Genomic DNA, 137,483 nt, shown 5'->3' on the forward strand with positions numbered 1-137,483 from the left:
AGTGGAGGACACAAAGCATTCTGTGACATTCACAGTCATTAACTGCAAACAATTTTTCTTCCAAACATTCCTTATACTTAAAATGATGCTAGTTTTTCCATTTAATTTTCAGGCTCTGAAAATGGGGGACTATGGATAAAAATGCTACAATTCCTAAGCACTTACTACAATAAGAAACTACTTTCAGCTGCTCCCTTATTCACATGGGATTTGGCAGATTTTTACACTGGATGCTCTTCGTGACGCAATCTCCAAGGGATTCGTGTCTCCTCCAGGATCAAAGCAGGGGATCTTTTGTTTGTTAGATAAATGTGTAAACCACTACACCATACTATTGTTAAACCCTTTAATTTAAAGCTAAATCTGCACTTCAACCACATAATGACTGTTTGATTCAAACAGCTCTGAAATAATTAAGAAAAACAGGAGAAATGCAGAGATGCGAAATGAAGAGGAAATACAGTCACAACCTAACCTTCTCTCCCTGAGACAGGTAAGTGTTTTTGCAGAACATTATGATGTTGCAGTAAAGCTGAATATTGACCTTTTGGATCGGAAATGTCATCAATTCATCATCTATTTCTATTACAGCTGCACACAATTTGTGAAATTATAAATTCCAGAGTTAGTGCCAAAAGCATGTTTTGTGAGGTCCCAGTGACCTTTGACCACCAGAATCTACTCAGTTCATCCTAGAGTCCAAGTTGGTATCTTTCCCAGATATAACGAAATTCCCCCAAGGTGTTCCTGAGATATTCCCTTCACAAGGATAGGACAAGGGGGATATATGTATAGACAGGAAGCCTGAAAACAATATGCCCCTGGCTATGGCCTTCAGTGGCATATCAACTGACTGCTTTTAAATCCAGTGTCTGCAGCATTGACCATAAACAAGCGTGAAGGCATTCTAATGAGACTGGATCATGTCGTAAAGTACGACTTCTCTCTGAGCTTATTTCAGGAGGATGGAGTCAATCTCCAAGAAAAACAGGATTGGACTGTGTCTGATTCCCTGACAAGTTCACTCAACCCCAAGACAAATTTAACAGCTCTCCCTCTCTCTGGTTTTATATCATTCAGAACCGAAGAAAGACAGCGCAATCAAGGCAAGAACGCAGACACTCCTGAGGCACTTTTCCAAAGCAGAGTCTAATTTCTGCATTGTTCTGCGCCCCACTTCCCCGGATATACATACAGACAATCGCCCTGACTCGCTCACCCTGCGAAGGGTCACTGCTACCGAAGGGGTAGAATTTTCAAATCCAATTGTAATGTCGGGGGCGGTTTTCTTAGGCAAGACAAATACTGCCTTTCTGATAAATACATCTTCTCGAGTGTGCATGATGACTGAAATCAGGCGTGGAGAAGAGCACCAGGTTGCGCTCTGAGGCTGAACTGAGTTCATGGCGCCGTCACCACAGAGAAATTATTTAACATCACTTTTAATTAAGTCAGCTAACACAGCAGCTCATTACAATGGAAGGTTGACTAACTCAGAGTATTTGGAGCTCAGTTCAGTTCAGTGGCGCTGATGCCTGTGCCTCCATCCGTTCAAGCTCACCCACACACGCAGCGGTGTCACTGTGGGCCTACCAACAGTACAACAGACATGACAGCAGTAATATGGGAACTGACAGCAGAATAAGAATAGCACTGGTCTTTGCAATGCATTAGTCTAAATGACCCCTTAAGAGATAGCAAGTTAAAGGCTGTATAGGCAGCTTGCTCATGCAGTACTTTTCTGAAGGTTAAACTTTCCCTTCATTGAATTAATTCATTCTTCATGCACCAGCTTGGTGAGCAGTTTAGCTAAATGTTTTTGAGGGCATATCATAGAGGTGGGACTCCTCATCCTGGCAACCCAGTAAAATAGAAAAAAGAGGCTTGTAAGAACGTGGAATGTGGTGAAAGGGTCTATTGTAAGATAAATGTTTGTTTCCGATAAATCTAACCCAAGAATGGCTGGAACCAAAAGTAAAAAAGCTACTAAAACTAACGGTGCATCTAATATAATCTGAACAAATACTAATGATCCCACACAGCATATGAATAGAAAACCAAGCAATGAGCGAGCAAGTGTGTGAGTAACAATGGTGTCGCACAGGATCACACTCCTACAGCTGTTCTCTTTTTACCTTATTTTTTTATTTGTGTTTTGTAAATTACACATAATTTGTAGAGAAGAGATAAGACCAATCTAGCCATTAAAGACTTTGACTAGAAAGCCATGGGGGGGGGGGGGGGGGGGGGGGGGGGGGGGGGGGGGGCATCATTAGGAGTTGCTATTCTCCCTTGTTGAGCGACCAGCAGGGACAAACAGTCGGAGCGCACAGTAGATGTCACGGACGGCAGCAGTGGTCTCAACATGGGTTCATATATCTAACGTACAACACAAGGACATTGGCAGTGCTAGCTTACGGCAAGAGGATTCCTGTGACCGAGGTTGGAGGCCAGAGATCGAACAGGCCTGTTTGGGAATTTGGAAACCCCCAACTGACCTAACGCTCTCCAGGAGTTCGGAAGCAACGCACAGAGACAAGCTGTTGCCGCTCGCCCACAACAAACAGAGAAAATGACTAAGTGTGTTTCTGCCGCTCAGCTATAAAGAGTGTTTTATGGGTTTCAAGAGGCTATTATGGTCTTGCTTTTTTTGTTTGTTTACTTTATTTTTTATGTGACTGCCATTTTTTAGCTATTTCTAAGATCTTAATGATCTTTAAATGATTCTCAGTTGACAATAAATGTCCTGGAGTGTGTCAAGGGAATTCCCCCCACACCACCACCAGCCTGAACCCTTGATATATGACAGGATGGATCGATCCTTTCATGTTGTTTACACCAAACTCTACGCAACCTACCATCCAAATGGTGCAGACTCATCAGACCAGGTGACATTTGCCCAATTTTTGTGAGTCTGAGCAAATTGTAGCCTTGATTTCCTGTTCTTAGATAACAGGAGTGGCACCCAGTGTGGTCTTCTGCTGTTGTAGCAGTCTGGTGATTCTCCTCTGACATCTGGCATCACCAAGACATCTTTTGCCCAGAGAACTGCCTCTCACTGGATTTTCTTTGTTAGACCTTTCTTGTTTCTAGGAAAATAATCAGAATACATTTAAAGTCATTTATATCACCTTCCTTCCCCATTGTGATGCTCGGTTTAAAATTCAGCAAGTTATCTTGACCATGTTTTTTTACATGCCTAAATGCCTTGAGCTTTGATTGGCTGATCAGATATTTGCATTAACAAGCAGCTGAACACATCTTACTAATCAGGTATAATCAGGTATAATTGTATATTTGCACAGTTATAAACTATGTGCAATTATTATATTTGGCTTTTTTTAAAATCAGTTTTAATGTGTATCCATAACATTATCATAACATAACATTTAATCAGTGCTGCCTCATACAAATACTTTTTTTTTTTATTCCTTTTTCAAATTTTACATGTTTTTACATTTATTTATTTATTTATTTTGCACACATGCGCACTTGAACAGGTGAATCTTAGATAAACCTCAAGTGGCCATTTAAGAAACAGCAGCTTTTGGCTCTTTCTCTGTGGCGCCTTTTTCAGCATCAACAGTTGCCACTTGGCATCAAACTGGACAAAAAGAGTGGCTAGCCAACTTAATTTATAAAGCACTTAAAAAGCAGCAACCACTGACCAAAGTGCTGAACACAGGAATAGAATTACACAAGAGTAAAACAAAATGAACAAAATCAAAGCATTAGTGCAATACAAGACATTTTAATATGAGTTTTTAAAAAAAAGGTGAGTGAAACAAGGATAGTCAGAGAGACTAATCCATGTTTGTAGGGATTTATCTTTATCTTTCACAACCTGTATCATGCTCAAGGCTGATATTTTCCTTCATTATAGTCAGGCTGTTGCAAATTTGTAACCACAGACAAAAAAAATCTGAACATCTTTAGGTCTTAATTTAGCTGTTTTGTTAATGTTGCGCTCTATGCATCTGCAAGTTTCGTTAATGTAACAGTCAAATTCAGGGAGGAGTTTTAATCTTGTCATTTTTACAGATTTGATTGATTATTGAATATCATCAACCTTAAAATAAAATGATGAACAATGTTAAAAATAGATTCAATTGTATGCAAGCTTAACGGCACAGCGCTCACCCAATTTCTGCCATTGCTGCAGTATCATCGTCATCCTCATCGTCACATAATTCCTGTCCAGAGTTTGTGCCCGTTTCGCAGAGTTTTATGAGACCCCGTTTTGGAAGCATTGGCATTTAGTTCATTAAATATTGAAATAAACATAATGTATTACCTCTCCACCTGAGGGCTGCATTAGCCACTTGCATTTGGATGCAGATGATTTTGGCCAACACAGCAAAATAGCTTCTTATATAGCTGGCAGAGAAAGCCCTGTTAGTGGTAAAGTACAGAATAAACAATTCCTCCAGTGTAAAGCGACATGTTTTTCACGGCAGACAAAGCTGGGAATTGATGGGGTTTAATAAGAGAAAATAAGCTGCGTGCTTTGTTGCTAGTTGTTGTCGTTGCAGGTCTCACAATTAACATGCGACACCAGCAACACGGAGCATCGCAGGGGAAGGAAACAGACCAATTAGTGATTTGTAATCTTGATACATACCGCTCTATCACTCCTGATTCTGGCTCCATTGAACTAATACCAGACTACTAAATTGGACGTCATGTATATCCCAGACTGAATGTCACAACTTTCACAGGTAACCATGGTGACAGAGGCAACTGCCTGATTGGTAACCCATCTCTTTTTTAGAGAAAAGAGATCACAATGCCACTCTCTCCATTATGTATAGTAATAACGACACTGCACGCTGGTCTTTTCATCTGCACTGGTACCATATTAGGAAGCCCTCGCCCCGGTCTACAAAGAAGACGTGGTTGTGCTGCGTAACTGTGGCCTTTGTTTCACCACCAGCCAACTCGCTGGACCCTGAGCAAACATACATTTATGTGGTTGAACTAACTCTCGACCTAATTAGCCACAAATCACTGAGTGCATTTGAAAATCATCACCAACCTCACCTATAAAGAACACCAATAAAAATGAGCAGGTCTTCGATTAAAGCATTTAAAGCCCATATGTAGAGTGGGGAACTGGAGTACATTAAGTGATTGTAGTGGATTTCTATTGACATAATGCTATGAGGAGAGAGAGAGAGGAAGCACACCCACACGATGCAACAACATTGAACTATGTCCATGCTATACTCTTAAAAAACAAACAAAAAAAAACAACCTGTAAATTTGTTTGCTTTTCCATCATCCATTTAAACATTTCATAGGCCAAAAAAATAAAATAAAATCATACCATCATTCCAAACTCTGCTTTTCACGGCAAAATAACATTTCAAAGAGATAACATTTCATAAGATGGGTCTTTGAACAATTTCAGGACACCTTCTCACCACTGTCACATTGAAAAATACAAACCAAGATAAACACTATTAGTAAAATCAATAGGTCATGAGCATGCCTCCCAGCAAGATATGCCTAAAAAGCCTTCTTCACACCTTCCTTTCAGAGCTCTCCAAAATCCTCTTGACCTCTTAAATCTGTGTACAGTTTGTGTGAGACACTCACTAAACAAATAACGGTGCTGCTTCACAGCCCGTTAGCATCAAGGCAGACATGTAAGGACACATTCCCTCAATCTCCAAATGCAGAGAATATGTCTGGCGATTTGATTAATGCTGCAGCTGGGAGCGAGATCTAATTGTAAAAAGCAGGATAAACACTTACTCAGAGAAAGGAAACGGTGCAAATCAGACCACTCCCCAGAGTACTGAGGAAGGAAATTGGTTTAAGGATGAGACACAGGCTTGCGTACCAATGCGGAGCCTGTCACCCTCCTCTTACTCTCTCAATCTAACCCTCTCCAGTTCTACTGCAGCACCTCTGATTCAGATTTTCACTAAAAACTGGGGAAGTGACACAGCACCCCCCTCCCTTATATTTGCAATGCTTGTCCAGCAAGCACAAAGTCAGATCCTTGGATCTGATTGTAACTGATGACTTGAGAAGATATAAATCACACTTGAATTGCAGCCCTGAGATGTCAGCCATTAAAATACAGTGCCGGCTAAAGTGGGTACCCAGAATATATATGAGATGATTGGTAGTCAGCAATGCTGTGTGACACCACTGGATTACCTTATGCAAAGGTGTTCAGTTGAATGTTTAATATGTGGCTGTGTTTAAATAGCTGTCAGGATGTATTTCAAGTATCACTGAGGAAATCTTAACACCCAGAGTAAGGAATATATATATATATATATATATATACATATATATATATATATATATATATATATATATATATATATATATATATATATATATATATATATATATATATATATATACACATACATACATTTAAATTAGCCATTCTACGAGTTTATAGAAATCAAGAGCTGAAGAGCTGATCGAATAAATCCGGCACCAGACACTGGATTTAGGTATTTGCAAATAATCCACTGGCCTTGACTGGAGACAGCATCGCGCCATGAGGGAAAACCTGAGTGCCACAAATCACTGGAGCCCAAAGTCAATTAAAGAGGCAGCTAAAAAGCATTTTACATCTAATTACATCGCACAAATCGTCCCAGACAGCACACACATGTTCACCACCAGTCATTTATTTGCAATACACTGATGGCAGCACTCGCTGTACGGCTTACAGTATTAAGCTTTTTTCCCCCCTCCTAAAGCGTTTGTCGTGAAAGGAGTTTTTAACATAATTACCTATGTCTGTGCCACTGCTGATTCTATTACTTTTTACTGCCTTTTTTTTCTCGTGATTCCTTGGGAGCTGATTATAGAAATGACTTTAAATGAAAAGATAGTGCTTTTTTTAATGCTGGCACTATTTCACTGAATTGCATAGCACCATACTCTACAATAACTTTAGACACAGATTCACATCACGGATATAAATACCCTGGAACTGCACTCGCATTAAAAAAAGATCTCAGATCTCAGAAGCTATGACGTGAAAAGATGTGTTTAGTGATATTTCTTCAAATTAGGATGATTATTTTAAAAGGGTAACAGCAATGGGTTTTGTAGGCTTTGTAAAGTCCTGTTTTTGAACTCTGATGTTATCGCTATGATCATGAGCATCTTTAAAGCCAAGAGCTTGTTCCTCTGCTGCCATATTTAGTGCCTCTCTGCTTTCTTTCAGTCAGTTTTGTCCACTGGTAGGATTTCCCAATATCAGCCACTTCTTCTATCTGCCGGTGGTACATGCCGTGCAGGGGCCCGTCCTTCCGTGATGGTTCCTCTTCTTGCTTCTCTTCTTTCTCTGGTTCTGCTGCCTGAGATATTCACTGAGCCATCAGTGGCCATCTTCCTGATGTATTTGCAGATCTTTGATGTCTCATCCTGGACTGTGGTATTGACACTCATTAGTCCTCGCCGTCTTTCCTTCTGCTTAGCTTACAGTCTCAGGGTGCTGGACTTGGGGTGAAACCCTCCATGCATGGTAAGGATCTTCCTTGTTTTGATGTCACAGTTTTCCATCTTCTCCTTTGGCCAGCTTATTATCCCAGCCAGGTATCTGATCATGGGAAGGGCGTAGGTGTTAACTCCCTGGATCTTGTTCTTCCCATTCAGCTGACTCCTCGGGACTTGCCTGACTCTCTACAAGTATTTGGTGGTTGCAGCTTTCCTTACGGCCTCTTTGTGACTGCCATTTGCCTGTGGGATTCTTGTAGCTTGTACTTGACACCTTAATGTCTGCAATATTTCCTTCTGGATTTAAAACCTAGTGCTTTGGATCGTTGAGTCGATCTCTCCTTCGCTCCTGGAATACAGCTGGATTGCATCCATTTAGAGGAGGTGACTGAGGTTTGCTTCATTCTATAGACTGTATGTGTAGACAGTGTTGTTAATGGTCTAGCTGAGGGGGTTTGGGCCACTGCAGAAGAGCAGCATCGCATTGGTAAATCCCACATTTGATGGTGACTTGTGCAGCTGGCTTGAGGTTGGCCTCTAGTGTTGTTCTCCACATCCTGAGTTCCTGATGAAGGCTGTTAGGGTCCTGTTGATCTTCTACAGTTTTAGGCATTCCTGGCTGTAAACATGTTTATCTCTTCATTTAAACATGTGGCTTCTAAAGGGCTTGAAAAGATGTAGAATCTGTATCATCCGAACTCTGATCTTCGTGTCTTTTGAAGAACTGAGGCACAGATCTTTTTTTTTTTTTTTTTTAAATATCTGCTGTTGAAATCTATTTCAGGCTAGACATTCTATACTCCTCAAGACACTTGCTGAAGAATTGTTGACAAATGACACATTTTCAGAATCATTACAGAGCCCATATTATAATGCATGGAAAGAATGCTTGGAAATCCCAGCAGAAAGTTGGGGTTTTTTTTCTTGAGGTGATATTTTTATGCAGTGAGTGTAACTCCTGCGGATTTCAATCATTACATGAAAATATACCAAGCAGAGGTCCTTAACGCACAGAGTGAAGGAACGCTGCTTCTCTGTGTTTGGCAGAAAGACTGAAAAATTTTTGCAAATAGGTTTGAGTGACTTGTGAAGAAAATCCATTCAGTAGAAATTCCAGTGGACCCAGAGCTATTTCCACTTGGTTTGTATCCAACACCACAGAGTTATAATAAAAATGAACCTTTTTAACAGCGAAAAAAGTAATAGCATACCGGTACCGGGCCGCGAGAGTTGAGGCTCGGGTGTGAAATGTATGGTTTTCAGGGTTTTTATCGGTTTTCAGCGTTATTTTGTTATCGTTTTTATCGTTAACTCTGTTTTCCTGGGTCTTTTCACGTATGTTAATAAATCTTCTTTTTTTCGGTACCAGTACTAGTTTTATTTTGTTGTATTTATCCGCAACACCTTAAAGGCCGGTCCATGAAAATATTGTCGGGCATAAACCGGTCTGTGGCGCAAAAAAGATTGGGGACCGCTGTGCAAGCCTGATAATAGAGGTGCACTGACACACACACCTTCATATATCAAGTTACTTTTTGCACAACTCACTGTCATTGTTACACTTTTCTATTGCACTGTTGCGTCTGCACTGTCTTGTGGCTGTTTTTTTTGTAATTTTGCACACTTGCACTTTATATAGTCCTATGTTGATTGTCTGTTATATGAAGCACCATGGTTGCCTTGCTTCACTGTACCATTGCACATAGTTGAAATGACAATAAAACCACTTGATTTGACTTGACAAGTCCTGGTTATAGTTCCCCATTGTGGACCTTGTACCTATGGCTTAATTTGCGAGCTCTGGATACAATACCGGCTGTATTTACTTAAAATTTAAGATTTAAGAATTACAAAGTAGAGTAAATAATCTATCATATCAATCCAGTGGTTTGCTCCCCAGCTCCTTCAGTCTGCATCTCAAATCCTTCGTAAGCGACTGAACCCCAAGCTGCCCCAAATACATCCACTGGAGTGTGAATGTTAGACAGGGTGCTTAGGTATGGAAAAAAAGCACTTGTATCAATACGTGTGTGATTGGGAGAATGAGGCTGGCAGTAAAAAGGGCTTTGAGTGCTTAGTTAGAGTAGGAAAGCGCTATGCAAGTACCTGTCCATTTAATAAATCACTACGAATATCAGTGCTTAAAGGCACTTCCCAAAGCCTGCAATATTTCACATTGTAGCCTAGTCTTTACAATTTTAAGCAATCCTGAGGGGCTGAGATGTAGTGATGCCTGCCATGGTGATGGTGAACCCCTTCTTGTCTTTGGCTAAAACAGCTGCAGACTGTAAAAAAATAAAAGACTCAGCAATCACAATAAAACCTCTGACCAGCCAGTAGATGAATGCTGAGGAGACTGAAAGCCCCATGCGCCATCACTAATTACACTTCCACGAGGAAAAGAAAAATGAAATCCCCCGTAGGACAATACTTATATTAAACATGACAAGTGGGTTACTGTGCTACTATAAACCTGACACAGAAGGCCAAAATACAATGCGGTAACTTACAATAGCTACAGTTTCTCCTGCTGGCCCTTGGGTGATTAATATTCTTTCAGATTCCCCTCTTTCCCAGCCTGTATGTGTGTTTTAGGTGAACTTGCGGTGCCCTTTTTTGTGTCATCTTATTAATGCGAGAGCGTCAGTATTAATGACGCTCTTAGAAGGTTGAACTCGTGAGGTCAGGATCACTGATGGAAGACCTTGAAACTAGATTAAACACATCCCGTTTATTTCCAGAGTTTTGACTTTGCTCGGTTAACTCCACAGCTTAACAGAGAGGAGATGCGTCACTACTCTAACTGTTGAGAGGCATGTTTGAATAAACAGACTGTGATCCCTCGTGGTTTTAGAGTGTACAACTGAAACCTTCACCTGTCAAATTATCCCACTACAAAGTAGCCTGGCACCAAATAAAAGAGCCTCTCGGTGTGTTTGCTGGCATTGGAGAGCATTCACAAGTTCAGAATGAATGACCGTCTCCCCAGGTGTCCCTGCTGGACTCAGTGGGCTACTGAATTCTGTGTAAGGCTATTGACATTTAGCCAGGTTAGCCGGGACTACCTTATTTGACGTGATTGTACTCTGGCATCTGGATGGTGGGGTTCACAGGCCCTTTCAGCCAGTCATATATTTAACATTTATACTCCAGATAACAGAGCCAAATCTGAGACATCCACTGACAGACTGACAGCCTAGCATCCTGTGTTTATTGCCAGTTCTCTCCCACTTGGTTCAGGGCTAATACTTCAGAAGTCCCTCTGTTCCTCTGTTTATGTACTGCATCGCTCGACAGCAATAAGTTCAACTCACCCATTCCCCAACAATCTGCTCCCCCCCCTCCTCCTTCACTCTGTCTCTCCACACCCCCACACCGCCTTTCCTCTGGTTTTAAAATAATGCGAATCTCTCGGAAAACGTACCCTATTGATTAAACTGTCATACCTGACCGCCGTGATTGATAAAAGTTCATTCACACATGTCATGCAATGACAGCAGCCTGAGTGATACAGCAAATGGGGGGGAAACTAGCAGCGGGGGGTTTTTGACATGACGAGCTGCTCAGCGTTGTCACCTTTGCATCATATCTGCATTCAAATGGCTCATGAAAAAGAAACATCCTGTACTGTTTCATTTTACAAGGCCTCGGCAAATTTAGGTCTCCTCCTTCACGTCAGAGGAGAATCCATCCTCCTATTAACTGTCAGCGCTCAGTCTCTGGAAAATGGGCGGCCATATTTACAGAAATATATTTGCCTGGGTTAACAGCAATGAAACCCTAGACAAGGATTAGATGGATGACTGGCTGAGCTTAACCTCAAACCAAAATGCTTAAGATTCAGTCTAAATTACATTAAAGCTAATCATACTTTGTTCTGACCAGGGGCGTAATTTCCAGGGCGGTTAGGGGGGTTATGACCCCCCCAATAATCAGACCCAGCTAATATAACCCCTCAATAAAATTATGAATTATCTTGCATAGATAGGCTGTTGATTTTTTTTTACTCATTTCAGTTATTACCGACAAAATAGTTGCATGTTTAATCATCTGATTTATTTATTTACTTGGACAGAGATCTTGACCCCCCCGCCCCCCAATGTTAAGCATAAAGTTACGCCCATGGTTCTGACCGATCATATTTAGTAGAATTTAGTAGAACATGTTAAGCAGCTCACCTGGAAACCAGGAAATCATAATATAAATAAATATGTAACTGCACATACTTGTGCAGTTACATATCTGCACATACTTGTACAAGTATCTGCACATACTTGTACAAGTATCTGCACATACTTGTAATACAGATCTTGCACACCTATAATATTGGCACATCCTCCACAAAAAAATAACTGTCAGTTATATAATATATAATATATGAGAGGGGCACCTCAACTTCAACTTTATTTCATATTTTAATTTTCTGTAATATTTTGCAATATATTGTATTATTTAATATTCTCATTAACTCTGACTACATTGTTTCCTCTGGAATTAATAAATTATTCTGATTCTGATTCATTTCAAACTGAATTTTCGTTATTACTACGACCTGCCTGCAGTAACTTAGTGGCCCATCAAGAAGCTCCGGCACACACTTTGGAAATCACTGATCTAAGGTTTGAAACTATGTGTGAGAATAGTTTTAAAAGGTATTAATTTTGAGTCTAGATGGAGACAGCCTCAACCTCCTAGTGCATTGAGTTTTTCATCTTTCCACCTGTTTGTTTCGCTGTTCTCTCTGACCTCCACACCTGTATCAGTGTCACGCTGGCTCTCGGTCAGCTTACCCGCTGTACGGCTGATGATCCAGTATCTTTTATTTAGATTGAGTAAGGATGAACACTGTGTATCCTCTGGTCTGGTTCTATACACAAAAACACTGAAGACTGCTGATGTCACGGTTATCCAGACGTTCCCTGCTGAAAAAGGTGGCTGTTCACATGCACATTGCTGTATTCAAAGTGTGTTAATAGAAAGTTGATGGTAGGGAAGCAAAAGGGATGATGTTAGCGTTAGGGTTAGTAGAGGATTACCGAGAAAAGTCAATTCGAGGAGTGGACTGAGGCTGGTGTGCATCAAGAGTCAGCACACACGGGCTTCTTCAGGAAGGGAGCTATGAATGTCGCATTCCTAATATCAACCCACTCATCAACATCAAAAGGATCCTAGGTAGGATGAAAGGAAGGAGACTTTGTGCTCAGTTTGCTCAGCCGGTGTTGGTGGTGTTTGGTCCACTGTGTTTTATCAAGTCAAGAGTCAAAGCAGCGTCTACCAGGAGATTTTAGAGCGTCATGCTTCCATCTGCTGACTAGCTTTGTGGAGATGCTGATTTCCTTTCCTGGACTCAAAACCTGCTCACAAGGCCAAAAATACAATTAAATGGCTTGATAACCATATTTTTATTGAACTTGATTGGCCGGCAAACTTGCTTGAACGGAACATCGTAGACAAGTTCAGTGAAACGCTCGACCCAAAACTGCAGATGAGGTGAAGGCCACTATAGGCCACAAAGCAGCACTGCATTTTATGGTAAAGCACTTATATATGTGTGTATGGAAAGATGCATACAGAAAGTCATGTTTAACCTCCTGAAGATGATAAATTTTCCTCCACTTAATGTATTTAATTACTTTGAACATTCAGGTTTTCAGTGAAGACATAAGAACACCTGTATCAGTTTAAGGTCCTGCATCCTGCTTTGTGGAGAAACACAGGTGGAAATACCACTCTAATGCCGTGCGATGCATAAGGCTACATCAGCACAGGACTGATGTGAGGTTTATTATTACCAATAACTGATGTTTACGGTTTCAAAATTTACTGCTTCTTCCTACAGCCTGGCTAATTCAGGCTGCCCTGGATCTGTTAACATTAAGGGAGCAGATTTATTCCTCATAGCTCCTCATAATAGTGCGGGTTTATTTTAATATAAAGAGGAAGATTTATACTTTAAGTACTTCTTACAATGAACTTAGGGTGCAGGCCCAAACACCAATGAGAAATGTAACGCTCTGTGAAAACCAAGGCTGCCAAGACAGTTTTCCTCCTACTCATTATTATGTGCAAGGGACGGCATACTTTATGACATGGAAGTTCCCCTGAAGATGCCAGTGAGTCAGATAGATTCAAATTTATTAATTTATTTTCAGATACTTTAGTAAAAGTAGCAACACAAAAGCGTGAAGTTCTGCACTGAAAGTCTTGCAAGTCAAAATTCTACCCAAAGCTACCCTTTGACTACCAAAAAGGATTTAAGCCTTACAAAGAAACCCAAAAATAATAAAATAATAATACCCAGCTCTCATTCAGGTGACATGGCTCATGTCGTCATGACTCACGTCGTCATGGCTCCCATTGTGGCCCATTTGGATGGACAGAAAGGTTCAACCTTGATGGTTTCAAGGCCAAAACTACAAAAACAACTGTATGAAGAAAGGCAGAAAGTAGCACGTGCACAGTGAGCAGGATAATCGCGGAACTGAACAGAAGCAGAATAAAACCGCGGGGTAAGAATAAATAAGTTTCACTCACCATTAGATAAAGTTGAAAGTGTTGAACCGTCTCTGGATAATATCCCTCCAGTCATTACTGCACTTGGCAGGTAATGCTTCTCTCAAAGGTCAGATGGACTCCCAGCGAGGCTTCTAACTGGCCTTTCAGTGTGTAAAGCATGACTTGCCGCTAACACTTGAGTGCCATTTACCATTGTGAATCTCACTAGGTGTTGCCACACATTGGTTTGATAGTCCTCCCTCCCTGACTGCCACAGAGCAGCAGAAATGAGCAGGAGAAGAGAGAAGATGGTGGCTAACAAGCTGCATCTGACCAGAGTCAGCTGGCAAAGTCAGCTGGTGTTAGCCGGTTCATCGTTTGGGTTATTGTATGAAAAGCAATCGCTGACACGAAATTCGATTAAGTCTGCGGCTGCAGTAAAAGCCAGGCAAACTATCAAGGGAGGAAATGTAGCAGTTGGTGACATCCATGATTCCCAGATTGTAGGCAAAACATTTACATCCAAGTATTAAAATCAATTCTTGTATTTATAATTGTGAAACTTAGTCCAATTATATTTGGGCGTGTGAACATGGCAGCACTACATTAAATGCTATCTTTTTTTGCTTCATAAGGGGACTGCACTTGCAGGATGTTCGGCCAGTACATTTAAAACTAGGCTCAAAGCAGTTATCTGATGGCAATTATACACCTGGTCTGGGTTGACTATATTGTTGGCCACTGTCTTTGTCCACTATGACTCTGCTGAAGCAACAACAGCATGCAGACGTTACCCGTTGCGCACGCTTGAAGCTGGAAACGAATCAGCGCTCTTCAGTTCCTGTCCTTTTTAAAGGAGACTGTGTAAAAATCCTGCATTTGCGAAACGGTTAATTCACTAATTTCTTCTTAAACCACTGCTGACTTTCACAAGTTGGGAGCATCGTGTCACTGTTCAACTTATGGAGGGGGCTGTATTTCAATTTGACGCAGATGCCCACGGTGGGGTATTCGCAGCCATTATTGTGACAGTTTGTAGATGTCTTCTTTTCACCAAGTGGGAGATATCACAGCTACCAAAAATGAACGATGGCTATCTTCAGTTGGAATAGCTTTGCTGGGACGCTTAATGGAACTGGGCTGTCATTACTCTCGTTAATTCCACCTATGCTTCTCCCCGATCTGAAGCGAATATGTCTGCTGTGACAAAAGCTCATTATATCCTTATTCCATATATGCTGTTCTTTGTTGTACCTTTCAGAAAGTTCCAGGTACAAATGTGTGAAGCACTGACCCAATTTGCTGGGTCCTCCTGCAGCTGTATGTATATCATGTTGTTGTCTGCAGTGAGATGAAATACCGTAATTGTAAATTTAACGTCACACGGTCACGAGGGATTATATGACCTATAATCTTGCCCAGGGGGTCTTTTTTTCCCAAAAGACCTTTAATCCCAACCCATGCGGAAAAATGTGTGTCAGTAGATACACAGCAGCGGCCTCACTTTAAGTCTTACTCTGGCTTTATGCTGACTTAGACACTTTTTATGTAGTTACATTTATAACTTTTTAACTGAGATGTACACTCACTGCCCACTTCATTAGTTATACATTGCTAGTTCCAGATTGGACCCCCGTTTTCTCTCAGAACTGCCTTAATATTAATGGCATAGATTGGTTGATTGTTGTTTTGAACAGGTGCGCCAAATGATTTTTTTTAATTTATTTTCCAGCTATCACCATGCATCAACCTTTTTAGTCTTTCTATTTAATGTTCCATGTTTGCCAATGTTTTTGTTTTTTTAAAAAGTAAATGTATTCACATCAAATCTTATAGAAGGAGCTGGAAAATATGTATTCTTTCCTAATGCAGCTTTCAAAAACATCAGTGATATGGAAATCTTTTACTGCATCCATTTTTGGGTTTTTTTTTCTAAGTGATTCTGGGAAACTATGTATTTTATTAAGTTAAATGAGGTACAGTAAAAAAAAAACAAAACTGACAGACTCACAATCTTGCATATCACCATACTTATACTGACTTTCAGATTTAAAAATTTAAAAAAAGGTGGTTTTGTGTTCTCAGTGTCCTTACAATGACCCAGATATACTCTGATGTGTGATTACTGCAGCAATATAAATTCTTGGCTGCTTCACATATTGCAGTCCAACTTCACTGCCTATTGTTTAATAAGCACCAGCACCAGGCTAAAGAAAGTGTTTGATGTTAAAAGCTGCACTTTTAATAAACAACAGCAGCAGGAACCAATGTATGTTGCAAAATAATGAAGTCTATATGGGAGGCGTACAACATAATTATGCAGAGCAGCACATTAGGCGGCATGCTAAAACTTGTTTTGAGAGCAAACATTACTCTTCGGGGCTTTTTCCCCTCACATACTATAATGTGTTACTACAAAACAAATTAAAAGTGGTACAACAGGGGGGAAAGCATGTAAGAAAAGCATGGTTCAAGTGAGGGGAGAAATAAAAATAAAATAAAGGAACATGTGTTAATCAGAGTGTAGCATCATGTCAGTTAAACTTTGTAATTGATCTGGTCAGTTAAATATCAGAGGGGGTAATCAGATTCAGCTGCTTTGGTGTTAATGAAATTAACAACAGGTACACTAGAGGAGCAATAATGACACAACCCCCAAAAAAGGAATGGTTTCACAGGTGGAGGCCCCTCACATTTTTCCCCACTAGTTTTGGTTAGGGTCAGTATCATTATTAGTGGCATGATGCGAAACCTGGACCTTCGCCCCTACAGAGGTTGCACAGGTCGTCCAGGATAGGACATCTATATGTACCAGAAGGTTCACTGTGTCTCCCAGCAAAGCCTCAAACATGGAAGAGACTCCAGCAGACAGATTGTAAATCAAGGAGAGCTGGACAGGAACATAGAAGGTCCATAACTCATCAGCAGGACTGATATCTGGTCTTTTGTGCAAGGAGGAACAAGATGAGTACTTTGAGCTACAAAATGACCTCCAACAAAACAGTGGTGTGAAAGTCTCTAACCAAACAATCAGAGGGACAGTAATGGTCTGATGAGGCTAATCCATTTGAAGCATGTACAGGCTAGGCAACAACACCCTGACTTCCATTAGTTATCGAGGATGAAATTGTCAAACCCTGTGCTGGCGCAGTGGTTCCTGGGTTCCTCCTAGTGCACAACAAAACCAAGCCTCACATGTTGAATCAGTGGGCACCTCCTGGAGGATAAAGGACCCTGTCCTCACCTGACTCAAATTCAGTAGAACACTTCTGGGATATGTTTCGGTCCACCAATGCTATCAAGTGGCAACTTAAGAGTATCCAGGGGCTCTGGCCCAGATGTGGGAGACCAGGACACAGTTTGATAAAGAGCGTGCATATAAGCATGTGTGGATCCTGCAAATTACTCTACCAATTTGTAATTCTGCAATAGTAATTTCAGCAAAATGGACTGGCTTCATATTCTTCCACTTTGATTTTTGGGGTGTCTTTGAGTTCAGCTGTCTGCAGGTTGGTAATTTTAATTTCCATCAAATGATGTAACATCCTTTTGTTCCCAGAGCTTACAGATATTCAGCATTATCCATTTCCCACTGAGATCTGATTTGTTTTCAAAGTGTTTATTTAATTGTTTTGAGCAGTGCACATTACTTTAGTCGGCAGTGGTACAAAGACAAATTACGAAATAACAGATTGGATTCACTTTAAAGTTTATTAAGATATAAAGCAGACACATTAAATTTACCAAGTGTCCACTAATACGTCAGCTCTGAATAACAAAACAATCCACAGCAATGTAGTTTGATATCAACTCAAGACTCAAATACAGCAAAAGGTTAACAGTAGGGAGGGGGGAAAAAAAAACCCTAAATAACAAAAACACTCAAAATGCTCTGTTCCCTAAAAAACATGCATGCCCATCCTGCTATGGTTTACAGATGTCAAATGAGCAAAACAAATTCAGTTCCAAGATCAAAACAGCAAGATTTAAAAGCCTTGCTGCAAACCAATGCACCACCATACTTGTCTGCAAACCACACTGCTAACAACTTCTGCTTTTATTTAAACTCTGTAAAGTCTAACAAGCGGTTTGTGTGTTTTCTTAAAGACTGTGCATTATATATAAAATCTTAATTAGTTTAAAGGACAAGCAACACAATAAGAGTTAAGAGGCAGATAATCATTTCCATACCTTGCCAACTTCTAAGATGTGAAGAGAAAAACATATTGATCCCTCAGTTTGGACATGTTGAGAATGCAGTGGTGTTTGGTCTCATTGACAGCTAATGAAAGCTTGTGGGCTTTGGACAGTACCAACAACTGTGTATTCATTCTTTAGCCCACTGGCTTCTCTTAAACACAGAGGAGTTATTGCTAATTAACAAAGTTTGACTCAACTACTGGAGACCTGTGCCTTAAAGTGTAGGTTCACACAAGTAGATCAGTTATGTAGCAAAAGAGAAGGGTAAGAATAAACCGTCACCTTTGGTTTCTGAAGACAATACAATAACAGTAACAACAATAAAACTCATTCAAATACAATTTGAGATGGTTAAATTAAAAGGAAATATCCTTTGACAATCAAGGGGTACAAATGGATCAAATTGTACGGTGCTGACAATAAAGTTTAAAGTTGGTCTGATTTTTTTTTTATAGTGTCATAACAAAATACATAATGGCATAAAAAAAAAAAATGCAGGCACACATGGAAATATCTCGACTTGGCTGAACCAAAACATGTTTAAATCCTACCAGTTAGACTCCCACATCCAAATTAACTGCAGTTATGACTAAAGGTAAAAATAAGGCAGTTGAATTTTTGCATAGCTGATATCTGCAGTACAGAACACATTTTGCCATAATCAAGCCTTACACCCTGGAGACCCCACAGTTTAATTCTGAAACTGGTTAGGATACAAAATAACCACAAGCCCATATCCATTAAATTCACCTACTGAATAACTTTGTCCAGTTGATTTCCCTTTCTGAAGAATAGACACTTGATACTAGACAAGAGTACATTTGAGCTGGTGGAATAAAAATGAGGCAGTGGAGGAATATATTGGGTCAAACAGACAAGCGGTCTATGGAAAGATAGAAGAAATATGCTAAAAGCTTCTCTCTTTGATAGAGTGACATGCTCAATCTATAGAAAAACTCATTGGTCAAAATCCTTTGTTATTTTTAAACAATAAATGTGTGGGGTTGGAGGTCAGGGGTCTAGATGCTATCCATAGCTTTGAATTCACTCAAAGCCTGCACAGGGTTCACGTGCTTCCTTTGAGAAGATCTCTTGACTCTGTTGGTCTGGCCATCATCCTGCTTCTCTCTTTTCACCAGAGGCTTCTTCTCAGGAGCTTTCATTTTCCAGGAAACAGCAGGCATATTGAGTGCCTCCATGCCCTTGTTCTTCTGGTACTTGGTAGACGCGACGTACGACGCCTTGACAGTGGACACCACGGCATTCATCAGGTTCTTTGCTGCTTGAATGAGTGACATGGCGCTGTCCAACTGATACGGTGGAGGAGATGTTGGAGGGGGGAGGGGGGGCAGGGAAAGAAAAAAAAAAGAAAAAAAAGAACAGGGTCAGCTTTGTAAAATTATAAAAGCAAAGGCTGATTAAATCGTTTCTAAGCTCATGTCAAGTTAAAATTGAACTAAATCCATCTCTACAGTTTTGTGGGGAAGAGTTCAGACTAAAGCATTAACAACCAGTCCCTTGTCTGAAATACAAACACGTGTGACAAAATTTTGAATATGTAAAAAGGTCACACCAATTTAATCCCCACACTTAACAGCCCCAGAGACGCCGCTCACACTTGACTCAAAGTAGTAGAAGGATATTCTCATTTCTGCCCAACAGAAAGGAGAAAGTAATTCATTATTCCCTGCACAGATATTTAAGTGAATTTAACTGGCAAGTAAGTGGTTAATTAGTGCTTAAAGGACTTGTAATTTCTTTTTATTACAAAGTGCTATCTAAGGTAGTAAAAAGGTTAGGAAACATCAGGGCAACATTAGTCCTTTCCAGCACAGAAAGCCACTAAATGTTGTTGTGTGTTTATTCAATTATAATTTAAAATTTAAGCTGCAACTTATAGTTCAGAGAATAAATCATTAAGTAATCACAACCAGCAGCCGGCGTCATTAAGCCTCTGTATTTTTAATTTATTTGGGCAACAACAGATAATAAAGCTTTTAAAAGTAGCTGTGGGATTCTATTGATTTAAGAACTGTTGTAGAAATTAAAGGCATTCCTCTGAGATTTCACTATACACAAGTACAGTTCTGTTTACATTGATTATCCCATGAAGCTGACAACAAAGCAGCTCAAGTTTCCTGAAACCTGCACAGTTTGCACCACTACTCAGTCTCTTCATTCTTCTCAATTACTGCCACTTTGGCCACGTTTGAAGCTGTATCACTGTCACCAAGTTTTACCAGCCTGCAATCCTCAAAACAAAAATCCGATCTCAAACTCAAACTCAGTTCAACACTCGTTTCAGCCTGATCCGATGTGAGGTTGAAAGATAATGAAAACTGGAATATACAACTTGAAGTGCTTGAGGATAAAATGAAAAGGCTGAACTTACCCCAGAGACAACCAGCTCTCCTCCCAGGTTCTGAACTTCGGCCTTGACTTTACTGCAGATGTTAAGCTGGTGGCAATACAAGGCAATACGCTGCAGGTAGGCGTGCAGGTCCTGCTTACAGCTCGAGTCAGGACACTATGAGAGAGAGACACACACACACACACACACACACACACACACACACACACACATACAGGTTACATGCAATGAATGAATCAATACAATTATGTTCAGCTTTATCAGGATAAGATAGTAGCATGTCTGTGAAGGTTATCAGTCATCCAGGTCATCGTATTCTAAGGAGCTTGGAAAGAAAAGCGTCTGGACTTCTTTGAGTTGCTTGAAGACGTTTCACCTCTCATTCGAGTCCAGACGTTTTTCTTTCCAAGCTCCTTAGAATACGATAGTAGCAGTGTGACAGGTAAGGTAGACACGCACAAAATGAAAGTGCTCTGAGCAAAAATGTAAAACACACGCCCACAACCTGGTAGATAACTCATTTTCACAAGGTTAAATATGATCAAGTCACACAGAATGCAAATTCTAGTAGGAGGCAAACACTGCTGTCAATCAATTAGTGTTGATATGAATGTTGTGTGAAGTCTTTTTATTTTTATTTTTTACTGAAAGTGTAAACCCAAGCACAGTTCATTGATTGTTTTCAAAATCTGCCTTCAGTAATTTGAGTTCTTAGAAGAGTTTGAAAACACCTTCATGCCAACAACTTAAGCAATGACCTTAGGCATGAAAGTGCAAATAAACTTCTCAGGGCTGGAAAAGCACTCAAACAGGCTTCGGTAAATACAGTCTAATCAGTGAGTGGGCATGTAATGGTGCAAAGAAACCTTTAAAAGGCACAGTTAAGCAATTTGGAGACCATAGGTTCATGCAAGTTTTAAAAAAAAAAAAGTCTTACTTTTGTTCCCAAGGCCTATCAAAAGCCAACCAGAAGCACACAAAAAAAAGAATACACTGAAGCATTAAAGTTATAAAAGCTATTTCAAAGTGAAGAGCCTCAAAAAATGTATTCTGTTTAGCAACCTTTTTGAATTATAGCATCGTAATTACACTTGGGCTCTACCTGGTTTGCTAAACAAGCCCCCTGCTACCAGAGTAATTAGGCCACAGTACTCTTAGCTGCTCATCAAGTGAAGGATCTAAGCAGTCTGATGGGGCTCCGATGCTTTACATCAGATCATTACAGTGACTTGAGTCACAGCTAGCATGTCAGCGACAATCAGACTGGCTATTCTATACAATCAAAGGCTGGCAATTGTCAACATCATCTACCAAACACAAAATATCTATGAAAATATTTGGGATGACCATGTCTGTGAAAAATGTCAGAGGGAGGAGTCCTTTGGCAGCTCTTAATTTTGAGCGCACAGAAAAGGTGAAATGGAGATAATTAGGGCCAATCTTTTAATTGATAAAAGCTCTCCTGGACAGAGCTTGTGAGGTCAGTGCTAAAGAACACGTGTAAACGAGTGCTTGCATGTCTTGGGATAAACAAGAAACACTGTATATAAGCATGCAAATGACACAGTGGGGCATAGGGGTATCTCCCACTTGGCTATAATGGCTTTTACTCCTCCTCAAGTGCGTCAACCTAACCAAAGGCAACAAAACCCCCGTTTTCATTTCTGTATCAAAGGAGGGAGGAAGAGGAAACATAAGTAGGATCCTGATTTTTGGACACTTCAAACAGACTAGGACTCATGATGCGTCTAATCCTGATGAGCGCATCAGTATCCCTAGTGGGAGAACAGAGTGCACCGCTGAGTATAGTGCACTCACTCCCAGCCATACAGCCATGCATGCATGCATGAATTTAAACACCATCCCACCCAGTACAACTGTACTCATTCATACGTGATGGGTCACCACAGCAGAATAGAACATACAACCAACGCATCCTTTAACTACTCAAAAAGACCTCATCTACATATAGGACACAAACATCCTAAAGCATCTACAATTACAATTTATTGACAGTTCTTTAGATATTCCATGTACATTTTAATAAAAACATTCCTATTTTCTGTATTATCAACATCTACTGCTGACTAATAGGACAGGCTAAGCAGAGAGGACAAATTAAGTGTTGACATTCTATTAAAAACGGTATGGAAAAAGAGATGATAATCATTGTACAGCAGAGGACTAATACAAGGCTGTGAGACCACAGAAAATGGTAGAAAGAGGAAGGTTTAAAAAAAAGAAGAAGCCAAGGGAAAAAAAGAAAAATAAGTAGGAGAAAAGACAGGGATGAAGAGTGAGCCAGAGGGGGAACAGAGTGGAGGAGTAAATAAGAAGTAGAAATCCAACTGGGGAAAAGGAAGGTAGACGAAAGGATTCAACTGTAGTTGGGAGGGGCATTTAAGTCAGAGAGAAAGAGAGAGAGAGATGCAAACGCAAAGACCTGGGATGAGGCTGAATGCAGCAGCCATGCTAATGAAGGCTTGGGGAAGTATTCAGATGGCTGGAAGCAGGGCACTGTGAAAGCATCACTTGTGCTCATACTCAGCTCAGCTGCTGGCTTCACTTAGCACTCAGGAAACTCTGCAACGCTGCTCTGACTGTGACATGTGAATACATAAGTTGCAAAAAGAAGAGACAAGAGCACCTTGAATTGTTTGGGTGCTGCAAATGGAAATAGAAGTGCGATAAATGCAGGTGGTAAAACTAAGGGAGCTCAATAACTACCCGCACTGTTACGTGAACGCTTCCCTAAAACCAGGTGGATCAAAGGGCAACATATCTCTGCTTTTAGACTTTATGCTATAAATAATTAATACTTCAGGTGTAGTTTTACAACCTAATTGTTATTGCATCTGCAGGCTGTGCAAGCACTTTCCCTCGGTAGTCAAGTTAATAATCTAGCCTGTTATTGAAACGGTTCACTCAACAAAATCTGCTCTTGCTGAGTTTTTAACTATTAGAACACACCACTGCCTATTTTTGTCTCGTCTGTGTGCTGCTCTAAAATTGCATACAAGCCTTTTTATGTAACCTTTATGGCAAGGATCTTGTAAAACTTTATAATTATAAAAAAAAGGTAAGGATTTTTATGTACCACTCACTGGATGTAGTGGATTAATGTTATTCTTAGGAGATTTAGTGATTTAGGTTAGTAAGACAATCTAATGTTGGGTACATGATCATATTGGAATTTGTATTTTAATTTATTAGTGAATAACCTGAAATTAAAAACAGTTGTTTAATAGGACAGTCAACTTTGCCTTGCAAGCTACTGTGGAGAGATGGCAAATCAAGAATAGGTGCACTAGAGACAATTCTGGTTATCTTTTCAGGACAAACTAGAAGGACAAATCAAAGCAGCCAGCAGTACAGGCAGAAATGTCAAAGATTCTAGTGTAGTTTTGCCTCCCCTTCACTTCTTGAAGTACCTTTTAAAGAAAAAGAAAGGTGAAACAATGGATGACATGGGGACAAAGGGTACCAGATCAGTATTCTAGTTTGCTAATTGAATCTCTTCAGTAACAATGCCTTACAAGACTTTTAGTGTACTACACATTTATGTGGGTCTGAAAAGAGTGGGTAGCTCTTTCTTTGCTTTGCATCAAAGCTATAGCTCTAGAGAAGCTCACATCACAATCCAAACAAAAGGAAAAATGTATTTTTTTCCAATCCACTGCACACAAAAAACAGGAAATGTGGCAATAAGAATGACAGTGCAGGATGCTGAACAAAGCTCTCTCTGTTACTCAACACAAAGCACACAATCTATGATTTAAATAATGATTGGATGGTGAGGTCCCATCATTGGTGAGTGCTATTCAGTTCTATTATACAGAGCAGAGGCAGAGCCGCCACCGCCCAGCGCTGACCTTTCCGGACGCATCACCCAGAGGAAATGCCAATTTCCAATATTTACTCACGGTGCGGCATTCTAATATGTCTGCCAGCAACCTGTTGGGGCGAGCCATGCAACAATGGGACCCAAGAAGCGTTTTCTGTTATGTTTGCTTTTCAGTCATGAGAAAATTTAGTCTCCACTGTCCTGAGACAATTGAGTGTTTTCTCTTACTGTATTTATTGGAGGGACCTGTTGCTCTAGTCTCTAAATTTGGACTGCTTCCTGAAGTCTTCCTTCCAGTTATCTTGTTTACTCAAAAAGACCCATTTATACATTCATTTAGATAAGATGACTTAGTTGTAAGTGCAATTAGAAAGTTAAACTAGAAAAAACCTGTACTGATAAAGCATCTTTCAACCCTATAAAAAAATAAAAATAAGCATAAAATAAAATAATAACAAACAAAAAAAAGATACAATAAAACACCAATAAGTAATTTGCTCTCCAACAGTTGAAAGGCAGGCTTAAACACTGTTGCCTGTCGGTATGCTTGTCTATGCAGAATTACTGCTCAGATATACTGGAGACAAAGGTTCAGTCTGTCCAGGCCAAATTCAGTTAGCTTTTTAAGTCAAAATAACACGCTTTGCTGCAAACATGTTTATGCACTACCAGTGTTTACTTTAATTAATTTCATATACAATTAGCAAACTTTTGCATACAAGTGTAAAAATGGTAAATGGCCTGTATTTGTATTGCGCTTTACTAGTCCCTAAGGACCCCAAAGCGCTTTACACACCCATTCACACAATCACACACACACATTCACACACTGGTGATGGCAAGCTACATTGTAGCCACAGCCACCCTGGGGCGCACTGACAGAGGCGAGCAACTACTCTGGGTGGAGGAGGAAGAAAAAAAAGACCAAGTCTCTGTCTGGTAGAAGCTTCTGGATAATTAACTATGCCTAACATAACAAAGGACCTTCAGGACAACCAGCCGCTGGGCACCTTTATCTGCGATTACACCTCAAAACTGCCACAGGGGTTGCAAGAAGAGATGAAAGAGATAGAATGTGCTTATAGCCATGGGAAAACAACAACAACAAAAAAAGGGGAAAAAAGATTCATGGCAAACTCTTCTGGAGATACAGGAAACAAAGCGCTGAAAAGACCATTCTGTTTTCTTTAGGCGAGAACTAAAGTACGAGATATGGCTAAGCACTGACGGGAAGTGATCGATTTCCAGCTATAGTCTGTGTAGACACCTCAAGATAACGCAACAACATAAACAATGCTTAGTATATGATATGGGGTTTAAAACTTACCAAAACAGCAGCAAAAAGTACAATAGTGAAAAATGGGATGGCTTCAAAAGCATATGAACTGAAAAACCTCAGTAGTAAGAAATTCAAAGCAGCTTTACTTGTGGATAAAAACTAGATGGATTAAAACTTCCCAGGACTCTAAAGTGTAACCATTTAGGTCTCGCAACCATACAACCATAAACGTGCCATGTAAGACAAAGATGAGATATGCATTTTCCCATTGGTATGCCTGACTTGTTGTGACACAATACACTACAGGTTTCACCAACCTTATAAACAACACATTTGCATAACATTGCACCAATGACAAACAATGGGCTGTGAGGTCAGTTTCATGATCATTAATATCCAAATTGTCATGACCATTGATCAACAAACACTGATCAAAGTCCATTTGAAGAAGTCACTTGGATGAGTGATGAAACGTTTCTCCCACTGAAAACGCTACATCCAGATGAACAGAATCAACTTTTTGGGATTTACTTACCTGGATGATTGAGCACTAGGGATGGGTATTGATAATTTTCATGATTCCAATTCCATTTTCGATTCTGTTTAACGATTCGATTCTTTATAGAGAACGGAGAACACTATGGTCGAATAGCTTAGAACTTTGTTTTATATCTTCTCTTTGAACAAGATAGAAATTTAGTTGTAACATGGCCTTACAAACCCAACAGTGAGATCTTAAGCGATCCAGCCTATGGCTCTTCAATGGGGTGTCACAGGGTCCCCAGGAAAAAAAAAAATTGTAAATGTAAAATAATAAAATAAATATTCTTCTGTAGCAATAACAAAGTATAACATAAATTATTCAGTAGCAATTAAACAAGAATATCCAGTAATGTCCCTGCCTACAATTAAACACATTCACTTACTGAAAATCAGGGGCATCTGCTGTGGCAAATGGGTGCAAGGCTTTTACCACACTGCTCGGTGACATTCGTCTATCCTGGCCTGAAAGGAGACGCTACCGGTAAACTTCAGCGAGAACTGCCAGCATCTGAGCCAGCCAGACTGTCTCTCTCATCATGGTCACCTACGGTAAATGCAGCGCACAGTAATGGCAGGTTTTGTAATAAGGCAGATCGCGCTAACATAATATGCACTGTTCGTTGATTATTTACCTGCCGCATTAACGGGAGAGGACGTACAAACGTTACCGCTGCTGCTGGGTTGAGATTCACGAGTCTGGAGCGGAATTAAAATCACGACATTCATTTAAGGTTGTCGCGTGTTTTGTGAGCAAATGCTTTTGCATGTTCGTAGTGTTTCCTCACTTAAATGAAATATCTACTTTGCAAGTTGTCCTGTTGTCATCTGTTCTCGTAAAGTATAACCAAACTTTTGAATGTTTGAGCCGCCATGTTTCCTGCCAGGTAAATGACGCTCCGCAAAGTGGTGACGTCATTCAGGGTGACTGGAATCGATTAGGGAATCGTTTGCAAAAATGGCAAACAATTCCAAGGAATTGAAACAGTGGGAACCGGTTCTCAACAAGAACCGGTTTTCGATACCCATCCCTATTGAGCACGCATCAAGATAAATGAACACAATAAAAAACAAATTAAAACAGTGGACACCATCAGTATACTGGTAGTGTACTATCCTGCAGCCCTGCATCTTCTTTGTAAGACCTCTGATCAAGTGGATATTCCTTTGCTTTCTGTTCACAGAAATCTTTCCAGTAAAGGTTAATTGTAAAGCCCATTCTTTTTTACTTTACCAAGCTAGTGTTGATTCTATTACTATTGAGGGTCAAGAATAAATCTGCCATGGGCAACCAACAGTTCATTTTAAACTATGTGATGATAGCTACATTTCGTAACTGCAGCTGCTAAAAAGAAGCTCCGTATTTGGCTTGGGCTGATTCAATCATACTGGCACTTGGGAATGTTAATGTGACATTGAAGCAGACAGGAGAACATCAAGCTGGGAGCACACCAGGAAAAAAAAAAAAAAAAAAAAAAAAAAACTGTCGAGGTAACCACAGGGACCAATTAAAAGGTCCTCATCAATTTTTAATGTTCACACTTCACCTGTCAGTCAGGCATTTTACTGTCGGACTTGTAAGCAAAATTGATGACTTAGCACGGCTAGAGAGACTCATGTTAAAACACTTACATTTAACTTTGACGCTCTAAAGCAAATAGTTTCTGGCTCTGAATTCACTATAGGTGTGAATTCAAGTGTGAATGGTTGACCATTTTTTCCTGTGTCGGCCATGCAACCTGTCCTCGGTGTACCCCACCTCTTGCCCTATGGTAGCTGGGGAGCAACCCTGGGAACTCTGAAATGGACAAGTGCAACATATGGATGGATGAAAATAATAAAATGCAACTGAATAGGAGCTGACGGTGCTTGGTTAGAAAAGAAAAAATCCAAAAAAGAAATCTTCATTTGGTGGTTGAGTTGAGAATTTGTGGGCTCTCTGGGCGACTTTCCTTCTTCTCTGCAGTAGGTAATTTATAACCCTGCCTGAGTACAGTGTCTAGGACCGGAGCCTGGATCAAACTGTGACCAGCGACAGAGCCAGTGGATCACCATAAATCTTTACTGATTGAATGCAAATTGGAAAAGTACATTATGTATGTCAGTAAACATCAGGAGAATAAAGCTTGCGCAACAAATGCATACAGCATGTGCATGCCTATTCTCCAAATATGTAAGCCTTATTTTATGTGCTCGTGTTTGCATGTGTACATGCAAGTGTTGGTAAGAAGGCAAGCAGCTGCAATTTATAGGCTACATAGTGGCTAACACATTTGCATTATAAATCTCAATTACATAGCATTATTTGCTTACTGGCCCCTCAGATGTAATTCTCATAAGGTGCCCTGCAGAGAAGGGTCATAAATTCTTAATAAACTGCAGTGCAGACCTTTGTACAGCAATGACCTAAATCCTGCAGCTCATCTCTGCACTACACTCATTTCTTTAAATTTTAATAAGGCTCCATTACACATATTTAACAGTTTCTCAAAAACCCCAAACTAGACTGTGTCCACCTGCACATTTCTTTTGAACACAGCACTCGTGTACCAAGCATATCATGACACAGTTGTACAAAGAAGAAATGTGGGGTGAGATGCTGTGCTATCAGTCTGGGACCATCTGCCAATGTGTTTTATATGAGGAGCAAACCCTCACAGGCCCTGCAGGCCAGAGGCACAGAGCGCAAGTGATTAATATGCCTAGGTTAATGAGCAGTCCCAGCTTTGCCTTTGCTTCTCAGACTCTGTCAGTCTATGTGCATCCTGGTAGTGATTCACTTAACCATTGCTGATGGAGTATGCAGACCATCCTATAGCACATTGCCTTTGCTGCAAGTGGGCCTGTGGCATCTCCTGCTTTGTTAAAGATATGGCCCTAAAAATAAACAGCCTGCTTAAATAAATTTTTAAAAACGGCCACCTGGCAATTATGCTGCTAATTAAAAGGCGAAGCACTCTTAATAGATTCATCTCTCAGGAGAGACATACCTCTCTCAACGCAAATCCAATGCCCCCTTTTTCGCTCTTCCCCATCTCCATCATTCCCCTCGTCTCTACCCCATGTCCATCCCTGGGAGCCTTGGCTGATGTGTTATGGGAGAGTGTCGCCTGATCTGCTAGTGTTTTGGTCTCTGCTGAGAGAGAAAGGCTAAGAGGGACAGCTGGATGGGTTCAGAGGCTGAAGGGGTCCTCACTCTTGGCAAAGACTTCTGTTTCAACAGCCAAAGCTCTTCATTTATTCATACTTTGAGTGCCTCCAACCCCCAAATCCTCTCATAGTGCGTACACATAACCAAAACACACATACACAGAAAAGATAAAGAAACAAGTACCTACAACGAGTTTAGTACATAAACACAAAATAGGTACCTGAATCTAACACATCCACACACAAACTGCCAAATGGAGAAGCATGTCAGTCAACAGACATGCTTGCATGCAGGCATGCACTCACAGATATGCACATTCACACCTGCACAGTTACCCATCTGTTTTCTTTGGGGGATAGCGCTGTTTTCATTAAAGTGAATAAGCATCTTCAAAAGCAGCACTGAGGCATATAAAAGTCACTTTCCAGAGCTTATTCCCTATTCAGATGATTCAAATGCAATTAGGTCAGTACAGGTAGCACTGTTACTTTTTGATAGACGTGGGGTTGTAATATGAAGGATCTGAGGCCATCTTAAATAAAATATCAGATGTGCAGGGTATTAGGAGGCCAGCAGCTCATTATGTCAGACTATGGGGGGGGATCTGCTTAAAGCTGAATGCAGATGTTTCTGCTACAAGAAGGAATAACCACAACCTCTCCCTGTGCAGAAAATATGGAAAGGATACTTGAAAAACCTCTTCCCATTTGAATCAGAGGGGAAATAAAGGCTACAGGAATTGGCAGTTCCCCAGTTAAAGTACATGTATAATAAGTAATTAGAAACGGATAAATCCCAAATCAGCTTGTAATTTAAACTCTAAAATAAACAAACAGGCTTCCAGCTTTTGCAGCATTTCACCTATATTATCAGCTGTAAAAGAACTGTTAAAGTTTTGATAAAACTCGTTGGCTTCGACATCTAAAATGAGTGAGTGCCTTTCTGAGTGACTGTTCTTGAATACAAGTTGACAAAACCCACAGCTATTATAGTCAAACCACAAAAAGCAAGTGATGTATTTAAGGGAGAAAGCCTCAAACTGACAACTGTGTCTTGTTGAAAACATCATAACTAAACTCTTCCATGATTTAATGCCAAAATGTATACATGTTGGAGGAAAAAAAGTAAGCCCCAGCGTTAGAGACGGCACATGAATAAGTTGGGGGATAAATCATGCAACATGTCTCCCTGTGGAGCGCTACAGTGCAAGTATTTAAGTGAAATATGAGGCCATGGATAATTGAATGTGTGTTTCCTGATGTCAAGGACCATAGTCACTGAGGCAGGGAATAGATGTGAACAAGTGATGGAAGTGGGAGGGAGAGATGGAAGAATGAGGGTTTAACACTGAAAGAAATGGTAAATGCTGGTAAGGATTGCATCACAGTCACACAACACTTTGCAGTTAATGTCTGAAAGGACCCCACAGCGCAAGCCTGTTTCTTTGATTTGCTTCTAAATAGACAAAAGAACAAATAAAAGAAAGAAGCATGGGGGGGAAAGTAATTCGTGTAGTGGATGTTTTCTGTTTTTGTCTGTTAAAGTTTTGTCAAAGGAAAAAAAAGAAAAACTTTGCAAATTCAGGTAATGAAAACCTTGACAGAACACCACCATGTAACTTGAAACACAAATTGTTATGTACTACTGTTATTTATTTATTTTTTAAACAAAAAAAAAAAAAAACAACTTTAGAAGACCTGATCAGAGGGTGCCAAAGGAACTCTTAGGGGAGGGGTTTGCACTGCCAAATGTAGTAATGCGCGGAAAGATGTGGTGATATGAATGAGTAGGACTTTAGAGAAAATAAACAAGAGTATTCCAATGACAGCAGGCTGACCTTTACCATTTTCAATTAAAATTGTGTGTTTGTTTGTCTTTAAATGATGAACATCTAATCTAATTTGTAGCATTAGATAAACTAATCAAAATGTTAATACTTTTCCATGTAGTCTGAAACGTGCCACTGATCTGAGATTGGTCCCATTTTACATTGTGTATGTGTTAAAATGTTCTGAAACAGAACAAAATCTTTTACGTTACTACCTTACGAAGCTAAACATACTCAGATGTTAAGAATAAAGCTGTAGTCTACAGATTTATATTAACTTACATGGTCAGCGATGGTGCGGCCCAGCTTGTCCATTCTTGATCCTGCCTCAGCAATTTTCTTGGCAGCACTAATGACATCAGACGTATTCTTCAGCGGCCCTTTTCCCCTGAGGAGAAGACGTGGAAAGATCAGTGACTGTTTTTGATCTATTGCAAGCTCATTCAATATGCAGGAGCAGCTGTTTGTTTTAGAGGCCTCTTTTTCGGTCAGAAGCAAGAATGTATCGTGAACCGGGAACACCTCAGGGAAACGGCACCAAATTCAAAGTGCACGCTGGTACACACATGTCCATACACATAAAACACACTCTGGCATCATGCTGTTCCGTCAGGGATGAGAATGTGTTATAGTCCTTTAAAGTCACAGAGGTTAGACTTTAAGTTTATTCTCAAAGAACTGGACCATAACACTGCACCATCAAACTCTTGTAGCACCTACGTGTCTTCTTATAAGATCGAGTTTTCAACTCATTTTTCCTTTGTGTTCAGTCTAATAAAACGCATGTTAGGTTGAAAAAATATGCATAAAATTTACTGATAAACTGACAACACTTTGTTTCTCCACAAACTGCTTGGAAATAAACTGTCTAGAGGCCATTATATAGCACCACGTGCTTTCCATCACAACAGAAAATATAAGAAAAATCTACTTAGCACTGTGAAAAACACTTCAAAGTTGCTTAAAAGTTTCTAAGACACAGGACAAATGTTGATAACACAGGGGCAAGAGACTTTTTGGATAAAGATTGCGCAATAGTGCAATAAGTTAAAATATTTTTAGGTTGCCGTGGTAGTTCTGTGCTTCTGGTCACTTGGCTCCATACTTGGTACGGTAAGCTGCCACTGTTAGTCTCTAGTTGCTGGAAGACTTTCTCATCTTCACTTCTAGAGAAGTGTAACAGTTTTTAATAAACAAATAATTGTGTTACCCTGTTAAATTAACAATCTCCATTTATGTTACAGATGGACGCAACTGATTACATTTGCTGCAACACTCCCACATTATTGTTGTTTTATTATTTGCCATTGCAAGCCTTAACGTAATGATAACTTGAAGACAGCTAATGTGGCTATCGGACAAAGTACTTTAGACTACTCCCTTATTTTCCAAGGGAATGTCACACTGGATGGACAAGCATACTTGATTTGGCAGACTTGACACCGGATACCATTCCTGATGCAACCCTCCCATTTATCCGACCCTGGCACCAGCACTAAAAGGACACTAGCCTGTGAGCCCCTGAGGTTCGGTTTGTTTATATTGGGTAATTCTTAAGCCAGGTTGATAACTTTTTAATATTGCTCACACACCAACTTCTCTCTCTTTTTTCCCCATCCGAGTTGGAGACAAAGAAGGCAGGAAGAGAAGGCAAGAGAATTGAAAGCAGCAAAATTGGAATTCAATTCAATTTAAGGGCTTTGGTCATTGCCACAGTATTACACATCCATTTCTGACCCGTCCTGAGCCAAACAAAGCCCATCCCAGCACAGGTCAATCCAGCCCTGACCTGACCCACTGTAAAGCTTATCAGCCATTTGCCACTTTTCTGCCCCCCCAAGGGACTCTGGGACACAGTTGGCAAGAGGCACAAATTGGATTCAAAGCTTCTCTCTTCAGGCTAAAAAATGAGCCATCCAACCCAGAACAGATGGAATTTTGTGTTCTGTTCTCTTGCTTCCTCTTCCCTCCCCTCTCATCTCCAACCCTTCCCTTCTCATGCTCTCCCTCTGCTGCTCTGATGTAAAGCAAGCCAGAGTCCTAGTGGAAAAGGCCACGCGTCAGTGCACATACTGGAAGCTCCCTGGGGACAAGTGAACCCCTGGAGATGGAGCCAACGGTGCTGTGACGATATTTAGAAAAAGATTTGTAGGTTGGTAATATAATACAGAAGTTTGCTCCCAAAAAACACATTAGAATACATAAGCACGGTAATAATTTTTATACTGCGAATACCTATGATGTCCTCCTTAAAAAAAATTGTTTAAAGCAAAAGAATTAAAGCATCATTTTCCATATCTGCCCACACAGCTGTCCGCGTGTCAATGTGAAGCATCCCACATCAAAAGACTGTGACAGGTGGCTTTCAAATATGTTGCATGTTCTCAAGCTATACACATATGCCTTATTCATGAGAGCTGCCATACAGCCATAAGCGATGCAGAGTCAACAAGGATCTCAGTCACTCTCTGCAGATTTGTCAGGAGGGAAGTCTGGATCAATTACCTCATACAGCATTAACCTTGGCAGTGCTTTGTGCCAGCTCAAGGTTGTGGGGGCAATAATTTGGACGCGGGCTGAATTAGCCAACTACTGACCTTCTATGTGCTACCACTGCATGTGAGAGTGAAGATATTTATTCTGCCCGACAAATGACCATGCGTGTTCCCTCAGTCGACCAACCCGCGCGCACACATACACGGACGCATGTGAGACGAGCGTACACAGAGTCAATTCCAAACTCACTGACAGTGCCAAATAAGAAAAGCCACAATGCTAAGTTATGGGATTAAATGAACAACTTCCACACAGTTACTGTGTGGACTGTTAAAACTATTTGCAAAGCATCATTTTCAATTTATTTCAAATGTCAGTAACATAGCAGAGAGGATATAATGTGCTAATTGGAAGAAGTATGACTTATATGTATAAATTCAATTCAAATATTCAAAGGATAAATAAAGAAATTGCATACAAGGTCAGCAGCTCATCACATTCATGAAGGTGCCTCATTTTCTATCTAATAGAGCACAGCATTTCTCTTCTTTTATTACTCACATAACAATAGTCCATGAGTTACCATTCACTGAAGTTTAACTGGGTTTATAAATTGACTTTGTGATTTCATTTTGGAAACTGTAAGAGAGGTGAAAGGCTACAAACAAAGCAACTCATCAAATGTTCACTCACATTCATACTGCCATTTCAGTATTAAAGTACTGACTGAAATTCTCAAAGATTTATTAGTCATGCTTATTTTTATTATAGCTTTGTCAATCTTTGGCTGAAAACGTATAACTAAAATGTTTTCGAATGATAAAATGCATTTGTTAGATAAATAATGAAAGCTGAAGTAGGCATGTGGCTGTCTGAGTTCACTAAAAAGCACTGACTTTAGTCCAGGATGAGCAGTATCATCTGCATGTCATGTAAAAATTTTCTCTTAATCCTCTGCATGAATAAGAAGTACTGCAAGCAAACATGGCTGGTTCCTATTTAACCCTGGTCAGATTGCTGGTTATGTCAGTATTTCAAATCCTCTACAGCTTTCCAGCAATTCACTTTTTTGGCCAAGGAGACGGGATCTTTGACCCATTCAGAAGATGAAGATAGAGAGGCAGCATTTCATCATCATTACGGAGGTGACTCAGAGTTAGACAAACGTCCTCTGAGTAATTCGCTAGAAAATTTAAAAAGGCACAGCCATACAAATATAGTCAGACGCAAATACAGGCAGCCAGTCAAAATGTCCACTTGTGCATGCCAACATCCAAATGCACTCACACTGTAAGCTAGAAGGTAATGTAGAGATGGTGATGTTGGTGAACCATAATCAGTAATCTCTTCGGACAAGCTCCCACTGTGTACTTGGCAAGGGTCACGATTCGCACTTTTCTATCATCAGCGGGTGAGAGAAAAAGCCAGTATCACATCCTTTGTGAATTTTCAAGGTCCTGAACTTACTTGTATATCCAACAATGAAACAACAACAAAGAAAGCGTCACATGCAGCAATGAGAACTTCATCACTGAATTTGTTGTTTATGGTTTGATGCGTTTTGATGTGAAGTGAAATCCAACAAATCTGTTAGCAAATGGCAAAGACCAGGATGAACTGAAAAAGAGCCAAATTTCTAATGAGGCCTTTGGAGGGTACTGGCTGCTACTTCTGTACAAAGGTGTGTGTGTGTGTGTTGCTGCAGAGTCAGAGCCAAGAGTGGCGAGATCTCTTATGTCAACAGGTTCACTAAAACAGACTTGACAAAAATTTCAGGATAAGGCCATGTTTAACTACATTTGCTACTATCTGTTTACAAGACTATCTGGGCTCAACACACTAAGGTCAATCTTTTCTGATTTTGCTGCTGATACAGAGTTTGCATCATAGAAGTTTAGCAAATTTAGGCACTATTCACCATCTATAGCATAAAAACACGTGCCCCAAATGTGCACAAAAAAAGACTGTGTACAGGTAAAAGAAACACTGGGAATCTACTACTTACTTCAAGCTCACTTTCATTTCCAAGTAGTTTGCATGTTGACAAAATGCTGATTTAGTAATTACAAGTGGCTGAACAGCTTATAACATTATTAAGTCATGACATTTACCAGGTCTTTATTTTACTTTCCTTAGACCCATAGTTCAAATGTAGTCTCTCTTTTTTGGTGTAAAATGTCTCACCTGTCCCCGCTGAGCTCTTCACCTCTTGAACCATTTACCAAGAGTGAATACAGCCACTTTAGAGCAGCTCTGTGGATGGAGAATCCCCACTTCCAGAGCTTTATTCATGTACCAGGAGAGAGGGAGATCTGACACACTGCTTATGGCTGTGCATATTAAGATTAAAGGAGGACTGAAAAATAATCAAGAACAAAATCCTACCAACAGTGCTGCTCAAGGAAAAGGGCACTGATGCATGAATGGTACTGCTAAACTAGGTGGACAGCATTGTGCAGATATGAGCAAATGTTGGGAAAACAAATGTAGGCTTACTGGCTGATTGTATTTGACACAGGCTTAAGTTAAATATGCAATCTGACTTGGAAGGCATTTTGCCTGAAGTGCACAACATCAGAATATTAATGCGAGCAAGGGGGAAGTTGACATGCGGCACATATTTTGTCCCCATGCAAGTACATGACAGTAATTACCAATCAAAGGTATTCTTTAAAGCAGTCCACTAACACTCACCTGGTGAAGTCTGTCATCTCCATCATGATCATGCACATCTGCTTGGCCAACACAATGATGTCATTGCCACTGTCGTCCCACTTGGATACCTCTGCATCCAGCTTGCTCTTCTCTTCCTGGAAGCTGGCCACCTGTTCAGCAATCTTTGCCTTCTGCTCCTGGGGCAACTGAGCCATGATTGCCTGAAGGAGGATTTATGAAAAGCATGGCTGGTTAGCAAACTAGACCTAAACATACTGTTACTGATACCATGAACATAAGTTTGGCGGCCATAATCCATGAGTAAGTCTTGTTTGAAACCACGCCTGAGAATACCAAGGCAGCAGGATGTCCTACACAACTGTGTGACCCTTTATTTAGAATTTAAACACATGCATAATTGATCACTATTTGGTGTATAAATTGCTTTTCAGCAATGTGCCTGAATAATGGTTGCATGAAGTAGCCTCTGAATAAATAAGAAAATATTGTTCTCTCATCCCCAAAATTCAAAGCTGGGTTCAAAATTATGTTCAGAGCGAGTGAGTCATATGTAACATATCTTGGAAAAATATGAACTCACCACCTCTGGCCACTGAAGACCAGTATGAGGAGAGTTATTTACAACTACTTTATTCACGTTAAGATGTATTTATCACCATATTTATCCATCCTTTTGGACTGGAGAGTAAGAGGGCAGCTTCCAAAAAAAGGCAATCAGACATCAGCCATTCAGTGAATGAGCCTGTCAGGCCAAAGTAAGCAGACACTTAAGAGCAGGAAATCCAATATCATCACACAAGTGTTCATTCTATTGCTGATAAATGGGACCCTCTCTCTAGAGGCACATAAGCTTCAAAAGAGCTGTTTATGCAGTGCACAGATGGAAAGACTGTACCTAACAAAATAGATCATCTTTGGCGATTTAAAAACAACAACAACAAAAACACTTGAAATGTACCGATGGAGCCATGAGGGACTTTTGAGATCAAGACATGTACAATCTCTCTATATTCTTAAAATATAAAGTTACAAGTTTAACCTTAAATTTAACAAATTTGGTGTGTAGTACAAATACTGTAGAACTGCAGTTCTGTCCTATCCAAGTGAATGTTGTATTGAAGTAATCTCATGACAAAAGAACACACAAAGCTGCTGTCCAGAGGCACAAAAGATTGGATTCGCAGTGTGTTACACCACACAGGGAAAGAAACAATAACTAGCTGCTCAGTCTTTTTAGGTAGCTCACAGAGTGCAGACTGCTCAGTCAACAAAAATTCACTGGTTCCGTCTGTGACATGGTATCTAAGAGCCAGATGGCATGGATGACTGAAGGAAAGCAAACTGGAGGACGTAATTCACACGAAGTCAGTACTTTAAAGTTGACTTATTATCGTCATTTCTTAAAAATTGAAAATTTCTCCAACTCATCTGCATACATGTGTTGCTGCTGAGCTTTATATTTGTCTGCTTTTATCGTATTTCCAATCTATGCTTAAAGGTGAGTGCAGAATGTCTCTGTTGCCATGAATACTGTTAAAAAGGTCATTTGCAGTGAAAAACCTATACTATTTTTAAAACAGTTAAAATGAGTGAGCAAAAGGTTATTCTGGAGTCACCAACTGTCTTCGGGTAATTAATATAGCTTATAAACAGGTTTACGTGTGCACAAGAGCTTGCATGACTCAGAATTTTTTTTTTAAAAAGCTGCTTGGTTACTATGTCGCTTTTCTTCAATAACATTTTAATGATAGATTAATGGGGCCAAATATTAAGAAAAATATTTTAAAGATGCCACTTTCCTTAAAACTCATGTAAAGTTTTGATCCTCCAGCATTGCTCTGTATCGATAGAACAGCTCATCTTTTAGCATTAGCCAAAAAGTGTCATACTCATCTATATCTATCCATTCTTTGAGAAACAGAAAGTAAAAGCATAACAGGTCCATTTTAAGTTGAATATAAGAGCTCTATATGGTTAAACCTTTTTTCCCCATAACTTGAGCTATTGAGAAGACAAGCCATCATCACCAAGTACGTGGGTGAAGTGTTTGAAAAATAAACAATGGCTGGGACAGCATTAATATTAGAACACAGTTAAAAAAGACTAAATATTTCCTGCAAATATAGAAAGACTAATGTATTGGTTCTACTTTTCTCATCTTCAAATTTCATTAGAGATATGAAATTGCTCTTCAAATAAACTATTCCAATTGATGTTATTGCACCAGTCAAGTGACATTTGTCTCAAGTATATTTTTAAACGTACCATATTAAAAAAAAAAAAATTATAGAGTTGGATGACAATATTCAACTGTGATACTGAAACAATCTTGTAAAGCTAATATTTAACCATGTAAAAATACAGTTAAGCTGCACACTGAAGCAACCCATTTTCTCATAGGAAAATACATTTTTGAGATGTGTTTCTCTCTAGGATATTTCACAATTTTTCCCAAAGTATTGTTGCAATTTGATGACCCTTCGTTTTAGAGGAAGAGGAGTAAATACAGAATCAGAACCTCTGAACAACATACCCGTGCACTTTGGCCAGCAATAAGCTGGTCATCCTCTGTCTGCACACTGGTCCTGCTGCGAACATCAAAGTCTTCAGTCTCAAAGTCAGAGTCATCCAATTCCTCTGGAGTCTGTAACAGGACAACAGAGCATGAAAAGATGTCAAAAGAAAGACAAACATCCAAAAAAAAAAAAAAAAAAGTCCAGGTAGAGGGGAAAAAAGAAAAATGGGAGATGAAGTGGAATAAGGTAAGAAAAAGCTGTTTGTACGTAAGTGGGGAACATAAAATAATATTGGCATACTACAGCATTGTGAACACTATTAAATAACAAACCTGCTTACTATCTATGAGAAATGCCTTAGTGCTGCCAGACAGGGCAGCATGAGATAAATGTCTACCCTCTCCACAGCTTGGTAGAGAAACTGTAAACTCCAAATGAATTTGTAAATCAAGTGTAATGTGCTGCCTGTGCATCTTGAGAGGGAAAATGAAGGTATGAGCTGGTACGAAACATATTGGGAGCAAAACACTTTAGAGGCCCATCTGTCGCTATCTGTAGAAAGGCGAGTGAGGCATGAATTGTGTTTTTCCAGAATTTTGCCACTTCATCTCAGATCCTTTACCTCTTGCCCTGAATGCAAAACAAGCCACAGGGAACAATTTGCCATATTATTAATATATAAAATGAACTTTATCTTTGCTGGTTATGCTTCAGGCAAGATACAATATTAAGTGATAGGCAAAAGTTAGTTGATATGTAGGAACAGGGGAGATGATGTGGACAGATAAAGGGACATTAGGATGCAGACGCCCTGGCTTGTGCTTATCCGGCTGTCTCACTACCTCCTTTCTGTAATGAAAAAATAGTTGAAAGTCTCTGAACAACCTTACTGTGCTTTAGGGAATGTAGAGATGTTCTTGTACTCAAGGGAATATGGGTATGGTTTCAGATACAAAAGCTGTAGTGACTCATCGGCATCGCTTTCAACTCAGACAATGCTGTTCAGTGGGGCAGAGATATCACCTGCTGCGGCCTGTGCAACAGATAACCTGTGAACGTGGGAGGCTCAGAACTCATAACTCATGGTGGGCACCCAGTGGGAAACTACTGTGAGAAGTGACAACAATAGCCTGCAGTCTAAAAAAAGACAACATATTGAAAACCTGCTGTCAAGGTAAAATGAAGTTAAAACCCACTTTTTCCACATTGTGGGAAAATATGTTAATCAGGTTTTAGGTGATAATTCTGTATTTCTACAGTGTCTGAAAGCTGCAATTATCCATGTCACCTGTAACGCCTTCATGACGCATACATGTACAGATGATATCTGAAATGCAATAATTACAAGTGTACAGGGCAAGAGGTGAAATTATAGCATTATGACACAGCTGGAAAACAGACATAGCCTTAACCAGAATTTTTTTCCTCCTGTCGTAAATATGAATGAGACAGTTCAACACTGAAATAACCCCAGTTTTATTCCTTTTGTGACATTCTGCTCATAGCCTCTGTGGGTCGAGACAATTTTCTCTTCTTTTAGGACAGAGGCAGAAAAATCACCTTGGGCTGTGATGCACCGCACAAATCATACGGTAACAGCTGCCCTCTGTATCTAACTGTCAGTGGCTCGCTGACTTCGAGACCGTTTCATGTCTAGGAGGCATATTCTCTGATGTCACTGGAGGTTGGGAGAGGGGTCTGTCTGCCTGTCAAATATTCAAGGGACATCTAACAGACTGTCTGTGCACTACTTATAGAGGTTAAAGATGAGTCTATCTTAAGCAGCCCCAACCACACTCTTGTCTGTTTTGATTTAAGACTAGGGCTTTGCATGTGGGGATTTTCAGAAAGACAGCAAGAGGGTGGGTTTGTACATGTGAGTGGACATGCCCTGAAGAGAAGCTGTCTCGTGGCCATCTCAGCGCAGCTGTTAGGAGGATTTCATATTTCTTTGGACTCAGAATTGAACGTGCCCACAGAAAAACCCTTGAATGACAGTTTAGCCTGCAATTGAATCAGTCTAGATCAATGCTTTTGATACGCCTTTAATCTTATTATAACAAACAGTAATTAAGACTAAGATTAAAGAGTGTGCTGTGTAGATGCTGCTGGAAATAACATAAATGCAGAGATAACACTAATCCATTTTTTTCCTTTGCCTTCTCTAGAAAGTGGTGGGTGAAGGTTCAATCTCATCAGTCTCTCCAGCTGGCACTTAAAGGCAGAATAAAGCTAACAGATACATTATGAGCAAAGCTGCTTAATAAGTCCTGTTAACAGTCACACGTGCCAAATTACACCTGCCCACAAATCTACCAGGTAGTGTTCAGCCCAAACCACAAGCCCAATGTTCACCGCTGGGTCTGAAACAAAAAGGGTAAGAGTGGAGCTAGGGCAGATGGAAATTGATGAAAATATATTTCTTCGGCTTGCAATTCAATTAAGGAAAGCCAATTAAACCCTCCATCTTAAATCATTCACTTATTAAAATGCAAAAGCAGGATAATGTTCCTCTTTTCATTTGTTATTGCTTTTTTTTTGTTTGTGGTTGAGCAGGATTATTAGTAAGAGTTAAGGACCACTGTCAAAACAAAATGTGCTCTCAAGGCTAGTATTTTCGATTAAAAAAAAAAATGTGTTGAAAATAATAGAAGACAGCAACCAGCACTTTGTATCTTAGTGTGATAAATACATTATTTGGTACTGTTAAACATGACAAGTGGTTTAAAGAAATTTGCTCCCTACTGAGAAATCAAATTTGGCAGTTTCAGGTACTTTAGCTACAGGGGGTAATATGCTGAAAGACAAAAAAAAAAAAATTCCCCCAGAATCTTATTTCCTACAGGCTGTGTGGGTTTCCCCCCCTTCACTTTTCTTTATTTTAGAGGAAATATGGATTGAATCCATTTGTGATTGAATGCCCAAACTGTTCATAGTGATCCTATGATGAAACGTTTTACCCTGATGGAAATGTTTTCTTCATCCATGGGACACAATGACTTACTGTTGTCCAAATTGTGGCTCGACTCAAGTAAAAGGCATTATGCCACAGACAACTAAACCCATTGTTACCGAAATTGCAAGTCTGGTCAATTAGGTTGGCCACTGCCTGAGACAAGTTAATCATAGGTTCCCAAGACTGCATGTGTACAGGTTCTCACAATTATAGATAAAAAGCTAATCTGGATATTACTACTTATAGGGCAACAATAGAGCAACTCCAAGAATATGACTTCTGTTCAAAAGCTGTTAAAAACCACATCAAAAATCCTCCGTCAGAACTCCCACTGTCACAATTTGAAAGAGAAAAAAAATAGATGACAATATGAAGCCTTACTTTGCATTAGAAAGAATAAAAAACAGGCAAACAAAAACAAAACTGTGCAACTTACTCTGATCATGAGGACAGCCTTACGAATGTCACGAATGCCATCATACACCAGGCGCGATGCATCAATGAATTCATTCTCATCCACAGGCTGTGAGGGGTTTGCACTCAAGGCTTCCACTGCAGACTCCACTTGCTCTGTAAACCGTGGCATGACTACAGGAAACAGAGATGAAGCTGATCAGTTCCTTTATCAATGCTGATGTGGCTTTTCCTGACGGCTGTATGTTGTAATAATTGTGTTGGCAGTGTAAACCGTACACAACTCACTAACATGTAAGCCTCATTTCTACAGTTTCTGTAGTGTCAGAATCAAATAATAAAACAGCTGTATTGATGCTGAAAACCTCTGTAGGTCTTTTTTCCTACAGTGAAAACTGATCAGATAGCGTTCCATAAGCAGAACTGACAATGTTGTTAGATACACTTCTGTAAATATTTATCCTTATATCAGAGTAATTTACCTTGGACCCATTTTTCATTTTACATCCATCACATTTCTCTCAGTGTAACTTGGGTTATAAAGCTACTTGACACATACTGTTTGTCTAGTAAGGAAATTACATTAATCGACTTATCAGTATCAATCGCCCCAGTGATAATATTGAACAATAGTTCTGATCTGCTGTTGAATTAAAATTAAATGCAAACGAAGATAGTGGTGTCAGAATTCATAATTACAAAGTGTTATATTAAACCTAATGAAATTTGCACTGGTGGTCTACTCAATGCCTTAAATGAATGCACATGGAAGAAAAAGTTTTCCAATAGATGCTTTCAAAAAACTGTCTCAGGGTCTATGTATTTTGCACTCCTGACAATTTGATAAATGCTCTGGAGTCACCAGGACATATGCATAGACACCACTTAAAGCACTGCATTAAGAGAGTTGCATTTTGCTGCAACTTCATGAGAACAGCATGGGTGTCAAGATGCAAATGTTGAGGGAGGGAGCAGCAGAATTAAAAAGCAGATTTGGTTTTGTGCTTGCAACCTCCAGGCTTTTTCAGTCACAGTGATTACTCTCCTTAAACTATCACAATTGACTCTTTCAAGTAAGTTCCCATTTTTAAAAAAAGTGTTAATAAATAACTATTGTTAGTGAATCCATAGATAATGAACTTAAAAACATTTTTACTAACTGGAGGAAAACATTGTATAAATGCACCTCAACATTCAGACAAACTGAAAATAGAAGCTAATAAAGATTTTTTTGCCCTGGTAAATATTGTTTTTCCCCCTCTCTATTGCATTGCAAAATATTTTTTGGAATTTGTCCTTTGAAGGACAAAAAACCTTCACATTAAACTGCAATATAACAGCACAGGTGGAAGGAAATGTAATATGACTCAGTCTTTGACCCTATGACAGATTGATTACATCATAATTTGGATTAAAACTGAATACTACTGAAGGGTTAACAGTGACTGTCATGTCATACTGACTAGTAATGCAAGTTGTGTGAGAGACCATATCACACAACGCACCATAATGAATTGTGGAAGAGCTCAAAATGTCTCAGGCTCATTCAACAGAAAATTGCATTTCACAAGCCAATTCTAGATTTATACAAGTTGCTTTTTAAAATGCCACCAGCACTCAAATGCTCAAAAACATCCAAAGCAAAGACAAATCAAATAAAGGGCAGACTTCTGAGAAACAACTTTGTAGGCAGATACTAGTGTGGTTTTAGCACCAGGCAATGTACCAAAGATAAAGTGGATGGAGCAGGGTCTCTCCGCCTTTTTAAAAATAAAAAGTAAAGATTTTAGAGGCCTTTTGATAAAATAAATTAAAGGAAATTCTATATACATTTGTATGACTACTAATTTGTACACAAATACTCCAAGAGTGCAGTGCACCATATTACAGACAACCTGTCTAAACATGCATACCTCTGGTTCTGTTTGTAAAAAAGTGCTGAGTTTGTATTGTACTAGCACTACCACCACCACCTATAATAAATAGCATAACCAAAATAAGCTCATTCTTGAAAGCAACTAAAGCTATTCTCAAAATAAAAATAAAATCTTAGGAAAGAACAAACAAACAAACAAACTTGTGATCTATAGATTCTCCTAGTCTGCAAGAGCTAAACTGGGGGACCCTATTATTTTAAAGCCCTTTTGTAGTTAATCTTTTTATACTCTTGTCAACCGTTTTTACACAAAAACAAGACGGACATCAAAGAAAGACTATCACGCTCATGCCATTATGGCCCCTAGTGTGTCAGTCCATGTAAGTAGATAATAAATACCGTATTTTTTGGACCATAAGGTGCACCCGATTATAAGGCGCACTGTCGACAAATGGGTCTGTTTTCATACATAAGGCGCACTGGATTATAAGGCGCATTAAACGAAACAAAACAGTCAGATAAGTCAAACTTTACTCAACTCATTCCTCTTGCTTCCTCCACTTCCTTACAATTGATTCATTAATGTTGAATTCGCTGGTAGCTGCTCTATAAACACTGGAACAACAGTATATGTTGTTCTAGTGTTTTTCTAACTTTTGCTATGTAACTTTGCACTGTCCACTTTCTGCTGTAACAAAACAAATTTCCCACGTGTGGGACTAATAAAGGTTATCTTATATTAATGACTAACCTCATATTGTGGCTGGATTATCTCAGTTGTTCTCCCCTACTGAAGTTTGGTCCGTTTACAGCAATTTTCCATGCAATTGCATTTGTCCAAAACAAAAAAAAAACAAACAAAAAAAAACAAACAAAAACCACACATTGGGAACTTTTATCAAGTGGAAAAAAGTTAGCGTTCATTCTCCAGGTTCACTGTGTTATGCTTTGGTATGCTAACACAGCTGTGTCGCTAGCAATCACTAGCACAGCATTATATACCATCTAGCCCAACTTCAGTAACCCTACAAACGTCACTATTGTGTAGTTTTCTGTCTTGATTCATGTTGGAAGTGATAGCAGAGCTGTACGTTTTCTTTTTTCCCCAGAGATCTCTCAGTCAGAACATGGTATATCGTGTTTAGGTAACTAGTGAAACTAGCGAGCTAACTTTCTGCTAACTTCTAACTCCGTTAAATTTAATATATTCTGTTTTCATGGATGCCTGGATGTTTAACTTAATTGTTACACCTGGTAAAGCAGCAGCACTGATCATTTTATTAAAGATGAAAGAATTTACACAGTGTTTGTTTGACTGACACGGACTGAGTTTTGGACCCAGATTACTATGAGCCACGAGGCTCCTGACTACGGTAGCCATAACGCTCAGACAATCCATCAAGCGGTGCGGCTTCGTAGCTTAGCAAAGTCCTACTAAAACATTTTTTGACAGATTTTTGAGCGGCGTGTACCACATAAAATCGGCTCGAAGTCAGTAAATAGCCAGAATTCATAGATAAGCCGCACCAGATTATAAGGCGCACTGCTGATTTTTGAGAACAAAGTGCACCTTATAGTGCGGAAAATACGGTATAAGTGTTAACCACAGAATGTATATAAAATATGGACACAGCAACCATGACGCCATCCATGCCCATGGACCCACTGCCTTCTCGTTTTACTTGGAGTAACCTACATTAGCAAGTGTTACCGTGTCTACCCTCTCGGTATTTTTGTCTAAATTTATTTAGTAGTAAACTTATTTGTTTCTGTGGTACCTGTATCAGTAAGGAGCTTGGTTGCCTCCAAAACCTTCTCTGTGTAGACTCCAGGTTCATAATTGTCCATCTCTGAAGTAACCACATGGACAACTCTGGCAGCACGGCCTCGAATAGCCCCAGCGGTACGGTCCAAACCATCAACATCTTTCTCTTGCAGAGCGATGACACACTTATTCACATCCTCCAAGATGTGGTTCTCTGGGGACATAAAGCAGTGTGAAATTATTAGTGTACAGCCCGGACGGACGGACCTCTCCACACACAACCACACACACACTTTTTTTTTTTTTAATCAAAAAGACTACAGTATAATATGACACATAATGTGACAGTCTAAAAAAATTAGGAAGTTCTCATTCCTGAGTTAGTCCTGAAATTAAAAGCCACTGAAAAACTCAAGTACATAATATGCGTTTGTTGGAGGGTATGGGTTTGAAAACCAATTCTTAGAATACTTATTAATGAGCCGCCTATAAAATGCAAATGTCCACTGTGTAAATTACAGTCTGTCCTTGGCTGGAGGTCAGAGAAGCCACTCTGCTTAATGCTTAATGAGGACTAAACCATTTGTGTGCTTCAACATACATGACAGGATGTCAAATAGAGATGTAGTTCTGCTCATGCTTCTGGGTTTTTCTCTATAGCGCATAATGATACCTTGGAGAGTGAACCGATGCTTGTTGTTGGACAAAGGGAGAATTAAGATGGCTTATGCATCTTACATACATACGTTATATTTTAAATCAAATAACAGTGGTTAGCACCGCACTACAATCTCAATCACCCTGTTGTGTGGATAGTGGTGACAAATATGGTCTTCTACGTTTAAACATTTTGCTAAGGCCACATTAGATATATATATCTGAGAAGTGTACAGTGTGACTGCGACTCACGAGGAAACACTACTACCACAGACCTTATAAAAAGGTTTTTCCTCCGTTATGCACTGCGTTTAGTCTATAAGCATCAGGAATAATAATATCCAGACCATTACAACTATTTGGAAAAACTTCTTTTGTTCCCTCATGGCTATGACATGCAAATAAACAAGACTTACCAGACACACAAAGGAAGTCATCAATGGAGGTTATGTCATCGACAGCATCAGTGAGGACGCGAACCTGCTTCTCCCACTGCTCCTTGAACAAATCCATATTGTCCTGGGCCACCTTACTGTTGGGCTTGGCAGCGAGGGCTAACGCTGCATTAATCACCTGTAATCACCCAATTACAACCATTAAAGCTCAATTACAACATAGCCTTGAGCCACAACATTAGCATAGGTTGATTGCACGAAGACCCCATTCCCCTAGCTCAATGTTAGGATTGAATTAGGAAGAAAATTAATTTCTAGAGGTGATTACAGGGAGTGTTTTTAGATACTGACTAGGACAAAAATAAGGGATTGTTTGTTTTGGACTAAGAAACATCTGTGGATATCATAGCTCAGGATGAATGGGACTCATTAGATGAGCTTAAAAAGAGCGATAGCAGCAGGTGTGTGGAAAAAATGGACTCAATGGTCAAAAGATTGACAAGCAAAACAAACTTGTTATTTGCGCGCGCGCACACACACACACACACACACAAAAAAGGGAGGTTAGAGACGTAAACAGATTTCAACTGTTGTTCGCTGAAAACAGTATGTGCTTGCAATTAAATTTATTGACTTTTGGATGTGCTCCAAGACCTGAGCTGGGTGACAGCTGGGGGCAAACATACCTGGGGGCAAAGACTTTCCAGTTGAGATGCAGCCATACGGACCAGCTTTACCCCTTCCTCATTGTTGGAAATGGAGCATGCCAGATTTGCCACCTACAATGAACAAAAACAAAATTGTTAACCAAAGGCCAAAATCTTACAAAAAAAAAAAAAAAAAAAAAAAAAAATCAACAAAAAACATGTGTGATTAAAAAAACAAAAGAAAAAACCTGCCACTGCTGTGTCCATTGATTCTTGATAATTATTTAAGGTGTGTGAGGTCGCTAAAACTACTCATATGCAAACTAGTATAAATGTTTGTTTTCAGTACAAAGCTTTGTATCACGCTTGGCTGAGGTGCTGGAGCTATAAATTATTCAAATAAAAAGGAAAGGAAGAAAACCACAGTCAAAACTAAATTGTTCATATTCAGGGGTGGTCTTTTTTTTTTGTTTATTTTAGTTTTGTTTGTGACCCTCAATCAATATGACATTTGTTAAGACAATTTCAGTTTGTTTTAATATACTTTCAGCCCATTTTCACAGCAAGTAACAAAACCGATAGCTGTGATAAATATTGATATTTGTGATAAGAAAATAATCACAATATGAAAATTTTAAACACTTAATTGCTAGTGTCTGTCTTTGCATTGCTTGAAATGGTCCATCTAACTCACAGGAACCAGTGTTGGCTCAAGCAGAGTGGGTGTTAACAACCCAAATCATTTATCCATTTTGTTACCATTCCTCTCGCCACAAATCTCAGATGCTGTGCGCCTGCTCTGAATAAAGGCAGCACTTTGAACGGGGCACTGCACTAATTTTGAGAGAAAACAGAAACAAACGCCATACATACTGTAGATACATAATTAAACTTGGATAAGTTCATTATGGTAGCCTGGTTTAGGGATTCTTCCGTCAGAAATGGAGCAGCTCTGCAATACAACTAATCCCTGTGGAATACAAACCCACTGCTGTGGATTAATTTATAAAGCTGCTAAAAATGATACAATATGATGACACAGAGGGAGAAACCAAAAAAGTAGGAGGAAAAACAAAAGCCCAGCTGTTGGGAAAGTTCTGTATTCAATTCCCAGAATAAAAGTAAATTTCACCAAATGGAAATCTAAGTTGTAGCTGGTTAACTCAAGGATATTGTTATTCTCAGTGACTGAATCACAAGACTGCCAGATTGCCATTACGCTCCTGGAGAGGCAAATATTAATGACACTTTCAAAAAGTGAGCAGTAGAGTGAGAACAGGAGTGCTAAACTAAGCAAATCTTGCCTGCAGCTGCCAACATCAGTAATTTTTTCTGTGTTGACTAAAATAAAGCTCTCCTACAATTATCTCTAAATAGTCTTTCATACTCAAGTTTTACATTAGACATCTACTCATAGCGACATAAATTTAGGTCAAAGGCTTTGAAGATTCCCATTTTGGTTGGCATATACTGGCAGCAATGCTGTAACAGAATGCCTGGGATGTGAGGAACTGCACCAAAATGGGATTATTCAACAGACAGAAAATGTGCTGAAACATAATCAATTACAAAGGACTAAACCAACTCATGACAGCAAAAGCGCAAGGACAAGGAGTCCAACAGCTTTGCTCTTATTTTTGTATTCCCACACATAAATCTGTTAAAGTTTGGTCACTAATTTACTACTTTACTGACATCTGGGTCACAAAGCGCAACAAAACTGTCAGCCAAGATGACACACTGGATTTTAAAACGTACATTAATAATAGGTCTGATTGGATCAAAAGCACGAGGTTAGAAAAGGAATGAAAAAAAAGCTCAGCTTAGGTATTCAATTTATCTTTTTTCCTTTAATCAACTTCTATTCAAAAACAGGTTTCTGTGATGATATTCTTCTTCCTCTGATACCATTAACAGACAGGGAAATAATACTTATTAGAAAAAACAAACAAAAACAAAAAACATCTTATTTGATGGGCTGGTGGTGGTGCATCACTGGCTGCCAAAGTATTGCATTGAGGAGGCCCTTTCAAACCTTAAAATGTCTGAGTAATTTGCTGATGAGAAGCACTTTCTTTACTGTGTAGCTAAAGCACTGAAACATTGATATAAACATATCCTACATCGCTATTCAAACATACTGGAACCAGAGAGAGAACATTTAGTAATCCATGAGGACGAATGAAGAGTGGTTACATGAAGAAAAACTGGAAAGACCTGTGTTTTTACTTGCACAATCTTTCACATAAGCTTTTAATGACGCCCCCTGTGAACCACTGGGAAAGGAGATGTTTCTGCATAGAGAGATGCCATTCCACTTGCAACACTGTACCATACCATTTAAAGTATCAGGGGAGCCCAACTTTACAGTCTATGCAAACAATTACAAAAGTGCACCTGTTTTCTTACCTTCCTGTCCCACAGAGCTATTCCTTAATACACAACCCCTTGTTAAAGAGGTACTCTGTCATCAACAATATGTACAAACCCAACTCCAAGAAAGCTGAGACAATGTGTAAAATGTAAAAGTTAAAAAAAATAAAAATAAAAGCAATGATTTACAAATCTCAAACCCATATTTCTCACAGTGAACATACCAAACATGTTTTAAGCTGACACTGGGGTTGCATTTATTTGAAATAACTATGGCCCTGTAACAGCTATCCCAGTCAAGCAGTTGCACTAAGGACAGATAATCCAACAAACTACAAGCTTATGCTAATATCATGGATAATATATTTACCATAAAATATCTTCATCACTGCAGTGGTTTAGTATCAGTGCTATTGATCCAGGTATACAACTGCAGTGTGACCGTCCATACATCAAGCTTAAAAAAAATTAAAAATTAAAGTTATCCATTAGACCTGAACATCAATAAGGTATTCAGACACCAAATCTTTTTAAAATGAAAGGGTGTACAACTGGTCATTCACATGTCAATGACATAATACCACTGACAGGTAAGATTAAATACACTGATTAACTCCATGCACTCATGGAAAAGCTGATTACCAAGAGTTGTTTTACTGACATGAGGGAACACAATATTTAGTGACTGGTTTTAGAGTTATGGATAATGGGTGCAAGTTTGTTTGTTTTTTTAAAACATTTAAAAAAAGGGTTTGCTTTAGGGCAATGCTTAATTTTTTTTCTTAAACAAAAGAAATTCTTAGGTGGGGTTTACCAGTAAATTCACTTTCCACTGCTGATTATACCATCAGTAATGCACATCTCTGCATCTTGACCTGCTATGTAGCACATCTTTATGACTTATAATGGCTTCACACTCCAAAGCTTATATTTCAGAACTGAGTGTGCACTCAAAAACAAACAACTTATCTAAATGAGGTAAATAAGTAACCCTCTGCATAATGTGACAACCATCCCTTTGCCTAGATGAGAACCTTACACAGCTTGGTGCATGCCAAATTGAATGCAGTTTTTTTGTATCCCCCTCATTCTCTAAATATGGGTCAGTCATAATGTAGCTTTCATAAAAATGTGTGTAATGTAATAGGCCATTTGCCTTACGGCAGACTACAATTTCGCAACCTGCGATGTCATACAAAACACAGCCAGAGACTGGTTGCTCTTTGCTATTCCTGCTACTGAACAGAGGACATCCTGTATTTAAAGCATTTTTGTTCAATATGTTATAAAGAAACAAACATGTTTCAACTTCTCTCTCTAGTCTTTCCAGCTCTATTGATTTGCATATATATTGTTTGGCAAAGGCTCTAATCTAGAGCGGCCCACAGCACAGTTCAATACCTACTTCCTAAGATGCATTTGAAGGTAAATGTCAACCATTTTTATTTAAAGGTGAAAGCCAAGAGTTCCACTGTGAACTGCTTACTGTTTGGCCGATTGTATTGATGTTGGCTTACAGGAATAATTTTCCTGAGAAGTGAGATAATACTTGACTGTGTGCTTTTGCCAATCATATTAACCAGGGATGGGATACATTAAAAAAAAAATTAAAAGGTTAATGTAAAAATGACAAAATGCAATGCTGGCAGCTTCTAAAGAGGCAGAAATCTTTAGCCAAAATGAAGAGTAATGTATGCCACTTCTGTCGAAGCTGTTGCAAAACATGATTTAACATGATTTATAATTCCCAGGTCCTAGTTAGCTCTCTCTAGGTTTGAAGGCATACATCAGCTTAGGTTGTGAACGCTTGTGTTGCAGCAGTTGATGTTTGTCGTTTTTTGGAAGGAACACACTAAAGAAAGTATGTGGAGGATAAACTGCTAGATTACACTGAGTATCTCCTAATGGAAATTTTAAAATGGAAATTTATGGCAACTGGCTCCCTTTTAGAAAATGCCTAATCAGCAAGAAAGTTACTTTGCCCAGTGCTTAAAACTCTACCATAATGATGCCCATCAACGCAGTGCCAAGATGCTGTTCAGTGGCTTTACTAAACAACTAGCATTCCTAATTTATGTACGACAAAAACATCTTTTGCTGATAAATATTTCAGTACAACTAGACTGATGTAGGAGCTCAGTTCCACTGCAGATATGGAGGCTATCATGACTAACTCTAGTTAAAGTCACGATAGCAACAATTACCACAACGAGCCCCAGCTTTAAATAGACAGTATTTGGAGTTTACATTCTTTAAACATCATTTGTACAGTTTTTCTTTTGTGCTGCTGATAAGCAGTTTTTACAGATGCACCTTTTATTCTTAAGTGGATATCATACAACATGTATATTCAAATGAAAATGAAAACTAAGCAAAAATTACTAAAAGAAATTTCTCCATAAAGTTCATAACACATTTAAACCAAAACTACTTTGGTTTAAATTTAATTTTTTTTTTAAATTACACTCCCCCCCCCCCCCCCCCCCTTGTGTTTCTAAGTGTTTCAAGCACAAATGGTAACCATGCATTAGCAAGGTCTAGCAATGTCATGCTCTAATGCCACATCTGACACTCAGGCCTTCAGGTGCTACTTAAGGGGCTACTCCCCAGTGTTGTTGCCCACTCCCCCTTTCCTTCTGATGCTTCAATGGTTTCCCTGGTGAATATGCATGTTGCTTGTCCTAGCTAGTCTTATATGTCCAGCTACACTCATGGCAATATGCCCATAGACAGAAGTCACTTTCAAATGTCAGCATATGATGCTCTACACAGGCATTAGAGGAACGGAAGGAAAGACCACTAATGAGCCTGGCTGAATGTTCTGTTAGTTTCTTGCCTATCGAGTCCATTACTTTGCTTTTCTCCTTGCATCTTGAATTATTTTTTTTTTACCACGTATTAAATTCTCGTCTGTTAGTGGAAGGTTATGGACTCAAAACTAGCTCTTAAAGATTACTGACGTGACTACTATGACAGCCAAAAAAAGTTTCATAATGATCTAAAAATATTTTTTGCTTCTCATAATAAAGAAAGAGTAATTTTGATGTCTTTGGCCACATAGCAATTTTTTATTATTTTTCATTTTAGGGGGAAAAGGGGAAAGGATCCAGGATCTGCAATAGAGCTCCTTAAATATTATGTTTAATAATTATTATTTCTTTATTTAATGTTTGTGTGTGAGAGTGACCAACATCAGACTGACCAAAGACCTTTAAAGAAGCCTTTTAAAGGCACAATAATACTATAGTCTTATCACAAGTTTTATCTCAGAGAACAGAAACTACAATAAAAATTAAATATGCAACACTAATGGGATAGAGTTGAAGCATTTGAGTGTTACGATCTGGGGGTGGGTCAGGTTCTGACTGCAAATGCACTGGAGGGGGGGAACGACACAAACAAAAAACCATACAATACCTCAATCAGCTTGTTGGCATGTTCACGGAACACCTGGGCATATTCCTTAACTTCTTTCTCATTGCCATTCTTAGCAGCTTCAATGAGGACCAGGAGGGGAACATTAGTCTCCAGGAAAGAGTCAGAGACATGGTCCATCACAGCTTTGCGCAGCTGTGAAATAAGATGATTTTTTTGAAAAAGGACGTGTTAGAATGCCCTTGGTGCATATCCTTTACATACAGACTGATGTCTACCACAGCTTTTTTGAACTACAGATTACATCCTGACATTATGAGAGACAAGAGTCTCCTGAGGTTTGCTGGTAAACTTCAAAAGGCTGAAGTAAAGAAAAAAATATTTGATTTGTTTTTTCCAATAAAAGTTCACTGAGCGCAAACACTACAGTTTAAAGTTGAAGACCTAGTGGAAAGAGGGAAAAAGAAGTTCACAAAAAAAAAGTACCTGTCTGCGAAGGTCTCTAGTCTTCTTTGTCATTCTATCAATGGCGGTGTTCAGAGCATCGCTTCTGTCCTTTCTTCCCGCCTGAAACATGTAAAAAAGAAGTAATTAGTGAGTAGAATAACAGTGACCAGCTCATGTGTCAAAAATCCTGAGAAGTCTTGGGATCAGATCAAATTAAAACAATATCAAACCTAAAATATTAAACAGTCTTGAGTAAATAAAAGGCAAAATGACAAAAATATTCATATCTGTAAATCATCCCTTGCATCTTTTCATTTTTAAACCAACAGGGTAGTTATACAATTTATACTTTAACGTCATCCAAACTCCTCTAGAGCTGACTTGGGTCACCCTGTAGGCGTTACTCTGAAATGAAATGTAATTTTCAACAAGCTTGAGCTATTCTGCTTTGTGGAGCTAATGTTTGGAGATACCAAGTCCAGTTCATTTCTGAAGCCTCCAGTTATTGTACATTTTGTTCTCCAATAAACACTGACATCCTCCACCGACTCACAGCAAGTAATGCAAGTAATGCACCGACAGAATACCAGCTAACAATTTAAATTAATAATGTATACACACTGAAAGTAAACAGGGCAACAGCCACCATATTGGCTTTTATAATAACCAAAAAAAAAAAAAAAAAAAAGATTCTTTGCATTATATCAGTGTCATATTTCCTCTTAAGTGCTTCTGTTGGTTGCAAACTGCTTTTAAATCCAAAATTTTACTGAAGAGGGAAAAAAAAAAGCTACCCAAATCCTTTCAAAGCCTTTGTACCACCACAGCGCTCTTCATGGATATGCTATAAAGACCTGCGTACAACATTAAAAGTAGTCTGGTAACAGCCAACGTTTCTAAATCCAATGGGCTGTGAAACTTGAAACTGTTTTAAATCATTTTACGTTTGTCACATTTGTGATTCTAATTCGAGTCAGGGTTAATAATATTAAAAGTGCTCATTTTGTTTCATTATTCCCCCTCACTAATTTTTATTACAATGCTGCCCGAGTCCTTTGGTCATTTTGTATTAGAATAAGCCATTTATCTTCAAGCTTTAAAGGCCAACATTAGCTCCCAACTGTGGAAACTATTGAGAACAAAGTAAGGACTGGATTGGCTATCATAAGGTGACGTAAGTAGAGATGACTTGTTGCTACACAAAAGCACTGACCAATTTTGGGAAAGTCATAAAGGCCCAAAATCATATCAGTCTTCTACATTTAAACCTATGCATCCGTTTCTGGTTTAAATAAGTTCTTAGTTGCATCCACACAAGCCACACAAATACTCAGGGGCTGCCTTGCAGTGAACACATTCATAACTACTGAGTAGTTGTAGTAGAGAGATGTTCGATCACATTCTGCAAAGTACAAAAGAAAAACACTGAAAACTTTTAGAAACGCTTGAGAAGATAAAGTGAGAAAGAGTGGGGGGAAAAAAAGCCAAAAAAAAAGTCAACTGCAACGTAACACCATGGATGGTGGTAACATTGACCTACCCCATCCCCCACTGCCCTATGCCCGTTGGGGGCTTGTGCACACAGTTAGGGGCCATGGAGCTCCACAGCACTAATCCCCTGTGATTTTGTGCTGGCTGGATACAGTGCTGTGGTAGGGCTTTAGCCTGCTTTGCCCCAACACTTTCAATCCTATTTCATTCATGCCTAGCCTATATTTCATTTCCACGCCAAGGGGTTCTAAAGCACTTCTTCAGGTGCTCATTATGGAAGCGGTTTCTCTGCAGAATCTTTTATGATAGCCAGGTGAGTATATCCATCTCCTTTATGACAGATTTAGGAACATCCCGTTCAACAAAAACCTACTAGTGTTTCAATGGAAACAAGAGTCTGCTCTAAGAGTCAAATAATATGCAGTCAATATTATTGCTTTTCAACAATTCAACATTATTGCTTTTCAAAGTTCATCTTAGTTGGATTAGTTATAAGTTATAAATTTATTGAACTTTAAGTACAAATTAAGTATAATTTAATGTTTTCCCCCCTTTTAAAATTTACTTTTGCAACACGCCAAATTGCCACTAAGCAGACAGCACACAGACAGATGGAACATTCCTCTAAGGTGTTAGTATTTTTACATGTTTTCTCCCATTTTGAGGATGCAGGCTAAAATAGATGTGGAAAAATACAGCAGCATGCAGGACAAGTGACCTGCAAATTCACAGCCAGATATTGATGGGGCTTACTTTTTCTGTGTTCCAACTTGAATTGTGAAAAAACAGAAAATATGGAATTCACCATCACGGCCATCTACAATCAGTGTGCATTGTTACGTGCTTTCATTAAATAACAATGTTTAAAATTCAGATCAGATAAATTTAAGGAGACTGGGGCCAAAGAACCAACTTTGAAGAGGATACCATCTGTTCTTCATACCATTTCTGCTAAGTAGTCTGCCTGATTGCAATTTAATTTGATGCATATACCCCAAAATGCATCTCAACCAAACATTAAATAATGAAGAACTATAGGGATGAGGGATTAAGGAATTTCTCATCACCACGGTTCATTTCACACCTCGACTTTTCAGCTACCTCAGTTTTTCTTCCCAAAGGGATGAACAGAGCAAAATAACAATAAACAAATAATAATAATTTTAAAAAAGGGGGGATTCAAAAAAGAAAAATAAATTACCTGAAAAAAAAAAAAAAAAGACTCTGAAATGCAAACATTTTTCCAACAGAAAATTTAAAAAAAAAAAAAAAAAAAAAAAAAAAAAAAAAAGCTTAAGGTCAAGTAGATGCATGTTAGCATTAGTAAATTTCAAATCCTTTTAATGCGTCACATGAATAACCCTGTATTTTTCCTTGACCTTTACATTTTAAAAGCTAGCCTAACTTAACTTCAAAGGAGCTGGCAATTGATCACATGCCTGTCCTCAAAAGTTAAAGAACTGCAACCAGGATATGTAAATTTGACACCCTATGTTAGCACTGATGTAGTAAAACCTGTTTTGCTGTGTTCTCTCTTTTTATTTTTTTTATTTTTTTTAAGGTTTATGTCCCGTGTATACATTTCTACATACAGTCTGCAGAACAGCAGCAAGGCGAGACTGAGATTTACAGCTGTGGTTAATTTCAACAGCATGCTGCCGCAACACGTTCAAGATATCAATATTCTGAAGGTGACGAGCCAGTGGGAGGGAAGGGAGATGCAAGAGGGAGGTGGAGGAAGACTAAGAGGCAGAGAGCAAGTGACTGAGCAGGAGAGTGAGAGGGTGTTTGTGTGTGTGTGTGTGTGGGAGAGAAAAAGAGAGAGAGAGAAACAGTAGTGATGATCGACGCCAGGCTGCCACCACTCTGTAGCAGTGAGTGGCTGCAACAAAAAAGCACAGAATAACATCCCTGACTCCCTGCTCTGCTTTTTTCTCTCTCTCCCTGCGTCTCAGCTAGCAGACGAGGGCTCCGCTCACAGCTCTGCAGAGGCTATGCTGAGACTGAGCCGGCGTCAGAAGCAGGATCTCTGGCTGCCATCAACAAGTTAGGGTTGGAGGACCACGGCAATGAAAGAAGCGCTTGATCTTCAATTAACGGTCTGAGCTGACACCATTGCGGAGGAAAGGAAACAAAAGGGTAAAAAAAAGAAAAAGAAGAAAAAGGGAGAGGGGGGGGTCTGATCACTGGAGTCGCTCTGGATGCAACTGATCAACTTAAAAAAAATAATTTTTTTCAAGGATTCGTGGGCTAGAAGAAAAAGACTCAACCTCTTCTATTAACCTGGATTTTAAAGCACTAACAAAATAAAAGGAATAAACATCTAGTCGGGACATGGAATTTCATATTTTGTTTGAATTGGGTGGGTTCAGAATTGCTTTATTTCCCAAGAGGCTGATTCCTTTTGTGCTTAATCAAAAGGGCTTTTTCCCTTTGGATTTTTCTTCCATCTGGTTGCTCCAAGAGTCTGCGGAAAAGGACAGTTGAATGCAGCCTCCGATGTGCACAAAAGAATGGGTAAGTTAGCCCCTTTATATGACAGGTCTGTACATGAATAGGGAATACAAGTAAGAATGAGGGAGGCTGAAGACTAAAAGCTCTTCTGCCTAGTCTATTTACTGCAATGGTCCTTCATGTTTCCTCCTTCAGACAGAAGAGTTGGGAAGACATACATTTTAAACATTTGTATCATCTAGAAGATCTCATAAGTGATGAAAAAAAAAAAAAAAAAAGACTTAAAAGATTTTTTTTAATTATTATTTTTTCCTGAACAGATAACAGATCTATGCTTTTTTTCCTCCCCTAGAAAAAAAAGCAGCATAGGGCACTTGATAAAAAAAATGAATGACAATATTAAGAAAGAAAATTATGCTCGAATGAATAGCACAAAATGTGGACCAAAACAGGCTTAATATAAACGGTAAGGGAGAGGAGAGGTGAAAAAAAAAAGTCTGCCTTATGTATGCAGCTGATCATTAGAAGCCTTGCTGAGAAAATGACATCTCCATTAAACCAAATCTCAAGGGTATCATGTTTACATACACTGTTAAAGTTGCCAATGTAAAATGCCTTAGCAGCTATATGTAAGGACAAGACAGAGCGTACACAAAAAAGCATAACTGCCAGCATGAATTAGTAATAAGTACTCTGCAGAGGTTAGCTTTCCCGCCCCACAGTTCATTTTCTTGTCTTTGAACCCACCCAGGTTTCCATTCAAGGTGGCCATTGGTGGGACCTGCACCAGCGGCTCTGTCTGTGATCAGCATGCTCCTAGCGTGCCTGCTGTCTCCTGCGTTGTGCACAACCTGCCCTCAAAAATGCCGCTGTGAGGACCTGCAGTTTTACTGCGACACCCAGGGGCTTAAGGCACCCCCAGATGGTGTGGACAAGGGAGCCCTGGGGCTGTCATTACGACACAATAGTATCACTGAGCTCAGCCCTGATCAATTCTATGGTTTCAGCCAGCTCACTTGGCTACATCTAGACCACAACCAGATTACCACAGTACAAGAGGATGCCTTTCAGGGGCTCTATAAACTGAAGGACCTCAATTTGAGCTCCAATCGTATCACCAAGTTGCCCAACACAACCTTCATCCACCTCATCAATCTTCAGATACTGGACCTGTCCTTCAATCAGATGACTGCTTTGGAGCCAGAACTGTTTCACGGACTGAGGAAGCTCCAGATACTACACCTCCGCTCTAATTTACTTCGCACCACACCTGTTCGGGCATTTTGGGACTGCCGTAGCCTGGAATATCTGGGCCTAAGCAGCAACCGTCTCCGAAGCCTGGCACGAAATGGATTTGCTGGGCTCATCAAGCTTAAAGAGCTCCACTTGGAGCACAATCAACTGACCAAGATAAACTTGGCCCATTTCCCTCGCCTTGTTGCCCTTCAATTTCTATACCTGCAATGGAATAAGATCAGCAACGTAACATGTGGCATGGAATGGATCTGGACCACGCTGGAAAAGCTGGACCTCACAGGAAATGAAATTCGTGTCCTGACCCCTGATGTGTTTCAAACGCTGCCAAATTTAAAAGTTTTGCTGCTGGATAACAACAAAGTGAGCAGCCTGGATCCCCAAGTCTTGGATATGTGGCAGTCTTTGGGTATGATTGGGCTGTCCAGCAACCTTTGGGAATGTACCAAAAGGATTTGCTCACTTGCCACTTGGCTAAGCACCTTTAAGGGAAGGTGGGAGCATTCCATCCTCTGCCACAGTCCTGAATATGCCCAAGGTGAGGAGATACTAGATGCCGTTTATGGATTCCAACTTTGTCAGAATTTTTCAGTACCAGTCGTTCAGACCATTAGTACAACAACAGACGCTACTACAGCTGCAGAGATCACAAGCTCCTTGTTTGGAATTATGCAGCCGACCCCCACACCGGACTATGCAGAGGATTTTGGGAGCTTTACCACAGTCACTACCACAACAATCACAACACAAACATCACGCACTGCTCAAGCTACTACTGCTCCATTGGAAGAGGCAGCTGTAACAGATGACTTTGCAACTGCAGACAACACTGTTATGACTCAAAGGGTTATCATGGGAACTATGGCCCTTCTTTTTTCATTCTTTTTCATCATTTTTGTTGTCTATATCTCACGGAAGTGCTGCCCTCCTACCCTGCGCCGGATACGCCACTGTTCGGCTATTCAGAACCGCAGACAGATGAGGACCCAGCAACGACAGCCTATGGCAGACCTAGCTACGCAGGTACCCTATAATGAGTATGAGCCCAGCCATGAAGAAGGGGCACTCGTGATCATCAACGGCTACGGGCAGTGCAAGTGTCAGCAGCTGCCTTACAAAGAGTGTGAAGTATGAACTCTTATTTATTCCTAGAGCATATGGTTTGTCATTTGACCATTTCAGATGATACAGGGTTTGATTTTTTTTTTTCCAGTTTATGTAAAAAGCATAATTTCTACAAGTGAGATTTGAGAATATCTGAGAATGCTACAATGGCAGAGGTTGGCCAGTTACGGGACGTTGTAGAGATAGTCACAAATTTATTTTTATATGAATGCAAGGTTGTTCATATCAGGCAGGGGCAATCATTTTAAAGAAGAAAATTGTAAACTGTGAGATCTGTCTCCACCACTGTCTCTATATTCTGCAGCACAGAGAAACTACTTTGCCAAGTGGCCCTCTGCTAACAGAATACATTAAGGGAAGATGTGATTTATGTATTTTCTTTTAAAAAGTAAATATTTGAAATGCTGTTTTTAACTACACCATAGGCAGTCCAAGCCAAACATTCAATCACTGGGGCAAATGAACAGAACCAATTATCAAAACATTTTGTTTTGTAGCTTTGTTTTGAGAGAACTATAATACATTAAAGGGCACTAAGACCAAACTCAAATTATGAATTATAACTGTAAAGTAAATGTCATTATTGTTATGTTATAAATAAAGAAATCATCTGTCACGGATAGAGGAATCCTGAAATTCTATTGAGTAATCACTTATGACATTACGCTTACCAAATCTGACATGGTTCCACAGTTTCCCACCAAGAATACATTTGGGTTGCCAACTCAAATAACAGAAAACAAAAAGAAGAGGGGCTGTATTTAGCAAGAATGAGATTTTGTTTTATTTCTAAAAATTTTGGATTTCCTCCAAAGAAACATTTCTGTGTGGAAATGCAACTGAAAGTGTGGACTGAGAATGGAGAATTTATGTTCAATTATATAAATTGGAAAAAATTACCTCTTTAATCAGACGTTACCACCGTAAATGCAAAGCTGTTTTGCAGCCGACTCAAGTTAATGGATGTTTGAGCTCCCACCCACGAGGGCTCAACACCACAAATAAATTCTCAATCTGTGGGACAGACTGAACAACTGTGATTAACTTCCAACACACTACACTGCTTAGAAAAAAAAAAACTCATGGATGTCAGCCTCACCCTAGACATGGAAAATGATCTACAAGGATCTGTACATGGATTCTCCATTTTCAACTGCCATACAAACTGTGACCATAATATTTCCAACAGCTTTAGGTGTTGATTACAATTAACTGATGAGCTATATTATACCAGGATCAATATACAGACAAGCTAGAGTGAGGGTAGCAAGTGACAAACTGTAACAAACAGCTCATATGCCAGACAGGAGCGCATTTTATTCTGAATACAAAACCCCAGTAGCCTGTGCTCTTTACTGCTTACACACTAATCAGTCCTGACAGGCTCAAGATTGAACCAATTAAAGCAAGGCAAAATTAACTTAATATTCTGTCACCCACACCAGTGATCTAGAAACATTTAGTCATGCTACCACTGAAAAATAATACACTATAGTAATCCTTGTGACCAAAAATCATGTGTGAATATTTTTTTAAGTTATTGTTCTTATTAGCGAAAAATGCATTTCAGGTCCTAGGTTAGCACTCGAACGTGTCAAGTTAAACTGCGGTCAATACCCTGAGAGCAAATGGAGATCCAGTGATAAGCAAACAGCAAGCCTGGGTCAGGACACATTTGTATGCAGCAGGGTGAGGATGTGCATTAGCATCAGACTAAAGCTGCTGCAGTAGCTTCGCACTTCTTTGTGTTCAATTTAGTAGTGGGGGTAGGGTGAAAGAGTGGGGCTGAGAGGAATAGATAGGACGATGAAGACCGAGTTTAACAATGGGGTTATGTCTTTTTCTTAAAATTTTCATCCTTATGGGCAAGTAAAAGTAGTACAGAATGAAATGACAGGATGACAGCACCTTAGGCATGAAATGTACACCGACCAGAGTAGCAGCAACTTCACAGCTAATCAAGTGTTGAGCAGTCCGATGTTGGAACACTGTAAAATTCAAGTACTCAGCGATTTTATGATATTCTTATCAATTCCTAGGACTAGTATTTAACTCGTGTTTACTAAAGTCTGCAATTAGTGATGACAAGATGCAGCACTTTTAAGTGAGACATCTGGTTTTGAACAATTAGGGTGCAGTTCATTGGCTGATGCCCCCTATAGGTAAGGAGGAAGTACCATTTGTGGCTTTGTCTTTATATTGAGCTTGTCAAAATTTGGCTTCACACTCAAATGAATGCTTGCGTGTCAACGTGTCTCAGCACATGCTCATAGGATGCCTAAAACAACTTAAGAAAGTGCTTTTGTAAACCAAAAATTGTTACACTTCATGTCTGAATTGAATGAAAGTATTGCATACACTGATCATATTTTTAAAAGTCAAGCACCTCCATTTTCTAATTTAATTTGTTTCCAGCTTAGCACTGCTTTAACTATTGCCCTTTTAATCTGTCTTGCATGTTCAAGAGTCAAAATTCAGTTGAATATTTCCTAATCTCATTCAGCAAACTTTATGGGGAGACTTCGTTTTTGATAAGACCAAGTATGGGGATGTATATGGAATTCCTATAAAGTTCTGTCAATCATTAGACATTTCACTGTTTAACACTACAGTTGTACCAAGTGACTGAAAATCCACAAATTTGTAGAAATATGCATCCCTTTGCACTCTGGCTCTTTGTAATCTGTTTTTGTTTCCTCTTGTCATCCTCTAGCCCTTGTTCCCACCCTGCCTAAAAAAAAAAAAAAAAAAATGGAAAATAGAAGAAAAAAAAGAAAAAAGCAGCACCAATCCCCTCTCTAACCCAACCTCTTTGTGCAAAATGAATGCTTTTCTCTTCCCATTTTCCTTTTGTATTGTAATATGTACAATTTCATATCTGTATAGTGGATAAGATGTGCCAAACTGAAGAAAAAAAAGAAAAAAAAAACATTGTCCCCTCAAAACATATATTTTTTAAATAAAATGATTATAATTTACAAGGTGTTTGCCAACTGATGGATTCTCACAACTTGGTTTGGTCTGTAATTGCACTTTAGTACAGTGTACAAATTGTGATACTGCAAAACTCTGAACATCAACAAAGTGAAATTCAACACTTGTTGACATTCAAGGAGGATATTGTTTAAATATTTATGATTTTAAAAATTAAATTTTTTTTTTGCTATGCGGATTCATGTTTATGGGTACATTCAAAAGTTAATTAACTTTTACTTTACCACAAGCTATAGGAAGCCAAGGCCATCTGTACAAATAGCTGTTTTTTGTTGTTGTTGTTTAATAGAAGAGCAAATAGTGAAAAATCTACAAACCAACACTGCAATGAATAACCAGTAATTAAGCTATTAAAGCATTTCCAGTCTTATGTAAGACTGAACTGTTGAGAATATTAACTGCACCAAATTCATGATTTTACATTGATACTGGTCCTATGTGATTAAATGCCCAAAATTAAATGACCGATATATAAGCACTGCAGTTACAGATAATGATCATCAGATAACACCAGCAACATCCAGCGCTGTGCATTTTTCTTGGATGTCAGAGCAAAAAACTAGAGATTAAACTTTGGGATTAGAAACTCTGACAATGTGATATTTACTTACATGGAGAAAATCAAAAGCACAAACTAAGACTTCACACTTGGTGTGGGCTAATAGATTGTGGGCAACATTAATGGCATGGGTGTTTCATTTTTCTTCGTTTTTACAAGTGACATTTAAAAACAGTACTACTGTCTTTGAGTCTAGTTTCAGATTCAACTTTCAGATGAAAGAAAAAAAAAGTAGTAGATATAATTCATCAATGCAAAAAAGTCTTAAGCTCCTACGTGCAAAATATAAAAGAGAAAAAAAACGATCAAAGTGAAACATTCACACAAGACACAGTAAAGCAATTTACATAAAAACAACTAAAACAACAGAAAAGACTGTTTTATTATTTCAGTGTCCATATTTTTTTTCTATAGTTGTATAACACTCCAGTAAATACAGTTATTGGCTATCTAACCTCTGGATTTTTGAGCCACTCTCTAAATCTCTGCTTGGTGCAAGTATTACTGCCACTGCAAACAATTCCAATATTGTTTTGATTTTAGACACAGACTGAGTACTTGAATCCAGACAACTTCCAGATTTTAGGATGATTAAACAGAGTACAAACTGAACTCTACCATGTTTGTTCTCACTCACTGACTGCTCTAAAACAGCTAACTGAAAACAGAATAATATCAAAATAAACATCTGACAGGTATTTGTTCAAGGAACTTTCCATAATTTACACATTTCTAATCATATTTTTAGTGCGCACTTGTGTTATATTATGTAGAAATTATAAAAGCACAGAAACTGGTTAAGCCATTTTCTTCATGTAACTATTTCATCTGAGGATTGAAACAACCATCAAAAAACCCCAAAAAACTCTAACCTATGATCTTACATTTGTCAGAAGTTTCAGATAATGAATAACTACAAGAGCCACTTCAATTTTACCTGCTCTTTTCTGATGAGGTCTACAAAAAGCAAGCTTCCGTAATTAACCTGGAGGGTGTACCCGAGTGAGGAAGGCACAAAACTGAAGAGTCTGACAGCACGGACTTCGGCAGTGTGGTTCAAGGACTCAGAACCCATGTATGTTTCAGGTACTCATTATGAGACCTCCAATGAATCTAGAAAATGCTTACTAGGAGGGACACATTGATCAGGACTCTCATCAGCATATAACACCTAATGTATCTATTGCTTAAATTTAAAGCCATTCTCCAAGGATATCACTGGTGAGTCGTAGCACAAACAATTGAGAATTACAAACCAATAGACATGCTTGAATATTTAGCCTAATAAATTAAAATCCAATTCAAACTTAGAACAGCACTTTTATTCACACTATGGCCGCCATGTTACCATATTACAAAATTCCCCAGACCCAGCAAGTCTGCCACTGCTGTCTCATAACCAGAGAGAAATGGTCTAATATCCGGCCTGCTTTAAGTAAACCGCAAAAATTCCAACTCCAGCCTAATCAAACCAGGTTTTCTACAAAACAAACACCAACACGCTTACACCACTTAAACCATCTGGTACTTAACTGAGGGATAAGCTTTGTTTTCTGAAAGGTACCTAAGCCCTTAGTTTTAAAGCTATAACTTTTTCTGTATGCAATATACATGTTCTTCGCAGTCTGTTTAGGTTTTAGATTCAACTATAGTTCCAAGATACAGGCACTCAAAGACAATGGCCTTACCTGGCTAATAACTGGATTCCACATTCTCAGTTAAATCCATTTTAAGATGTGCCACTTCGGCTCTGAGGCAGCCACCTCTCTACGTAGACGGACACCAATCCTTCTCAATCTCAACAGTAAAGGAATATTAGTGTTGTATTTGAAAGTGTTTGAAACTTAGAAAAAGGTAAGAAATGAAGGCTTCTTAGTTTGATCTTGTCACTTAACAGTGTATTCACAGCTAGAGTTGTAACTCTGTGTAAAAAAAATGCAATACTGGAAGAAAACATTTAAACTGATGTACATTCATTGAAAATGTTATGGTGCTAAATATGAGTCTACCTTAAGGACAACTACCATCAGAAGGACCATCTGCATGCTTAAGCTGTTGCTTCAGTATTTTTCAGTATATTACACTTATAAATTTTTCCTCAGCTCTCAAGTGACAAAGAAAGGGACATGGAAAAAGGTAAAAAGTTGACACAGAAATTTGTAATGTGAATTAATACAAATATATTAATATAGAGACAAATCTTGCCACAGCTGCCAGCAAATTATTTAAAACAAGCCGTCTAATGCAGTTCACAATACACCCTTTTTTTAAACAGGGTGTATCTCATTTACCTGACAGCAAAGCTAATCAAAAAGCCTGGAATTCACCAGCAAAAGATCACCCCATCAATGAAATGTAGCCTGAAGGGCTTTTACTGACAGACCAGTGTTTTATGGAGGCTGTAAATATAGAACAGCCTTTGGGACTCTAAATCTTTCCCCTGTTACATTGTGTGGAGTGCAATTTGTTTTAATTATTCATTGAGATGAGATTACAAATAGATAAATTGAAATGCTTTCACACAAGTGTTTCAAAGACACAAAAAACAAACAAAAAATAAATAAATAAAATAAAAATAAAAAACCCTGTCACTCTCCCACCCCAATATTTTGGTAAAACAGTTTATAATAATCACAACCTCTGGGTCCAATATCAAACACAATTTCTGTTTGTTTCTTTGTTTTTTGGTTGGTTTGTGTTTTAAATATGTCCAAACAAAATCCTCATGTAAAATGTCACTCAATATCCACATTAGTGTTGTGAACTTGTTATTAACACACACACACACACACCCACACACACACACACACCCACACACACACACACACACCCCCTATAAGGGTACCGGGTAAGGCGGGTACATGGCACAAGATACAAACCTAAAAAGTATTTAAAATGACAGGCACGCACAGTGCAAGAATAAAACAAAATTCATTTTAGATGCCCAAGGCAAGAAAACAGCAAGACTTAAGGAAAGAGTGAGGCACTAAGAAAAGAGGGCACAAGCAGGAAGACTGAAACTGCACAAGAAAGTGAAACAGAACTCAGCAAGGAGAAGGCAGAGTGTGGGAAGAGAGCTACACCAAAAACCACAAGCAAGGAGGACAAGTTGGGTTCCACTGCATTGGCCAGGTATGTCTTTTTTGCCTAAGGTGAAAATGATAATATATCCTATCCAGTTGAATAAATTTAAATGTCAGTAGCTGTGTATGTCAAAACAAGCAAGCGTCACTCTCCAATGTGAAATGAAACCCTGACAGATGCTGAGAACAAGGGATGCATTATTAATAAAAAGTGGCAGAAACAGTTACACTCGACACGTGCCATGCCAAACTGTCATGACAATATGGAATAATTGAGGTCATACTATGTGGCAGTGCTGGGGCGACATTACCCCCACCCACCTTTCCACTTCACTGGCTGAGTAGACAAGCTCTAGTCTTGTTAAATGATCATCATTAGCATTGCCCTTACAATTTCTACTCTGGGAACACGAAAAAAGAAAGACACTTGGACATATCCAAGTGATTCATCCGCATAATGTGCTTGATAAATTTAGACATCTGTAGCTAGTGCATCCCAACTTTTCTATTCACTTAGTTCCATAGAATATATAGCTCAAATTTATAAAAGACAATACAACATAATATAATACAACTTGCATACAACTTGTATAAAGTGCCTGCTGTATACAAGATAAACAAATATTAAATTGTGTTCAAATCAGCTCATAATTTCAACTGCTCCTCGAATAACTCTCATGGTTGAACAAACAAATGAAACAAGCAATACATCACCTGCTGCGAATGTGTATAAAAGGCACAGTTTGAAAAGCTCAAAAACAGACCTAAACAGAACATTAAAAAAATGCTTATCAAAAAACTTTAATATAAACCAAGCTGGCTTTGAAACAAAATGTAAGACACACAAAAAAACCCTGTGCTTTCTAGACAACATACCAATTGTCATTATCTATCCAGCCCTTTTCCATATAAAAATGATCAAGATAGATTTTTAAGAGGGTATTCAAAGTACTCTTTTTTTAAAAAAAAAATAAAAATTATCGCTTTAATATATTGTTGCAGCATGCCGCAGCCAGATCATTTGTATATTACTACTGGGGGTTGTACAACTTGTAATATGCCTAATTAAACAAACCTACACAAAACTTAATGAAAAAGATTAACAAAAGCATTTTTGTTTCATGGCCTAAGGGATGAGGAACACACTAGCACATAAATGCAAGCAAGTTTGATTCTTGGCCACTGCTGTTAGCACATTTTAAGCTCAAAGCAACCCAAGTCGTACAACATAAAGTATAGTACAACAACCCTACACTGAACAATTAATTATACTCCAAGTTAAATCCTTTCAACAAAACCTAAGATTCAATGCTTGAGTTTTACTATAAGATACTAGGAAATCTTTGAGTCAGAAGGAGTGCAGGAAAAATAGAGAAGGGGGGGTAAACAAGTTGTAGCTAGAGGGTATGAAGAAACATAAGGGATGGGAATGAATGAGTTAGGAGTCTTTCCAACACCATGAGCTGTGAGTGTAAACCCATATGCTGTAATGGCTACATACCGTTTAATGACTTTCACTGCTTCATCTGCATTCAAAATTATCTACAGTTAAAAATCAAGGACATCATGTAGCAAGGTTGTGCCAAGCATAGGCCTACACTGATGTCTTTCAGAGAGGCTTTTTCTTGCCTAAACCACATATATTATTATCTCTCTGTCTTGGAATAATTTGACACATCCTCAAACAAGTGTGGTTTGTTTAGATGCTTAAGATTCATAACAAACATCTACCACAGCTTTAAAGGCACCATTCTTAGAGGCTAAACTACACCATTAAAGCACACTGTGGACAATGACACATTATGCTTCTCATCTGTTGTTTTCATTTGGCCAAATGAGTGGTCATACACCCATCATGTCCACTTATCATCACCATGCTGATGAGTGGTGTTTCTCTGTAAATCTAACATCTCAAGTCATACAGGGTAACATGACTGGCATGGATGAGTCCAGTGAAGTGGAAAAGTCATTTTGAAGCAAATCAGAGATGCTTCACGAGTGTCTTGAACCTTAAAATAAACTGAACACACAGACAGACAGACAGAGAGAAAAACATTTTCCTTTTGAAGGATAAAAATCAACAGCTTTTGCAATTAAGGCATCTTTTTTTTTTTTAATATTAGATACTTCCCCAAAGGCAAGTGAACTCTAAAAAAAGGTTGTGCTCTTGGTCTTTATATGTCCACTGAATCCTTAAAATTCTACACAGATGTCACAGGCATGGCATGCAGGGCCAAGGCCAGGAATAAATATTACTTTTGGTTACAGACAGAATAGTAATTTTAGCATTTAATAAATCAGCAGGCTCAGTTCTGACATCCAGCAGTGGTGGGTGGACTGCTGGCAGGGCACGCAAAATTTCAAAATCCCTGTTTTATTTCCTATTAAACATTAAAGTATAATATTGTAACGGAAACAAAACATTAATCAAAAAATTGAAACACAAATTACAACATTGTATTAAAATGACAATCATCAACTCAAATACTTGGTTCTGATTGAACAGAAATTTCTATGAACTTGTAAGAACTGTGTAGAACATGAATCAGTCTGTGTCAGATCCTGAATTTGAAATTTCCACTGAAGTCACAGGTAAGAGGCAAGTGGAACCAAGATCGAGGCCATTTGCTTTTTGAAGTTTGCAAAGACTGCCAAATTGTGCCAGTGGTAGCTCACTCTTTGCAACATAGTACGCTGTTCTAAACTGATTTTTCAGGTTTATTTTTAGTATGTTATTTGCAATTGGTGTTTGTTCTGGGAAAGATATTGCAGACTGAGCAATAATGCATTTCTCATGGGTTCTAATGGGGGCCTTTCTTAAAATTACTGGTCCCAACAACAAAGGCGCTTGTCGACTCAGAAATTGAGGGAAAACCAACAACACACCCGGCAGAACATTATGTTATTTACACGGGTGCACATAAGTGGTCCGCATGTGCGCATTCGCTGTCAAAATAAAAGACGCGCACCAGATAAGAAATTGCAACACGCGTTTGCATCCATATAAAATGCACTGTTTTTGTCCGCTAGAGTGGGATTTTCACGGCATATTCTGCACCAAATCTTTGTGCGTTCATCATTTGTTTGAAGCCAGCTCACCTCCTGCAACCACTTTTCTGAGAATATGCGCTTCTTTTGCGGTTTGGACTCCTGACATTTCTTTGGAGGTGGAGGAACACCAAAGTAATTGCTTAAAGGAGCTTGCTTCTTCGACATGTTTAAGAGTTCTAAACAAATGTCTGTCCTCCTCCAGAAAATCCTATGTACACAAACACGCGTTGCAACTTCTTATCTTGTGCGCGTTTTTTATTTTGACAGCGAATGCGCACCTGCGGACCACTTATGTGCACCCCTGGTTATTATTTAGCTCATCATGTTGCAGCCACAGAAATTCGTTTGTCCATGAAACCATAAAGCTGCACTTTCTTTTTGCCTCATAGTCTGATTTGTCATAACTTTTCCGTTTTGTGGTAAGCTTTTCTTTGGCTGTCCCTTCTTCACCCTGACCTGTCTTATTTGGCTCAGCAGAACTAAAATATATATCCTGCTGCTTTTACACATGCACTCACATAACGCTCAGCGATTCTCTGCGCGATCAACCTCTCGCATGTTTAAGCTTGCTGCGGGAGATTTCACTTGTCATGTTTGCATAGTAAGCTAACGATTGATAAGACGATGTCAGAAGAATTGGTGCGCAAATTATCGTCACTCACCAATCAGTGCTGTCGCTCTCTATACACAGTTCGCGCGATTGCAAAGTGAAAGCAAAAAAACAAGCGCAAATTCAAACGCGATTTCAATATGTCACATATTGACAGTGGCTCACCAATGCCAATGACGTAATTACCCAGCTACATTTCCGAAAGAATGCAAAAGCATTGACATATTTTTCCTTCCTTTGACAGCCCAACGGGCAGGGCAGAGATAGATTTTGGTAGCCCGACTGGAAAAATCGCTAGCCCCGGGACATCGGGCTAGCGATTTTGCGAGCCCTGTGCTGGTAATGGCTGAAGAAAAAAAAAAAAAAAAAAAAAAAAAAAAAAAAAAAAAAAAAAAAAAATCAACTAGCAACTAAAGCAGCTACCAATGAGAGCACAGGATACAGTAGATTGACATGACAAGGTAGTAAATATATTAGGGGGTCACCAAGGCAACTGGAGCTTGGAATGTCCACTAATGACCAACCATCAGTGACCAAGAAATGACCATCAAGCAAATAGTTTCCTGTGTGGACTGGGCTTAATTGTCTCTAGCTTGGTCATTATGCTCTGCAGTATTTAGTATTGTAATTTTTCTCATCCTTTCAATATGTGTATACACTTTCCTGGTTCTTAAGTCTTTTCTTCCCGCTGAATTTCAGAAACAAAATAACTATTCACACTAGAATCCGTTATTAGCCACAGCCGAATCCGATCAGGTTGATACACCTGTCTAATCAAGTGTTCTCCTGTACCAACCCATTCTGCTTGTTCTGTATTTTTATTTTTCCCCCTCCATCACATTTATTCTGTTTTAAGTGACTGATGGGAATGAAGGCCATGTAACTAGTACTTTAGTTTAAAAAGCTGTTCACCACAAGAAGAAATATTGAGTAAGACCACGTTTCGCAATTTAGTTTATATATTGAGTACTATACTTTATGACATTAAGCAAGGTCAAGGATTAGCTATGTAATCACTTACATAACTTAATTAATTGTCACTGACAGTTATGTGTTGGTATTGATGTGCCTGCAAGTGGAACCGATTATGTAAAGACTCACATATTACACTCACATAAAGTCAAATGTTAAGAGTTTAACTCAATCCATGCTAGAATGAATTGTGTTTGCAGTCCGTTGCACAACCTTTGACCTTAGAAAATTGTTCTGCCTACAATAAAGAAGATAAGAGGAGATAACATGACAAGAAAACAAAACTGAAAAGAGACTTACATTGCCCATATACTCAGACAGAAGGTCCTGGAGAGCCTGGCGCACAGAATTGCATTCGGCCACAATGCGCTCCCTGCGGTCATCACGTGTGCATGAAGAGTCAGCCATGAGGGCAGCACCACTGATGATGCTCTCAAGGCGCTCCTCCAGGGAAGGGCGGAAGCGCTCCTCGCTGAACGCCAGGGGGTCCACAATGATTTGTTTCTGTAAAGAAAGGGTCAGAGGGAAAATTACACAGGGAGCAAAAAATGCACATAGTCACCATGGTACACTGATCTCTCCTTCACAAAGCCCAGAGTAACAAGAAAGGAAATGACTGACTCAGAGGTGAGGTGGAAAACCAGAAGGGAGGAAAGTGCCATGTTGTCTTTTTTTTTTTTTGTCTCTGTACACCCCGAACAACAACTTCCCTATTTAGCGCCTTTCAATGGCAGTGTTACAAAGTGCTTTCCACATGGCAAAGAATAAAACAGATGTGTCCAACCAGTAAAGGTAAAGTTCATGGAATATGTGTAGTGATTAAATTCCTCTATCTACACCAATTTACGCCAGTATTCCCCACAACGCCAAATTCTATCCCGACTTTATGGCTTGAATAACGGCCACAAAAGTGTTTTTACAGAACATTATGAGCTAATAATATTTTTATGTTAAGCTCTTATATCTGGCTGAAGCCTGTTGAGTGACTTTTGATTTACACCTGACACAAGTTCACTTTAGTGGTCCCTATTAAGGTGTTTACAGTTCAAAAAAGGAAACTGGTCAAATATTTTTTAATGATTTAATATATTTTTTACCTTGGGGTAAAGAAGGATGCAGTCTCCAATTGAACAAATACAAACCAGCGAGTATATACAAAGCTGCATATACTCGCTGAGCAAAATTCAAATCTCTTCATCACGACCCACTCTATAAGATGCTGAAATAAATTAATGTAAACTGAAAACAGAGCAGTTTCCAGCAGTAATACAATAAGAGGCCTGGTGTGACTGAGGCTTTTTATAGAGCTTGTCTGGAACTGTTGTTATCTGAGTGTATCCAGAAATTGTAATGAGACTGGCATTTCTAAGATTTTGGCAACGGGTGGTTATTTGTAAAATGGTCTGTAGTCCATGAAAGCATGGCTAAGTTTTGGGGTTTTTTTTCTTCACTGACAGTCCTGCATTGTCTCTCAAACTCAAAGATGGTTTATTTTTGTTGTGGTGGAAGGGCAGCAGTACCAAAGGTAACGTTAAAGCCACAAAAGGCAAAACCCTGTATTAAACTTCAGAAATTGTAAAACAAATCTTCTGGGTTAATTGATGATCCGGGACATAAAGTGAAAGTAACTTTTGCTGTCAATTTAAATACACTGCTTCAAGTTGAGCAGGTAATAATGATAAAGTCTAATATACATTCTCTCTCCAAAGCAACATGTCCGGGTTTAAAATGGTCCTACCACAAACGGTGAAGAAAATAAATTCTCAGAAAAGTTAATTAGAACTTCTTCCAAGTTTACACTTTTTAACTCTTTAAAGCCGGTCAGAGCGGACACGCTCCGTTTTGCGTAACTATTTTTAAATCCCGGTAGCTCTGCAACCACGTGAGTTAGCGCAATAATTTTTTTTGCATATGAAACCGGAGGAGTTGTACTTACATCTTATGCCATCAGCTTGTCCTCGGTCACAGTTTCCTTCCACATATAGTTTTGCAAAAACTGCATAAAAAGCACTTGCAGGAACAAAAACATAATATTCCAGAAACACGCTTTGCCGATCCGATCAGCTGTTCGTAACACTTCCTACGTCCATCAGCGTGAACTATCGCATGTCCGCCATGACCTGCCCGAAACCGGAAGTGACGTCATTTTGCGGAAATGTAGTTTTTTACCATATAGCCTCATGAGCCTATACTGGTGTTTTTAAAAGTTATGTTTGACTTTATGACTTTCTGTGTTGTTTCTGGGATGCTTAGGACTCATATTGCACTGCTGGAAATAGTTTATTTTGATGCATATGCTGCTTTTTTGCAAATTTGCATCATAATATTTATTTTCGTTTTTCCTGCAGTATATAAAAATTGGTGTATTTCAAAAATAAAACTATGAAGACACTCAAAATAAATTTCCTGTGGTGGGAAACTATTTTGTGCAACTTTTTTGTATTTACAGTTTTGAGGGATATGCCTCTTAAATTTCTCTAACTAGAAATATATGTTAAAAAACAAAAACGATTTTCAATTTTTTGGTAGTTTATTGCACTTTTTTGCAATTTATGTAATTACTATGCACTTAATGCATACATATTATTAAAATTTGGGCTATAATGGTTGTATTGATGTATATCAACTTGAAATGCTCCCAAAAATGGCTCCACAGCATGTAAACATATAATATAAGCTCTGGTGGACTTGGTTCTATGGTAGGTCTTAAAGGGTTAAAGGCCACACTTCACATAGTTAACACACTCTGCTAAAAAGCCATTAGGTTCCCACACAGAAAAATAAAATGGCTTATATTTTAAAAAAAAAAAAAAAAAAAAAAAAAAAAACTAATTTAGGGATAAAGAATTTAAGAAAATAAGGCACTGGCAAGGAAAATGGTTTAAATGGTGTAATTTAAGGCATTTAAAACAGGATGAGCCTCCACTGATACAGTTTAACCCTGGGGTGGATATACCTTTTGCAGGTTCTTCATGGGAAAACCAAGTTATAAAACATAACCTAAATGTTGTTTCTAGTGTAATAAAAACAGTAACAGTAGAGTTTGTGATTGAAAACCCCATTAATTTATTAGCTAAAGAATTGAACACAGTAGCAGATGAACCTGAACATATGGTGACGACTTAAACCTTAGTAAAGTTGAGAACTGCTGCAAGGTGCCTTGTTTTGAGTATTTTCTCTCCTTTCAAGTTCAAACCATGCAGCAACCATTTGTGCATTAGTGAAGGGAGCATAGTCATCCTGGAAGAAATCGCTTTCATCATAGTTGAAATGCTTTGTCTTGGGACAAAGATGACATTTATTTTTTTGCAGTGACTTTTTTCCACCATGTCATATATCTCATCTTAGAAACTGTATTAAATAAACGCCTATTTGATGTTTTTTAACCTGAGATATTAAAGTAAAAGAAGACAGGGCTCCTCCAGTTAATTTTGCGTAGGCACTGCTCGTTTTACTTAATTTAAGCTTGATTATGTCCAAGGTTTCAAGTTTGGGGTTTTTTTGTTTGTTTGGTTTTTTTTTTTTTTTTTTTAAATCAAACAGCGGTTGAAAAACAGTTTCCAACTGTTTTAGGCATGTGCCATGCTTGCCCAAAAATATCTCAGAAAAGGGTGTGGAAAAGAAAGTTCCTTGACAAAGAAGGAGGAAAAAAACAAACAAACAAACTGCTGTGATATGTGCCTATAGACCAATTTCCACAGGCTGTATTTTTTGCCTTCTCAGTATATATTTTCTATACAAGTCCAATGAACGTCAGCACTTACAAAGTCCTTAGCGCAAAAGGGCCGTCAGCATAGGGATTTCTTTTTCCCCTCCTCACTGTGCTCACAGCGTTCTTTGTTATAAATAGTTCAATTTTTGAAACACTGCTGCCCTCAACAATGTCACTTGCCTCTCAACCAAAGTCAAGAAGGTTTACAATATTAACACTGTAAATATTGATGAAGGACTGAACTCAAGAAGTAACCTAAAACAGGACATCAGCGATACTTCCAGCGCAAAAAAGACAAACCAAAAAAATATAGATTTTCTTTTTAATTCAATCAGATATTCTTCAGGGGTCTCCATACTTTTCCATGCAACTGTACAACTTTCTTTTCTTTCAAGTATTAGTTGGGTAGCATTTATCTCTCATCTCAGTCTAAGAGGTGCTCCAGCAACCCACACTTTTTTCCATATATCTGTAGGACAAGGGAGCCAACTTAAACGTTTCACTTCACGTGGGTAAATCTGCTGAGAAAGGCTGCTGGTGGTGACTGCGGAGGGTTAAGGTATCAATACAACGTTTGTGACAGTCTAAGAAAGCCAACTTACTCGGGGAGAAATGAACTCTGCAATACTGCTGCAGATGCCCTATTGCTGAAAAATATTCAACAATTCAGCTGTTACAATCGTGGTTTATTAGGCAGCCCGCCCTCTATCACCGCCACCTCCAGCCCCCCTCCGTTATGTCTCATCTGACCTCCTCTGCTTGCGTGTCATATCACCATGGCAACAGGCACACGAGAGAGACAAGGAGGAGGAAAAAAGAGAGAGAGGGAGAGAGATGGCGGGGGTTGACTCATTTGCTAATTTTGCCTTGCACTTGAAAGTGGGCACCACAACTAGGTATTCTGGAAAAGGCCTGCATTCTAGTTTATTTAGAGTGTGTGTAATTACCTGTAAAATAATCACTGATGCAACAGATCTAAGGGCCTGTTTTGTCACCTGATCAATATTGATTAATCACTCAGAAATGATGCCGTTAGGCAGAAAAGCTTTCATACTAATGATCTTTTTATTCTAGAGTGAAAAAAAATATTTAAAAAAAAAAAAAAAAAAAAAAAAAAAAGGGCTTGACGCAAGCCAACTATGATATCATCAAACTTTCTTTTCTTTCAGCCATCAGCCTACCCTTGCCCTAAAAATACACATTTGTTCAATGCACAAACGGCATTGTTTTATATTCCCAAGTGGGACTACTTTGGGGAGTAATGCTTAGTTGATGAAGGACATTCAAAGAAGACGGTCTTACATAACACATGTAGGTAAGTATAGTTTTAGTCAAGTGTTTTGTTTTTTTCTCCTATTCTAGCGGGTACTGAATCCAACTGAGAGCGTCTTGCCTTTTGGCTTATTGAGTCCACCACCTCCACAAAAGAAAAGCAACAAATCCTTTAGACATTGGAATTCTCAGGCACCCTAACCGTGACAAAATTTGAAAGCCTTTGATGGTTTTGTCCAGGGGTCATCTAATACATCAAGACACTAGCAGCGATATAGAAATCAGGGAATAGAATGCCGCTGAATTTCGGCAGCCTACAGTCATGGCAGGCGAAATAAGCATTAACAACCAAGTGAGTAGATCCTGAGTTATTTCTCTCAACTTTCAGGTGAGTATTTCAAACAACTACCCTTCAACAGGAGTGAAGGGTAGTGCTGACATATGAGGGTGAAGTAATTACATTAGAGGGTTACCTAGCAGCGTTAGCAACTGCCTGTGACCAATTCGCTAGTTATAGGACCCAAAACAAAATAAACAGCAAAAAGACTAAAAACTGTAACAAAACCACTTAAGGGCCTTCCAAAGCCAATTCTTCACTAAAATACTAAAAACAATAAAAATCACACATAAGATTGCACACGCGCACAAAAAACGAAATAAATAAAAACCTGATTATTAGCCTGCAGAGTGTGGTTGACATTAGCAGCGCAAACAGCAGGAGCCTTCTTTTCCTGCATGTTAGTGTGGGTTCACATTTCTCCACTAACAACCACACCAGATTACACCCTACATAGAGCCATTCATTTTCTATATCATAGTTCTGAAACATGCTGGTTCACATGTCTGTCTTTCAGGTTCCTCGTTTACATCTCCCCTGAGAGAAAGTGCACAAGGGGGGCACTGCAGCCTGGTGCATGGCATAAGATCTCAGAAACAACAATTAACTGGTGTTACACATTAAAAATAAATAAAAAAAGGTTGTTTAACCAAAGATGTCCATCTTTGTTGGTACAAATCTTTAACCGTCAAATTGACTAATAATTTCAGAGAGATACAAATAAGTATCTCCCAGCTCTAGATGAAATAAATAGGTGCTTTGGCCATTACCAAATAATTTTTAGAAAGCAAATTTTGTTTAGCAAATTCAGTTAACTCGAGTTTCACTTACTGAGGAAGAAGCACTGCTTTCTTTTACTAATGGCAACACAGACTCATTACCTTTGCATGCAGATCTTGCTTACGCGCAGTCACCCTTCCCACAGGTCACATTCTAGGCCGGGAATAACTGTGCAAGCAACTCCCAAACCTCCCATGTCAACCAGCAGAAACGCCATGGTCTGCAATAACTATGAGTAATTAAACAATGCATCATACAGCCACTGGCTAATAAAACATGAGCATGCGAATTGCATCAATCACACGAATACAGAGTGTCTCAGTATGAGCAACACATCAAGACACTGCTACTTGCGAAATGACTTAATAACCAATACAAGATGAATAATTCATTGAGCAAAAGAGAGGACACAACAGAAACCTGTACTTCTGTGGAGCTTAATTTGTCTCGTGGATTTGTTGAATGTCTTTGGACTTTATCTTAACATGAAAAATCTCTTGTAAACAATAAGTTACTTTGCAAGTGTGACAGAATAAGTGACAATGGAAGAGAAATCAGGTTAATCTTCTCTGCATTTATCACCCCAGGCAGCATTAAGCTGATTAGCTTTGTGTTTTTCAGCTGTTATCCTGATGTTGTTTCATATAAATATTATGAGTACATTATCACACGTTTCATATACCTTTCAAGTTCATTTTTCTTAAGCAATACATTTTGTAAAACCTGACCCATCACAGGTAAAAAATACTTTTCCATTTTAAATTTTATTTTATGCGACAATAATGTGAAGCTCTAAGACTCAAGTTACTTTAGTCATTTTTAAAAGCATATGGCAGTTATACTTTTACTTTCGTGGTTAAATTTGACTGATGCTGTGTCACTACCTCTGCACTGTAATGTTGCTGTTGGCAACTTGTTTCAATAAATACGCACTTCAGATTAGGCAGTGCGTCATCAGTGACAGTAGCTCATTGGAAAAGGACAGAAGATGACCTTTATTTTGTTTGCTCTACATGTTGATGCCTGCAAACTGCAATACCTCATTTATTTTTATTTATTTAATTATTTATTTATGTCCTATATCGTCAGAAATATAGCAAATTTCCATTGAATGTTGTGATACAGCTTTGAGGCTATATCTCCACCCCCTCTCCATCCCCCTCCTTATGATGAGTTCATAAAGACGGACTAATGTCCTTCAAAGAATGGAGTAGTAGTGAGTCAAGATGTGCCTTAAAGCCATGTCCCAAGTTTGTCTATGTACCTCACTAACTTTGGAGGGTTGTGGTCATTTCATGAGTCAGTTTGGTTAGTTCTATATACTAGCATTCTGACCTAAGTCTAATGTTTCATCCTAGTCAGGCCTTTGTTGTTAGACTTAGGAAATGTCATGCTTTTCTAGATTAAGCAGATACCTGGAAGTGTGACAAGTCAGGTTGTGACTTGTAAGCCACTCATTTGACTTACATCAAAATTGTTGAGGGCATCGGCAAGCTCTCCACCCCCTCCTGACTGACTGAGTGCTGAATCTCCGGTGGGAGTGGCCTGGGCAGCATTGGAGATGCCGGACACTGCAGACTGCAGCTGCTTGTAGATCAGGTCACGGTTGGCCTTGTATGCCGCCACGTCAGGATGCTGCAGGCAGGCACGGGATGCTGTGTACAGCAATGGGATGTTCCTCTGTAGCACCCCACGGGCAGCAGCCATTTGGTCCTTGTGCTGAACGTCCTTTAATTCCTAGAATTAAGAAGAATTAAATTTTTTAAAAAAAGACCAGAAAGAACAAAAATTATAAAAATGTTAAACTTTGAGGAGGAACAGCTACGGGAGGTGGTGTGGTAATATACTTTATATTCAAAATGGACTTGTCATGCCCTTACAAAGACACCAAGTGTAGCAGTTTATTGTAGATGACCCAGATTTTTTTTCCATCCCTTGCAGAAATACAGTCATAATCGGGTCAATATAATGTGCCTTTGCGATTTAATACATCACGATTCAGACCATAGCATTGTACTCTAGTTACAGATTCACAGGAGGAGGAGAGGAGATAGTGATCACTACCCCATTGTAGATTTATTATACATTTACAAAAAAAAAAAAAAAACTAGCTTACATACACTAACAACTTCAGCTCCAACTGGACTACTCCCAAGGCTTTTATCTACTACTCATTTGCAATTAAGCCCTATTACTTCCTGATTTCACTTTTGTTAAACATCTTCCATCCACACCCAAATGTTGTAGTTAAAAAAAAAAAGTAATTTTCTCTCAAAACTATTATCAGTTAGATGACTCGATGGCCAAGAAGGGGAACATACTACTGGTCACCAATTCCCAAAGCAGTGAATCCACTATTCAAATTCCAGCACGCTGGGACATTGGCAAAAGGTCACAACCCACTTCCTCTCCTCCATCTCCATCAGCAAAGTCACATAAATGTCCAAAAGCAAGTTTCAAACCATTACACCATTAAAAAAAATGTTATAGTATGATGTGCTAAGTAGCTTAAGATAATAAATGTCGGAGGGCAATTGACATTTTGGTCTGTTTGACCTTCATTTTCAATTGCAAACAAGGTTTCACTTTTATATTCTATTCACAGCCCTATGACAGCTGGAATAGACTCCAGTGACCCTGAACTGAATAAGTGGAATAAAATTGATGGATGAATGATTTGGGAGTGTACAATATTTGTGTAGATTTTAGCATCATTTTATTGATGCTAAAATCTAAAATTTTGATTTTGGAGACAAGCTAGTAACTGATTTAAAAAGAAGAAAAAGAAGCCCATTATAATCATATATATATATATATATATATATATATATATATATATATATATATATATATATATATATATATATATATATATATATATATATATATATATATATATATATATATATATATATATATATATATATATATATATATATATATATATATATATATATATAGCTATATAGCCCTGCTATAATCATTTTAAAAACACAAATCACTCCGATACTTGTATACTAATTAGAAGGCTGAATTTAATATAAATTTTGGGACATGTTTCTTTCTCACTCAAGACTTTTATTGTCACTTGTCACTGTGCTGTTTGGTGCACGTTTTTTGTTACAAGTACTGAAGTCACACTAAAATTTCCAACCGTGTTCAAGCTATAATACAGATTCTGTAACTCTGCTCCCGTCTATCACTTTTTTTCAATTACCTGCTGTCTCTTGGCAGCCATGGCATTCAGCTTGTCCACTTCTGGTTTCAAGGCCTTGTATTGGATTCCCAAATCCTGTTCTGTACCTGCGTTGCGCACTTTGGCCAGACTGTCCTCCACCTGAGTCACACAGATAGAAAGAGTTGCTGCAATACTGAAGACAGTTATTGAAACACAAGCAGTACTTGACTGAATTAGCAGTTTGCACAACATTAAGTGTTAACTTAGATTAGTAATGTCTATATTTGCTTTTAAAATCCAAGTATGAGTTAGGTCAATTAAGACATCAAGCTCTTCCCAAAAGTTTGAGAGAATGCAAGATTTCAATTTGCACTTGAATGAAGAGGTTGAGGCAATTACTGACAAATAGAAATACTAATTCAAACTGATTCTACCAACTCTGCATTCACTTCATTGTTAGTGACACTTTAATTAGAATTATCAATGTATGTTATGCATGAGAATTCAACATCTCACCAGTTTAAGTTGCACGAGAAGTTTGTAGACATCAGACATGTCTGCCAGCACCAACAAGTGCGTAACTGCTGACAGGAGGGCCCTGGCTGCACGAACCATATTGCCTCTCTTCATAGATGAACAGGGGTCTTCTGCAAATTCTCCAGAGGCCTGACGCATTGACTCGCCTTCAGGTAGAGAAACAAAGCACAAAAAATAAATAAAAATAAATAAATAAAAAAAATCAGCTCCAAATCCAAGATTTAAATGGAAACCTTACATGAAAACCTGTTCAAAACATTTTTACAAGCATTTGTCCAAAAGCAACCATTTTAAACCATTATGACCTTTTCTTTCTGAACCCCCAGGCATCTGTGACTGGGAAAGAGTTTTCCCATCTTTCACAGTAACAAAAAGAAAAATAAATGAAAGAAAACATGCTACTGAGCTGTTAACATGGATATCACATTTATTATGGGAAAAATAATGAGTATTATTTGGGACAATATTTTATTTTATTTATTTGTGCTTAAAATGTAGATACTGTAAAATACAATTCTATTGAGAATTGTAAAGTTATAAGACAAAAATATTTTTAAAAAACTTAAATGGACAACAGCAGCTCATCCAGTGAGGAGTTGGGCCCTGACTAGTGATTATAAAGTCTGTCTCGCATGGGCAACTGCCAAGTCTCTACCGGCCTGTATTCACTGCAGGATGTCTGCAGGTGCAGAAGGGTGCAAAGGGAGCCACAGACAGCAGCGGACTAGTGAGCCCCGTGAGACTTGCACAACAACCATACGGTGAATGACAGAGAGACGAAGCCAACAGCCAACTGTCATCTGCTACTGCAAGCAGACTAGGTGAGAGACCCTGTGCAATCCAGAGAAAAGACAGCTGTAGACAACTGATAATCCTTCCAAGGATTGAACTACATAAATGTCGCGAGTTCTGCTTCCTCTGAATGGATACTGTTGACCGAAGGTTCTCCTTTAGTCAGCAGATGAGCTGAACCTTTTAGGAAGGGAGAAAAGTGCACCACTGTGTTTAAAACAAGGACAGCATAGCAAAAATGAAAGTAGAAGAATAATCACTGTTTACCAATTATTTTGTTTTCATAAAATGCCGGAAGCCCATATGACAACAGAGATGAAAATCTGATTACTTGCCCAGCCCTACCTGGCACATGCCTCACGAAGGCAGTGATTTAGAGATATGAGACACACATTTGTACACAGCAAGCCATGTATCACAAAATCTGCATAAAATGCTTTTCAGTGCGATGAATCACTTTTTTGTTGTTCATTAAAAGACAAAAAAAGAAAAGTAAAATAAAATCATTAATAGTCGTAGTTGCCTACAGGGAGTGACCAATGACTGAACACATTTTGTTTTTGAAATCTTCATCTGAGATATAGGCATTTGTCAGTGTTTCTGGTTCTACATGGATAAACACAAGCACACAAGGACACACACGGACACACACACACACACAAAAAGAGGTCAAAACCACAACAAAAGGCTCGGTGTCTGCTCTGTCCAGCACCATGCTTTGTTCTACATTGGATGGGCCTGCACAGTTGACTGGGCACATAAATAGATTCTGTAGTCATGAACAAAGCAGGAAATCAGTAGTTTACTTCAGTGGAGACACATTTAACCTCAAACTCTGAGAAAGACCGTAAAACCACTATTGTTGCCCCAGAAATGCGCAGCCACAAAAAGCAAAAACAAAACAAAAAACCTGTTGTGTCTACCTTTCTAGCATGTGGTACAGCTTTATAGAAACTGGAGAGGAGATATGACAAGCAGAATGAATAATTTTCTTTGGCCAGTGTGATGTGGAATAAAGATGAATGAAAATTAATTTAGCTGTTAATGTTTGCCTTCAGTTATTAGCATCTTGCCAAACACTTCACATATCTCAACCTGATTATTTAGATAGCAGCTCTATTTTTGGGGGAACAGTGAAATATAGAAGTGCTAACACAGAAGCCATTTTCCTAGCTTGCCTGATGCATGCTGGAACTGACTGACTAGTTCTGGACAGTATCTATACTGTGGTGTACGTTATTGCATGGAAGCTTTCAAATTATTTACACAAAATGTAAATAAGGCCATTATTTCACTGTCACACATTTTACTATACAAGTGATTAATGTTTAACCAAAATAAAAAATTATAGGACAAAATCCTGCTTGAATTAAACCTAATGAATAAACCAAGAATTTTTTTTTTTTTTTTTTTTTTTTTAAAGGCATCTTCCCCCAAACTGTCAAAATTTCATGTTAAATTTCCATTTTAACAGAAACAAATGCAGTTAAAATGACTAATTTTACTCACCGTCTTCAAAAATTTCACTGTTCAAAGAAATTAACACAAACAAATAAGCAGAAATGGACGGATTTAACACTTTGGGATCCAACGTGTCCCTTCTAGCTTGTAAAGGAAGATAGAGCGTTGGAAGCAAAGCAGCTTGGCTGCTGTGTTCACACTAGATCCACGCTGCCAAAATACTGCTTTGTGGTTTGTTCAGAGAACCAGTTTTAAAGTTTATATAAACACTACAACGTCAAACAGACAAGCAAATAGACTTCCTCCCAGAAATTATACATTTTTTACTGTATGTGGCAAATGTAGAAAGCTTCAGTCATTTAAAGGCGTGTGTATCTCAACGGACAACACTGCTGTGACCATCTGTGAGCCAGAAGTGGCTGTGGCTTTAGTAGCACCACATCAGCAGCAACTGTAATATCATCAACTGGGTTCAAAACAAAACTACAGTTACAATAACTCAGTCTCCAATAGACCACCAACAGTCCAACAGATTCATTAAATAATCCCTGCAGATCTAAAATAGAGCAATACTACAAATACCTAAGAAGAGTTATAAAGAAATTATTGAAACCTCAGATTAACACAAAGATGTAAATGTTTCCTGGGACATTTACTGAGACACTACTTGCTACCAGTAATAACTTTTTAATTAAATTAAACAAAATCAACCATTTCTCTTGTAACTTTACAGTAAAGAAGGTATTTTTAAAATACACATTTGGACTTTTTCTTCCTAGTTCAGTGAAGCATTGTTTACTTAACTAAAAGTTGCACCACAAAAGGCAAAACACAACACTCGCGCAGATTCTGCCCATTTTAGTCTGACAGAGCAAAAGCAGTTTGTGCAAATGATCGACAACACAAACCTCAAACATAGTCTGCTACCCTTAGGCTGTTACTCCCCCCTGAACAAAATCAATAAGGCCATTTTCAGGGGGCAGATAGTGATCAGTGCTCCTTTAATAAACTTCCATCTGTCTAATGCTCACCTGCGGCCCACCAAGTGCATGATGAAATGATTAAAATGTATGTCACACAGTAAGGCTCCAAAACAGCAGGACAAAGACACTGAGAGGGAAGGGCAACAGAGAGGGAACAAGGACAAGAGCAGACAGAAAGGACTGAGTAAACAAAAAGTCTTTAAAAGGGAAAAGAGGGCATACTTGCTGCAACAACCACTTGAACATGCAATATATACAGAGTTTTTATTTATTATTATGTCAGTGATTTCTTTGTGTTTCCTTTTAAACAACTGGTAATCCACAGCTGGGTAGAAAATGCTTTCTGAATCCAGGGTGGTTTTACCCTACTCAATGTCTATATTATCAGTCTAGGCACGCTCCACTGAGCAGCATGGCATAGCTGACAGCCAGGCCTAGGCACCAGCTAACAACAGCCACTGAATTCCAGCCCAGTGACAGCTTACCACAACTACAGTAACATTCCTGGGCACTGAGCACAGCACAGGCTATCTAGCAACATGTCTTCTACCTCCCAACTACTCAGAGCTGAGCTTGAGCGGGGGACATCTAACTCACTGGGCATCGGGGGGAAGGGGGGCAGAGGGAAAAAAAAAAAAAAAAAAGGACAGAGCTACAAAGATGTCACTTCAGAAGGTGATAACAGCCACCCTCCAGTCATAGCTCCCTGGTCTCAATGGTCTCCTAGCGTGTCAAAAGACGGATATGATATACGGAAAAAGAGAGAGTCAATGAGACTTGCTGTGTGGTTGTTAAGATGATGGAACCTGCTATCGCAAGACAAATTGTAATTGCATTGGCTGGTGATTTTTATGGTGGATCCCTGTCTTGAGATTTGAGGAAGTCATGAAATTGAATTTGAAATGGACTGTGCGTGGGAGGCCTCCCACCAGGCAGGTGGATATAGCCATTTAAATAAATTTGACATCACTGGTGACATCTGCAAACTTTTTTCCTTCTCTGGTCTCCGTGGCAACAACTAAAAAGGGAAGCATTCTGATTAAAAAGCGGGAACAACAGTGCACAGCTCATGTGTCACTTCTGCCACATGAGTTTGTATACCACTAATCACCCCAGTAAGATGACTAATTACACAGAATAACAGACATCTCTCCACCAACACAAGCCTCCTCGGATCACTTTTGACGTTATCTGCAATATCAGGGTTTATTCTATTTATTTTAAAAAAAATAAATAAATAAAAAAATAAAAAAAAAAAAAACACACACCCCCCCGGAAACTTTTTGGCCTTAGATAAAAGAAAAATGATCAGGGCTGTGATTTTGAAGTTTTTCCAAGCTAAAATGCATTTTGTTTATCAAAACAGTCCAAACCACAGGAAGTGTATTGACCTCTGTTAAGGCTGCTAACACACTCTTTGGCTATGTGAATCAATCAGACTTGTATACAGAGTCAAATCCACAGACCTATTCTGAGCCAGGAAAAATCTTGAATACCGCCAACTTTTGGGTACAAATAAACCTTACAGACTTGTACACAGATCCAGGTGTAGGTGCAAACTTGTGCCCTGATCGGTTCTAACAGTGGGCTGTTAAAGGGTACAGAAACCTTCCTTAACCCACTGTGCTAATAATAAAACCCCAGTTCTGCAGAGATGAGCGCAATAATGTAGGGCCCAGATAATGTGTGTGATGTCACTCCAATGTTAGAAGAAATATAATAAAACTGTAAATCGGCATCAATCTTTTTGATGCTAACCATAACATAAATCCTCTAAATTTTCTATCATACAAAACCTTTTTCTTTTACACAACTGTTGATATTTGGCAATCAGTACAGAACGTGCAATTACATGTTACACCCTAATTTGTATACATTTTATGATTTCTGGCAAACAAGATTTAAATTGGAATTTAGTTCTTCGTGTGAGTACTACATAGTTTATAGTAGACTGCTCGGTAAGGATTTTTAAAAGCCAAGAATACCCCACACACTACCCAAAAATAAGTTCTGAACATTAAGAAACACAAGTAAAATCATTCTGATTTGATGTTATGCAAACCTCTATAATATAACCACATCTTTGTATCCTTCTATAACAAAAACAAAGAACAAGAAATGGGAGGTAGCACAGAAAATACAACACTGAATATGGTGAGGTTGATTCTCAAGTTCAGATAACTGGGGAGTATCCTAACACTGCGCTAAGAGAACACACAGGCTTCTTTGGGAAAAGTGGTTAAATTTGATCCCCACAGAAGGTACGGGAATGACACCATCTAGCATGAAATGAATCTGAACCATGTGCATGCTTAGACTGAAAGTCTATTAATGGCCTCATTGAAAAACCCATTTCTAAAAGAAATCTATCAGACTCAAACCATATTCTTATTTCAAGGATTTTTGCTGGAGCAGATGATGTATACATAGCTTATGGTTTATTTTTCATCCGTCCCATTTTAAGAGGCACTCTGTACAAGCATGAAGCCACACTGCTGCAATACGTATTTTCAATATACCTTGCTTGCGGACATCTTCGACAGCAGCAGTCAGCTCATCCTTGAGGAACTGACTTTCCTTTGCAATCTTTTCGCCTTTTTCAAGGAAGTTCTCGGTAGCAGTCTCCACTGATGCAGCCAAAACATGGGCCTTCTTGGAGCGTCCCTTCCTCTTGTTAGATGGGCCTTTATTGCTAGTGTTTACCAAAGTGGTGACCTATGGCAGAGATTATTAGGATATTATATACCTGCCTACAGTTAATAAATTGTGGTAAGTCTAAAAAACAAACAACATATGACATAGTAAGGCAAAATAACACAGTTCTAAAATGGTGAAATGCAAGAATGAACCACAGAAATAAATCACATTTTTTCACTTTGCTGTTTTGTGAAATAAGATGTGTAAGGTGCCTCATTTTAATAATATTAATACTTGTTGTATTACCTGTGTGACCAGAGGCTCCAGTAGCCTTTCCACTGCCAGAGTACGGATCTCCAGGCTCTTCGGGTCCCATTTAAAGTTGATGTTTGGTGCGGTGTTGCTAGTCATGATGTCTAGTTTACTGGTTTAACAAAAAAAAAAAAAAAGTAAAAGAGAAAAAACAAAAACAAATGACAAATTAATTCTTCTGAAGCAGAAAATGTAGACTACAGAAAAAATGGACATCTCTGTCCTTTGATTAACTCAATATTTGCTTCCCTGAATGACTTAAAAGTTATAAATTCTCTTCACAAATCAAGATTTCTGTCAGATTATCAGACTAGTGTCTAGAACTCGGTGCATTAAAGAAATTATTAAAGTCCTTGTTAGAGCCAGCAGTGCTCCATTGCTTTCAGAATGAATGCCAACGGCAGAGCACAGCAACACAGTGGCCCAATTTCAATTTCTCTTTTCAGGCAGTGGCTGTGACTCCATTGATTAGCTATCAAACATGGAGGGGCAGGGATAATCAGGATGGCCCGAGGGCTGAGGGGCTTCAACTGAAAAGTTGGTCAGCTGTATTATGTGAGGAATTACAACACTAGCTATTAGCCTACATTACCAACAAAAGTACAAAAATATTAAGAGAGGAACATGGCAACCATGGCTTTCTAATTTTATAGTGAATCGTTATATATTAGAGCCATTTTCAGTTCTACTGTATTATTAACCACTTTTCTTCTTTCCAATATACACAGAGTTTCTACCCATCAGTTAACACGCAGTGAAACTGATAATGTTGGGCAGTGTATTGAAAAAAAACAAACAATTTCTGTAAAGGTTGTTTGAGGAAGACGTCTGTTTGTCCAGACAACATGACGCATTTCCACTGAAAACAACGTTAAAATGCTAGTCATGAGACGAAGATTAATCTGGGCCAGCGTGGGAGAAACTGCGTTCGACTGCTCTGTATGGGCGTGGTACATGTCGCAAAGTGATGTCTACAAATCTCTGCAAATGAAATCGAAACAGTCTAGCAGGTTTGGGATTGAGGGTTTATGTACGCAATTTGGGCAAAATAAATAATATAAACGGTTTAAAACTGTCAAACTAAGCCATATGTAGGTACTAATAAGTGTATATAATGTATCCAAACAGGAAAAATTACGTAACAAAACAGAAACATGTTAACACTTGCTGAGAAGCACTAGGGTGGGTCAAACACCTGGTGTGCTAACATTAGCTCAACTTCCACCTGTTGCTAAAACTACCTAAACAAACGTCGGTTTTACCCCGTCAAAAACAGTTAAACGAGAATATACAAAGCAGAAAATACTCGTGTACACATTTAACACCCAATAACGGTCCATCTAAGTCATTTTCAATGCTTTATTAACAGCAGGCTACAGGTAACATTAAAACCAGCTTAGCTTAGCGTAATGCAGGTTACCTGCTGTAACACGGAGCTCTCCAAACACAGCGACGAGCTAAAGCTAATGCTAAGCGACAAACAACTGTTAGCCTGCTTTCTGCGACAAACTTTACCGCCGAAACAGATGGCCCAAATAACTAGTCCACTCATTTTGTTTAAGTATTCATTGTACATACAGTACGAAAGACTCGTTATATACTCACCGACAACAGTCCGCTAGACAAAGTGAAGTTTAAAAGTTCAAAATGGAGGAATGGGAATTACGGAATTCCTTGCGTCAAAAGTTTTCCTCCCGTTTCCTCGCCCCACGGACTTAGTTTAACTGCGCCGCTCAATCACGATAAACACCAAAGTTTTCCTCCCTCCGCTCGACGGCTATACAGAAAAGTATCACAAGAGCTCCAGCAAGTCAGCTGAAAAGTTTCGGTTAAGAGAATTTCGATGGAGTAACGTATTGCCCAACAATAGATGAGGTAAAAGGAGGAGGAGGGGGCGCTGGGCGGTGACCAAGTTCCTGAACTTCCAGGCAGCGGGGAAGGGAGGACACGGGCCACAGCAAGTCCGTAAAACCAGGAGGTGTTTTAGGCGTGGCGCTCGCTGTGTATGTCCATATATGGATTAATTACTGCTTCCATAAAGGCAGGAGTACGGAAGATCTATTTAAACTGTTGGGCGAAAGAACAGGCTTCTGACAGAGGATGGAAAATAAACTGCAAGTAGTTATTATGAAGAAATCTGATTTTTAAATATGACATTTGATTGAGGGGATTTTCAGACGTGACATTTTGTTGTAATAGTTTTTGTTTTGTTTTTTTCTGCCAGAATTTCTTCTACATTCAATCATAACGGCTAACTAGAAAGCCATAAAAAGATTTACTCTTCTTAAGTCTGTCACAACAGAAAAAATAATCATTAAAAAACAGTGAAATTCTCCGTGAGCAAATCAGTTCATTATCTCGTATTATTGTTAACCTTTGTCTCCTGTCTTTACTTTTCTCTCTGCACTGCACCACTCTGCAATGAGGTGGTGTCGATAACAAACTCCAAGGTTTAAGGTTATTACCACAGGCAGTGGCTCTTTTGTCTGCTGCTTATTTTCTTACTGTCTCTCTGTGTGTGCGTCGCTAGCAGAATGTAAAACAGAGCCTTTTCAAACTGAAACCATCTTTTTGTGAAGTATCACAAAGACTCACAAATAGCTATTTGCGTAGTGCTGTGCAAAAGTCATTAGAATTGTGCAAACTCTGTTTTTTCCTTATTTACTGTACTTCTATTTGTCTTAGCACATATTTCATAAAACATAAATATGCAAAACTAGAGGGGTGAATCAAAGCTTTTGCACATTTTGTACCTTCTGTTAACTTGCTGATTATCTTCCTTTCAGTTATTAAATTTTTAATGTTAACTCAATTTAGAGCAGCTCGATTTGTTTTAAACTAAAATTATGTTTATCTTTTGTTAATGCTAATGGGTTTTACATGTTAGCAACTCTGTATAACAGAATCCCCTAGGGAAAGCCAGCTGATGTGGCATCAGGTGCACAGACACAATGGGCACATTGAAGCACCACTTACTCATTTATTATTAATAAATAAACATCATATGAAAACACTGCAGGCATTCAAGACAAGTAAATTAATCAGCATATCTATATCTAGATATGCTTTGTGGATATGCAAACATGTGCAAATTCAACTCTTACAAGGTCAAGAGCAAAATACTGAGACATTTGATAAACACATTCAAGTGCTGGGTATTTTGGTTCAGCCTTGATGAAGTGTGAAAGACATAAATAGATTATCTAAAGAGGCCAGGTGCCACCCCTCTAGCCTCACTTTTCTAATTCACACATACACGCACACACGTATAGCAGTGGTAGCTTCAGTGCTTGGTTCTTGGTTGTATAGAACTAGCTGCAGAGCTGGCAATTAATAGTTTATTAATTAAGTTCAATCTGTATCCTCCTAATGTTATGTGTGTTTATGGCACAAGACACCTCTTAAAGAAATACAGTACTGTGAAAAAGTCTTGAGTTACCCCTCATTTTGTAACATTTTGCTTCCAAGGAGCCAGACTTTCTTGCAAGTCCTCCAGGCTTTTCTTTGCCATTGTTTGCTTTTTAGCCATTTTCAGTCCAGTCCTTGTACCTGACCACTTTCAGAGGAATGTGTTTTTGTGTTTGTTAAGCTACTTAACACGGACCTGTGAAAATCATGTGCTTGAGAAAGGGGGGGAAAATCCAGCAAAGACCTGACCTGAGAGGTACAACTGGCCTACTGTTCAGGAAAGCCAGAGGAATAAAAAGACTGAAGTATGCCATATTAAATAAGAGCTGGACTAAAAAAATCTCTTATCTCCGTGCTGGTGTTGTTAATGTTGGTCAGCATTGCTACTTACCAGTCATATTGTTGTGACATCATAGCTTTGGAATATTGAGAAAAAAGAAAACAAATTACTTTGTTTATATTAAACTCTTATGGAACAAATGGTAAGTGTTTCATTTTTTAAAAATTATTTTATGCAATATAACAAACATATGATCAAGTTAGCGTTTCTTTTAGCCAAATTTAGATTACTTGTGTTGGTTTGCTCAGACAGCGTGACTGGTCAGTTGCAATGTTGAGCCAACATTGTTATGATGATGTTGTACACACAAAACCAACACTGGGGTGTCAGTTCAGACCTAAAAAGGAGTTGCAGCAGGTCTTTTGGAGCGATTAATCCAAGTTTGACATTGTGGGTTTTAATTTTTATGAGAATGTATGGAGTAGCTCAGAAGAGAGGAACAACAGTGAGTGTCCACAGCCATGTGGAAAATACAGTGGAGGTTTGGGGCTGAATTTAATCCAGTGGTGTTGGATATCTTGTCTAAACTGACTGAATTATGAATGCAGAAAAGTACCATGAGATTTTGATCCATCATGCAATACCAAGTGGAAAGCATCTGATTGGCAACAGCTTCATATTCAAGCATAACAATGATCCCAAACACACTGCCACTGCAGTGAAAGCATAACTGAATAGAAAAACACACAATGGAACACTATCAGTCGTTGACTGGCACCCACAGAGCCTGGACCTCAACATTATTGAAGCAGTGTGGTTCAATGAAGCTTCAAAACTGTTAGATTCGCACAAACTATACGTGTTTGCATGTTTCAATAGATCTCTGCACAATAGATCTGTATTGTCCAAGCAAAATATGAAGAACTGATGGGTGAGATAAGACTTTTCTACAGTGCTTCACGTCATGGTTCCAAAAAGAGAGGACAGTCATCAGTAATTCAAAGCAGTGGACACACAGAACACTACAATCAACAATTCTGTCTTGTCCTGCAGCCAAGCACAACTAACACACTTCTATTTGTTGGCTTGAGTAGGTGTTAATTAAGAAGCTCCACCAGTGCAGCATGAATTACAGTCTTGGAGAGAATGAGCTTACAAATGTACTTATCAAGCTCTTAATGAAGGCCTCGGAATATAATTATCTTTTAGAAAGACACTCCTTAATGTTTTGGGTTTTTTTTTTTTTTGTGCAATAATAATTTGTGAAGTAATTGTTTTTGCCATAGAGTTTTGACCATGCTAAAACTTAAGGAGTCATGGATTCAATTTCCATATTAAATTATTTGGGATGGAGATACAGCAGTGAACTATCTTGTGTGGATTATTAATTTCAGTGTAGAACAGAGAAAACCGGCATGTACGTAGTGTAACAGAGATCTGTTTATCCAATTAATACTCCGTAGAGAAGACGGTTTAGATGTGGTGTAATTGTGTTCTTGAATGATGAATGTTTGTCTAAGTAACAGCTTGCTGGGAGGACAAGTTTGGGTGTCCTTGAACTTCATCTTTTTGTACCTGTTGTGCCCGACAAATGATAAGAGCGCAGCACGCTATAAATAATTCCTTCTCATTATGTGGAAGTGCACATGTTTGTCACATACTGAATGTATAATTGAGTACATGCAAATCTTCAGAGTGTTGCACTAGAAAAATAGAAAATATTATTTTGCGCTACATCAGGTGAATATTACAAAAATCAAAATACAAAAATGGTATTTATGCTATCGTTCTTCTTAGCTTTCATTGATTCTATAGATTAGCTCTACATTTCTATTCAGGGGACACAGCATCTTATTGAATCACAGTCCTTGGCACTGCTCCACGCCGATAAAAGAAATGCTCACGGTGACTACTAAAGGTAAGCATCTTTCACAATTGTGTTATTATCTATTGTTTTTTTCAGTCATGGATGCTACTGTATGTTATAGCTTCCTGTCAAAGTAGTTACTCATGCTTTGATGGTGACTGAACTGGAAGCTGCCTCGCTGCTGGAGGAATTTTGTTCCCTGACATAAGGAACACAGCGACTTTCAGTCTGCCTAGGACCACCTGACTCATTCTGACAGCTGTCCATGGAGCTGCATGATGTCATCTGCAGGCTTTCCCTTTCCTAAGCAAAACCCTGTACCTTGATTAGAAATGAGTGCGTGGTGATGCATGGCATCAGAGAGAAGTCAGCCGACTAGTGACGCTAATGATAATCAGTCATTCATCGAGACAGTCCTGCAAAGCGGAACAGAAATGTACATTATTCCAGTGGACAAACAATAAGTCCTTATGACATATCAGACATGCCTACAGGTAGGTGTTAGGACGGTGATGTCATAATATCAGCTTGTTTGCTTGTCTGATTGGACATATCGGAAGGTCACAGTGACCATGACTCAAACACTACTAAACTATTCTTTGCAGTCTGCTGAGCTCCACCTGCTGGTTTAGGCTTTTTGATCACACTCTTCCCTGCTGTCCCAGTGGAGCTGCTTTGACAGAACCTCTCCTTGACTTACAAAAAAAAAAGGCAAGGAACTAACGGAGTAACCCCTTTTCTGTTTCTGGGTCAAGTATAACAAGTATAGCTATGAACTGATCTGAACGTGCCTCCTTTTCACTCTTCGTTTCTTACTGTTTATTCAGTAGTCTGGCATTTGGCTAGGGTCAGTGCTACTACTGGTAACATGAGCAAGGGTTGCACAGGTAGCCCAACTCCTCCAGGATGTCACATCAATACTTGCCATTGCCAGAAGGCTGGCTGTGTCTCCCAGCACAGTCTAAAGAGCATGAAGGAGATTGCAAGGAGCTGAGAACAGGCTCGCTGAGAGCAGACTCACTCTGAACACATGTGATAGACTGAAAAAGTCTGGAGAAACTGTGGAGAACATTTTGCTGTAACATTGTTCAGTATGACCAGTTTGGTGGTGTGTCAGTGATGGTCTGGGGAGACATATCCATGGAGGGACACACAAGCCTGCTATTAGGTATCTTAGGATGAAATCCTTGGCTCCACTGTCAGACACTGATGCAGCGGGTCCTGGGTTCCTCCTGATGGACAACAGTGCCCAGCCTCATGTGACGAGAAATGCAGGCAGTCCCTGGAGGATAAAAGAACCACTGACTGGATCCCAGTGCTCACCTGAGCTATAACCAACAGAAGACCTCTAGGACATTATGTTTCAGCCCATGCAACGCCGTCAGGTTGCACCTCAGACTGTTCCAGAGCCTAGCAATACCTTGGTCCAGGGTTAGGGGTTAGGAAGGAGACCCCCCAGGACACCATCCATTATCACACTAGGAGCATATTGTCAGGCATGTATACAAGCATGTGGGGGGCACTCACAGTAAGCACTTTCAGCATTTTCAGGGTTTCATTGCATTCAGTCTTCTGGAGATTGATCATTTTCAACAAATGATTTGGCATCCTTTCATGTCTAACATATTTCCCAGTCCAAATGAGTGTAGATATCCAGCATGATATCCCCCCCCCCCCCCCCCCCCCCCATTGAGATCTGATGTGTTTTCAAAGTGTTCGTCTAATTTTTTCAAGCAGCGCATTTCAAACAAATGTTTTTTGCAGAGGTTCTACTTGCGAAGGTGGTGTTAATATTAGGTGATGTTGATGATAGGTGATGTTAATAGGAAAACAGTGATGCAGACTATACTATACAAGCATCTCTATTTTTTTCTCTCTCCCTCTTACTTGTATTCATCATGTTACCTCTATTGCCAGATGGGTTTCGCTGATTAGAAGACAATCGTGTGTTTATAATCACTTTCACATAAACAGTGATTACTGACTGGTATGCAATTACCACCAGGCCACCAACCACGAAATCACTTGTCATTCACAGTACAAAGAACTATTCCAGAAACCTTGTTTTATTCCAAAAGTCTCTTGAGACCCGCTGCCCTAATTTCTCATTTTCCAAGTGGGATTCAGGCTAAAAGGAAGGTGAAGTGTGTGATGGAAGCCACAGAATGAAACATAATGAATTTCAAAGCGATAATGAGTCACAGGTTTAAGCAGCCGCCAAAGTGTTTGAACTAAGCACATTCGCGAGCTTCAAAAATACAGTAGGATGCAAGCTTTGTTTTGCATTGAAGCACTAAACGCATACACACATACACACTCATAGCATTACCAGCAGTGAAATGACTGAAGACAGCTTATATAATGTCAGACTCTACCTTACAGAAGAGATGTTTTTTTTGTTTTTTTAATAAGGAACGCTCGGGAAATGTCTGCGCCACAGGCTGTTTATATTATAATCTGTGACTTCTGATAGAACATTTTATACACAAAGCGTGTGTATATTTACACGTGTGTTTATAGGTAGAAATGTAATTCAAATCATATGTGTCACATAACCAGGCACGATTTTAGGTGGAACTTGAAGAGAAATGGGTAAAAAGAGAATCCACAAAAGGATTTGGGCTGATGGAAAATAAGACTTCTTTGAAGTTCAGAAACTAATCATAAAAGTACCACAGTAACCTAAGGGCCTTATTAAAACAGCCAAAAGAAAAAAGAAAGAATATGTTTTTGCTTGCGACTTCTAATGCACTGAAAGAGCTGAAGCAGTCTACGTAGGAAATAAAACAATAAAACAAGCAATAAATAGATGTTTGTGAATAAAATAAAAATGGATACTTAGTCATATTATTAAAGCCTGAAATCCAATGTGGATTTGGTGTGTGTACAGTTATGAGTATGACTACTCGCTAAATATTCATTTCATAGAAAATAATAAAATGCCACTCCGAGTCAATGGCTCTACAAGCAGAATAGAGGAAACAGAATTTTACGACACTGTGAGGTGGCGTTCTCTCATATATACAGTAAGAAAGACCTCGAGAGTTGTGTGGCAAATTGGAAATTGAATCCGGCCTGTGATAGAGACAACTTCCAAGCTGGGGAAATGACCTTTCAATATTAATGATGCAGAGAGCTATGACATCATCAGGACCTGATTGGGTCCATGTGATGTGTAGACAGGCCTGTAGAGAATATCAGCTCTCCCCGGCTCCACTCATGCCATATTTATTATAATAAAAATTTATCAAACCAACTGCTCGAAGCGTCACTCAGTGCAGCAGCAGAAATGTGGCAATTCAGCCGGCACTACCTACCATTTTCCACACAGCTGATGATAAGTCAGACGATGTCTTTTTTTTTTTTTTCTGGCTGTAGCTCGGGCAGAACTGAAGCTCAAACATTTGTTTGCTCATGGCCTGTTTAAAAGGTGCCTCGCACAGTGCATTGTAAAATCAAATTACTTCCACATATAACGAAATGTAATCGCCGTCACAGATTTACAGAAGTCTTCCTAAGGCAGTGAAACAATGGAAAAGAGGGGAAGTAATGCTCTTTCTGTGTAGTCGGCCATGACTTGTTTTTGCTGTGCTGCAAAGCACGGGTCATTGAAAGCATAAAATTCTCGCACATCGCAGAAAGAGCAGTGAAGGAAAGCGAACCTGACGTTGATTCTTTCCGATGTGAGGACTTCTGGTGGAGGAGGTTGTCACCAGAATCGGCGTTTATGTGTAGTCAGTCACTCTTACCTGATATGGCACTGTGCTGTTTGAATGGATGATGGATAAAGTTTTCAGAAGCACCTGATAGTATTTGTTTGTTTGTTTGTTTGTTTTTTGAATAATGAATAGAAGATTGAAGAGCTGATCTACTGATATGCAAAAACCTTTTACGAAGAGAAAAAGCACACAAACTACAGCTGCAACGGAAATGGTTATGCATTTAGTGTTGACATTCCTGCCGTTTTGCCAAAACTAACATGGCAAACAGAAGTTTTCATTCCTCGAAGAGTACTTGCAAACCTGAAGGGAATTCAGCGGACGTGTTGAATGTCAGAACGCGTATGGATAATTACCCATAAATTATCCAAAATGACAGTTTTTTACCCGGTATGTAAAAGCAATACCTGCAGGTGAAAACATCAGTGTGAAGAGGTGATAGCACAGGTAAACACGGCAGGGATGGAAACAAACTGGTACTTGGAAGCGTGTGGTTGCTGTGTAGCTGCTTGCTGATAGCTCTAAATAGTGAGATACAATGTTGAAATACTGCAGGACCAGACAGCAATAAACACCCAGTCGTATCCAGGGTCCACCACAGTAAACAATCGCCGGGTATCTGTCAGCTGGATGTCTAATCAATCACCAGGATGTGTCCAATTTAATGCGCTGTCAAGAGAGGTTTATGGATTTCTATTTTGACGCGTCAGTGTTGCCAAGCGGGAATCCCGCACGTCCATTATCAAAATTCTGTAATATATGAGGAAATAAATTCTGGAGAAGCAGAAATCAGAGTGAAAATTTCTTAGAAGGAACGTATTAATTGACTGATTTGGAACATGAACTGTGCATCACATAAGCAAAAGAAACGTTTGTTACTTTTTATTCCTTATAGACGGGGCATACTGTAGCAGTTTGTGTCAGATGCTGGAGTCAGGAAAAGTTCAGAAATCATACTGATCCATGAAAGAAAAAAAAACAACTAGTGAAAAACAACTGCTTGATAACCTCAAAACAAGCACAAAGAAGAGTTGCAGATCTAAATTATTAACATTCACTTGATAAAGATGAAAAGTAGTATAAATAAAATATTTAAGAAATATGCAGAAGCCCTGGTGTGTCCAATTAAGAAGACTACAAACATCAACTGAGGCAGTCAGACACTTGGTGAGGCATTCCTATATTTTATGTGATCTTAAAATTGTTGAGGATCTGTTTTATTTTGTGCTTATTTGTACCGTCTTTTTTTTTAAGCAGTCAAAGAATAAAATTTTTATATTGGTTATCTATAGACACGATATTTAGAGATTTCTTCTTTTTTTTTTTTTTTTTTTTAAATCAGGGGAGCCAAGAGAGTACGCATCCATCTATCCATCCATTTCCACAACTTCTTATCAAACGTAATGTCACAGGAGGGTGGCTGGACTCTGTCCCAGCTCTCATATAGCGAGAGGTGCGGTATGTCCTGGTCCAACGTCTTGGACATGCACTGTATACATTATAATGTCTGCACTGAAAATAAAAAAGGCTGATGTGTTACACCCTCTTAGGATTAATCAACGTGCTATCTTATATTAGATTACTTTTCAGAGCTGTGTGCTTAAATCAGATACTTTCAGTTTGGGTCTGTGCTATTTCAGTAGCTAATAAGAGACGGTTTATGCAGACAGGGGGTTGAACCCCTAATTGGCTGTCTGAAAAGTGACATCATTATCACAGGGCCATCAGTAATTGCTGTCTCGCTTGTCCACACCCACAATTAACTTTATGGCCCAGCACTCACCTCAGCACCTCATTAGTTTGCTGGTGCTACAGTTTAAGTGTTCACTATCTATCTATCTATCTATCTATCTATCTATCTATCTATCTATCTATCTATCTATCTATCTATCTATCTATCTATCTATCTATCTATCTATCTATCTATCTATCTATCTATCTATCTATCTATCTATCTATCTATCTATCTATCTATCTATCTATCTATCTATCTATCTATCTATCTATCTATCTATCTATCTAGGCTCAAGAGGTAAAGCAAGTCATCCACCAATCAGAAGGTTGGTGGCTCGATCCCTGACTCCCCCAGAATGCTAAAAAGCACTTAGTCACAGATAAAAGCGCTGTGTGACTGGATGAATGTGTTCAAGTGATCTGATTGATTTTGTGATACAAAAGTGCACATTGCAGTATAATGTGATCCAATATTTCTTTAATGCAGTGACACAATAGTCCCATCCATATTTTAGTAACTCAAAACTAAGGGAAATAAACACTTTGATTATTATTCTGATAAAAGAATATACATACATTACACGAAACACACTTCCTTCAAGAGTGCATTACAAAAATGTCTTGTGGACAGGATGAGCTGTCTTCATCTAATTATTTAATAATTATTTTAAGCAGCTCAGTGTGTGATTGTGTCAGCTTGAAATTAACATATTTACTCTGGGTTATTTCTTTAATTTTTTGGGTCAGTTTGTCCACTTCTTGGCGATATTAGCAGATATTTGGCAGAACTTGGTGGATCTGGAATGCCATGGCACACAGTGTCACTCCCCCACCCCCAAAGCCTTGGGAACTAATGTGTGCGCCTTTAGCTTATGTTTAAATATCTGTTTACTTGGCTGTGAAAACAAGTTAGAAGAAAAAATCTCCTTTTTTCAAAATGTATTGTTGTCCAATGTCTCATAAAGCCACAAAGAAAAAATGAGAACAAACTGTGCTTTGCTTGCGGTGGCTTCACTTCTCTGTTGCACTGGGACCCATAGATCACATTTCTATGAAAATAGCACAAATACATTCAAAAGCATTATTGCTATGTCCTTGCCTTCTGACTGGATCGGAAACAATCAGATTGAAAAGCTTAATTCGTGTGCTAGCATCTGTGGTATTTCAAATCTATGCTACGTCTTCAACTTTAAACACCATTCCTAACACAGTTATTATTTTTCTTGATGTTTCAGTAATGGAGCTTTCATTGAAAATTCTTCTAATTACACTTTAATATGTACATGTAAGAACCTAAGAGAAAGAGAATGACTTATGTCCAGAAAAGGATCCCACCCTGTCAGTTTGAGTGACACAGCTGAAATGCAGTCTGTAGCGGCACATCAACAGCAGGATAAAGCCCATGACCGAGAAAACTAATCCGAGGGTTAAACCACTGTTGACTATTGCACTGACGCGTCTTTGAAGAAAGACAAAGACAAGACAAAGCGATAATGAAAGACGTGTCACATTGCAGTTTCATCTGGGGAAGAACTGTAGCTGCTCCATTTAACATACCAAGGTTATCTAGTGACAGCAGACAAGCCTGAAAAAAAATACAACAAGCCTGTGACAAATATAATGCAGCCTATCCAAAAAATGTGTCATCTCTTAAGTATAATGAAACCATTAGGCATGAAGCATGAAGAGATGAGAATAACAAGTGCAACAGGAAGAATGACCCAGCTGTGTTTTATAAAGAATCCGAGAGTGAGGAATGGGTTTGGAGGAGCAGAATAAAAGGGAAACAGAAAGGAGGGGAATGGACCTGGTTAAGAAGAAGCAATGATCAAAGCACAGGAATATGGAAGAAGTCCTCGTCCAGTGTCGGTGTTGCAGGATCAGGAAACCACATTGCACGTATGTCAGAGAGCTGCGCCCTGCTACAGTTGGCACCTTCAACCAATTTCTCGGTGATTTCTCGACTTATTTTCACAGATTGTGGTAAATGTTTCACACATTATTGAAGGGAATATGGCCACAAGTAGGACTTCCTTATAAAAAATTTATCCCGACAGATGTGCACTTCTGGCTTCCCCCTGCTATGTAATTCACCAGCCAACAGAATTGAGCGTAAAGCTATCTGTGCTCAAGTGCATCAAAAGCTGGCTTGCACCTGGTCGTATTGGAACAATACGCTGACTCTGACAAAAAACAAAATCACGGCTGGGAACGAGCCATTAACATCAATATAATTGAGTCCCTTTATTGTGTTGCAGTGCGTATGCAAAACATTCACTGGAGTGGAATTATGCATACATGCAATTTTAAATAGCGTTTGGAATGAAGAAAATGTCCTGCTTGTGAGGAAAATTGAGCAGCGGGCAGTTAGAAACAGATATTTTTCTCAGGGCTTGATGAAGCTCAAAAACAGAACTAAACTAAGAGGAATATTTGTTCCACCAAATCAAGACCACTACTTAACCGTGCCTCCTCGGTTTGTACCTTCTTGCGTGTCTGTTTTTCTCGGTTGATTTGGTTCAATTGTCGGGTGATGACAGTTGACTTTTTCAAATCTGTTCGTAATGGTGCGCGTCAGAAAAAGCATTTCTCGTTGCTCATTATTTTAAAAAAACATAACCTCCACCAAGGAGGTTGTGTTTTTTTAAAAGATCTTTTTTTGTAGCATTTTTGCCTTTCACTGTTTAGCAGTGAAAATAGGAAACTAGACACACAGCAAGGGGCTGCAGGTCAGACTCAAACCCAGCTCACTGCCCTTCAGCCATCTAACATGTGATCGCCTGCTCACCCACTGAGCTAAAGTGGCACCTAGAAGGTTATGGTTTTGGTTTTTGCATGCATGTCATCCTGTCTGCAAACACGATAGCTCAAAAAGCCTTGAATGTGTTTTGATTAAATTTTGTAGGTGTATAGAGTGGGGTCATGTTAACATGCACCAAGGTCTTCATAGTCAGCTTAGTTTTTATTGGTCAGCAATGGACCAAAAGCCTTATAATTTAAAAATTATGACTCCTACAAGTGTGGTGTGTTTTGTTAACATATAGAAAGTACCACATAAAGATTTTAAATATCACACCTGACCTCCGACCTCTCCTTCAAGGTCAATAGAATGATCTCAAGGTTAAAGTAATAAAAATGCTATATTGATCTATTTAAAACTATGTTTCTTACTTCCATTGTTTGTATTGATGACATACAGGCATATAGGGAATGATATTGGGGATTACATAAATAATGCTAATTTAGACCTCTGACCTCTTTTTTAAAAATCAAATAAGGTCAAACTTTTATTAAATGCATTTTATTTTTCAGAGAAGTGATGCTTGTCTACAGTTTTTTCTTCTATGTTGATCTCAGAGTGTGTTATTTTTACTGCACTGTTTACAATGAACAAAGAAAACAAAATGAATCTATGCAAAAATATTCAAGACTGTTCTCTTTAAAGTAAATATTGCTGAGAGAGTGACCAGCCTTCGTGAAGGTTTGCTTTCTCTGAGCGCTTTGTGTTATACATGTTTTAGGAAATGGAGGTAAATAGGATTGAGTACAATTATCTAAAGTCCATCAATCCATCTTCTTCTGCTCATCTACTTCAGGGTCATAGCTTGGCTGGAGCCTATCGTAGCTGTGATAGGGCGGGGTACAGTCCAGACAGATCACCAAAATATCACATGGCTAACACAGAAACGTCCCATCCAGTTGATGGATTAGAACCCACAGCCTGCTTGCTGTGTGGCGATGGCACTAACATCCACACTACCAATTATCTACAAATTAAACAAATATTGGTTGTGTATGTATTTAAGTCAACTGAATAGTTTTAGTCCTGTTTAAATCGTTTCACTGTGTCGAGAGTCAAAACATGCAGGATCAGCCTAAGCATGAGTGTTTTCACCTCTGCCAGTTTGGTGATTTGAACTTGATTTGAGCAGTGATAGGTGGATGTGACTAATTCATTGGTGAACAACTTGTGACTGACAAATCATTAGCCAGTGAGCTTGGTAATCCTCCTTTCTGACTCTTAGAATGACCATAAATTGCAAAATGGATGTAATGTTGTCTTTCAATGAGAGACTGAACCCAATTACGCCATCACACAACAAAAGAGCCTAGGGCGTTTTCCCCACATAAACCTCTATACAACCAGAAGTCATTTTGGAGGAGGAGGAGGAGTCGCCCCCCCATCCCCATAACAATTTAAAGACCTTAGCTCTACAGCTCTTCTGCACCATTTCCCTTTCCGACCTAAGTCACAAGTATGAGCGCTGTAAACTGTCTGTAAAGAACTTGAGCGAAAGGAAGTTGCAACTATTTGTGAACATGGAGAAAATAAACATTTCACAGGGTCAGCATGTCAGCAGAAGACGAACAGGGATATGTTGCGGCATGGCGATGAAAAGACAAAACACACAGAATGATGCAGAAGACGGAAAAGGACGCTCGCAGGGTTTGGTTCTTCCCTTGTTATGTTGCAAGTTGCCGCATCAGATGCGAGCATTAGGTGGTGAAGGACGTCCAGTGATTTCTAGCATTTTGCTACCACAGTGTACTCTTCCAATAAGGGTGATGATGTATTTTCACAGTGCATTTTGTTGGTACTCACACTTTACATGGCTCAGTTTGTGCAGTGCTATGTAACTATTCTTCTTTTATAGTTACTGTAATGGTAGATTACATTGCACAACCACTCCTCTGCTCTTTTTCTATACACAGAAGAATGTAAAACCACCTGGCAAACTAAAAAAGCTGGACCATCATGGTTTACACACTTTTAATTAGCTATTCATTGACACAAAAACTTCACTTTTAATCAACTTAAATGAACTAGAAAAGAAAAAGCATTTCGGTTGTTATCTGTGTTTTGCTGCTGTTTGGGGGATTTGGAAGTTAAGACATGAGAACTTAAAGTGGACATGAAACACTATTTATTAAGGCTATTTTACACCTTGGATTAGTAATCCAAGGTGTCCGGTTTGTACTGTCGACAAAGCTACACACATGCTTAAATCCAGCTTCAGAGAAAGTGTTAAATCTATGAGTACTAGTAGTGTTTCGCGTCCACTTTCAAAGACTGAGAAACTGAGAAAAACAGCATCTTGTTTTTATGCTTCTGCTGCCTGCCTGAAAATCATCATGTATGCTTGTTAAATTGATTGATGGCTTTGATGTCCTTTCAGCTTAATTTGTGTTTTGCATTCCATTAACATTCATTCATATTTGTAAAGCACACTGCCATTGTCTCAATTACCTTTAACGGCTCTGATGGCAGCACCTTTAATATATGTTTGTGCAAGTTTGCACGGAGTGCTGTGAAGGCTGATAGTCTGACTCATTGCATTTTCAATAATAAATGTCCTTCGCTCGTCAGCAGATGTCGTTCTGTATAGATAAATGAGCCATTTCTTAATCCCTTAATGACTACAGTTTCTTAAGTAATTTAATTATTTCAGCAAATTTGTCCTTTCATGCTGTATGAACTTTCAAACTTAACAAAATATTGGGATAGTTTCGAAAACTCAAAGTATGACATCAGTTTTATCTTCTCAGGGAGAGACATTATCAGTGGGTGGTGATTCAAGATCAGCCTCAGCTGCTGCAAATCTAAGTTTTATGACCAGCACGTATAGCATCATTAGTATTGTTTCCACCCTGTGAGTCTGTCAGTGTGCGTCATCGTGGCAAAACACACTTCTGGAGAAACATATTGTAGGACATGAGCATTGCAATCACGCAGGATGCAGACATGAAATGTTACAGCAATGCAGTTCAGACCAAAATGAAGATGGTAGGGTGTAATCTATAAGTATGGAGTAAAGGGCAGCCGAAGTGGGAGGGTCAAGGGGCCATTGAACATAAGAGACATAATAATCTACTTGCAGTATCACAGAGTTGAACAGTTAGAGGAACGCTGGGCAGGCGCGCACTGGAGTTTTTGAGGATGACCTTAAAGTACAATTAACCTCTCTGCCTGATGCTTTCAGAAACCAAATGCGCTAACTGACTATTTTACACTTATGACACTCGGTGGCCTCTTTGCAGCTCCTGATTTTGATGCTTGATGTTCATAAATGGTCCACTCCCCAGCTTTGAGAATAAAGTTGTCAGACAGGTTTCCACACAGCAAATCCAGCATGTCCAAATTAACACTGTCGGATTTGATTTCAACACTATTAAAGTGTCTATATGGGTCCACACCAGAGAGTGTTAATTTAACTCTTTTTGGAGAGTTGGTACATTAACTCTGATTTAGTGTTAAACACCAAATCTGTCTGGAGTTGATAATTTAACACTTACTAATGCTAACTAGGTGTTAAGAGTTTATATATTAACTCTCAAAGAGTATTTTAGTTTAACTACGTAAGAGTTATCTTCTAATTAATTCTAAAAAGCGGGAATTTTACTGTTCTAAACTTCTAGAAATTTCTTTTGGAAATAAACATTTACTAAAAAGACGCAATGGTTTTTGAAAAACATTTATTCTGAACTGTGCACCACAATTACAAAACATTTTCTGAAAGATGTAACAGTGTACATGTTCTCACTTTCATTAGAATTTTGTTTATCAAAAGGTCTGACATAGGTGAGCTGGTAAATGCAAATAACAGCATTCTCATCACTTATTTCTTCAATACAATATACATGTCCTTCATTCATCACTTTGTGGAACTTCAACGCACTTCTGCTCTCCCCCATATTCCATCTTCACAAGCATATCCTATGTGGAGATTGAATAAAAATTAGTTGACACTAATTAATGGCACAAATCAATTGCAGCACAGTAAAAAAAAATAAAGGACTCCTTTTTGAGCCATTACTTGTGTAAAGTATTTTCCCAAAAGACAAGGACACAGGCAACAGGTAATACTGAACTAAATGTAAAACCTCAACCTTTTTCATTTTTACCTAAACCGTGTGCACAAAACTCTGGAGGGATCTAAATGCTAATGTAGAACCCAGTCGGGACATCTGCTACTGCTGTTTGCTCGTTTTTTTTTATTTTATGGGAGATCGTTTTCAGGCTTCAAGTAGCACCATTATACCAACATTTCACATTCTAGACATTGTTTTAGGTGTATTTGACCAAAAGTTTGACTGAAAATTCATATGCAAGCTTTTTTTCAAGGCTGTGGTATTTGTCCGCAAACAATACCTTTCAGCTAGCTAAAACATAATATTATGCTATCACCGAGCAACATGGCTAATGCCTTTCACACAGCTTTGTCTCAACTCCAAAGAGCCACAGAAGTAAAAGCTAATAATAATAATTGAAACAATCTTTGAAAAAAATGACTTACCAAGCATGGCAAACAACTCAAATATGTAGAGCAAAATGTTCTGAAACATACGGTGGCCCTGAGAGGCCAAAAGCGCTGCAAAAAGAAAAACACTTGCAAAAACAAAAAGCGCTGCAAAAAGAAAAACACTTGCAAAAACAAAAAGCGCTGCAAAAAGAAAAACACTTGCAAAAAGAAAAACACTTGCAAAAACAAAAAGCGCTGCAAAAAGAAAAACACTTGCAAAAACAAAAAGCGCTGCAAAAAGAAAAACACTTGCAAAAAACAAAAAGCGCTGCAAAAAGAAAAACACTTGCAAAAAGAAAAGCGCTGCAAAAAGAAAAGCGCTGCAAAAGCACACACAACACAACGGAAATAGGAAAAAACACAACGGAAATGTTTCTGGGGAGACAATAACCGGACGGACCAGTTGACCAAAACATGCTAACAAGTGCACTGGGACTGGGAGACACTTCAACGAAGTGGAAGCAGAGCGGCCAAAGAGTAAACTTCCAAAAGTAAGTTCTGAATATTATGTCACTTATTTATGTGCAAATGTTTAATAACCAGGAACATTAAAACATTACTGTTGGCCACATGCCGGCAAAGTTATGTGACATTAGCGATGTTTGTACTTTCAGCGTTTACTTTGTTTTAAAGTCTTTACTTTATACGCCGTTAGATAGTCGACCTTAATCTTACAGAGAATGTGATAATTTTGTGGATAATTAAAGTCAGTCATATATCCACAAACACAACAGGCTGAAAGTCAGTGATGCTGCTCGGTTTGCAGTCCTGAATATCACGGCACAAGCAGGATTCACTGCACTGTTAATGTTAATTATGTCATATTGCTGCCTCTGTTCGGTGGTGTTGAGCCAAACGGACTTTAACGTGTGTTTGAACGAGCTGACGGTTCACTCGTTGTAGCGACTTCCACAGTCGCTAGAGCCCGGGGATGGAGCCCGCCTATTTGCCTGACGCGCTGTCAACTTTAGCAATAATGCGAGAGGTGGAATTGTTTGCTTGTTTATTAAAGTGTTTACTACGGTGGCCCTGAGAGGCCAAAAGCGCTGCAAAAAGAAAAACACTTGCAAAAACAAAAAGCGCTGCAAAAAGAAAAACACTTGCAAAAAGAAAAGCGCTGCAAAAAGAAAAACACTTGCAAAAAGAAAAACACTTGCAAAAAGAAAAACACTTGCAAAAAGAAAAGCGCTGCAAAAAGAAAAGCGCTGCAAAAGCACACACAACACAACGGAAATAGGAAAAAACACAACGGAAATGTTTCTGGGGAGACAATAACCAGACGGACCAGTTGACCAAAACATGCTAACAAGTGCACTGGGACTGGGAGACACTTCAACGAAGTGGAAGCAGAGCGGCCAAAGAGTAAACTTCCAAAAGTAAGTTCTGAATATTATGTCACTTATTTATGTGCAAATGTTTAATAACCAGGAACATTAAAACATTACTGTTGGCCACATGCCGGCAAAGTTATGTGACATTAGCGATGTTTGTACTTTCAGCGTTTACTTTGTTTTAAAGTCTTTACTTTATACGCCGTTAGTCGACCTTAATCTTACAGAGAATGTGATAATTTTGTGGATAATTAAAGTCAGTCATATATCCACAAACACAACAGGCTGAAAGTCAGTGATGCTGCTCGGTTTGCAGTCCTGAATATCACGGCACAAGCAGGATTCACTGCACTGTTAATGTTAATTATGTCATATTGCTGCCTCTGTTCGGTGGTGTTGAGCCAAACGGACTTTAACGTGTGTTTGAACGAGCTGACGGTTCACTCATTGTAGCGACTTCCACAGTCGCTAGAGCCCGGGGATGGAGCCCGCCTATTTGCCTGACGCGCTGTCAACTTTAGCAATAATGCGAGAGGTGGAATTGTTTGCTTGTTTATTAAAGTGTTTACAGAGTAATGTCATCTCAAGATTTGGACTCTTACAACGTCACAGGCTCTAATGTAACAAGACGAAACATGTTGTGCAGCGGTCAACAAAAACTACGGCTACCCAGCCCTCCTCTCTGTCAAAATCAAAACCAGTGAATGACAGACTGACAACGCCCTCTTAATGTCGCCGCTAGCACCCACGTGACTCCCATTACACATCACCATAGCAACCAAACAAATGAAAACCCAGTGATCATCAAAAAATTCAATACATTTAATTATGGTTCCTACACTCATTAAGCTGAAAGAAAGATGCTTTAATCACAGCAGTCACACATGTGTCCACTGTACCAGCTGGGAACTCTTCTTGTTCAGCACTCGTAATAACACTAAATCCTCCTGTTTGTAGCAGTGTGTACACCTGAGACTGTCACCTGTCTGTCTGTCCTGCACTCTGTCTCTGTTTCTTTCTCTCTGATTGTGGAATAAAAGTATGAACATGTATTTATAAGTTACACTTGTGTTTGAATCCTGCAGCTTATCACACATTTGATTTCCATGTGTGACGACTGCAAGTGTCCAGAGTGAGGACAGACTGAGGGACCCACTGCTGCACATCATCTGTGAGGCTTTGCACCCCCAATGATCCACCAGGAGAAACTCAGCAGTGTGTGAGGAAGAGGAGGAGGAGGAAGAGCCAGCAGCAGCTGACAGATGGAGAGAATAGACAGACTGTTCCCTGTTTGTGAAGGACTGCTAGGAAAGTTTAACATAACTAACTGTCTGTCCTGAATCAGTCTTATTAGGTAATGTTCAAATAATGTTATCATCCAGTGTTTTCAGTGTGGGAGAAAGTACTCAGGGCCTTCAAGTTACACACTATGAAAGGCAGCAACAAGTTTAATATTCAGAAACCTAAAGTATGTATCAGCAGCTGAATGGAGCTAAAAATAATTGTTTGTTTCAGTTCTATGAAGCTTTGAGTATTTTGGATCAGTAGCACTGCTGTGTTTGTTGCATCATATCGCTGTAATTGTTTATATGCTTTATATATTCTGAGGTAAGTTGATCTATAGTGTTACATCATATTCTATAAGGATGTTATGTGTTTGTAGACTTTCTGCCCAGTTTGACCCATTTAGCAGAAGTCAGCCTTTTTAAGGCTCTGATATCTATTCTGTATGACTTAAAGCAGTTATGACATGGTCTGATTTTCTCACCCAATAAAGGAATATTCAATATATCAGTCTACTCTTCATTCTATCAGAAACAGTTATCACAGCTCGTACATTTGCTTCTTCCACACATATATGTAAGCATTGAGCCAAATTTAGTAATAATGCCAACATATTAAAAGAACAATATTCGTCTCTTATATATAATACATCTATATATACACTGTCACAGATACTTGAGTGTCTTTAAGGGAAGATTTAAGGTGATAGGAAATATAAATAAATGCAACTTGAATCTTTACTGAAGCTCAGTGTTTGACACAGAGTTCACTCACATGTGCTGTACCAGTGTACCTGCACATGTGATGTGACAATAGAAGTGATTTGATTTGAGAGTTCAAACTCACTGCTGTAATAACTGATAATGATTAATATAATAACTATAATATTGGCCATCTCATATTTACACTGACTTTAGTCTCATGAACAACATTAGCTAATTGTTATTTACTAGCTAATCTTATATGACTGTTCAGTACAGATATGAAGCCCAACAATCATGTTTTACAGTCCTGTGGTCTCAGCCTCAGATACTTATTAAATCACACAAAGCTCGTGTAGAAACAAACAAACGAACAAAATATGTTCTCCTTCATTTCTGTCAACCACATGTTTCCCGCTATCATGGTTGCTAGGCAACCTGGGCAACGCGACGGAGGCTAGACCGTCCCATTTCAGACCCTGAATTGGGAAACAGTCCCTGAATTGCTGTATCCCAATTCAGGGTCTGCAGCCTTAAAGTACGCAGCCTCAACGGTCCTCAAGGGCCGCGTACTCAAAGACCGCTAAGGCCGGAAGTGTGAGGCTTGTGAAATGGGACGGTCTAGCTTCCGTCGCGCTGCCCAGGTTGCCTAGCAACCATGATAGCGGGAAACGTGTGGTTGACAGAAATGAAGGAGAACATATTTTGTTTGTTTGTTTGTTTCTACACGAGCTTTGTGTGATTTAATAAGTATCTGAGGCTGAGACCACAGGACTGTAAAACATGATTGTTGGGCTTCATATCTGTACTGAACAGTCATATAAGATTAGCTAGTAAATAACAATTAGCTAATGTTGTTCATGAGACTAAAGTCAGTGTAAATATGAGATGGCCAATATTATAGTTATTATATTAATCATTATCAGTTATTACAGCAGTGAGTTTGAACTCTCAAATCAAATCACTTCTATTGTCACATCACATGTGCAGGTACACTGGTACAGCACATGTGAGTGAACTCTGTGTCAAACACTGAGCTTCAGTAAAGATTCAAGTTGCATTTATTTATATTTCCTATCACCTTAAATCTTCCCTTAAAGACACTCAAGTATCTGTGACAGTGTATATATAGATGTATTATATATAAGAGACGAATATTGTTCTTTTAATATGTTGGCATTATTACTAAATTTGGCTCAATGCTTACATATATGTGTGGAAGAAGCAAATGTACGAGCTGTGATAACTGTTTCTGATAGAATGAAGAGTAGACTGATATATTGAATATTCCTTTATTGGGTGAGAAAATCAGACCATGTCATAACTGCTTTAAGTCATACAGAATAGATATCAGAGCCTTAAAAAGGCTGACTTCTGCTAAATGGGTCAAACTGGGCAGAAAGTCTACAAACACATAACATCCTTATAGAATATGATGTAACACTATAGATCAACTTACCTCAGAATATATAAAGCATATAAACAATTACAGCGATATGATGCAACAAACACAGCAGTGCTACTGATCCAAAATACTCAAAGCTTCATAGAACTGAAACAAACAATTATTTTTAGCTCCATTCAGCTGCTGATACATACTTTAGGTTTCTGAATATTAAACTTGTTGCTGCCTTTCATAGTGTGTAACTTGAAGGCCCTGAGTACTTTCTCCCACACTGAAAACACTGGATGATAACATTATTTGAACATTACCTAATAAGACTGATTCAGGACAGACAGTTAGTTATGTTAAACTTTCCTAGCAGTCCTTCACAAACAGGGAACAGTCTGTCTATTCTCTCCATCTGTCAGCTGCTGCTGGCTCTTCCTCCTCCTCCTCTTCCTCACACACTGCTGAGTTTCTCCTGGTGGATCATTGGGGGTGCAAAGCCTCACAGATGATGTGCAGCAGTGGGTCCCTCAGTCTGTCCTCACTCTGGACACTTGCAGTCGTCACACATGGAAATCAAATGTGTGATAAGCTGCAGGATTCAAACACAAGTGTAACTTATAAATACATGTTCATACTTTTATTCCACAATCAGAGAGAAAGAAACAGAGACAGAGTGCAGGACAGACAGACAGGTGACAGTCTCAGGTGTACACACTGCTACAAACAGGAGGATTTAGTGTTATTACGAGTGCTGAACAAGAAGAGTTCCCAGCTGGTACAGTGGACACATGTGTGACTGCTGTGATTAAAGCATCTTTCTTTCAGCTTAATGAGTGTAGGAACCATAATTAAATGTATTGAATTTTTTGATGATCACTGGGTTTTCATTTGTTTGGTTGCTATGGTGATGTGTAATGGGAGTCACGTGGGTGCTAGCGGCGACATTAAGAGGGCGTTGTCAGTCTGTCATTCACTGGTTTTGATTTTGACAGAGAGGAGGGCTGGGTAGCCGTAGTTTTTGTTGACCGCTGCACAACATGTTTCGTCTTGTTACATTAGAGCCTGTGACGTTGTAAGAGTCCAAATCTTGAGATGACATTACTCTGTAAACACTTTAATAAACAAGCAAACAATTCCACCTCTCGCATTATTGCTAAAGTTGACAGCGCGTCAGGCAAATAGGCGGGCTCCATCCCCGGGCTCTAGCGACTGTGGAAGTCGCTACAATGAGTGAACCGTCAGCTCGTTCAAACACACGTTAAAGTCCGTTTGGCTCAACACCACCGAACAGAGGCAGCAATATGACATAATTAACATTAACAGTGCAGTGAATCCTGCTTGTGCCGTGATATTCAGGACTGCAAACCGAGCAGCATCACTGACTTTCAGCCTGTTGTGTTTGTGGATATATGACTGACTTTAATTATCCACAAAATTATCACATTCTCTGTAAGATTAAGGTCGACTATCTAACGGCGTATAAAGTAAAGACTTTAAAACAAAGTAAACGCTGAAAGTACAAACATCGCTAATGTCACATAACTTTGCCGGCATGTGGCCAACAGTAATGTTTTAATGTTCCTGGTTATTAAACATTTGCACATAAATAAGTGACATAATATTCAGAACTTACTTTTGGAAGTTTACTCTTTGGCCGCTCTGCTTCCACTTCGTTGAAGTGTCTCCCAGTCCCAGTGCACTTGTTAGCATGTTTTGGTCAACTGGTCCGTCCGGTTATTGTCTCCCCAGAAACATTTCCGTTGTGTTTTTTCCTATTTCCGTTGTGTTGTGTGTGCTTTTGCAGCGCTTTTCTTTTTGCAAGTGTTTTTCTTTTTGCAGCGCTTTTTGTTTTTTGCAAGTGTTTTTCTTTTTGCAGCACTTTTTGTTTTTGCAAGTGTTTTTCTTTTTGCAGCGCTTTTGGCCTCTCAGGGCCACCGTAGAAACGGCTTCACTTCAGCTTCGATTGGAGCCTATGGTGCTGGGGGCGGAGTTTGTGAATTTACTCTATTGGTGTCATAGCCCCTGTAGGAGTTCAGAATTAAGAGGTCAAGAGTTAATGTTTCCATTGTAACACCTCCAGATTTGACATAGAAACACTCATTTTTAACACTTGATTTTAACTACTATCATTTTACACCTCAGAGTTACATTAAAAGAATGTGACTCTACTTAGAGTAAAATTAACTCTACTTTTGCAAGAAGACTACTAACACCAAAACATTTAACACTTTTGAATTTGCTGTGCAGGCTAAGTTCTTTCTGTGCAGTTTGTATCATCGTTGGAGCGGTTTGTCACAATATAATTTGATTTCCTCTCACAGCACACAGACCTGTCATGTTGAATTCATGCTGGGGAGTGATTCCAAGATGCAGATGTGACATGTTACTTTAACATCATCTCATAATTAGAGCCCGCTGTGCTCTATTCTGATACGGGAAGGCGATTGCTATCAATCAGCGCCGCCGGGATCTTACCAGATCCTACCGTCATGATGTTCATTCTCATTCTCTTTCCGTTGAGATCGACTTTACACCCAGGCTGGAAATGCTGTTTACTTTCACTGTAGTGTGGTCAGAGTACGCAGTTAGCACAAGTGTCTCAGGGCCTCATCGTTAACATTAGGTCAGGCTCTTGCTGATTGGAATTGATTTTCCCTTTTCTGGTTGTGTTTCTCTGGACTTCAATTTAATCATGTCTGTGCAAATGAAGCTAAATGCACCTTCTCCGTGTGTGGCTGCCCACAAACCATTCATGTATTAATTATAGTGCAGTGCTTTTAACCATGGATAAACAATTCTGACTTAATAATAAATGAGTAGCCATTGAGTAAACTGAGGTTTGGGGCTTTTAATAAACCTTTAAGCCTTATGTATGTACTTTCACAGTGCAAAACCCCTTCCTTTTAAAAACATTTTATTTTTTTTACATACACACCAATCTATTTTACATTCTGTCATTTCAGATTATATTTTTAGACGCTCAACACTAATTTTGAAAACAAGACTGGGCCAAATCTTTGACACAGGTTTGCTCATTGATAGGCTTACACAGTGTTCTTCCTCTGACCTTCCTGTCTGCACTGCACTAAGATGCAAATTTGTTAAAGGCAGAGTGGACAGGAATGTTGAGCAGCAGAAGACCAAGAGTTCAAATACAGATATGATAGCCAGAGGTATGAGTGGGAGAAAGCAATATCATTGTCAGCACTTGTGCTAACAGTGTTGAAACAATGTGTTAATCTGCCAGTGGATTCAGCTAAGAAGCTACATTCACAAGTGTGGGACAAAAGAGTGTGATTAAAGTATTAGGTGATTGGTATGAGAGGTGTGGATTTTCTATTGTCGACAAAAAAAAGATATGGACTTTTTTTTTTTTTAACAGTGAAAACCACACGGCTTATGTAAAGGTGATAATATATCAGTGGATTTTCAACCCGGATTCCTCCGTGAATCGCAACCTTATCGTGGTGGAGGGGTTTGTGTGTCCCAGGGATCCCAGGGGCTATGTTGTCTGGGGGCTTTTGCCCCCTGGTAGGGTCTCCCATGGCAAATTGGTCCTGGGTGAGGGACCAGACAAAGAGCGATTCAGAAGACCCTATGAAAAAAACACAGAGGGAACAGTTTACCCTGCCCGGGATAGGGTTACCGGGGCCCCGCCCTGGAGCCAGGCCCGGGGAGGGTGCCCGAGGGCGAGCATCTGGTGGCCGGGCCTTAGTCCATGGGGCCCGGCCGGGCACAGCCCGAAGAGGAGACATGGGCCCATCCTCCCGCAGGCCCACCACCCGCAGGAGGCGCCATAGGGGTCGGGTGCATTGTGTGCCGGGTGGCGGCCAGGAGCGGAGGCCCTGGCGGACTGACCCCCGGCTGCCAAGACTGGCAATAGGGACATGGAATGTCACCTCTCTGGTGGGGAAGGAGCCTGAGTTAGTGCGTGAAGTTGAGAGGTACCGGCTAGATATAGTCGGGCTCACCTCTATGCACGGCTTGGGCTCTGGAACCAGTCTCCTGGAGAGGGGCTGGACTCTGTCTCAGTCCAGTCTGGAGTTGCCCCTGGTGAGAGGCGGCGGGCTGGGGTGGGTATTCTAATATCCCCTCGGCTTGCTGCCGGTACGTTGGGGTTTTTCCCGGTGGACGAGAGGGTTTGTTCCCTGCGCCTTAGGGTCGGGGAACGGGTCCTGACTGTCATCTGCGCTTATGCGCCGAGTGGCAGTTCGGAGTACCCAGCCTTCTTAGAGTCCCTGGGGGGGGGGTGCTGGAAGGTGCTCCACCTGGAGACTCTGTTGTCCTGCTGGGAGACTTCAATGCTCACGTGGGTAACGACAGCGAGACCTGGAGGGGCGTGATTGGGAGGAACGGCCTCCCTGATCTGAACCCGAGCGGTGCTTTGTTATTGGACTTCTGTGCTAACCACAGTTTGGCCATAACGAACCTTGTTCGAACATAAGAGTGTCCATAAGTGCACGTGGCACCAGGACGCTCTAGGCCGTAGGTCGATGATCGATTTTGTAATCGTATCACCAGACCTGCGACCATATGTTCTGGACACTCGGGTAAAGAGAGGGGCTGAGCTGTCAACTGATCACCACCTGGTGGTGAGTTGGATCAGGTGGCGGGGGAGGACGCTGGACAGACCTGGTGCACCTAAACGCGTAGTGAGGGTGTGCTGGGAACGACTAGCAGAGGCCCCAGTCCGCGAGATCTTCAACGCACACCTCCGGCAGAGCTTCAACAGCATTCCGAGGGAGGCGGGGGACATTGAGTCCGAATGGACCATGTTCAGCGCCTCCATTGCCGAAGCTGCTGCATTGAGCTGCGGCCGCAAGGTGGTTGGTGCCTGTCGTGGTGGTAATCCCCAAACCAAATGGTGGACACCAGAGGTGAAGGGAGCCACCAGGCTGAAGAAGGAGTCCTATCGGGCTTGGTTAGCCTGTGGGACTCCGGAGGCAGCCGACAGGTATCGACAGGCCAAGCGGAATGCGGCTCGGGCAGTGGCTGAAGCAAAAACTCGGGTGTGGGAGGAGTTCGGAGAGGCCATGGAAAAAGACTTTCGGACTGCCTCGAAGAGGTTCTGGCAAACCGTCAGGCGTCTCAGGAGGGGAAAGCGGTGCTCTACCTGCACTGTGTATAGTGCTGGTGGAGCGCTGCTGACGTCGACTGAGAAAATTGTCAGGCGGTGGAAGGAATACTTCGAGGACCTCCTTAATCCCACTGACGTGTCTTCCAAGGAGGAAGCAGAGTCTGGGGATGAGGGGAATGACCCGCCAATTTCTGGGGGCGAGGTCACTGAGGCAGTTAAACAACTCCTTGGTGGCAGAGCCCCTGGTGTTGATGAGGTCCGCCCCGAGTTCCTGAAGGCTCTGGACGTTGTAGGGCTGTCCTGGCTGACACGCCTCTGCAATGTTGCGTGGAGATCAGGGGCAGTACCCGTGGATTGGCAGACCGGGGTGGTGGTCCCCATCTTTAAGAAGGGGGACCGGAGGGTGTGTTCCAACTACAGGGGGATCACACTCCTCAGCCTCCCCGGGAAAGTCTATGCCAGGGTGCTGGAAAGGAGAGTTCGTCCGCTAGTCGAACCTCTGATGCAGGAGGAACAATGCGGTTTTCGTCCTGGTCGCGGAACACTGGACCAGCTCTTCATCCTCTCGAGGATACTTGAGGGTGCATGGGAGTTTGCCCAACCAGTCTACATGTGTTTTTGTGGACTTGGAGAAGGCATTCGACCGTGTCCCTCGGGGTGTCCTGTGGGAGGTGTTGCGGGAGTATGGGGTGTCTGGCCCATTGCTACGGGCCATTCGATCCCTATACAACCGTTGCAAGAGCTTGGTTCGCATTGCCGGCAATAAGTCGGACTCGTTCCCGGTGGGTGATGGGCTCCGCCAGGGCTGCCCTTTGTCACCGGTTCTGTTCATAATTTTTATGGACAGGATTTCTAGGCGCAGCCAAGTGGCGGAGGGCTTTCGCTTTGGTGGCCTCAGGATCTCATCTCTGATTTTTGCGGATGATGTGGTTCCGTTGGCTTCATCAGGTGAGGGCCTCCAGCTCGCACTGGAGCGGTTCGCAGCCGAGTGTGAAGCAGCGGGAATGAGGATCAGCACCTCCAAATCTGAGGCCATGGTTCTCAGCCGGAAAAGGGTGGAGTGCCCACTCCGGGTCGGGGATGAGGTCCTGCCCCAAGTGGAGGAGTTCAAGTATCTCGGGGTCTTGTTCGCGAGTGATGGGAGAAGGGAGCCGGAGATCGACAGACGGATTGGGGCTGCAGCTGCAGTAATGCAGACGCTGCACCGGTCCGTCGTGGTGAAGAGGGAGCTGAGTGTAAAAGTGAAGCTCTCAATTTACCAGTCGATCTACGTCCCTACCCTCACCTATGGCCACGAGCTGTGGGTAGTGACCGAAAGGACGAGATCGCGGATACAAGCGGCGGAAATGAGCTTCCTCCGAAGGGTGGCTGGCATCTCCCTTAGAGATAGGGTGAGAAGTTCGGCCATCCGGGAGGGGCTCAGAGTAGAGCCGCTGCTGCTCCACATCGAAAGGAGCCAGTTGAGGTGGTTTGGGCATCTGGTAAGGATGCCCCCTGGGCGCCTCCTGGGTGAGGTGTTCCAGGCATGTCCCACCGGGAGGAGGCCCCGGGGCAGACCCAGGACACGCTGGAGAGATTATATCTCTCGGCTGGCCTGGGAACGCCTTGGTGTTTCCCCGGATGAGCTGGAGGAGGTGGCTGGGGAGAGGGAGGTCTGGGCCTCTTTGCTTAGGCTGCTGCCCCCGCGACCTGGCCCCGGATAAAGCGGATGAAGATGGATGGATGGATGGATGGATTTTCAATCAACACAACATGGTGTGTTGTGAAATCTGTCAGGAGCCCGGCATGAATGTGCTATCTGAAAGCAATGAATGTGAAAAGAAACTTCTTTTTCCCTTTACTCTCTGCTTCTGTCTGTGTTGCTGTATGTGTGGAGAGTAACAGAAGAAGTATTTCTGTCTCATACGTAGTTGGACACCAAATAATACCACGTCTGCTATTGTGACTCCTGATTCTGAGAGTAATTTAAAGTTATATTAAAACTTTTCTCAGCTAAAAATTCCCAATCATTGTCAATCAAGCTCGCTTCTACTGCAAATCACAGTGTGCGGTGCGGGTTAGCAGTTTCTTAATGAAATATCCACGGCTTCCCCTGACAAAGACGTTGTTTGGATTGGAGCAAATGTTACTCTAAAGCATATATACATACAGTACACTATATAGCCAAAAGTATTAATTCATGCATCCAAATGATTGATTCCAGGTGTTCCAATCACATTCATGGCTACAGGTGTATAAAATCCAGGGTCTAGGCATGCAGACTGTTTTTGTGAAAGAATGGGTGGCGGTCAGGAGCTCAGTGAATTCCAGCATAGTGATGGACGAGTCTGGGGGTGGTGGTTGCCAGGAGAACAGCACCTGCCTGAGTAGGTGTGTATAAAGTATAAAGGTTGGTAGATGTGGGATTATGGTGTGGGGTTGTTAATCAGAAGATGAGCTCAGCACTTTACTTCCAGTAAACTCCTAATGCTTTAGCATACCAAGACATTTTGAACAATTTTATACTCCCAACTTTGTGGGAACAATTTGGGGTTGACCCCTTCCTGTTGCAATATGACTGTGGATCAGTGCAAAAAGCAAGGTCCATAAAGACGTTGAGTGAGTTTGGTATGGAAGAACTTGGCTGGCCTGTACAGAGTCTTGACTACAACCTGACAGAACACCTTTGGGATGAAATAGAGACTGTGAGCCAGGCCTTCCCATCCAACATCAGTGTCTGATCTCAGAAATTTATTTCTTGAAGAACAAAAACACTCCTAAGCTTTGTGGAAAGCCTTCCCAGAAGAGTTGAAGTTGTTATAGAAGGAGTGGGATGACATCAAATTAAAACCATATGGATTAAAAATTCAAAATTAATTATTAATTATTCAAAAATTAAATTCATATTTGTGTGAATGAAACCTGAGTGAGAGATGAGCTTTGACAATATAGTATACATTCAGTACTGATGCTGGCTTTCCATATGTGCAAGCTGACAATTCTATAGGCACAAATGCACCTCCATATATCATTGAATGCTGATAACAAGGCAGATACTCTTCGTATATCTGCATCAATGACAATGTTCCTTTAGCTTTTTATTTTTAGTGCCCATGTTGCTGCCATTATATTTGACATGATATTATTTTTCTACCAAAATGATTTTCTGACTTTAAACATTTGAGATGGTTTTGATGTTCTATTGCGAAGATTTTCTGGTTCATGAGATTTTCACATCATTGCATCCTGATCTTATTTACATTGTAAACAGCATCCCAATGCTACACTATCAGCACAAGTAAATGTAGTTCCTTGAAGAACATTTCAACAACCTAATTTTATGCAACGCTAACCGAACCTTGGGCTATATTAATGTAATAATAAAATATTATTAGTAGATAGGACTATAAACTTCATTTCAGTCTAATTTTTAATTCTAATAAAGGAATTGCAACTCACAATAATGTCTATTGAAAGCATCAGCAGACTTTTTTTTAATTTAACGAAGTGTAAGCAGATGTTTTTATCAGTTGTCCTCGCTGATTTCCATCCTCTACACTGACAGTTCAATGCTTATCCTGTCGTTATATTATACACTACACAATCATCATCAGCTTAGCTTCAAATTCATCTCTACTACCCTTTAGTATAAGTACAGATATTTGTTCAAAAATGTAGGGAATAAAAGTAAAAAAGTTGACAAAAAATACTCAAAAAGTACAGATAACTGAAAATTCTAGTATTTGTACTTACTTAAATATTTCCTACCTCTGACTGCCAATGATAGATGGAAGTTTTGTCAGCTAATGCACAACAGGTCATGGTGCAGTACTGTTGCATAATATTTTTTTGCCTCATAAAAACACTGCATCATAAAAACTGCTAGAGCAAACATCTCACCAAAAATCCTCTTGATGGCGAATCATCCATCATGATTTGGGCAAGGTTATTGTACAAGGCCACTGAATTTGTTTATGATGGTGCACTGAGAGCGAGTTAATGTCAACTGTACTTCATGCCTCCTACTTGGAGGTTGTAAATGCATATGCAATGGGCTGTGATCATCCTGCAAGTAGTTGAGGACATGATGGCAGCTTCAGTCGTGCCATTCACACTAATGTGCTGGGTTATAGGAAGTGAACGACTGGCCATAGATACGTGAACCCATTTGAACTTAAGAAGACACAACCCAGGTGAGGAACCACTAAAGCAATCATGCAAACAAGTAAAACATTAGGAGGCTTTTCTTCCGTTTTCATTTCTTGGTGCCTCACAAACAACTCGAGCATTTTATTGTAATGTTCTGGCCTAACAAAGCTGAGATTGGAGATTTATTTTCTTTCCCATTATCTGCCTCTTGATAACAACAAGGTAAATTATTTGGTGATTATGGCGGATGGGGATGCACTGAGTCAATCAGTTTCCAAATGGAAACTGGATGGAACAAACACAAATTTAATATGGGGAATCTGTCTCCAGGGACTCAGGCGATAGATAGACGCGTGGCCAGACTCTCAGCGCGCTAAACAACTTCTGGATGATTTTAATTCACACAGCCCGCCCAGTGGATGGCACCAGCCAATTCAGCGGATAGTAAAAACAGCAGAGGTTAAAGCTGTACTGAGGACCAATATAGCTGGGGAGAATTTTCATTAAAAAGGCAACAGAAAACGAACGACTTTGCATGGAGCCTGACTATAGTCGTGGCTGAATTTCCCTCACAAAACCTTCATCAAAACGCTCTGCTGATTTTGATGAATTTCAATCCACATAACTTGAACCCCCTGATACACCAACAGCCTCCTGTGCACAAACACACACGGGTGTATGCACAATCATGTGTGCAAAAAAGAGAAAAAGAAACACTTAAATTTGACGCTTTCAGAATGAATCCAAGAATCTATACTTGCAGTTTCATCACCACTTCGTGTGCGGCATTTCACCCTCACCTGCAGGAACCTTGTTCTCCAGGACACAATACCGTCTGTCTCATATTATAGCTTTTTAATAACAGATAGGGATCTGTGATCTCTGCACGGTTACGTGATAAGTTTTCACTATTAGCATGTTCTTGGGTGAAACCTCCTCTTTCACCCATTCTTCTAAACCCTTCTGAGGCACTGGCATGCCATAACTCATCCAGGCACCCATGCTTTGCAGCCAAGCCCCGAAGCTTTCTCGGAGGAGATTAAAGAAGAAAATTCTGAACGCATGGGGAAACATTTGCCATGCTGAACACTTGTCTTCGCTGTCACAAAAAAAATAAAACCCCACACGCACACAGACAGATGTGAAGGTAGAGGAAAGTGATCATAGTTACACAAATGCAAACAATGCAAAGCTCTACAGTAATCACTCTGGTTGTCACTGTTGTTATTGTTGTTGTTTTTTTCACGAAAGTCACACAGAACTCAGTTTTCTAAACCTGGTTCTACTCCGACTTTTTCTCATCAACTGCCGATGTAGAGACTGCTAAATTAAATCTAGCCTGTTGAGAACAGGACTATTTTTACCAGCATCATGAGACTGAGAGTCAATCCAAGCTGAAGCTGCCTATAAAGAGGAGAGGCAATCTTGGTTTTGAATGGGTCTGAACGCTCAATCAGCAATACAGTGCACTCCAAAGGAAATAAGGCATCTACTTCAATTCTGACATTGATTTCTTTCTCTTCCCTCTCAAACATTGTCTTCATGATCACAGCCAGTCGCATAACTCCACATTACGCTCACAAAGGAGAGCGTCTGGGATGTTTTGCTGAGATCAAACATCGGTGCCACCCTTGCACGCACATTTATCTCATGAAATGCAGATTCTTACGCACTGCCCCGGCTCAGACGCAGCCTCGGTGCGGTTATCAAAAAGAAAAAAGCACTAATGACTGGGCACAGCTTAAAGCAGTAACTGCACAAACCAATGTAATAATGCATCAAACCACAAGAGGGGGAGGCACCACCTGTTTTTATTCCCAATAGCCGAACAGTCAGAGCAGGTCTGGATGACAAGCTTAATTTAAAATGCACTGCAATAATGGCTCACGCACTGTGTCATCCTGTTTGAGAGAAAATTTGCAGCTCGGATATCAAAAAAAAACGGGGTGTGGGGGTGTTCTGGACAAATTACATGCAGGAACACCTGAGAGCAGGGACACAAATCAACTCAGGCCTGAACCAGCCCGCTTTTACAACCTCTATAAACCCCTGAGGCAGCCTGTGATATGCTCCACTGGCTGCAATCTATTACATAAATATGCTCAAATTTTACATGCATGTCTACTATCTGCCCGAATCTCTATTTTGCAGCAGTAATTTAGATTTGTATCACAGACTGACAAATAATAAGAAGAAAAAAATGGGGGTGGTGGGGAGCTCATGATGTGCAGTGTTATCCCTTGACCAGTAGGTGGAAATGCATGCATATTAAGTGACTGAGTGAGTGCCAAGAGGTTTTGCTGCAGTGCCATCTTCCTCTGGCAGATAATGCTCATCCACGGAACCCTGTGTGTACATGTTTAAGCTGCTAAAATGGGTGTCAGAGAAGAGGAAATCTGTCCTGAGTCGTATTTTATGGCGGCTGAACGCTGACTGAACCTGGTGCCAACTAGGATGGAATCCAGCTCCACTGCGATCTTCGTTGGATAAGGGGACAAGAAAATGGATCATTGGTTGAAGGCATGAATGGATGGACCATGTGTGATCCCATCCTTCAGCAGTAATGCCAATGAGTTACCCATCCTGGAAAATAGTCCGTATTCATAAACTCTAAATAGGAGTTACAAATACACACAAAATCTTTCACTGAGCACTCATGGGCCACCCATGACCTCATCCATCTTTGAACTTGGCCTTCACTTCGATCTTTACACACCTGTAAACTTTAGCGTCTGTATCTTGACATTATTACATCATCTAAAGCTGTCCACAGGCAGGAATATAAACAACTGCCAATGAGCTTCAAGAAAAAAACCCTTTTTGGTTGGCAGGTCCTGCCTTACAGAGTCACAGGGTGAAAATGATGCCAGCTTTGCTATCATGAGCTGGCGACAAAGACAGTTACGTGTCGGGTATAAACCCGGTCTCTCTGGTGTTAAAAAAAAAACAAAAAACTTTTATTGATTCTTCCTTCTTTGCAGGCTTAGTGCTTGTCCGTATCTCCACAGTGAAATCACTGAAATCCACAGAGGATTATGTATAAAGCGGTGACTGCACTAAGGCAGGTTCTGCTTCTATAAAGACAGGTAGGGATGAGATGTTATCTGGAATGACACTGTGTTTGATATGTTCATCTTTGATCCACGGGCTGACACGCAGGAAAGGGAATGTTCGGATCAATGCTTTTCTAGAGGACGTTCGCGGGATTTGAGGGCTAGCGTGTAACTTTAAAGCATTATATGTAAAATCTAATGAAATAAACTTCACCATGCTCTCTATCTGCGTCAGCACCTATTCAAATTATTCATTAAGTTTTACAGCTAGAAGGGAAAAAAAATCTGCGCAGCCCCCAGTTGATTGGAACAACTGCGTTGGTGCCTGTGTATTACTCATAAATATAGCAATAAAGTATAGATCAACAAAGGGGCGGGGTGGGTAGGTGGGGGGCATGCCACAGAGTTATTTGCAGACCTGCAGGCGATGTGTGCCGCATACTGATAGTGCTGGAACCCCACAGACACCTTGTGAATGCTAAGATGCTACAGAGAGGTGAGACAACTCTTTGCGGAGATGGCGAGCTCTAATTCAAAAAGCCCCCGAGGGCGATGAAGGATCAATATGGTGTTTGTCTTTTTTTATTGTTTTTGTTCTCTCCCGCCACCCCCGAAACTATTTTGAGCCTTTTAGACTTTTGTTTGTTTGTGTAAAGCCGAGTGACGTGCCTCTTCTCTTTTCAAACAGTCATCAAACAAGCAACTGCGCACAGGAATTTTACACCCTCGAATAAAGCCACTTTCATGATTGTCGAGAAAACATAAATGCCCCCCCCAAGCCTGGAGAAAAGACTAATTATGCCATTAGAAACTTAAAATCACATCAAAAAGGAATTTCTTAACTTCAGCAGTGCAGTTTGGCACTCAGCATGGTGAAGTGGGAAAGGGGATGGCAGGAAGACAAACTGCAGTTTCATACTTTGATTGCAGTTTGCAAGAAAAATGTGTAACCAAGTGTTGCGCACGTGTACTCTGCAGCATAACTGATTATCTACATCCAACAAATTTTGGCAGACATTTTTAGTAGAAATCTGTTTGTTTTTTTTCCATTTATATCACTCACTCTCTGTGCTATCAGTGGGTGTTCAGGAACCAGGATGGGAACAGGGGAACCGGTCATTGAGGAAAAAGCAATCTCAAGTTCTCCACCAGTGGCCTTGTTGACACAGTTGTCATAAAAAATGGTCCTTTGAGACGTTGTTTGATGCAATAACTTTTCTTTAGCAAACATTTTCGTTCTGGCTTTGCTCCTAAAAAACGTCAAATCTCTAATCCGAACCTTACTTAATTCGTCCCTTTTACTGGAATGACTCCATTTCCAGAGGGAGCTTTGACACAGACTGGCATACTGATGTCCCCTCACAAAACACCGCATCTTTGTGGCTCAGTTTTCATCCTCTTATTTAAAATCCAATTATGAGAGGCAATGTTTGTTGTGGCTGAGACAGGTCATAAATGGGCAAAAACTATTCCAGAGATTTGATGATTGCGCATGAAGCAAAAAATAAATAAATAAAAATGATGTTTTCACAGTGAGCTATTGTTTTCTGGTTTGTGTCTGGTTTTTATTTCCTTTTTTCCTCTCTCTGTGCACTGAAGTAGGAGGAGAAGACCTGAAATGACTGCAGTGTCATTGTTAGTCTTGTGGCATCTGGTAAGTATAGTTTGCAAGATTCACTATGTTTTTATTGTGCTGCTGCACTTTGAGGTTAGAATAGTGGCGAAATTATTTTTCTAATGCTTAAAAAGAGCTGTGATACTACACGCTAAACTCTTATTTGCATTTCAAATCTGCACAAAAGCAACGTCAATATCCCAAAATAACATCTTGCCCTCTTGTGGTGTTAATAACAGTGCAAAAGAAAATCTAAGAAGACACTGTTGCAGCACACGATCCCTGCTTTCTCCCAAAATATTAAAGCTTCATCTGTTTTATGAAACAGAAATGCTATAGTTTAGACTTGTCAAGTTTCAGGCACAGAAATACCTCAGTTCATTTTTTTAAATTAAACTTTGAAATTACAGCTTGGTTTAAAGAAAGCGAGGGAAGAATTGTGACCATGACTGAATAAAGCCTTCATTGGGTGTCACTGCTCTCCTATGCTACCACAATGTGGTCAGGCATCCATCCTCCCCATGCAGCCCTGTGACAATGGAGGATTTGCTTCTCCTCTGCAGTTCCTATTTTTGAGTGACTCACGATATCAAAGCTGTGATTATGCAAGCAAGATCCAGTGTGGATCCTTGATTAAATCTTGAGCACCCACCATAAGACCACACAAAATATTATGCTTGTCTGCACATGAAATTGGTCGGGTATGACTCACTATTTGCCATGGTTTTATGTGAGTCTGTGAGGCAAGTAATCAAATAAATCAATACACAATTTTTGGGTAAATCAAATACTGCCATTATGGAAATGTGCCACTTCATATGCGCATGTGAATGCTTTCTTTTTTTCCCCACTGTCCAGTCGCATCCCACAGCCCTCTTGAATCGCACAGAGGTGTTTCCAGGCTATGTTCGAGGTGTAATCCCTCCGTGTTTGCTCGTCAACTTAGAAATGTCTAACACATGTTTGCTGACGGTGCTGGTGATGTATTTCGATCACATTTTACCCTTTTTAAACCAATAAATAACATCTTTACCAGTAAAGACAATCTAAACTGGATTAAAGCTCAAGTATTCCCATATGGAAAAGATATATATAAATCTTATAAAGTTTGCATCTGTCTTGTGTGAAACTTGTATGAAAAGCATACAAGAGTGAAAACAGATGTAAGATCCCTTGAAAAATTATATAAATGAAACTTGTATGTTTTGGATACTTACTAAAACAATATATGAAAGTAATGAGAAAGTGGCCACTTTCATGAGTAAATCATATAAGCCTTATATGATTCACTATATGAAGTAGGCCAAATCTTATGCAAGTCTTTTATAAGTTTTTACTATTTCTTTTCCATATGGGTTGATAGAGAAGACATGCAGAAGAATGGGAAAGTACCAAGCTCCCTTTTTTTAAAAATATCTAGTTAAATATAATTTAATTAAACATTTTGCCTGCAGGGGGCAGCACAAGGGGAGGGGTTATGGTTTGTGTTGACCAGAGTGTACCCTGCCTTGTAACTGGTGTCTGCTGGTGGAGGCTCCCCTGTGACCTTAAACCGGATAAGCAGTAAACACAATGAACAGAGGAGCAAATTCATTCATTTTATCTGATTTAAATGGGACAGACACTTAACAATGCTAGGTAAAGACCCCACACTAATAGAGCGACCTCCTATGAGCAAGGGTTAGAGTCACTGATACTCTCAGTATGGACCGAGAATCGGCTCTTGCGGTGCGCTGTATAAAGAGCACACAAATAACAAAAAAAACAACAACAACAATCATTTGTGCAAATGCAGAATATTCAGAGACAAAACGAGACATAAAAAAAACCCCACTCCAGTTACAGCTCGAGCCATCCAGTAATGCAATTAGTGACAACAAGGGAGAGCTGCCCCTGTGGAGTGCAATCTGTGGAAAAACAAATTACATTCTGCAATATTTCTTAATAGTTAACAGTTTTAGGGTTAAAAAAAAAAAAAAAAAAAAGCAGGAAAAATTGTTGTTTCCCTCGAGGCCACTCGAAGCAAGTCAGTCCCCATAGACTCATGTTTTAAAATACCCAAATTCAACCATGAAAATAACATGTTTACAGCCTTGTTGTTTGTTTTTAATCTAATTTTTTAAAAAAGAAGCCTTTATAACTAACCCATCAGGGCTTTGTTATGGCTTAAAGTTACCACTTTAAATGAAAGGCATGCTGCTGGCATCCTCAGCCTCCGTCACTGAAACCAAATCCACTTATGCCGCGTTTTATTTAGTTATCATTTTAGTTTTATCAAACATGTTCGGCATTTTGTAGTCTGTTTTTGGCACTGCATTTGTGATGCGGGATTAATGTCTGCTATTAGTAATTAAACATTCTCAGGATTGCTTGAAGCCTTCGTTATGAACAAAGAACTATTACCTCTCCTTCGTCTTCTTTTATCTTAGAATATGAAATCAAATAAAGCATCAGGGTGGCATCGGGGAGCTGTGATGAGTTACATGTCACATCAAGGTTCATGAAAAACACTGCCATTTAATACTGGCATTCAACAGTAGATGTGATTATATAAACAGTTCCTTAAGATGATGCTAAATGTTATCAAGCTGGGTTATTGTCCTTTATTTTTCTTTGTAATTTCTTCATCCTACACCCCACTGCCATAAGAAGACATCAGGAATATGAAAATATTTGTATTTCCAAACAAACAAACAAACAAACAAAGAAAAGGAAAGATTAGAAACTGCTGAGAGACTCCTGCCAGGAGGAAGAAAGGAAGGAAGGAAGGAAAGGAAGGAGCTTTTGCAACTTGAACTTTGCAAGTGTGGCTGATTCTTGTTTTACATCAAATCTATAATCAGATAAGCTGCAGAAAGAGAACTCTGTGCTTTCTAAACCGCTGTTTTGAAAGGCATTACGAATCAAACGGGAACCGCATCAGACTGCTGTCAAAAACCCCGCAGTTTGAGGGTAAACAGAGGCGCACGGCATAACTGCAGATGGGTGACAAATTAAAGGAAAAATGGCAAATTAAATGAACGGAGAAACGCTACGAACGCAAACGGTACCACACAGCTGCACTGCGTGGTACAATTAAGCTGTTAACATCCAGCTGTGCTCTGTGGTGTATGAAAGCGCTGAGGAGGCCCAGCGGAGTCTGGTTCAGTATTGTGATTTGGGGGTGGGGGAGGGGGCGGGTCACTGCTGTCGTGGATGGAGGTCGCCGAGATGAGTAGGGTGACTAAAACGTTATAAATAAATAAGTAAATAAAGTAGGAAGCTCTGGATGACGCTGGTGGCAGAGCAGAGCATAGATCCCAGATGAATACACATTTGAGAGAAACCATAGCACTGGTCTGCAGAGATGGGAGAAAGTGATAAAATCAGATAAGTCCTCCTCCAACATGTGTCAAAAACTCTTGACCCCAAGATCTAGTGGCGCTGTTATGCTGCAAGAGGAAATTTGCAGACATGGTATAGCTTCAGTCAGAGCCCTCGAATGGTGGTCATCGTGTGATTCAGATAGTTCCTGGAAGCTGGAATATTCAATTTATAAGATTCAATTATATTTATAGAGCCTCAAATCACAACAGCAGTTGACTCAAGCTTTATATTATAAGGCAGAGAAACCCCCAACAATCAAGTGAGCAAGCACTTGGCAACAGCGGGAAAGAAAAACTCCCATTTAACAGGAAGAACCAGGCACAGGTAGAAGGCAGACAGACAAGACACTGTGGAAGAGCGTAATAGTAACTGCAATTAATAGTCAATAAATTAATCAATCTATAATAATTGTTACCTCACAGTGAAGCCTATGTTGAAGCAGGCTGCTGCTGGTAATTTTTATTGTTAATATATTGCTAATCAATAACAAACTGTGATATAACTAATTGTTATATTTTTATGCAATAAAATGTATATTTCACAATGATTTATTGTCTACCTATCATTTTTTCTTCATTGTGTTTTCAGTAATCTCCATGATTCACATCTCAGAGTGAAAGTAATCTCCAAGACAAATTAATTTTAAGACTTGCAGGTCGGACAGAAAGAAACTGACGGGTGGTTGTCGGTGATGTCATCTGATGGCATCACATAAACACATTACCTGGACAGGTAAATGCATCAGGAGGAAAACTCTAATGATAGAACTTTGTGATGAGTGTCATCACTTATTATGAATTTGTGTAATTCAATACATAGTCAATAAATACTGTAATACAGGATTAGTGTTGTAGAGTTATATAAGTTTTACGTATTTAGTCTAATTCATCCATTTAGTCGTGAGTATTTGTTTCAGACCTGGTAGCATATTATAAACTTACCTTGTGTTTTCAGTCTCATTGGCTCTCCTTCAGCAGTCAGCTCAGCTGTAATACAGACAGTAACGGTAAACAGGACGACAAAGCTTGAAAACATTGAAAACATTATTTGAGGATAAACAGAGCAGACAGCCGTAGGACATAATGTTTTATTTAGCTAATATTTCAATCCAGCAACCCAGCAAAAACTCACAGTCTTTTTTTAAACATGTCATGATGTCAATGAATGAAATAACATTAGGATAAAAATATTTGGTTAATTGATAAATGAATTTGTTGTTCCTCATTGCTTTTAAGAGTTTGCTAGTCTAATATGTCCACAGTGTAGTAATTTGTTGCTAGGTAAGCCACAGTTTTGTGATTCAATACACAGATTAATTTGATTTATGTGCTGATAACATGCAGGCTTGCTTATTCAACAAACAAAAAAACATCTTACCTTTTAAAAATGACCTCAAACATCAGTGCTGCTTTCTATAGTACTCAGCAACCGTATGTCGCTAACTTCCGGGAGCAATTTCGAGGCTAGATTTGTTTGTTTGCTTTCAACGCCGCACTGCTGGTTTTTCAGTATGCCTGACGTCTAGCTGGACCTTTTTCCAGAATTAAACTGAAACTATCAAAGCTATTAGGCTACTAAATGTATTAATTATTATCAAAGCAGTTCTTTTCGTTTTCATTCATTTGCATAAATGCAGGTAGAATAAGGAAACGCAGACTTTGTTCAATTGGCTTGGGTTAAAGGCTCATTTAAAAGCTAATTTAAAGTGGACTGCTGTCATGGTTGGATGTGTGGCAGGCAGGCAGGAGCGGTGGACCCAAAATGCTGGACTCCTAGGAAACGAGGTGAAAATGCAGCTTTATTGCTGGAACAAAACGTCAACATAAAATATAACTCACAAAAGCAAACAAAACTCTAAACTGAGGTGCAGGAGGACTGGAAATCATGAACACACAGCAAGTTGAGGGTATGACGCGACAGGAAGCACAGGAAAACACAGGGGAGTAATTAGGAAATGGGCAACAGGAGGGAGACACAGCTGGGAGAAATTATGCTAAGGAGACAGGAGAAAGGTAAAACTGAACACATTGACATGAGACATGAACTTTCAGAATAAAACAGGAAACTAACAGACACAGAGAACCATGGACAGACAGAGGGAACACAGGCAGGCATGAAACAAACACACTAACACATAGCAAACCTAAACAAAAGACAAGGCAGAATAAACAAGAATATAGAAGAATATAAAGAAACACAAAACACCGAGTCCTCAGACTCAGGACCATGACAACTGCATAGCTTTGCAGCTACTTTTCACAGCTCCCTCCACTTCACAATTGTTCAAAAAAATTAAATCATTTTCTTATTGTATAGTTTAATAAATGTAATAAAAACATGGTATTATTGTAGTGTTCCTTATTGTCACCTACACTGCAGAACAGTGGTTACACTCAGTAAGGAGATTCTTACTTACAAGTTCACTGTACACAAATAAATAAGACAAATAACTAAAAAAAACTAAAATAAAAGAATAATGAGCATAGAAGAAATTAATAAAATAAAGCAACTACTGTGGACAGGAGTGTAGTAGTGCGTGGTCATATAAAGTGCAAATGGAATGCATATTGTTGTGATGGTAACACTTTCAGAATGTATGAGTGTTATTGTAAAAACCTGTATTATAGTAATGTTGATTTATTCTTAACAGACTGTAATTCTAAGGCTCAGATATTATTTTCAGAATAAAAGTTACCAAATACTAACACTGCTGACATGCTAGTAAGTGCTTAACTTATTATTTCTTTTATTTAGTTTTTATTGTGTTCCAACGCTCCAGTAGACTTGAGCACACTTGCACAGTAAATGCCAATGTGCATTAAAACTGTTCTAGGAAAGTGGTGACATTTTCCTCGAGCTCAGCACCTGTCTGCATGTTTTCGCTTCACTTGCTGTATCTTAAGAAAATACAATTTTCATGCCACTTTTCTTCTGGTTGTTATTTCCCAAATTACCAGCATATATAACTTAAATGGCAGCCTATTTAAAATGTCCACAAATCCAAACTTTGTCCCGAGTTCGTAGAAAAAATACAATGTTTTGATTGTTAATTCTTGGAAACTGAGATGCTAGTAAAGTGAGTTATTTGTAACACCAGAATAGATGTGTGGGTATTTTATAAGTGGATGCTTTCCCTGCATAGAGTATGTGAATTCATCTTGCTCATTCCCCTGAAGGAGATCATATGATGGTCCAAAGAACCTTCACAAGATCTGTGTCATCCAACAACCAGAGAAGAACAAAACAAGCATGGAAGGACAAGTCGTACAATCGGAGTTTCTTAAAAGACATGCCCGTCATTCATTCTGTGATCCAAACACAGACTGAGATATCTCGGGCTGAGTCCTGGTAAGTTTGTGCTGACATGCGTTGACCTATCGTTCGTTCTTCTTGCCTGGAGTGAGTCATTGCCTAAACGACTATTTAATCCGAATGAATTGCACATTAAAATGACAACTCGCGTGGGACGAAACATACAGGGAGCGTCGTTGCTATATGTAATGAGAAAAGACCCTAAAGCCACAGTATTGTTCTGGATTCATGCTTTGTAATAGTCGCGGAATAACATGTAATTTATATTCAGATCTTTTCTTTGTTCTGGGTGAAATTTCCATGAATATTTCATCAGGCTTCGTCGGAGAAGAAGAAGCCGAACAAAAAGCTTCCTTGTGGCCAGCAGTGTTACACAGCTGAAAACAGCACATAAGGAAGAAACACAAATTCATACTGAATAGCCAGAGGAGACATGTATGTGAGGTGGTGCACCACTGGGAATCCCCCAAAATAATAAGAGATAAAAACATGTGGGAATGCATGATATGAATCCAGATTGACCTCTCGCTTTTATGTATAATTTCTTCATTTTTTTGTGCTAAATTTTTGTGCACTCTCGTTATACAGTCACGCAGTATTTCTCCATTTAGACAGAACAGCTTTGATAAACATAACTTTCATATCCAACACATTAGAAATGTGTTCACGGTTCCTTAGTCAAAACCGTGCATACTGTTCATATTTCATGCCCTCACATTAGACGGCCAAGAACTCCCTCATAATAAGTCTCTGTGCCAAGTTTCGAACTACAGATGTATTTAGAATGTATAAATAGCCAACCTGACATTAATACATGAATGATTAAGCCTTAATTTATGTTTCAGAGAGCAGGGAAAGTGTGCTTTTACATTTCTACAACACTTCCTGCACATCCTGCTATCCCCGAAGCATGAAAACAGCCATGAAGATTTAAATATATTTAACAGAAAGTCAAAGTAGCAAGGAAATTCTCAAGTTGCTGAGATTTATAATATATAGATAACCATTGCAGACATTAAACACTGTCCTCACTGAAAAAAGAATAATCTATATGTACCATAAAAGGATTTTACTTTTTTAAGACCAGTTTTAAGATCCATGGGTGCTTGTCTCTGTAGAAACCTGTGCAAACTCGGCCATCACTGTCCCATAAAAACATACAGACGTGGACAGGTCAAGTTTTTTTTTAAAAAAAAACATAGATTTCTTGATGTGAGCCATGCCGGTGGATCTAAAGTCCAGCTGAATAGATATTGACAGCCACAGTAAACAAAATCTTGTACCACCTGTAGATTTGCATTGAATTTCCAAATACGTTAGCAAATCTGTCACATACTGTATGTAAGGCTACAATGATTAGGTTCAGATGCAAGATGGTCTTGGTGTTTTAATAAAATTATAAGTTTTTTTAAAATTTTACTATCCTCTACTGTTAATTTTACTAACAGAATTCTCAGATTTTGTTTTGCAAAAGTGGCTTTTTTAATATCACTAATTACTAATTGGCAGATGTGAGCCACAGGCTGCAAGCATTAGCTGATATCTCAGCACTTCACTCTCTCATCCAAATCCAGCATAGTCTGCCTGTCATGCAGCACACTTTCATCCAAAGATTGAATTATTAATCACCTCAATTTAAATCTGATTTCCCACAAAGACAACCAAATATGTAACAATGCAGAAATCTATGACCTAGAAATGTAGCTTTTAGGTAGGCAGGTATTAAATGTTAACTGATTGTTATCAGTCACAAAATGGTATCAAAATTCCACGAGTCTCTGGTAATCCATGGCAGGGTAGCTACATCGCAAACTACAATTTTCATTTAATAAATATAAAACAAAGAAGCTGAAAATATAAAAGGCACATTTCCTTGAATCATGGGATTTGTGGCTGAGAGGAAATCACACACGGGTCTAAAATGAGGTTAGCTTTTACACGCCGCAGTCAAGAATGTACAAACTAGTCGCATCCAAATTCAAGCTTAATGAGATAAATACTTCTCTTATTAAGCTTAATGAATCTGAATGTGGCCAAGCGGGTCAAGTGTTTCCCATGTGTTTGTTCCAGCTCCCCGTGAACCACAACAAAAACTCTTAGGGACTGTTCAAACTGTGACCTGAAACTACCTTTGGCTGGTAGTCCTCTTGCATCTATTTACACACTAATGCCATAATCAAATGCAGACTGAGACCTCTTTGCATCAGTATTTGAAATATTGCTGTCATCCTGATCAGACTGTGATGCATGGCCGCAGTGCTGCACTAGAGGACTGAATAATCTCTTATAAATCCTCTTCCCTACCCCGCTCCTTACACGCTTTCCCTTTATCAGCTCTTAATGGCAAAGATGGTTTGTGAATAGCTTTTATCTGTTCCAGCATCTAGTCTCAACTGTGAGGGTAAATTGTTACTAAAGGTCCCATTCTAGGAATTTTCATAGCATTTGATCAATAGGCGAGGCAGCTCTATAAATAAGGTCAGGGGGCTGTGGTGGATGCCTTTTAACCCAGTGACCACAATAACAAGGGGCTCATTCTCATCTGAGGGATGTTTGAATGTTACTTTATCTTGTGTGTTTCGTATGTCTAATCTGGAATAACGAGTGGCTTCAATGCCCGCTGAAAGCAGATTATTTAACAAAGCGTAATGATATTGTAACTTTGGACAAATCTACAAGGATTGCAGCACAGTGTTACTTTTTATGAGCTGAGTTCTTGCTCTGGAGGAGATGCAGAAGTCAGTGCTCCATGAGCAGGTCTAAAGTATGAATGCTGTCACTGAAGGAAGCTTTGATCATCGAGGAAGTCAAAAACAGACTGGGCAGCTTTGAGAAACTGTAGATCCACAGTTGCTTCTGTTACAAAAGTCACAACTTTTGTGAAGCTTGGTAGTCTGCCATAATGAGGGGATTTTGCCTTTAGTAAGATATAGCATCCATCTGTGAGAGTAAATATCCACTATTAAGGAAGGACTATCAGAGGGAAATTTGTGCTAAGCTGAAGTTTTGCCTTCGATAGCTGGCAAAGATCTGTTATCAGAAATGTCACAAGGGGCAATACAATCATTATAAGCTTCAGTCCTACCCTAATGCCACATTTAATTATGGTGGTAGCAATGTGGAGTACTTATCTCTTAGCTCTGCCTGTCAGCATTTTTTTTTTTCCACAGCTCACAAGTTTCTTTTTATTACTTGCGGCCAATGAAAATTCAGTAGAACCAGTAGTTGGATGTATTTCAATTCTATATGTTTTGGAAGTAGAATGAAAGCCAGCCATGGCTGTAGAAAGTGAGGGTTTGAACTTTAGAGGGGACTAAATTTAGTTTCCAGGGACTTTTACTGCATTTGAAAGTAATGAAAAGGAGAGACAGTACAGTATCTGACATTTGATTGCATCCAACACAGCAGTCTTGCGTACAGCTCTGCCGCGGCGTGGCAACCCCACTCGGAAAAAACCCCACTGTAGGACTGATCGTCATATATTTGCTAATGATCATTTTATACTACAAAACACCATTTCTGGTGTTTTGCCCGCAGGAAAACCACATAGGCACAGGGAAAACATGCAAACTCTGTTAAGGCAAACAAATAAACAGATAACTCCACTGTAATACGTTAAAGTAAAAGATTGCATCATGGCTTTGCAGTAAACTAGGTGCAATTCAAAAATACAGAATAAGACTAAAAATCATATTAAAAATCATATAAAAAAAACTCACAATGTAAGCTGCTTCGGGTACCAACAAATCTGTGCCTGTATTTTTAAAACCATTTGATGTATTTTTTTCCTAAACACACTCTTGGCTGCTTCTCTACATTTACACACTAATAAATAAACCCAGCACACCCACTCCAGCTTCAACTTTGTTGGCAACTTTAAATAATCAATGCACATTTTGCCCTTTTGCCTTGACCTTGCCAAGTCAACCATGTTCTGTCTTGTCTTTATTCTTAAGTAATTACTTTTACTTTTACTTATGCTACTACTACTACTACTGATAATAATAATGATGATCATGATGATCATGATAGTATATATACATATGCATTTATGCATCTTTTCATTGCAGAGTATCATGCGACCTCTCAGGCATGTGATACTGTTAACTGCACAGTGGACAGGCTGGAGTTTCATTTTCTTTGGTTCATGTTTTGCAATTGAATTGCAAACAGACACTTCTACCCTGGTATAGTTTAGCGTTGAGCACATTATACGTACAACCCCATATGTTACTGTATCTGCTCAGTAAATTGCATCCTGCTCAGAATGTGCAGGAAATGAAACATGATCCTTCGAAATTAATTTAATTTAAAGTCTCCTTCTATACTATACATTCAGCTTGACATATAGATACAGTGGCAGTTTCTCTGTGCCGTTTCACATTTTCATAATTTAATTATCGGCCTAAGGCATAGCACTATATTGCATAAAAGATGTTCCTAGATAAGTTACTCAGACACTACATTATGTTTTGCTACACTTGCCACTCACTGCTTTCAGTTCCATGTCCACAGAGTGTACCACGGGCACAGAGCACAGGATGTACTCAGGTTTGTGTCCTTTGATGTGATGGAGCATGGTTTGCTGTGGAAACGTATTGATTGGTTTTAGTGTCTGTTTTTGGATTTTGTAAAATAATCCATGTGAAAGGAGGAATGGGATGTCAAAACAGGTTTATAGTGCATGCTTGTCGAAATGTTTCTTAGTATAAATCTCTGTAGATGTACTCTACTAATACAGATTTATGCTCAATCTGTGTATTTTCTAGGCTATGCTGCAGTGCAGTTGCGGCCACACTTTTGACACACTTATGATGTCAGGCGATAATCTAGTGCCTATCTGCATGGATATCAAATCAACCTGCATGTGTTTTACATGCACATTTGATACTGACTGCGATACCATGAAAACACAGGTAAAAACCTGCTGTGCGCAGCTGAGAGCCAGCTCCCCGATGCTCTTTTGAAATGATTCAATGTCACAGCAATTATACACTTCACCATAATGAGTGCTCATCTGTACTGATGTGAGAAAATTCTGGAGGGCATGAAATGTCGAAAAATAGGACAGGGTAGCATCTAATATGTAATGTCTTTAAACTGTCTGGAGAAGACTTGAAACCCCTTTTGTGTTTGCATTGAGGAACTTTCTAAGAAGCATGGGTAATTTCACGGAATGCTGTAAATGGTATTTGTCACATGGATGCCATTTGGATTACTTTATTTTACTAACTCATTCAAGAGCAAAAAGGGAAATTGCAATTGACAGGCAAACGGTAATTTGCTTTTATCAGGTTAAAAAATAATGTCCGTGTGTAGATCAATATCAGAACGTTCTGTTTCTGAATGTGTTGCTTCTGTTTGTCCCGACAGAAGCTGTGTACAAAGAACTTCTTTGTAAAGGAATGAAAACCCAACATAAAAATTATTAAAGCTGTCCGCTGCAGCCGCTTCTCATCTCCGACTCTTTGTTCTTGATTCTTTGTTTGTTTTCCCTCCTGTTGTCACTAGACTCTGCTGTTGCTGTTCTATTTCCACTTCAAGGCTGCCTACCTGACCTATGGCGTCTGGGCAGTGTCTGCAAAGTGTGCAAAGTGTCACTGGCCAGAGGAGACCTGCTGTTTGCGTGCTCAAAGACTGCACCCGAGTGAACCTCCAAAGCATTCACATTGGCTCAATTCCCGTAATCCAGGCTGGAGAAGTAGACAACAACATGAGACCATAATGAAGCCTTTGAGGACACTGGTGGCATAGGTCACATGATCATTACCTAATATACTACAGACTGAGTCACACTAAAGACAATATTTTTGTTTTGTTCACTTCTTTTTTTGTTCACTGTTTGGTTACATTTAACCACCACTTGGGTTAAAAGCTGCAAAACAGTCAGTGGGGCAGGCATGATACATGTGAGTGAGTTTCCAATTCATGCTGTCACCAAAAAAAAAAAAGATTCAACAGTTTGTGTCAGTTCATCCTAAATTGCCGCAAGACCAGAGGCTTGCATGGATTGGGATCTAAGACTTGATTCTTGATCTAAGACAATGTTCATGTGGGTGTTCTGCATGAATGCCTTGATGCAAAGTTTCTCAAGAGGGTAATGCATGGTAACACATTATCTTCCAGTGGTTTTAATACATCTAACCCTTCTGGTTTAATCTGTACCCAGAAACTTGTTGGCACACTCCAAACTTTAACAAGCTGTCAGCTAATCCTAACTTGATCCAGGCTTGGTCTGTCACTCTCTTTTATTCTGCAGTGTACCTTTTACAGTAACACACTTTCACAATCCGTGGGCAAGACCAGGGCGAGCGCTGTCCTCCGCGCTCGACCACTTGAGCAGGTGTGAGGTAAGACCCTACTAACCCTGTCGCGCATCAGCACTTACAGTGGCAGGTGCCGAAAGAGAAAATCAAACACTGCGCGCCTTTGGAGATTTGTATCGGCCACAAGCTCAACTCTTACAGCTTTGGGTACGTTCAGCCCACAGTAGTCTATCATTTATAGCACAAGAAGCGTGCTGCTGCAAACAATGAGATCTGTGTC

At 39.5% G+C, this 137,483-nt stretch overlaps 2 protein-coding genes and 3 long non-coding RNA genes across 6 annotated transcripts; 1 reads left to right on the plus strand and 4 right to left on the minus strand.

Moving 5' to 3' along the window:
• Positions 1–17,660: 17,660 nt before the first annotated feature.
• ctnna1 (catenin (cadherin-associated protein), alpha 1) lies at positions 17,661–89,318 on the minus strand. 2 transcript variants are annotated; one of them, XM_085175577.1, is made up of 18 exons: positions 88,974–89,318; positions 87,363–87,472; positions 86,939–87,134; positions 81,163–81,329; positions 80,686–80,805; positions 78,936–79,205; positions 71,668–71,871; positions 53,814–53,894; positions 53,370–53,522; positions 47,619–47,711; positions 46,954–47,110; positions 45,894–46,094; positions 42,262–42,413; positions 38,887–38,997; positions 36,372–36,553; positions 31,464–31,569; positions 20,561–20,695; positions 17,661–19,478 (listed from the first exon to the last, which is right to left on the minus strand). In XM_085175577.1, the coding sequence occupies exons 2-18, from the start codon at positions 87,465–87,467 to the stop codon at positions 19,188–19,190; spliced, it is 2,724 nt and encodes a 907-aa protein (XP_085031703.1). In that variant the 5' UTR covers positions 87,468–87,472; positions 88,974–89,318; the 3' UTR covers positions 17,661–19,187. The 2 variants fall into 2 exon arrangements, with proteins under 2 accessions (XP_085031703.1, XP_085031694.1); XM_085175568.1 differs by having other exon boundaries at positions 87,363–87,480; positions 88,974–89,317.
• lrrtm2 (leucine rich repeat transmembrane neuronal 2) lies at positions 56,976–68,779 on the plus strand. Its single transcript, XM_085175588.1, has 2 exons — positions 56,976–57,782; positions 58,471–68,779. The coding sequence occupies exons 1-2, from the start codon at positions 57,779–57,781 to the stop codon at positions 60,105–60,107; spliced, it is 1,641 nt and encodes a 546-aa protein (XP_085031714.1). The 5' UTR covers positions 56,976–57,778; the 3' UTR covers positions 60,108–68,779.
• LOC146524365 (uncharacterized) lies at positions 67,709–71,661 on the minus strand. Its single transcript, XR_014876555.1, has 2 exons — positions 71,162–71,661; positions 67,709–70,241 (listed from the first exon to the last, which is right to left on the minus strand). It is a non-coding gene; the product is annotated as an uncharacterized LOC146524365 (long non-coding RNA).
• Positions 72,081–78,929, minus strand: LOC146524366 (uncharacterized). Its single transcript, XR_014876554.1, has 2 exons — positions 72,615–78,929; positions 72,081–72,574 (listed from the first exon to the last, which is right to left on the minus strand). It is a non-coding gene; the product is annotated as an uncharacterized LOC146524366 (long non-coding RNA).
• A 15,497-nt stretch (positions 89,319–104,815) lies between the features above and the next one.
• Positions 104,816–105,862, minus strand: LOC146524367 (uncharacterized). The gene is made up of 2 exons (XR_014869324.1): positions 105,672–105,862; positions 104,816–105,091 (listed from the first exon to the last, which is right to left on the minus strand). It is a non-coding gene; the product is annotated as an uncharacterized LOC146524367 (long non-coding RNA).
• Positions 105,863–137,483: the final 31,621 nt, after the last annotated feature.

Source organism: Neolamprologus multifasciatus, chromosome 2 (assembly GCF_963576455.1).
Source record: "Neolamprologus multifasciatus chromosome 2, fNeoMul1.2, whole genome shotgun sequence".
NCBI lineage: Eukaryota > Metazoa > Chordata > Actinopteri > Cichliformes > Cichlidae > Neolamprologus > Neolamprologus multifasciatus.

What these genes read in the sequence shown, in the direction of transcription:
- ctnna1 (XM_085175577.1), bottom strand. Translation starts at nt 87,467, where the DNA reads ATGACTAGCAACACCGCACCAAACATCAACTTTAAATGGGACCCGAAG. An exon ending in TGACTTCCTTTGTGTGTCTG is followed by an intron (nt 46,095 to 46,953) that starts GTAAGTCTTGTT and finishes TTATGTCCCCAG; the next exon opens with AGAACCACATCTTGGAGGAT. An exon ending in TTGCTGGCCAAAGTGCACGG is followed by an intron (nt 36,554 to 38,886) that starts GTATGTTGTTCA and finishes ATCCTCCTTCAG; the next exon opens with GCAATCATGGCTCAGTTGCC.